This window comes from Corvus kubaryi, unplaced genomic scaffold (genome assembly GCF_017639235.1).
Source record: "Corvus kubaryi isolate FWS band 111438036 unplaced genomic scaffold, C.kubaryi_AGA036_p1.0 37341, whole genome shotgun sequence".
NCBI classification, from domain to species: Eukaryota; Metazoa; Chordata; class Aves; order Passeriformes; family Corvidae; genus Corvus; species Corvus kubaryi.
This window is the reverse complement of record NW_024581112.1, coordinates 5415499-5537644: the sequence shown is the minus strand read 5'-3', so window position 1 is coordinate 5537644 and position 122146 is coordinate 5415499. Positions and strand designations below refer to the sequence as shown.

The window sequence follows — 122146 nt, the reverse complement described above, 5'->3', positions numbered from 1 at the left end:
ACAGAATACTAATGTAAGTAGCTCTGCACTCCAGAAGTTGCCGGGAAAAAACACAATTGATTTTATTTGATTTTTTTTTCCACTTTGAATTCTGAACTTAACCCCCCTCCAAAAAAAAAAAAAAAAAAGGGAAAAGCAAAAGCAGTATTTTTTCTATTTCCATCACCTACTCTGCTATATGCCCTGCCAGGAGGAAATTTCTAGGAGGCACACACTGAAATTTGAATGTGACCCTGAATTAATGTCTCCTCCTCTCCTAGAGCATCCGGGAAGCCTTCCCTCCCCAAAGCAGTTACCAGTCCCTGTGGTCCCCACAGCAGTCACTGAGAGCTTGGGCTGCAAGAGGGGCAGGTCTTAAATCATCTTGGCTTCTCTGAAAACTGGTAGCTCCTCACACCATTCTGAGTAATACATTAGAGTCACTGAGAGCTGCCACTTTTAAGGTCTGGCAAAATTGGCTGGCTGCCCTGAGGGAGAAGATGGGTTGTATGAAGAGACAGTGGTTCTGGATGGGGGAGAGGGAGAGAGAGTTTTCCTTGGCTCTAGAAGAATATAGAGCGAGTGATCTCCAAGTTAAAAATCTTCTTCAGGTCTCTGTTTCTGCACACCAGGAAGGCTCTCTCCATACCCTGGCCTCTTCCAGCTTTGCTAGAAAAAATCACTCCAGCAGAGAGGAATTCTCCAGGACAAGGCAGTTTGTGAATATGTTAGCTCACCCTGAGCAGCAATTCATCATTGCCAAAGAAATAAAGTACCTGGCACTTGTCACCTACCCTTGAGACGCCTTTCCTACCAGACAATATTTAAGAGTAAAAACTTCACCTCACTTATTTTCTGACAGTGAAGAATTACACATTTGACTACAGTTTAGCAAACTGCAGTTGCAAAGTTTCAGGGGTTTCCAAGATCCCCTTTTACTGAGACACACAGCAGGACAGAGAACATCACATTTTAGCTTACATTTCCCTTGGAGAACCTACATTTCACCTTGCTCACATCTCTTTACAGGCTCCATTCTCTTGTTTTCTTCTCATGGGACAGGTAAAAATAAAGGTGTTGTTTTCTAATTATGTGTAGGCCTATTTCCTGGTTGTTCTTGTTTCCTAAAAATGGACAAGGTACTTTCACTTTACTCACTTGATGGCCACGTAATGTTTTAAAACTTATTAGGCTGCCTAACCTTGCTTTTCCATTCCATTCCATATATTATGTAGTAAGATTCTGTTGAAATGCCACTTATAGACCCTCAAGTTATATGAAATACAAAAAAACCCCCATCTTAACACCTGTTGTGTTTCTGTCCTAGCCCATACCATTTAAGAGGGAAATCATAAATCCATGCTGATCACTCCAAATCATCCTCATGTCCTTCACGCGTGTGAAAATGCTTTCCAGGATTAGTTGCCTTGAAGCATTCCTTCTTGGGGATGGAGGTGAGGCTGCCTGGCCTGTAGTTCTGTGGACTTCCCTTTTTGCCCATAAATGTGAATATTAAGTGATGATCAAACACTGGAATAGATTGCACTGGGAGGTTGTGCATTCTCTACCAAACAAGATGTTCAAAATCCATCTGGGACATGGTCCTGGGCAACCTGCTCCAGATGACCCTGCTGGAGTAGGTGGTTAGACTAGATCTCCAAAGGTCACTTTCAACCTCAGTGATTCTGTGATCTAGCCTAAACAACCCCTTTAGTTAGCTGCAGTATAAATCTTGACTGTCAATCTTATGTAACATGAAGTATAGATGGACTTGATTAATATTTTAGCAACTGTGTTCGTTATCATGTAAATATGAAACACGGAAACACAATGAATTGTTATTGAATAAATATGGGTCATAAACACAACAAATTAAGCCTGGAAGAATGAGCATTAAAAGCATTCAGTGTTTTCTCAGCTACCTTTCAGGGTTTATGACATTATCCAGTGCATGTCTTTACCTGGCCTTTACTCCAAGGAGATTCCACCTGAAAGACACAACAAGACCCAAAAGAAATATGTAAAAAAGCAAAAGACATCAGTACCACTGTATTTGCTACATGATGTATGAACAACTGGATGGCACCTGCATACCAGCAGCTTATTACTTGTCAGCTGTTCTCAGAGGCAGCTGAGGAGGTGCTCAAAAAGCTCATCTACTTCAGGGAGGCAGGATGAAAGTACCAAGGGACTTGCTTGAAAATTTAGCAGCTAGTATTCAACATCCTGGTGGTGAATGAAGGATGAGGAAGAGGATGGAAAAGATTTCCTTTTAAAGAGAAGCTGAAACAGCTTGTATTTGATCCAGTAGACACAGGGGACTCAAAAAATTTGAATTCACAGCATATGCATTAAAAGGCATTTTGTTTCCTGCTGATTCAGGTAGTGGGGCCGTGGTGTGAACTATTATTGGATCACAGCTCACCACTGCTTCTTGCAGCAAGGCATTGTCCAGTCCCAAAAGTCAAGCTTTTCTTTCCTGTGAACAACAGACATCACAGGTGACTGAGGCAGATCCTTTCTGATGCATTTGTGCCCCTCCTGCTGCAACAACCTGTTGCTTTTCACAGTGATGCACCGTTTCTAAAAGGACCAACTTCTCCTCCTGCCTATCTTCATCAGGTAACATGCATCTGTGATGCACATATTAATAAATATCCTCATTCACTTCTTCTCTGTCATCCCAGCTTCCCCAACTTGCATCTGTTCTTTGCTTGTTAACCCTTTACACACTGCCAAATGGGACAGGAGCTCTGTAGAGCAGCTGTCTTTGTTTCTCTGATCGTGTACTACTTAGTACCAGGAGATTTAATCTCTTTTTTGAACCTTTCATCACAACATAGCAAAATAAAGCAATAATACTTGTACCTTTTTTTATCACTGCCAACAGCATTGTGTTAAAAAAGGCTCTTTTTAATAACATGTACTTTCCTGTAGAGTGGCTCTTATGAAATATGTCCTTGTCATTTTTCTGGGACTGTTCAGCAGGAGATGCCAGACAGGTTAATTATTATCATTTATTTGTTCAGGAAAGATCATAAAAGTTGTCTGCAGCAGAGAGCACACACTCCTTGTTGCAGCATGAATAGAAGCTGGAGAAGCCACCTGCTCACCTTGCTGTGTTGCTTCTACCTTCAAGCTAGAACCACTGCTCTTAGAAGTCAGTAGAAAATTTGGTCACCTTGCCTGGTTCTGTCCTTCCCCACTCTGGTACATTGGCTGAAGAGGGTGCTAATTTTGGACAGCCACTGAATTTGTGATCTGACCTTTTATTCAGCAAGGGTAGGACAGTCCATCAAACCCACGTAAGCCACAGCAGAACGAGCCTCAGGAAGAGCAGATGGTATCAGACAGCAAGATAAAAGCTCTGACCATAGTCGTAGCCTTCACAGATACTGGGCATCCTTGTCCTTTAATAAATCTTTAACCCAAAGCCAGCAGTGCATTTCCACTGTGTAAACATTAACTTTCAGGTCAAAGGGAATGTAGATGTGCATGGGTTAATCACCCACTATTTCACTTTATGCTCCTCCTAGTCAAAATTATGACTGAATTTTAAGTTGGCTTGCTCACACAGTCCAGACTACTGTGTTCTTTGATCTTCATTTGATCTAGTAAAGAAAGAGCATGTGTTTTTATTTATGAGCTTGTCTCATGTTCCACATCTTTTTGAGAGAAGTCTGTGGTGGTATGCTGAGAATAAACTTCCCTGTGCAATTTCAGTAGGTATGGAACCAGAATTTCTGTGCATTGATAAACCCAAGGGGCACAGCAAGCTGTACCTTGGTGATATGGAAAAAGAAAACACATTTCTGTGCTTAATGGTATTTGCAGCAGGGGTTGGCTAGGCAGCTGAACTGCCAGAGCTAGATTTCACAGTCTCTTTGCTGCCACAGAGAGCTCTGAACATCTAAACCACCTTCCTTACAAGTATGCTGGGGGACTTTTCCTCAAAGCTGTGCTAAAGCACGCCTTTCCCAAAGCTACTAATGCAACCCTGAAAAACCCCAAACACTGACAAATCTGCTTTTTTTCCATTAACTGTTTCAGGCATCATCACTCTCATTGTTAGGGAGCTACATCTCATTTCAAGATCTGTTTAGAGGCAGGTCCTGAGAACTGCTGTTCACTGCAGCTTTGCCTGCGCAACTGGAAATCCCTTATGCTGCTCACATGGCCACTGTTAGTGACAGAGACTCTTCTTAACTTCTTCTTTGTGTCCTAATGAACCATAAAGAAACGTATTTTCCACATTTACACATCAGAATAAACCCACAGTAGCACAAGTGGATAAATACTAAGAATAATACTTTTGGCTACACGTCGCAGGCCCTCACTAGGTGGGAGAGCTTTGCCATTGATATTGGGAATTAAAGATTGGGACTGATTTTATTTTCCATCCCCTCTTCCACCTGATACCTTATGTGATGTTTTTTTCCTAAAATCCCTCTGTGTCTGAGGACCTAACACACAGTGCTGCAGCAAAGCACACCCTAAGGAAAGCCTTACCTCTGCACACTTCCTGGTAACTTGCCAGTGACAGGTTCATCAATAAGGATAATGGCTTTTTGTCAAAGCAAACGAGTGCACTAAGCCACACACTTGCTCAACCCTACAAAGGAATCAAAGTAACCAGCATTCTTGTAAGGAGACAGAAACATGACTTCTAACAAGAGGAGCTGACTAATAAAAGAAATAGGAGGATTAAGATCCCTTTCCTGAAAATAAGAAGCAGGTTTTCAATCAGTGAAAACTGTCACCTTGTTATCCACTGAGAAATGAGAACCCAAACCCTGACTTCACCATAGCTGACTGACTGCAGGCTATGAGACAGCTCATCTCTCATTTGTGACAAATAGAGCATATTGCAGCTGCCTCTGCAAATATAATCAATAATGAAAATTTGTATTAAGGTTGCACCCAAAATCCCATTACTGGATAGGTTTCACATGCTTAAAAAGCCAGTGACATCTTTGCTAAATTTTCCACATTAAGGACATTTTCATATTCATTCTGACTATCCCCCCCAGTCATCAAAGTGGTAATAGATAAACTAGAAAGCTCTGCCAATCCCCTTGGGAACAGGGAAGGCTCATGTTTATTTGCTCTACTTTTCACATGTGTGTGCATGGGAGGTCCAACACATCTCATGTGCACCTGCACAAGCCACCTTCACTGATACCGCTGGTACACAGCACCTGGGCAGGTATTTCTGCCTGGGAAATAAAACAGAGACATGGAGTAGCTTGAATTTAAAGGGACTGGGTAACAATGTTTTGATGTGAAATGTGTGTGCCTGTAATAGAAACCAGAGACAGACAGAACCAGAGATGAAGAAAAACAAGGAAACAGAAGCAAGAGAGACAATGCATGGCAGAAAGAAACAGAGAGGAAAATGGGAAAAAAGGGGAAACCAGAGAGCAGAGCAGGAAGCACGAAGAGGAGTCTTTGTGACTTCTTGTGATATGGAGGGGTCAGACAGATGGGGTAAATGGGGAGAGAAAGAGGGATAGTAATTGTGAGAAAGGGAGCAGGAGGAAGAGAGAATGGAGGTATAGACAGACACAGGCAAGACAGACAGAAGAGTCAAAGGCCATGGAAGGGGGGTGTGTGCAGAGAAAAGAAAGGTAAAACACATAAAACAAGTGTGACACACCGAAGTTGTCTGGTGTCACATCCCTAAGCTTGCAAGTGAACCATTTTTGGGCAGCTGAAACAGGTGAGGCTCAAAAAGCAATGGAACTAACTCCAGCTGCTCACATACTTCTGGTTCCGACAAGCTGGAACTTCCTGCAAAAATAAATGTAATGCCATCAACACACACAACTCCATTACCTATCACCTTGTCCTAGGAGGGAAAAAATACACCTAATTATGGTTACCTGCTGAGATCTAAACAAACAAGATACTTACTCTGGGCTAGAGGCCTATTTTAAAACACAGACAGGTGAGCTGCAACCAGGGGTTTGGCCACTCCAAAGATGGCACAGGGTGAAGGAGGAAATGGCACTAAAGTTTGCTTGTTCTGCTCTGCAGTTTCTTAGGAACCTGAGGGAGCCCAGATCTGGTTACCCTAAGATTGCACCTGACCTTGAGAAAACAATTCCAGCTTTCATTATCAAAGGATCAGAGATAGACACTGGTGCTGTCATGAGCTGCACAGCTCAGATATGGGTTCTTTATTATGAGTATTTTGGTACCTTGTTTTTTCTGGTTGTAAAGTGTAAACTAACAACCTATTTCACAGAGGCATCTAAAAACTTACTGCACTCATGTTTACAACTGCTCCCAGACCTTTCTGGAAATGGCCTAAGGAAAAGCAAAGCATCCATATTTTTAGTAAGCTTGACTGGTGCCCCCAGCTGTCACTTTTGTGCCTGATTAGTGGCAATAGGCAGTTTTGCATTTATTTCTAAGCAGCTGCCAGAAGAGCTGCAGGCAGAGGTAATCCAGAGACTGCAGAACTCTGCTCCCTGTCAATTTCACAGCAGCGTTTTACTTTCTTCTATCCCCACTTATTATTAATCTCTATTTATATCTAACTCCAGCTCCTAGTTAGCCTTTGCCAGAGGCTTAACCATTAGAGGTGACTGTGAGGAAGGAGTGGAAATAAAACCTGCCATAAATCAGGCTTTTACCACTCCATGTAATTCTGGCAAGGTGAGAAACCGTGCAAAGCTTGGGCTATTTAGGAAGACAAGACCCTGTATAGCAGATCAGACCAGGTCAAGTCTCCTTTATCTTTAGTGCTAACTATGTAAAGCAAACATCTGTATCACAGAACTTTCCTTCTCATCATGCTCAGTTCCTACTTTGTACACAGCTTTATATCCCTTCTAAATTTCTATCCATTCTAATTCAGAGGATGTTCTTACATTTCATGTTTTCTGAATCCACTAAGTCCTCAGGCTCAGTAGGACCATGTCACATTTGTTCCAAATAAGCACTGTACAAAAACATACTTTTCCCATCAATTTTCAAAGCATTGCCTTTTAATTTAATATAAAAAACAAGACCACAATCAATTATGAAAAGATAAACAGGAGAACCTGATTTACTTTGCCCTCTCCAAAGTAAACAATTTTAATTTAAGCAGCAGAATTAACACCAGTTGTTTTCTACTAATAATTTTCTTTTTAAGGCTTCAAATCTTTTTTCATATCCTGCCTATTGCTTTTATCCCTTTTGAATAGGGATGAACAGTGTGCTCTAGGTGAGACAACACTCCATTCATTTAATGAAGGCATTCTATGATTTTCCAGACCACTTCTTACCCATCCTTATATTTTGCTCACTTGTTTTGGTCACTTTACAGTACATGAGAGGCCCACTCAGTGTCATCTTTCCTCTAGAGGTAAAATGAATGCAAATCATTGCAAAGACTGTCTGTAAGTTTTCCAAAATGGAGACAAGGATGTCACATATACGTGCTGTGTATGATGAAGTTTCCCCCAGCAGTGTGAGAGGCATTCAACTTATTGCACACTTTCCCCAGATGTTCCCATATATCCAGGCCTGCAATCCTAGGAAACACTCTAGGTTTCAGATCAGGTTTTTGGAAAACCTTTCCCAAGTCTTTTCCAACAACAGAAGCTTCAGCAGGCTAGCCAGCTGCAATATCATTTTACTCTGCTTGACAGAAGCATTATTGTCTTCGAGCATCCAGTCGGAATGGGAATGTCATTAGGAACTCAGAGAAGTCACCTTCCACTTCTTCAGTGCTCAATCATAATGAAGGCTCTTCAGTGTTCCTCCTCCAAACCTCTTCCTTTCAGAGAAGCCAGGAATCTAGAGGCAGGGAAGACAAGTTGTCATGTCAGAATCAGCATGAGCTCCCTCTAGCCCACACTGTTACCAAGCCAACTGCAACATCTTCCACGCCGTCTCCAGAACCAGGGCCACAATGCTTCAGCTGACTGTGGGAGGAGCACCACTAATTAAACACTGCACAACATCACTATGGCTCATTTGTTCTGCGGAGCTCCTCAAGGCTTTTTGGCAAGGGAAATTGAAAACCTCAATCCTAACCCAGTTAATGAGAGATTTCAAAGCCTGTATTTCCCCCCAGATTCAAGTGCATACAAGAATTTCTCTCCCATTCATTTATGAAACGATAAAACAGTACAACTGAGTCCTACCAAAGAGCTGTGGAGGCTTTATGCCTTCAAACCTGGGCAGCAGCACTTCACTGGCAGTTGAAAGTACAGTTTTATCAATGGCTGAAAGCTTTAAGGAAACCATAGGGGTAGAAATGGCTGCAACCATACAAAGGATTAGCACTCCTGCTTTTGCAGCCCTTCTGTAAACACTGATACACTGTGACAATGGATGTTTACAAACAAAAATGACTTGAAACCATCAGAAGCTTCTCTGGCTTTAATAGTATTTCAGACAGGTTTTCAATTCAACGCATCTGTGAAGTGCCAAAAGAAAGTGATGTGCTGCTTTCTAATACTGCATATCTGTCCTATTGGCAGCATGAAACTATTTGATTACAGGCCAGAGTAATTTCTACCTTACTCACTACACATAAGCAGGAACAGCAGACCCAGCAGACACACCCTCCCAAAACAATTCCATACTTTCATAGGAAATACAGTCTTTTAAAATGGCAGGAGTCAACCAAGCACTACAAATCATTCCAGGAGAACACGGGCATGTATGGATGGTATGGGACAAAAACATGATCTACAATTCACAGCAGATTGCTCAGGTTACACACTTCATTGGTAAATAGAGAGCTAAAGAGCTTTCCCAAAATACAAGTCCACTAAAATCTTCACAGATTAAATCTATTTAGGGTTTTCAGGCCCAAAAACTCAAACAGATATGCAAGGTATTCACTAAGGTACTGTTTTATTCATCTCTGAAAAGCAATCATCTCTAAGGATAAAATCAGGCAGATTTTGTACAAAGGTTCTCCTTGTGAGAACTGCTTTGGGAATTTAAAAAGGAAAAATGCAATCACTTTAACTAAAAAGTACCTGGACACCATAGGTAAAAAGTTATCTGCTTTAGCATCTTTTATATCAAAGTCACTAATTAAGAGTAACAATTATTTATTTATCAGAGATCTGATTGAAGTCATAGCTATGAACAATTTGAAACTTATCATTCTTTTCATCCTGAAGAAGTTTATAACAGAAATACCTCAAAACACGAATGACCGCAGTGACCTATTGTAGAAAACCCACAAACACATTGATCAGAGTTACATTAAGTAGATAACGTCAAATGATAACATTAAGAGGTTGTATTGAAATCTCCAGTTCCAATTTGGATTTTTCCTCTTTAAACCTGACTGCTTGCTACTTAAGATTTGTTTTAAGCTTTTGAGCTCTTGTCAGGGAAGTAGATAGTCATCAGCAGGCTGCAATCTTTGGCACACAGCCATAAGGAATGCATAGTTAATCCCTCGCTAGCTGCTAAATATGATCAAATAATAAAAATAAAAATCTTACATCATGCATCAAAGACAACCAGCACACAAGCAGGTTTCTGCATTATTATTCCCATGAAAGGGAAACTTCCTTTCACTAGAATGTGGGGAGGGGAAGGCAAGAGGGGAAGAAAAAAAGGCATCATGCAGAACTGAAAGAGGCAAAAGCGAATTTATTTTTAAAAGGCACTAAAAAAGAGCTCAAAGAAAGGAAGCATTTTGTAATTTGTGACTATTTTTTCCCCATTCTCCCCAAGGGGCTTTCAGCACAGCTACCTCTAAGGATAGGAGTGACTGTACTTCAGAGATGCTTTTCATGGTAATTTGCAACACCTTTACATGTGGTAAATGCAACTTCACTACTCCCTGCATGGCAGACTGCACATGGGGAGGTGGGGGGCACAAAAGCTGAAGTGGCCTGCCCAAACAAGAAGTCATTTTGCAAGCACTTCCCCAGCTGTGCTGAAAACAGTTAATTCAGTCCTTCAGGAATGAATTACAACCTGGTATCATACTGCCATTTTTCTTGTGGCTCCACTGAACCTCTGGAAACTACCTGTATTAAACATAAAATCTAGTTCCAGCTGTGCAAAAGAAAGCCTTTTCATTGACCTTCAGGATAACATCTATGGCCTAAATCTGCAACCAAGCAGCCTGAAGCTGACAGAGCTGAAAGAAATCATATTTGCCCATTTTATTTCATTCTTCCAACTTCTACTACGTTATCATACTTAAGTATTTCACTGCCAATCACATTACAGACAAATACTTCAGCTGAAAAAAGTCAGCCATTTTTCTGTCTAGCCATAACAGCTGTGCTCCCACAGATATAAGAACTCAATTACCAGCACAGATTGTCATTTAAGTTGCATGAAGCCTGTGTTTTAAAGAGGACTGTGTCAGCAGTTCACATTACACAGGGAGAAATGAAACAAAAGAGGAGGAAAAGTGACAAACCTGATTGCCATCTCTTAAGAAGTATCTCTTCTCTATGACCTGGGAATAATAGAGAATGATCTTAGCTTGCACAACACATGCATAACCTCAGATTCCAACCAACACTTCACACATGAGCACTCAAACTCATGGCTAACTGGGACAAGGTCTGACCCCACATCTCTGCTCCAGGCCTATTGATTTAGTGCACTGCTCCAGCACGCCTAGGAGTTGCCACCTCCAGCCATTCTTAGAAAAGCTTTATTATCCTCAACTTCAACACACCTAATTTAGTTAGCCCTCCTGGGTAATGGAGGTGATGGTTTGTGAGTCTTCTGCTTCAGAGTCAGTTACTCCCATTCCCTCTCTGCAGGGGTAGTGGTTCCTACCACTGCACAGTAGCCCCACTATGCTATCTTTGCCCAGGGGATGCTTAAACCAGAGCATTCCTTCTGTCATTTTCACAGTGGACCTTGATGGTCTCTGTTTCAGGAAGGGAGAGTAATATTCTTAATTAATTTCTTGATACCTAAAGGTTGCTTTAACCAGGATCAACAGAGCTAACCAGTTTTCTATCTCCCCACATTACTACCTCAGAATGCTGCAATCCCTCTGGCCTGCCGGATGACTTCAAAAGCATAAGCAGAATGTCTTTGCACATTCGTGAGTTCTTTTTCATTGCTCTGTGTAGATCAGGAACTAAATCTTCAAGCAGATCAGCTATCTCCTGTAGAGTTCCAAAAGCAGACCAAGCTTTGGGCTCCCCACACCTGCCTTGAACCAACTCAAAGAGCGGAACGTGAAAGGAGCAGCTTCAACTGTTCACGCTCAAATCCCAGACAGCACTCGATGCACAGGACAATAAAACATCATTTCATGGACTTACCTTATCAAAAAACCTGCTTAGTTTGACAGCATTGGATGAACCTGCGGCCAGGTAACGAGGATTGGTGCAATCCTAGAACACACAAAAGACAACAACAAACCAAGCACAAGGAAATCAGTGCAAGGAAGCCAAACACAAGGAAATCAACATACCCCTTTCCCTGACACACACCATCAGTGGGGGAAAACAATGGATCTGCTGATTTCTGCTCCACAGTCACTTCTGAGAAAAGACCAACTTCTGTTCTGTGAATCAACTGCAGAATTCCAAGCAACCCCCTGTATGCTCCACATCTTCCTTCCACCACCAGCTATACAGTCAGGCAGTGATTTGTACAGGCTACACCTGAAATTGTGAGTGTGTACACAACCATTCATACAGCACATGTATATTTTTATACCCATATATCTCGATAAAAGCATCTTCATATTTTATTCAAAGATAGTCTATGTCAGAGCTATGAACAGGAAAAAGAAAATTTCATTTGCAGCCATCAATTCTAAGCTTCAGTGACCCTATGTAACACCCCTTACATCTCCCTATAGTGAAACAAAGATATCTGTTTCATCAAGCAAGGGGCACAGCCAACCCAAATGTGAATGAGTGGCACTACTGAAAAAATCTCCAGAAGACAAATTTTTGTTACAACATCTTTACTTACTAAAAATTGGACTAACTCCCATAGAAAAGAAAAACAATAGTGATGACAAGGATACTAACCAAATTTATCTCTTCAGCATTGAAATCCTCAGCCAAGAAAGCTGTTCTGGTCAAAACTTCATTCCTCTTAGTTTCTGGGATCTGATCCAGCTTAGTTCCTATTACCAGCAGTGGGATCTGGTTATCAGCAAACTGTTCACGGTCATAGTCACTGATGAGCGAAACAAATACAATTCTGAATGAGCTGATGGCCACGTAAGTGGGCACAGGGACAACGTCACCTCCCCTGTGCCTTTCAAAAAAAAGTTATTTATTTATTAATGGTCTATTTATCTAAGTGAGAATGTGCAGTATCCATAAATTAAGGAAGGGCTTCTGCATCTAAGTCACTACACAGGAATCCAAGCTTCGACCATTCTCCTTAGCTAGGAAAATCACTTGTCTGTCATTTTTACCTAAACCAAACTTTCTAATTTTACAACCAACAGCAACAACTTGAGCAAGCAATTGCTAGTGGCTGAACATCTGTCCTTGACAGAAATTAAAGTTTTGAAAATGAAAACAATTGTGAAGAACCTGTCTTTGGAAACACCGGAGAATTTTGCAGTTTATACAATGCAAATCCTCTTTCCCATCTCCTACATTTCTACAGAAACATCTGTGTATCAGAACAGACAGATAAACAATTGATATTCTTCCCACAAAAAGCTACTCCTCATTATTGCCTTCCTGCTCATGTGTGAGGTTTAGCAATGATTTTCAAACTTCCTTGACTAGATGGATGACAGGAGCACAGAGGTTCAGGAGGAACTCCTTGACAAGGTGTCGCAGAGTTAATTATAAACATGCTGTTTAAGCAGAGTTTTCTAAGCTCTTTTAGCCACACTCCTAAAATAATTCCCCTATCACCCAAACCAAAAATCTATGCAGTGAACTTCCTCAGTCTTGGTACATGGAGGGAAAGCCTCTTGAACCAGACACATCATCCCCCATGGCATTTCCTGTACAATGGCACCTCTCAGTATAGACTAAGAAATCTTCAGGTATCAGGGACTGGACCCAGTCTCACAGAGGCCTCAGACAAATAAAGCATCCAGTAAACATCTTTTCCCTTAAAGCAAGGTCTCTGCCATCCAGTTACAGAATCTGCTGTCAGAATGGCCTGATTGGAAGTATAAAACAAAAAGAATCATCAACAATCAACTTTCTTTGATATTCCCCATTTCTTTCTTTCTTCAAAGTCTAACCACATCTACTTTCCTGTGGAGACCAAGTAGCCTTAGAGATGAACAAAGACTTCTATAACAGCTTGGAAACACTGTGCCTGAATTGTATGCCTGTCTTTGTGTATGTTTTTCACTCACCCGTTTGTCACGAGAACTCCTGTTGGAGCGACATCTCTGTTGAGGGCTTCCAAAGACCAGCGATACAAATTCTGGGATGATTTCTTGTTGGTTAAGTCATGCACTAAAATTATCCCTAGAATGAAAGACAAGACAGAAAGATGGTATTTAATGATACGCATTCTCTTCCTTATCTTACCAAAATGACACCTGCAGGTTCCCAGATATCTGAGAATGAAGTAAGGGATGTATGATCAGTTGAGTTACAGTGATTAAGTAAGGCTGCAAATATCAGGATGCAACAGGTTTTTCAAAGCTGCTTATCAAGAACTGGATAAGAGATAAGAGAAAAATCACATGAAAGCAGGAAACAAACAGCCACCTCCGGGTTTAATCTGCAAAAGGCTCACAGGCATTCACTGATTCTGTCTACTTCTCATGATACTGAAATTCTATACTACTGCAGCAGAAAATTTAGCATTTCTCTAACTGGTAAACATAATTATTTTTTGTCACACCATCTATAAAGTCTAAAGGCTTTTTCTTTGTTTCAAAAGAGTTCAGAGAGAACTACTGCTTTCCTGCATTTTCAAGAATTAATGCTATGTACTTGGGGAGGAATCCAAAGGGGAAACAGACACTGATAAAATTTCATAGTCCACTGAATGGCTGGTAGAAGCATGAATTAATAAGATTTCTTGTACTTAAGATTAGGTTTCTAGCATTTTTCATTACCATGAACCTTCAAAATGTAAATTCTGAGACAAACTTCCTAGCTGTGCTATTAACAGACACCCACTTCTGATAACCACAGTTCCCAACTCAATTACCAACTCCTGCTAGCAAATTTCTTCTATTTATTCACACCTTCTGCAATATGTGGAATGTTCCCACTTCCTCCAGACGTCCAATTATCATCAATTTAAGGACAAAATGGAATGATACCCCTTATCTGCATCAGGATTCATTCTCAGAACACTTCACAGCCTACAGGTGGAACAAACCTACTAATTTAGTCTTTCACCTTAACTCCCAGAGGTGCCACCCACTGTACACACTATGAAGAAACCACATTTCCACAAACATTTTCCACCACCCCCCATGACTGTGCACAGGCTCTCCCACAAGAGTTCCCAGCATATCACAGCTATAGCCCTATTTCAAAGCATTTATCTCAGTAACAGTATGAAAAGGCAACTCTGCTGCATGTCCACCCCCACTGTAGGGAGAAAATGCCTGATACAACACAACTTGGCCTACAGCAGCAGATCCAGAGGCACTGCTGCACAACCTGTGAGAAACACTCTCCACCTCCAGACACTCTCCCTCAGTTATGTTTTTGATTGGTCAGTTCCCTTATCTGCTTCACCTAAAACCTGCACAGTTAGTTGCACGAGCAGAAGACGACTCTGTCAACATCCAAAAAGCGCAGGCAGGACCAATGACTACTCAAGGAAATGTTCCTCCCACATTAAGGTCTGCAAGCCAAAGCCTTACTGCCCAGTCACTGTCCTCAGCTATCACAGTCCCCACAGCAGGTGGAGGGTCAGCAAAGCAGAAGATCTGTGGATAATCCAAAACCAAATTGTACCCAGCCTTGTCAACAATCTGGCAGCCTGCACAGGTGCTGCCACAACCAAACATTAACTTGTTTTCAGACCACTGCAAGCCCAGAAAGCACAAGCAGTCAGGCAGGAGGAATGCATTCATCTTCTCTTCTTAAATCAGGTCAAACAGGCAATTTGTGAGACAAGCTCTAATGGAGAAATTAATCTAATGAAAGAAACAAGACCCAAGTTTCTACCAAAGTCAACAGTTTCCATATGTGAGCTAATAATATCTTTTGGGCAGTGGAGATAACTAACTCTATTTTAGTGTCATCAATTATAATTCAAATGCATGAGTCCTAGATTTCATTTCCTAATGGGCTGTTCTAAGGTATTTCCAAGTCTGACCCACACTCGCTGGCACACTGTGGATTTGGTATCAAAAAGAAATCAATTTTTTTTTCATATACCAAAGAGCCTTGCTTTGAGGGCACAACTCAACACAAGCCTTATTTACAGAGATCTGGTTAACAATATAAGCAAGAGTACCTCATGTTAGTTCACATGACACTTGTACCTAACAGTTTTCCCCCTGAGAAAGGAGGAAGAAGTAACTAGTTAATCACAGACCAAAAATGTGTATTGTGTGGTTTAACATGTTATTGAAAGACCTTCAAATGAGTGGGAACAAGCAAGGAGAATCAAACAGAACGTTTGAGCCAGATTTTCAGAAGCAGTTGTTAGTCTGATACACACCTATTTTTAGTGAACTATCCTGGGATGACAAAAAGTAACAGTTGAAATACTGCACTGTTATGTTTATAATCTCTTATTTGCTCTTATTACAGGCACAGATGAACTACTGGGCCTTTAAGACAGTATCTCAACAGAAGGCACAAAATACTATTTTCTATATATGCAGCAAGTTGCAAGATACAACTCTTAAAAATAAGTTGGTAAGCTAAATGAGCAGAGGCCAGATGGTTATCAGCATATGGCAATTTTATGGGAGACTGTTCAAATTTGCCAGGATAGGATGTAACTATCAAAGTTCATAAAAACTGAACTAATCATTTCTCTGCTGTAGGTTTTACAACTGAGCAGGCAAGAAAATATAAATCATATTTCTGCAGTATATGAGGCCTGGAAAGGTGAAGGCAGCCTTTACGTCTGCAAGGGTAGCTGCAAGGGATACCACTGCACCTTCAAAGACTCCCTGCTGTGCCAGCTGCACAAGACTGAAGGGAAAGGCTGATGAAACTCATCTGCACAGGTTTCCCTGAAATATCTGCCACTCACAACTGAATCCATAGAGTTCTGCCTACAAATGGTATCAGGAAAAAAAACCAAACCAAACCAAAACAATGTAGCCCTCAGCCAGGCTGCATGGAACTCTGCCCCAGAAACAAGACACCTCCTAGCAGAAACAGTAGTAAAACCAGATTTATGGCAAGCCAACTTACCATTCAGCAAATTATAAAACACTGCTCGTGTGCTTTTCACACTGGTGGCACTGCCCACAGAACCTCCAACATCCCACAGCTCAATGTAATAGGTCTTCTCTTCTGGAGTCCCTTCTTTGTAGTCATGGATCTGATGAAAAATTCACATCATACATAACCACAGCACCAACTCACAGGAGTTAATTCACGTGACACTTACACTTTCAGCTGGAAGGATTACTGCACTTCAATAGAAATTTGGAAATTCTCAGGCTGACACCATTTCAAACCTCTGAAGTGGAAGAGAGATGGAATGAGTCAAACAGCAATGACTGGATACCAGAGCTCTTATATGAAATGGAGCCTGGTGAGTAAGCAGGGAGCATCCTTTCCATCTCAGTATTAACAAACCTAACATCTCATGATGCGCTTGGAAATAGCATTTTGCTAAAGCAAATGGAAAAATCAAGGTCTTGACTTCCTACAGTTGTTAAAACCCACATGGCAGCACTGCAAGAATATTAACACAGGTGACAGACCTGGATTCCAACTGACCACATCTTCCTCTCCAAATTCTGACATCTCAGCTGAATTAAGCAACAGCTTCTGGCCCCAGATCTGCTGGGTAGTTTTGCTCCACAATGAAACAGGACTGCCATGTTCCTCTCCTCAAATTTTGGAACTACATTCCTAACCTAGGGCAATGCATTTCAAGGAGAATGCAGCCAAGAGTGATGAAGGAAAAAAGCATTTATCAATGCTCCATGAGGGCTGTAGGCTGGGTGAAAGAATTGCTGGATGAACATCCTCATTCCTCCCACAGCAGGTCCTGCAGCAAGCAGTCAGGAGGAGAAGCAACCCCCTGGTCACAGTTGTCACCAAAAACTGGGAAATAAACTCCCTATATAAACCCAGTCAGGTTAGAAAATCAACACTGCTTTATGCAGCACTGAGGTACGTGAGAAGCACTTCACCAAACGTGTACATCAGTCATCAAAACTTATAACTATTTACACATTTTAGCAAACAAAGGAACTAGTGCTCACTGGCTTACAAGTTATGCAGTTCTCTTCGTTAACTAGTATTCTATCTTCTACTGGTTATTGATTTCTCACTTCTCCTGCTAACTAGCCCACATTTTCAGCATTTTTATTATCTTTTTCCCAGAGAGGGAGAGTCTCAGTATCTGTCTTTGTTAGTTTCTTCTTCAGCTCTGCTTTCTGCAAGGTGTCTTTGTGGTTTATAAATTCTGCATTCCTGGTGTCCAGGTCTCAACAATGAGTTTCTCCTGTTAATTTCCTCACTCGGGTCTAAGAGCACTGAAGCATGTCAGGCCCTAAATTCCAATTTGCTTTTCTAACACATGAATATCACCCAGAGCTTTCCTGTGTACCCACAACCTAAACAAACCAACTGGTTTTCCCCACTGTGTTTGGCTGACAATTTAGCTCTGCCTTGCCTGTTCTCAAAGAATCGGCCACGCTGTGCCTTGTAACACGCCAGTGGCCACTGCAGCAGGGAGAGGAGATACGAGTGACAAATGTCTGACTGTGACAACCTTGAAAAGTCAAAACTTGCTTACACAAGTGCTTGGCTCACATTTGACACTACTTGCATCAGAAGATTAAGTCCTCAGCAAAACACATGATCAAAGTACACTTCTTTCTGGGGCGGTAAGTAATTAAAATAAAAAGTCAAGACCCTTCCCTCACATGCCAGGCTCAGGGCCACCAAGAGGCCGTGCACGTCACCTACTCGCACATCCACGGAGCAGCCCACTGTCCAGGACGGGTTCCCCAGCACCTGGTTGTGGCACAACAGGTGAACGAGCGACGACTTTCCGACACCTGCAAGTGCACAGAAAGAGAACAACTCCTAGGAGGCGGTGCCAGGGTTACAGGTGGCGAGGCCTGGAGCAGCACTGAGTGAACGCGGGAGGTCCCGGCCTCTTACGGGGTAAGGAGGAGGGAGGCAAGGAACAGATCCCCAAGGAGCGGCCCCAGGACGCACGGCCTAGGGACACGGACTCACCGGAGTCGCCCAGCACCAGCACCTTGACCCTGTCCAGAGCCGCCATCTTTACCCTGCCTAGCAACAACGCCCGGCCACCAGGGCGCCCGCCAATCGCGACGCGTGTTCTTGCGCTTCTCTCAGTCTATTGGCTGCCTGCTCGAGCGGCCTGGGAGGCTCTCACTTCTGATTGGTTTAGCTCTCGCGAAGGCGGGAAGGCGAGGAGCCGTACGGGCAGGCGATTGGCTCGCTTCCCTGTCATTCACCCCGCTGAGCGGCGCGCGGGGCGCGGGAAGGGAGGGGGCGGTGCTGCGCAGGCGCCGCCGGCGCCATTGACGCCAGAGGCGCGCGCGGCGGTGACGCGGGTGGCGGAGCCGCTGGAAGCGCCGCCCGGAGCCGGGAAGAGCTGGAAGCGGCGCCAGGTCAGTGCCGGCCCCGGGGAGCGGGGTGGTGCCTGCGGCCCGCGGAGGCCCCCGGCCCGGCGCTTGGGTGCCACAGAGCGGCCCGCGGGGCCCGTGCTCCCCGCACGTTGTGCCCGTCTGGGCCCCTTCCATGCCTTGGCTCCTTCCCACCGTCTGCCGTTCCTCCTGCGGTGTTTGTTGAGGCTTTTTCTTTGTTTTGTTTTGTCTTTTTTTTTTTTTTTAAGAGGTGCTGCTGACCTCCTCCTGTCCTACAGAAACCAACACAGTTCGATGCTTAAACCTCACACATAGAATGCGTAGGGAATGGGAAGCTGTGCAGACGGCAGAGGGATTCTCCACTCTGGCGGTAAAGCTTAGTCTGCTGCTGTAGTCCAGGAGGTCTGTGTAGTTTGTCATTTGAAGGGAGATGCAGGGCTATGGGCGTCTGAGGAGTAGCTGACTGGCAGAGCGAGCCCATTCCTGTTTGCCAGGTTTGAGCCAACCAGCCAGCGGTGTAGCCATTCAGTTTGCCAGGTCAGCAAGGTGAGGCTTGTGGGGTTTTTTTCTTTTTTTGGTTATTTTGTGGGTGGGTTTTTTTTGTTTGGTGGGGTTTTTCTGTGTTTTAATTTTCTTCTGGCGTCAGGAACGTGCTGGTTCCCTGAGAAGCAGGAGAACATCACATCTCATAGTGGCTCCGAGCTGTTGTTAAATGGGTCCAGCTGTCAGGCTTCTGCCATTCCAAGCAGCTGAGAACGAACAGGGAAGATCAGCATTCTGAGAAGGGTGTTCAGCCGTGCACATCTAAGGTGCATTTTCATGAAGTGTAGGTGGTTTGATATTTTTCATCCATGAAAGGTGGAGATTTTTCTTTCATCCTTTCCAATGTAGTGGTATCCTCTCTTACCTGCTGGTTTTGTTGCTTGTCAGAATTCTCCACCAGCTCATTAAACTGCTGAAAAATGTCGCAAAAAGGGGAGAGAAAACAAAGAGTTGTGTTTTTCTACTGTTAAGTGATTGGTTTGGTGCAGGAGAGCTGGCATGAGTGGGGGCAGAGCCATGTGCCTGGGAGAGGAGCACATGTCTTTATGGCAGGAATGAGGCTTGATGGGAATTGCATTCCTGCCTTCCACTTCCTGTGACATACAGCTCCCTTTCTCACGGGATGCCTTAGGAGATTCTTCTAAACAAGAAACTCTCTTAATTAAAGCTAATCTGATGTCTTGTTACTTAGTTTCTTTGTTTCTTTATTGCTTCTATCCACAGTAGATACACACTTGCACTCCGATGCACTAAAACTGTACTGAATCCAATACTTCCGTAGTGTTTCATTGTCTTTCTGGAATTTCCAAAAGACAATATTACATCACCTATCATGATGAAAAGCGTGGTGTTCCAGGGTTTATTGAATCCATAATGTGAAAAGCAATTACTGCTTTTTTCCTCTCAGAAACCTAGAAAGGAATGCTGGTGTTAAGCCCACTGTGCTTTGGTGTAATTATGACTTCCTAGGCTTGATATGTGAGAGAAGTGATCTTACTTTCTTCCCTTTAAACAAACTCCCAAAACCTTACAACTGCATTATGTGAGGGCCAATGCTTACACATCTCCAAAATAACACATATTCTGGTGTGTTCAGATCAGAGTGTAAACTGTAAGGGGTTCTGGTGTCCATAGTTAAAATCTTCTAGTGGCTTCACATTACAGTTGAGTCAATTTTGCCACCATGTGGGGAAAGCTCGCTCATCTACATCCTTAGCCATGCATTCTTTTCTCTGCTTTGTGTTGGCTCTAGTCTGGTAACATAAATGATACAATTCTTGAACTTTTCCCCTTTGCCCTCTCTGAAATATCCCACTTTTTTATTTTGGCATGTTAGTTTCTCACTTTTTATCAACTTGATTCACATTGCTGCATGAACAGTGAACTGTCAGAATTAGGACAGCAGGGTGGGGCTTGTGGCTAAAGGCAAGGAAGGAAATGATTTCCTCATGGGAGGGAAGGGGCCATTTGACTTAAGCTGTAACAGGAAGTTTCATCCATTTGTATACATGCACACAGGTGGTCCTTGATTTTCCTGACACCTTGCTATTGTTTATGCTGGGTTAAGATCATAAAAGTGATTGAGAATTACATCTTGAGCCTGCATTGTTGAATTTCTGCCTCGTGTGGTCAGACCTTGTGGCCTTATTACACCTGGCTCCATGTATTTTTACTTGTGAAATTAGGAGAAAATGCCCTCCTTTCAGGCAGGCCCCTCAGCCTTTCTGTGTGCAGCTGCAGCACAACTTTTCATCCTGAATGAAGAAAACCCTTTGGTATCTGTGGCCTCCTGGCTTCAGTTTATGGAAAGCCAACAATAAGATGGGATTTAAGTGAAAGCAGATGGTTCTTTTCTGCCCTAATATTTCAAGGCAGGTCTTGCAGTGAAAATACACTATTTCTCATCAAGATATAGTGCAGGAGGAAGGCTGAGCAGCAGTGTTCTTGAACTTTCCAGGGAATGAAACTCAGTGAGCTCCTGATAAAATGCCAGAAGACTTTGGCTTTGCAACTGATGTGGGATAAAGGCAGTTCCGGGCTCAATACAGAGAGAAGCAAGTAAAAACAAGACTTGAAAGTGGAAGATTCTGTGCCCCTTTCTGGAAAGGATGAGTAGTGTCTGAGGTTACATTGTACAGACATTGAAAGTCTTGATGGCATGTTTTCCCACTGTAGTTCTGAAATGTATGCCTTCTCTCCCTGTTCTCAGGAAGATTCAGAATTGCTTCTCGTAGCTTAACCTCATCATCTTCTGAAAGACAGAATTTTAAATTTGGTTAGAGTGAGAGGCTACAAAACCGGGATCTGGTGTTTGCAAGTGACACCTGGAGCAGGATATGGCATGCACTGGCTCCAGGAAGCCTGTTGTACCTGCCACATTTACAGGTGAGGGGATTCTCCTATTATAACCTGATTTTGATTTTACCTCAAGAAACTGTGTCAGTGGTGTAAGGAAGTAACTTTTTTTTTTTTTCCCTTTCTTAAAAATCTTGTGTCGGAATCTTGGAGAAACATTTTCCAAGCAAATCAGCAAAAGCTGGTTTCAAAGACTTAGTGAAAAACAGCACTAACTATATAAATGTGGGGAAAAATAGGAAGCACCTGTGCAAGTGTTAACAGTATGTCTGATAGATTAGGTTCACAGCCAAACCTGCAACTCCAAATTTTCCTCCAAAAGAGATCTGTGGTGTTATAAAGGGTTTGTGTATCCGTGTGAGTCTGAAGAGCAGTCTGCTTCCTTTCTTAAGATTCTGCTTTTAAAGATCCTTTGTCAAATATATGAATAGTGAGACCATTACATTTTCTGGGTAAAATTAATGTAAGTCTCAAAAAGTTACAAGTTGAAACAGAATGATCAACATTTGTAGTATTGGATAAAAATTCATATTAGTTCACTGGCTGATGACTTCATATTTTCAAGTACCAGTTTCATCTACATTGTAGCTTCTAGGTTATAACCCTTCTAGCACTTTTCGTCTCACTTTTAGTCAAGAAAAGCAGGAAGAAAAACAGATCTAACTTCATTAGCGCAATTCCTGTTAGAGTTCATTGAAATTGAAAACTCTTGAAATTGTTGTATGTGGAGAAGAATAGTTCAGTTGCTTTGATGTTGCATCAGAAAAATCCTGAAAGTGGAGGTGTTTGCTCAGTTGAATTTCTGGCTTCTATGTGGTCTTTGTTCCCATCATACTGAATGGGGTTTTTTTGCAGTCACTTGTTTTCGTCTTGATTTCCTTTCTGGCATCTCTGGTTATGCTGAAGGCCTCGTACATTTACTCAACCTGAGGTACAATCTTGCAGAAGGTACCCTGATTTTCTTCACCCAACAGATCTGATTGTGGTGTGTAACTGTCTCTTTTTTCAGTGTTGCCTTTTATAGACACATCAATATTAATTCTTTCAATTACAGCAATTTTAAAAACCCAGCAGATGTGTATTTAGGTTTGCTGTCCTACTGTGTTAACACAGACAGGTCTGCTTTCCTCCTGTACCCATAATACTGAATCTTATTAATGTAATTACCCAGAGCAATTCCCCAACAACTGTCTCTTTTAATAAAGTCCATGTTTAAATTTGGAATTTTTTCTTTTGGCTGTTTCTGAATATGGTTCTGTCCAGTGTGCCTTATTATTGATGCTGTAGGTGCTTACTGGCATAGCTGAGTATCTTGGCCATTGATTTTTTTTTTTTTTTCCTGAAAATGTTCCTTGATGTTCATAAATTATTAAGGTCAGTTCAGACATTATTATGAAACATATGCACGTCCATTAAAACCTTGTTAAAAGGTGTTACCATATTTCTTTGCACATGTAATTAATTCAGGCTTGACTTACTGCTTCAGGGGAAGGTGAAATCATTGCTCAAGGATGCAACAGTACAGTCCCCTGGTTTTGAATTTTGTGAGCTGTATTGGCGTGTTTTTTGCCTGGTGGAAGATGGTAAGAATTTGCAGTTTAGGGATTAAAAGCCTTGGATTCTTCATGGGCTAGACATAAGCTTGGCCTGGTGAGATCTGGCAGCTGTATGCACTTGGCTTTGGTTTATTTTTCCCCTCAAAGATGGCACTAGTCAGTTGTTTGTTTCACCCAAAGGCTGTCCTCTGCAGGATTTAGAACTTCACCTGTGTTAATCCACTTTTTGAAGTAGAGGATAACAGGAAAGAATGGTTTCTGGTATTTTCAGGATGCTTGTATTTCCATATATTCCCAGCTGGAAGGAAACCAGTATCACAGTCAAGAAGCCCTCTGTGACCTGACATAGAAGGTACATATGGACATAGAAGATTTGGACATCACTCAAAATCTCCAGCAGAGGAGAAGAAATTGTGTTAAAACTCCTAGTCCCACTAGATGAAAAAGAATATTTTCTAGTGATTGACACTAAGAAATATTATTAAATCTCTGACTGTTGCTGAAAACTCTCAGAGCTGGTTTTATTTATTGACCCCTTGTAGGTCTCTGTTTAAGCTGTTTGAGTGCATAATTCAGGAAATTGTTCTTTAAACCTGTTTTGGAAGTGTCTGTGGAAATCTGCAGCTGTCTTATCAATGCAGAGGAAGTGCTTTCCATCAGCTCTCAGATGAGGTATCCAGAGTGAGATGTGCTTATTTAAAAACACTTTTCTCCTTTTTTTTATTCCAGCTGATATTCTGAAGGTCACTGTGCCCCATGCAAGTTGCATCACCAAGTTTTTCTGCAAGGAAGTTTTAGGGAAAGTGAATTGTTGAGAAGAGAAGGTTGTCTGCTCTTCAAATCAGCACTTAAAAAGCTTTTGACTTTAAAAATTTTAGTTTTTAAATCTCCTGGGGTGCCGGGTTTTATTTAAAATTGATCTTTACGTTCATTCTTTACTGTGCTTTAACTCTGAATAAGATTTAATCAATTTGAATATATCAAGGCTTCTTTCCAGCTTCTGCATTGACGTTGTTTTATAGTGTCAGTATGTTGCTGACAGATACAGTCAAAACCAAGATTTATCTTTAAGTGACTGAAAGACGGAAAAAATACCAACAGAATGAAGTTGATCTTAAAGGACAGTATCCTGTGACAGTATTTCGATTCGGTCTGGCTTAGAGATTCCAAAATACTGCATGGCTAACTCTTGATGGGGCATCTTTTATTGCTAACACTTTTACCTTCAATGAAAAGCTCTATAAAGCTCTCCTTTGTGTGAGATAAATCACTGTGTATCTGGCATACAAGAGAAAGCTGACTGACTCTAGAAGTACTTGTTTCATGGTTAATTTGTGGTGTGATAGACGTATTTTAATTGAATTTCCTTAAAGGGAAGCTGTAGCTGGACATCCAGGCATTGTTTTCTGTAAGCTATTTTCAGCCTGCACACCAGCAGTCAACAAACTCAGTTAATTTCAGTTTGAACACTGTGAATACCGTTTGGCCCTAAGTTAGAGGAAAAGAAAAGCTTAAGCGGGGAGGTGTTTTAGAAGAAAAACACGAAGGTGGTTTTTTTCTTATCCAACAGGCAGAAAAGACAGGATCATCTTAATTTACTTACTGTGAAGCTTCACATTCCACAGCCTAATTGCTTTGCAGTTGCACTGGCCATAACCATTGGGAGGAACATCCCTCCTCAGTGGCAGAAGAGGGTAGGGGTAGAAGAGGAGTAAAGCTTCAGTGGGTAATGTTACACTTTTCTGAAAGGACACTGTTTCTCATTAGAAAAAAAAATCCAAGCAGGCCACTGGGATAAATGATCACAGATTTTGGAGAAGTCTTAGCTGATGAAAGTGAGTCAGCAGCTGCTGGGTTACATGCAGAGCTGGTGATCTCTGGGGAATGTCTTAGTGTGGGGAGTGTAGAAAAGTTGTGTAATGGTGTTTGCCAAAGGGCCTATCACAGGTTTTATGATAGCGATGGAAAAAACAGGATACTCATCCAGGTCCTTTCTTCTGCTGTCGCTTTCTGCTTTCCTTTGTTTGATAGGCTTGAATACTGGGGAGATATGCATACAGTGTGTGCAACATCTAATGGAAGTGAAAATTGAGATTGGCAGAGTTTTGCAATTCATCATATTAGTTCACAGATGAAAATTGAGTAGCAATAATAAAGAAATGGAAATTAGGGTGTGGGGGGGTTTTTCTTTAGTGGAAGAACCTTTTGCTTAAGAAATGGTTACTCATGTCCTAAACTAACATAGGAAACTCATACTGAACAAGATAATTCAGAGTCTTATTTGATGTTAACTGGAAGTGCAGCTTTCTGAGTGGGTATTTCAAAAGCACCTCTAATACTTTGTTCTTACCTTGAATCCCTGCTGTTGTCTGTGAGCTAAATCTGACAGGGGGTGACAATGTGAGAGATTCCTTGCATGTGATCCTATATATGTTGCCATGTATGTCACAGAAACTTGTAATAGTCGTGATCATTTGTGCCATTTGATGTTAAGGTGAAGGAAAGTGAAGTGAAAATACAGTACTTAGAAGTGATTGTCTTGTCACAGACAGCCTGGTTAAGTGATGGTAAGTAGCTCAAAGGATACTTCATGGAATACTTTCTTCTTTTTTAAACACATTGTCACTTCATGTTGGGTATGTCTTGATTTTTGCTTCATTTATTATGCTACATTCTTCATGGGCTTTTAAAGTCTGAGTGTGGGACTTTAAATGAAGGCTCAGTCCTTTTTAAGGGCCTATTTGCTCATACAAGAAGAAGGCTGAAGCAGTTTGTAGTGCAGGAGTTGGTAGTGCTAATGGTTTTCATACTGCAGATAGTTGTCTGAGGTCTGTTTATCAGAAAGTATCTGTTCTCATGGTGCAGCTGGGAGCTTTTGCTTGAGTGCATACCAGCCTGTACAGCGAGCTGTCCTCGTACTGCATCTCTGCCCAGGGATGGCTGAGGTGTTAAACCAGACAGGGCTGCTTACAGTGGGATCAAGTGATGTCAGCTGAGGCCATAAGACTCCTCTCCTGGGCTGTCTTAGGACCTTTCTTGCTGTAGCCATTTTCTTCTTTTCCCAATTTACAAGTCTCAGCTATCCCAAAACTGTCTTTTGGAGCTCAGCTTGAAGACAGCTTTCTTAGTCTAGCTGTGTTGGCTGTGACTGAATAGAAATGAAATGTGCTGTATGTTTTGGTACCAATTTCTTGTGTGCTTTTTAAAAAGTTTTACATGATTTTGTTTTGAATGAGAGGTACCATTTCCTATTTCTATTTCTGTAGCATTATTGACACCTAGGGAGACAGTAAGGGCTTGGGAAAGGGAAATGGAAAACACCCCATCCTTTTCTTACCTGTAAGTAAGATAAATAGAAAGTCTGGAAGACCAGAAGACTAGTTAAGAATTCATCTGCCTTTTTTTCCTTGCAGTATACATGAAGTCCAAGATCTGAACCTGCTATGACTGACCCAGACGTCCTCACTGAGGTTCCCGCAGCTCTCAAACGCCTTGCCAAATATGTGGTGCGTGGCTTTTATGGCATTGAGCATGCTTTGGCTCTGGACATCCTCATCAGGAACCCCTGCGTGAAGGAGGAGGACATGCTAGAGCTCCTGAAGTTTGACAGGAAGCAGCTGAGGGCTGTCCTCAACACCCTCAAGGGTGACAAGTTCATCAAATGCAGGATGAGGGTCGAGACAGCTCCCGATGGCAAAACCACACGCCATAACTATTACTTCATCAACTACCGCCTGCTGGTGAACGTGGTCAAGTATAAGCTGGACCACATGCGCCGCAGGATCGAGACCGATGAGAGAGACTCCACCAATCGTGCCTCTTTTAAGTGCCCCATTTGCTTCAGCACTTTCACAGATTTGGAGGCCAACCAGCTGTTTGACCCCAGGACAGGTAAGGGTACAGGTAACAGAGTGCTCTTGATGTCTCCTGTGGTTCTAAGTGCTGGACTTTAAGGAGACAGAGCCTTAGGAAAATTCTCTTTGAGTTTGGCCAGAGCTAGAGGGCACTCTGTTGCTGCAGGTGGTAAATGTTTGAGCAAAATACAAAAGCAGTGTATACAGACTTAACACAGACTGTACAGACAAACAGCACTCTTGGTGAAGTGCTTTTGAGTGACAAGCAGTAGAGAAATGGAAGCCTTAAAGTCACATGCAAGGGTGAATAAGGCAATCTGTCCTTGTTGGAAGCTGACGGCTTTTTGGTATAACCTGGTCTTGCCCATGAACTGTAAGACTTCCAGGTAGTTTGCAGAGAGGGCATATGTAGAGTTGACTTTAGTTGGTCATGCAAGGAGTGAGTTGTTACTGTTTAATATTCTCCTAGCCTAGTGCATTATACTGCACAACCCTGTTTCCTGGTGTAAGGCAGTCTCACGAAAGTTAAAAGAAATTACTTACAGACTTGTTTGTGGTTGGGAGTAAACAAGATTCTTATTCATGTATAAGTCTCAGTGGAAGTGTGTATCTGTCTCATGCATATGAAATGAGAGTCTTTCCTGGGTGTCATTGTCTACTTTGTGCTACTGTGCCAGGGAATAAAAGGAGGAACACCTGCACCTGATGAGATTGTTTTGCTAGTCTAATCTGGGATTATTTTGGGGGGAAGGCAGAGAGGCTAGGTGTTAATTTACTTTTTAAGTTTTTCCTTTTGAATTTTCTGTCCTGATCTTACTTTTTCAGAAAAGTAAGAGGACAAAAGTCAGGACAGCTCTTGGACACATTTAGGTGTGATGTTTTGTGTCAGTTAACATAATGAGAAACTGTAAATTTGACTCTTCAGGAACATTGAAGCTTTTAATCTAGGGTTACTGATGTCTAACCTGCAAAGTGCAAATGCCCAGTAGATGTTCAGCCTATCATTTTCCCTTTTTCCTGCCTCCAAAGTTAAAAAGCTGTGAAACTCCTTTTACTTGAGCAACCGTGAAGATGTTACTTAGTTCTGGAGAAGCAAAATCCACTAAGTCAAGTAACAATTGTTGATAAAATTCAGTGCAACTCGCTGAGTAGAAATTGCTTCCTTGTGGAGGACCAAACCAGCAGTGCCAGCACAAAAGTTCTGTGCTCACCACTGAGTGTAGAAGCTCTATGTGCTGTCCACAGTTAATGACTGTCTGTGGTGGCTATGGTTGAGTGTGTTGGGCTGAAGGGAAATAGTGCTTTTGTAGCTTGCATTGGTACGGGGAGAGTAGAGAACCTGTGCAGAGAGCACACACAGTGGCAAGTGTGAGACACTGATTCCAGGGGGACCTGTAGCATTTTGTAAAGGCCTGTGGCCATTGCCTCCCAGCCTGTGTGGGCAGTGAGTTCTGACAGCAAAGAACTGCCTGTCAAGGAGGTGCTGAAAATAATAACGCTGGAATTTGGCTTTGATACCAAGGCCAGGAACTGATAAGGTTAACTAAGGGTCTGTCTGCAGTACAGGCACTGGCTGTGTCCACAATGTGAAATCATTCACTGGCACATGGAGTGTTTTATTTTCTGATGGAGGAAAAGGCTGAGTGCTGTTTTCTCAGCAATTCCCAGGAGCTGAGTTCTGTCAGTATTTGTGCAATAACAAGATTGTCAGTTTACCTCCACTTACTTTCAGTAAGAGCATATCTGCCTAGAATTGATGTATATTCTGTTTCTATTTATATTATTTTTTAACTTCATCTAAATAGTGTACAATGATACTGTTGTATGGCTGCTTTATATTGTAGTGGATTGTGTTGTCTGCACATTTCCTGCTGCTCTGGAATTCTGTATTAGAAAAGAACTGAGAGACCTTTAGGTCTTTCACAGAGGAAGCTCATGAGGTCAAGGCATGCAGAGAAACAAGGTTTGTTAGATAGTGAATAGCCATCCTTTTCCAAGAATGTCTTTAGCTCCTGTCAGTGCTAAAGATAAGCCTCTCCCACTCCTGGAAACTTGTGGCTGTACAACTGCTGAAGGGTAGCTGAAAGCCACATAGCTTCAGTCAGAGTTGACCTGAGCTGTTCTTAGACTGCAGCTTTGTTGATAAGACTTCGTGAATTAAAAGGCCTGCAGGGCCAAAATCTGTTAATCCATGGAGCAGGTAGGACATGGAAGGCATCCTCTGCACCAGTCTGGACCAAGCTGCACTTAAATTGAGAGTTTTTTCTTAAAAGATATCCTTTTTCTCTGTCTGCCTTTTGTCCTTGTCATTCAGAGACGTGTACGATTTAGATGTCCTGCGTTTTCTTCTGCTTTGCTTTCCTCTTTCATATCTACAACTCAAATGCAAATTCTGAGCAATTGTAGAATGGAAGAGTTGCTCTTACCCTTCCTTATTAGCAAGGGTGAAGAGGTTTCCAGACCCCTTCCATGACTGTGGTCATTATACTGGAATTTGTGAACTAAGAGTGCTTGTGAAGAACCTGTCCATAATTTGGGTCTGTAGAGCTCTTTAATTTTTATCACAGCATCTGTGTCTACCTCTTGGATTTAGCAGAGCTTTGTTTCTTACAGGTCAAGTGGCTCTCTTTTGGCTCTGTTCTTTATCTCTGAATAATGTTGAAATAAACGGAAGTGGTTTTTTTTTTCATCAGAAAATGTGATTATTGATGGTTTTGGAGGGTAGATGTATGTCTGCTGAGAGAAAATAATTGATAATAAGAAGGGTATGTTTTCAGGGCATGTAGGTACAGATGTGCTTTTGACTGCTTTTCACTTAACTTGGGAAAAATACTTTGAACAGAGTAGCGTGTTTGCCACTAAAGTAATTTTAAATGTAGATTTTAAATAGTATAAGTGTTACTTTGAGAGTGTGTTCTCTCTGTTTTTAAAAGCATTATAAGATTTTTTTCTCCATCCCTTTTTGTGCCATCAAATATCTCAACCCAAAAAAAGCTCCGAAGACTTCCTATGCTGTCACAGGTTGAACAACTCTTATCTGGTACTTCAAGGAAGTTCAAGGACAGGATGTGAGACAATGAAAGGCAAGATGACACAAAAAACTGGAGTTTCCCTGCTTCAGCTCACAAGGGGATCTTTTAAAAAGTGAAAAGAAATGCATGCTGTGTTGGAGGAGTTGCTTGGTTGTATGACCAGTGAGTGTCTCCTAACTCTGAGGATGGCATGCCCAGGTCAGGAGTTGTAGCCCCATCTGTTCTGCGTGAGGAGCTTGAAAAGGAGATCTCCAGCTGTCACACTTTCTCCTCAGTGGTGTTTTTTACTGTTGCCTCCAAAGAAGTGGTATCAGTAACCTCTGGGTTTAGAGGCAAATAGCTTGAACACAGCACGATTTTATTGTGCGAAAGTTCGCAATGGAAGCTTGTAGCAAACCTTAGAAGAACTTTCTGATTGAAGAGTTTGTCAATTTGCAGTTTGCCTATTGATGGGAATTAGTGCAGACTGGGTTGTTACAGGCTGAGCAGGCACTTTTGCAAGCGTTTTGTAATCTACAGGAGGGAAAATACTAACGCTGTATGAATGAAGTGTTACTTCGAGCTTTGTGTTCCAGATGGGATGACTGAGAAAGGAAAAAGATTGTTGTTTTCCTGAAAGATCCTAGTATAAGCACTTGATCCTTGCCTTTTACCTGTATCATCATCTGCTGTCTGACCATACTGTGGTATTTCATCACTCCTGATTCCACATGTGGAAGCTCAAAGCTTGCTGCTGCTGTTGTGATGAAACCTTATGCAGGTGGAAAACTGAAGCTATTCCCCTGAACAAGATAAGGGGCTGTCTCTTGAGGCAGGGGGTGTACCAGGAAAGAGTTTAACTGAGGAGCAGTAAGAAAAGCCAGCTGTGAGATGCATGATGTGAATAACACTGCTGGACTCGGTCTACTGCTGGGCCTGGGCTGACAGTGGACACATAAGGGAGCACTGGGTCTTCCTGTTTCACCTAGAGATCGGATGCTACATTAGTCTCTTAAACCTATGGGAAGAATTTTCGTCTCTGTGCTTTTAAATGTAGAAGCTGCAGAAATTTGGGTTCTTTAGGCCAATCCCTTGAATCGCAGATCAATCTAAACAACTCGATACCATCTTGTGGATTGGCTTTTTGGAGAATTAAATCCGCCCACGTGCCTTCAGTGGAGTGCGGGGGAAGGAGGGCAAGAGCTGCATTTCTCACCCGGTAGAGGGCTCTGTCTTTTCTCTCTACAGATGGGCTTGGGTTGATTAATCAATGGAATGTCACAACACTGGAAATTATGTTAATGGGTGTGTGTTTCTGTAGTGTGATTAATTGAATCTGAATGGAGAAGGTCTCTGATGTATCCTATTGTCATACCCTAATCATATTTGTAAATCTAGTGAAGTGTTGGAGTTAACTGTCAAATTCAAGGTCAGTTTGAAAGAAAGTATGTGAGTAGAAACTGCAAAAGGGAGAGTGAGGTGTAAGTGAAGGAGTGGCAGAAATGAGATTCTGCAGTGCATCACACTGGTATTCAGTCCTGGATTTCCTTAGGTAGTCTAAATACCAAATTGTATCAGTATACTCACCAGTGTAGCAAGTGTATTTGATGTTAGAAAGTCTAAGGCTAGATGAAGTAGTTTTTCCACTGTTCTCTTCTACCTTTGCGATACAATTTCTACCCAGTCTTGTGTTTCTTTCACTTCTGTTACTGTGAAGAAAAATATTGACGTTACCAGTACATCGTAATTACAGTTGATCTCTCATGTACATCTATACATTGTGTCCTCACCATAATATTCAGTTAGATAAGGTGCGAACAGTAGTGGAAAGAAAAGGATGGAAGACAAGTGGGTAATGTGAATTGGAAAGATGATGCTTGTTGGGATGTTTTTAATTGCAGTTGTAATCACTGAAGTATTTTGTTGCTTTTGGAAATCACAGCAGTTAACTACTTGTCTACTCTTTGTACTCCCACAGTTTGCTCTTGGTTTGGTGAATGATTTTGTGGGGATGTCTTGCTGTTCCTGAAAATGCAGTGTAATGGTAACATACTGTGTATCTGGATGCCTTTCTTATTCTGTGTACTGATAAGAAATTTAATTTAGGAAGAACAAATTGAAGGTGACAATATCAGTTTTATAGAAGGAAAGACAACACCTTGAATATCATTTTAACCCACTTGTTTTACTGTCAGCCTCTCACATGTCCTTTGTGTACTTCCTAACAGAATTGCACGTAACACATTCAGAGACTGGTTTTCTGTACCTGTCACAAGGCACCTAATATCACATTCAGGCAGCCTGTGTGCAGCTCAGTGCTTGTATGATTTGGGCCCTGTTTCTGAGATGAAAAATTTGACTAGTCTTTCATTTTTTTGCTTTGCTACTTTTGCTTTGCTACTTTTACTTTTGCTTTGCTACTTTTGCTACTGCCTTTTCTCCTGAGTGCTCAGCTCCTCACTTCACCCCCAGTGAGCTGCTCAGAACACATCTGTCTTCTCGTCTTCTTTTGAATTGCCACTTCCTCAGCCAAGTTGTATGTTAGCTTCAAAACTTCCTCATCTGATTCAAATTACTTTTGAGCCTGTCCTATCTATTTTGTTAATTTTTTATTATGCTTCCCCTTTTCCCTGCTTTTTGCCTTACCCTTTCTTGGGGAGCTCTTGTGTCCATTTCTAGTACATCTCTTTTTGTATTCTGTCCTTTCCAGCCATTAGAAAAAAAATAAATCACATGGAGCTATTTATTCTATATATTTACACAATGTAGTCAGTGCTATTTGATCTTTATGCTGTTGATTCTTGTCCTTTAAGTTCAATAATTTTCAGACATTCTGGATAGCTTTGTCTGCCACGTACTGCCATGTGTGTGCTATATGATGCTACTACTATAACAATTTACAGCTTTTAACCAGCCAAAATGAGGACTTGGCAAGTCTTAATGTAAATAGGCATACCAAAACTTCCCTTGAAAAAGAAAGAATTCAGAACAGTTCTGCTTTGAACAACTTCATGTTCTGTGAAGTTGTGGGTTTTTGTTATCATTGTTAGCTTTCCAAGTGCATAAAAACCCAACAGTGTGATTTTCCTTGACTCTACAAGCACATTTTGTTTGTCTGTGCTACCACTGAGAGCTTTTGGCAAACACCAGCAGAAGGAAACTGTCCGTGCTCTGCTTAGTTTTTCTATTTCTATTCAGATTCCTGGCAAAATCTCCAAGAGTATTCCTGTCAGCTTCACTCTGCTTCAGCTTGATAAGGTTTGGAGCCACAGGGAAAGGAAAACTGAGAAAAACGTATCAGGATTAACGCATGTTTTCCTCAAAGTAAGAATACTCTGTAGAGTGACTTAAAGGGTACATCTTTAACTCGAACTCATTCCCTGTGGGTTGGGCACCCTGTCTGGAAGGTAACCAGCTGGTCCAGCCATGGATCTCTCAGCTTGATGGAGAAACAGGTGAAGGTAGGTTTAGAACCTGTGCTATGCAGAAAATCAGGCCAGAGGACAAGCTGCTGCCTGCAGAATGCTGGCTGGTCACTTCCCTGTATTCTACACTGACCTCTGGCTGGAGTGCTGTGTCTCTTAGATTAAGAAAACCTATCTGATAAATGCATGGCCTGACTTACAGTATTGATGCCTTTTTTTTTTTAATCTGCAAAGGGCATTTTATTATTTGAGTGCACAAAGTAATTGCCCTTCAAGTAAAGGTTATCACTTTAACTTCTCTTAGCTTTGCAAATTGAAATAGATAGCAGCAAGAGGATCTCTGTAAAATCTGTGAATATTGCTAAGCCATTTTCAGTGATGAAAGCTGAACTGCAGCATTCCTATCTTTTATTCTAGTAACTTGTTCTTTTGAAACTGCATTCTTGGTAATGCTGTCTGCAAAGAGTGTTACTGTTTTAGACATGGGCATCTCTAAGTCAGATCAAGAGCTCATGGAGAATCCTGTAACTTGTATTGCAGTCTCTCTGCTGCTGGATGCAATTCAAGGGTATAGTATGTTGGCTCAGTTGGTATTTTGGTGTAGCCTTCTTGATTGAAAGAAAAAATACCGATCTACGGTTCCCACTGGGCTTCCTTTGGATAGTCCCTCTGCCCAGTTGTGCTTTTCTGTGCTTAGTGTCTGGCTTAATTTATCCAGAGTAGGACCAACAGAAGAACTCTGTCAGCTCAGAGCTGCTGAGGTTGTGCATATGTGCATGGAGAAGAAATAGTTTACTAAGAAGAGGAAAGGATTCCTCTCTTCCAGTTTATAGTGAATACATATTGAATACATATTAAATCATCTGACGCTTCTGAATGATCAATAATTTGATGTGTGTCTCATCCATTTTTTGAATGTTTAATTTACCTTTTTGAGATAAATTTCTTTGCTTAAAAATGGTGTTACAGTAATTTTAATTTAGTTGAGCTAAAAACGATCTGCACACTGAGATGAATGAGCAACGTGATATTCCTCTAGATAATAGAAAGTTGTTCTTAAGGTGCTGCCTTTTTTTTTTTTTAAACATGAAAGGTTACATTTCTCCCCTTCTCTAACTGCAAATCTATCTCAATCAGGAATGGGAAACTGTGGCATGCAATGTAGGTTAATGTTGTTGTGAAATGCCAAAGGAAATTTGGTTGATATTTTAAATTTTCTTGAATTTACTGCCTAAACTATGGCCAAGGAATAAATACATACAGGCAATTCCAGATACACATTGCAGTCTGTGATCAAGTTGCTATTTCACAGCTGAGTTACAGCCCTGCTTTGCCCTTGGAGCACCTTGCATGCCTCATTCTCCACTGATAACCTGCTGTGGCCCCCTGGCAGAGCTTATTGACTTATATCCTGTACAGTGCTCTAGAGAAATGTATTTTAAACTGCTTACTGGGCCCCTGGACTGTCTTTGTATAGCTGTACTTGGTTCTTGGCCAGAAAAAAACCTGGTGTCTATTTGGCTTTCAATTTAAGATCAGAGTAATACAGCTGGGTGTGTTTTCTCCCAAAGTGCTGTCAGGGTACAAGCTGGAGGCTCAAGTGTGTCCATCCTGTACAGATATGTGTCTTTGAGAGCACACTGCAAGTCAGGTATGGAGCTTGAAGAAAGAAAATCTGTCAACCCATGTGCGAGTAAGTGATTCTGCTGCTTGAGGAACAAGCCTTTTTGCAATCTAGAGTTACCAAGGTTTTTTTGCTTGAAAATATGAGATTTGGGGATGCAGAAAGAAGAGAGTGGAAGTGCAGAGATCATGGGATCTCAAGTGCAAGACAAGATGCATTTTAGAAGATAAGTAAACAGTCCAGTGTCCAGTGTTCCACCTAACCTTGAGCTCTTGGGAGAGAGGCAACAGTAGCAGGAGGCATGAAACCTGCTTGGTGAAGATTTGCACTTCAAAAGGATTGGCAAGGCTTTTAATTCTCTCTAGTAGGGATGGCCAGGAAGGGCATTTCATCAGAACACAGCATCTTGTCTTCAATGATTAAAAGAAATCTGGGTGTCAGAAGGAAACAGGCAGCTGCTTTGGCAGAACAGGAGGAAGCTTAATAATACAAAACTGTTCTGAAAATGCCAGTCTAAAATTGCATCATGGAAGCATTTTCTCTCTTTGCAGTCAAAATTTGTCTTCCACCTGGGCTGTTTAATAGTTTTATTCTTACTTTCTTGTTTCTTCTTGGAGACTTAACATAAGTTAACACAAGTGGCTAATAATAACCAGGTTCTTTGGTTGTGCTTACAGGTGGAGCTAAGGCAGGCTGTCTTTTCTGGATTCCCTTTGCTGTTAGTCTGAAACAGTATGACCCAGTTTACTGACTTCAGGCTGGGGAAAAGAAACAATCCTACTTCTGAAAACAATCCTGTTGAGAAGTAGATAAATGTGTTTAGTAGTTTTATTGCATGACTGGAGTATATAAGCTCCTAATGACCATGATTATCGGAATACTTGAATACTGTAGTTTTAAGTTGCAAAGAGAAGATTAGCAACTTCTGAATGTAATTCAGTGGAGTTGAAAGAAGAGATACCTTTTTAATTTCCATAATAATTGCACTGAGCTGCTGAAACTGATTAAAAAGGGGTTTGCTTATCTACCCTGAAGCCTAAAAAGCAGTGAGGGACAAGGATGTAACTGGACCATAAAAGACAAAGGATTAGGTCTTTTATGAATCTTCACTCAAGCTGAAATGGAGAGATGGCAGTCTCAGTGGTTCTTCCTGCTTTGTGAACAAGATCACATAAATATATGATTGTTGTTGGGAACAGACCACATCAATTTTAAAAACAAACAAAATCCAACATTCTTTTCCTATGAGAAGACAGTAAGAGCTGTAATTAAATTGGCTGATGTTTATGTCTGTGTAAGAATACTGGTGTTAAAATCTTAAAAATGTCAGAAGCTGATGAAGGAAGAGGCACTAGTTCTCACCTGCTCTATGTGGTGCTCTATCAGCTAAAACTTTGGGTTGATTCTGTGCTTGATTTGATCTCTTTTGCGTTTTAAAAAGTATTTAACTCAAGGAAATCCATGTGTTCTCAAGACACAGTTGAGCTGCTTACTATCACCCAAATATTTTTATGTGATAAATGAACGTCAGGTGGCTAGACTGGAATGTTTTTGCTGAGGATTGAGTTCCTCAGTCCTGCCTGTGGTCCTCCCTCTTGGTCAAGGATCTTGCCACTGGTAAATGCTTTGGTGATTCATCTTAATCTGCCTGGAGCTGGAAGTTAATGACCCACAAAAGCAGTAACTTGTAAAGCTGACAGGAACTTGCTGCTTTCAGGCAGTGAAGGCTGCTGTGCTTCTCAGCAGTTTAGTATTTGCTTCCTAAATGTGATCCTGGTCGTCATCTGAATCAGTAGTACACATTCAGGAATTGGAGTGTTGAGGAGCTGCCGCCTGGTTTATTCTCAAGACTGCAGTGGTCACAGTCCAGTGCAGGCACAAATAGCTATAGTTGTGGAAGCTACAGAGAAGATGTGACTTGAGTCTGAGCCCATCAGCATGCAGCTTTCAGCTCCTCCTAAATGTTCCTTGGGTGACTGTGTTGTTTAGATACCACAGCTTAAACAGGGCATGAGCTCCAGAGATCCCCCTTCCATGGCTTTATGACTAATTACTTAGGTTCTCTGTCTTCAAAGTGGGAAATGTATAATGCTTTTTCCTCATGCTTGCTTGATTTGCCTGGTTAGACTGACAATTTTTGAAGCAGAATTTTTTCTATCAAATACTTTTTGCAGGACTCCAATTCTGTGCAACTCTGAGCCTCCGTATCTCATGTGTCTAGGACCGATGCCTCAGAAATACCAATGAGTGTCTGCTGGTCTTCAGCACTGTTCTGAAATTGTATCTTTATACTTAACTAGATGACAAAATTATATAAAAGTGTTTACAAATTTCTGAGGTTCTTCTGTCTTTCACTGCTCTCTTGGATCGAAAGAGACTTTGTTACCTTTGGCAAAAATGAATCCTTTATACCCCGCTTCTCCCTCTTCAGAGCACAGAGTTCTGTCTCCGATTCAAGATCATTGGAGCACTGCTGCTCTTCCACCTACAAAAGAAAGGAATAAGAGCTTGCTCCTCCTAACCCCTTTTTATTTGAATTTTAATATATTAGCTCACTTCTATCAACTGGTGCATTTCTAACAGCAAGATGGCAATTTGCCTTGGAGTTGTGCCAATTCCGCTTGCTCCGATGGAAGCATTTGCAGCACCAAGCATGAGTGTGTGCTTAAGGAGAGGGAAAGCAAATGCAAGTAAACAGCACAGCGGGCCTGCTCTTGAAACTCTCCGTGAGGGCTCAAAGATTTGCAATTAATGTCCATATGTTTGTTTACAATCAGTTTTGAAAGAGCATTAAGACCCTGTAAGCTACTGAATGCTGAAAGACAGGAAATTGGGTTTGGAAATCTGAGGATTAATTTATGTAGTTGTTGTTTGTTTTCTTCTTGGATCTGCCTGCATCGGAATTTGTGCAATAAAAAAATTTTAATATATATTTACTGATTTTTTTTTAATTAAGTCTATTAACTATGTGATATAGTTGCAGGCATAGGCACTCACTTGGATTGTCTGCATCAGTCTTTGGAGGTGCCCCAACATTGCAGAGTCTGAATTGTGGTAGGGGATACTGGTTTTGTACCTATTTTGCCAATCCAGAGGTGCCTTTATAAGGCTCACAGCCATCATCTGTAGACAGTGTGGAAAGTAAAGTGCAGGTATAGGTGAATAATGGAAAAAACAATGGAAAAATAGATAGATGGACTTCAGTAACCATCATCTTGTTGACTAATGACAATTTATGTAGTTCATAAAGACAGTTTTTCATTCCAGTTGTGTCTTCTACCAAGGATTTGCCACCTTTTCCAATTTTGTCTCGTTAGTACACTGTGTATGCACATAAGATTCTACATTCAAAATCTTTAGTTGAACGTAAGAAATTAAAGTGAACCAGGACAGACTCTTGAAATGCCCTCTAAGGCTAGCAGTAAGCCATGATTTTTTTTTCTAGAAGTGGTGTTCTCCACCAGGTGTGCAGTCATTTTGTGATTAATTTATCTGGACTGTTTCTTTAGTTTGCTGATAAGCATCCAGAACAGTTTTGAAGATCCTCTCTTCTCCCAGCCAAAATGGATTGCTTCCCATTTTTCTCATTATCCTTTAGGTTCTCTAAAACTTAAAATTTGGCTCATTTTTTTTTTTCTCTAATAACTCATACTCCTTCTCAATTCCCCCCTTATGAGTAAATTCTCTTCCATGCTTTAGCCTCCACAAATGTCCAGTTTTCTGGGATGTGTTATGGAGTATAATCCCTAAAAAAATGGGCTGAGTCTCAGCTGTCCTCCACCCTTCCTCAGTCCTGAATTCTAGTCACTGGACTCACTGCCATCATAGTTGTTCTTTTTCTCTGCATTAACTCAAGGTAAATGCTGTTCCTCACTGAGCTGCAAGAGATTAGATAATGTCCTTGGAAGTAGGAAGGAGGAGAAAAGGCCATCTGCAGCTGTCTCCTAAGTGGGATTCATGCAAAACAACTGATCGAGGTGAGAGGAATAGTAAGAAAATATTTTTTGTAACATCAATAAAAATCGTCTAAACTGGTTTATCTCATTCTTATTTCTATTTTTCTGTATGTTTTGTAATGTGTATAGCATATTATTATGGTACTGCGTATATAATTCATGAGTAAATATTCTTATAGTTTGCTCAAAAAATTTTTTACTGATGGGGTATGCAATCAAAAAAGTGATCTGGAACTACAAATTTCCTCTTTTCCCTTCCAAAGACAACTTCCAGTTCCTTGCCCAGTATCAGGGTCTTTTTTCTGAAAGTTTTTTAATCCAGAGCATTATGATTTTGTTATTTGAGGGTTAAATCAGACTCTGGGTTTGTTTATCAATTTGAAGGGCAGTGTTTTGTGCTCTTTAGAAGACTTGCATGGATTTTAATAAAGTACCTTGATCTCTTGCTGACTGCTTTTGTCAAAAATCTGAATGTTTCTTCCTGCTTCCACTGGAATCGTTTGTCTGGCTTTCCTTGACCCTGAAGTAAATTCTTTTCAAGTACTGAGTACATGGTTGTGAAATCAAGATTTCTCTGGCATCTTTAACCTCTGTCACGTGTTTCTGTGCATCCCTTTGGACTTGTATCAGATAAAAAGGATTGCTGTGACTTTTACATGATGAACTAGCTGAAGGGTAGTCCTTGGAGCACACAGAAGAGGATGCCACCGACTTTGTAATGCTGTTCTTCATCTTCTGCCCACGGAGAATTGAGAGTATTCCAGTTCAGGATTGCAGTGGTAACAAGTGAATGCTTTTGTGCCTGCTTCCTGTTTAAAAGCTCTTCTCTTCTTAGCTCTGCAGGTTCCAGCAGAGCAAGGTTATGTGGTTTGAGGTTTAGCCTTTGTTTTTATTCTCTGTTCACCTTACTTTGTCATAGCTCTAAGGCAGAACATCCCTGTATGTTCAAATGGAACCAGAACAAATTGCTTCATTCCTCAGGTTGTTGTGAGTGAGGCAAAATTATTTTGGAAATATTTAGGAAAGTGGGAGCTTTTTGTTAAAAGCCAGCAAAAGTGATAGGATCTTGGATTGCATAAATAAGGAAAGATCTGTGTGGGAAGATAATTTTTTGATGGAAACTTGTTCTGCAAAAAAGTATGTTTAATATAGGAACAGAGAAGTACTCAGAATACTGTTTGTTAGATTTTTCAAAAATGTCTACATTCAAATTTATTCAGGATGCAAGGCAGAGTAAGAAGTTTATTGACATCAGACTCTAGAAGTTACTGCAGTGATGAACATGAAATATCTTAACAGGGCTTTCTGGCTTTGGTTGAAGAAGAGTGAAAAACTGATACTAAAATAATCAGAAAATTAGCATTGTTAAGGTAGATTTGCAACTTTATTTCTTCTGTATATAAGCACCTGACACAATCTGCATATGCCCTTTCTTCTCAGAAGAAATGCAATATATTGTTTTTCTGCAAATGAGTTTTCTGCCTTGTATGCTGTGTCAGATAGTGTATGCTTGCACTAAGCTGCATTTTCATATATAATGCTAAAATATGTTGCCATATTGGCAGCTAAATTAATTTATTAAAAAGAACTAGTAATTGTGTCAGTAATGTTCTTCTCTGATGGCAATAACTGACAGTGTTAACAGTGAGGTCTTGTGAAAGTATATATAAATGTAAATAAGTTGCATGTGTAGGTGTTTGATGTGTTCCTAATTGGAAATAACTTGGTGACAAACCCAGAAAGAGACTCTGAGTTCAGACTTCTAAATTATCATCCTCAGAGAAAACCTTATGGCTGGGATATTGTTATTTTCTTTCTGATGCCACTGTCTGAAACTGTAGAACCTTTCATCTACCTGTGCTGCAAAATATGATATGTAGAGTGGCACTATTCATTAGTTAATTCTGCTAAAATAAAAGTAAAATGCAGCTCAGGAAACTGATGCAGATAACTCTTGTATTTTTTTGAAGACTTTGGAAGGAAGCCAAAATTAGCATCAACAATGGTTTTGTTTAAAAAAAAAAAGTATTTGCAGAGCATTAGAAAATGTTCCAGTAATACAACTCAATAAATGGGAGAGAGGGAAAGAGAGAGTCTTCCCCAAGCATGGGCGCTGACACTAGACAAGGTATTAATCTTTCCTAGTTTTAGGTATTTACAGACCAGACGTGGACACTTGAGGCAGAAGAAAACTGCCAGTGAAGCATCTTTCTCTGCTGCCAGTGAAGGGAGCCTTGCAGACTGGTAGGCCCTATGTTCTTGTCTGGTTTTAAGTGTCTTAAGTTCAGTGGAAGTTCTTTCTACCTGTCATGTGCACCATAGTGATGCCTTAGGTTTTAACTTTTCTATTTTTCAAATCTTGTACTGCCTAGTGAGTAACTCCGAAGTTTTGTGTGGCCTGTTAACTGCTGTTCTCTCATGCTGGTTAGATGTAACAAAGCCTCTATAGGTTTGCTTTCTAAGGACACCTCAGTTGTCCCAGGCCCAAAATGTGTAAACTAAAAGCCTCTGAAGAGGAGGGGCAAACTTGGGGTAATTACATCATTAACTGAAGTTATGATTGGAGAATTAACCCTGATATTCAAACGGACCAAACTTATAAAAGTGTGAAGAACCCGTGACCCAGGGTCCATCTTGGGTGTAGCCTTTTGACTGCCCAGGGTGTACCTTTGAAGGCCCTTCAAATAAATACCTCCTTTTATTCTCTTATTCTTGTCTAGCCTCTTTTTTTAGGTAGCCACCTCACGGCAGCAATAGGAATGCCAGTTTCATTCTGTCACTCTGGAAGACCTATTAAATTGGCACGAACTAAAGCTAACCTCACATATGGTCTGATGTTTACTAAACTTCTGTGTAGAACAGTCCAATCCAGGAGAGACATTGAGCTGTCTTACAAAAATAACAGGGCTTAGTTTTCATCAAGAAAATATTCATTAATAAAACTTTTTGTTTGTGAAAGCAAACTCTATCACTTAGGATAGTTTTTGTGCTAGTCATTATTATTTGGCTGTGCTTTATATTTTGATTTGCTAAAACCATGAATAGCAAACAGATCACAATTATCTTGGCTCAGATTCTGTACAGTGTTTCAAGTATGAAGGTAAAATGTGTACTTTTTTGTCTTGACCCCTGAAACTGCTTTAAAGTGCAAAGGATCAAGCATGTCACTGGTTTGGGTTTTTCAGTCGTGATTGCTTAAATGAATTCAAGTTGGATTAAGCTCCCTTCCAGCCCACTTTGAAATCAGCAAGTTCACTCTATTCAGTCTCCCAAAGGGTGGGTGTGTGCCTCACAGCATACCTGGTAAGGGAGTGTGCTAGGAGCAGGAGAAAAAAAGTGTGAGGATCAAGAATTTGTCATAGGAATCAACCTGCAATTTTTTACTCTTCTTTCAGCCTGCATGTGTTGGAGACTGGGAAAACAGGACAAGAACATCAAGAGATGTTCAGTGCCAAGTCAGACATAAAATAACGTGTTAAAGTAAAACACACAGCTGGGACTTTCACTTGAGCAGGTTAGCAGATGGTCTATTAGTCCATGTGTAAGGCACTGGTGCAAGTGTTTGCTACAGTCCCAGGAAGAAAGGCATTCAGGCTCTGTGGGGCCTTGATTAAAATATCAGTTATTGGAGCTAACAAGAGGGCAAGGGAGAATGGATAATCATACGGACCTCCAGAGGGCTGTGCTTTCTGTTGCCTTTCAATTACTGTGACCCTGGCTCACTGTCTTCCAGAATAAACAGTAGAAAAATATAGTCTAAAACTGGCAATCTGTTGATTAAAATGTACAGAAGAAAGCCTGAAACAAGAGATATGGCATTTGTGAACCAGAATGATGGTGCAGAATCAAATTTTCCAAGGAAAGATGTTGTTAACAATTCTATTTATTAAACAGTCCTCGGTGGTGGGAGGGAAGGGAAGTGCTTTTTGAATTTTTTGTACTTGGTTGTCAATTTTATGTTTGTGGCTTTAAAAACATTGTGTGTTTCTGCTTTGAAAAGTAGATACAAAATAGGGAATGAGTATACAGTAAAAGTATCTGCATTTCAGAATATGCTGAAGGTTATTTTCAGATACAGTGCAGGGCTAGAAGAGATAGCCTTATCATCATCCTATTCTGAGGCAGGGTAAATTTAACCTCCATGGCTAGCATATTCTAGGCTTCTTATCCTCAGTTTTTCATAATACCCTAACCTATAAAGGGGTTTTTTACCCCGAATCAAAGCTGTGAGTAATCTCTTTATGTATGTGTGAAATTAAAGAACAGTTTGTCACTGTTTTCATTACTGTAATACCCAAAATTTGCTGTTCCCTACCACCACCTTCTTAAAACTAAACAAGTCTGTCTTTCCAATTTTTCCCTAATGAAACATATGTTAAGCTGTGTCATTTTGTTCATTTGGAATTTTTACAGTTGGTCCCTTGCTTCGAGTATGGAATCTGAAGCTGCACCTGGTTTATCAGGAGGAGATATTCATAGGGAAGAATAAAGCAGGGTAACATACTGTGGAGAGTAACAGTCATAGTCATGCACAGCATGGTTATTAATATACATAGCAGCCAGATTTTCTCTTACTTTCCTTATAGCACAACAAGTTTGGTTTTGGCTTTGTCCTCTGTTATAAACCTGAGGTTCTTTGCAGTGTGCTGCCAAAACAATTACCCCCCATTCTGGTCATCCCCCTTCCCTTTTTTTATTTTTTGTCTTTTTTCTCTCTCTCTTTTTTTTTCCCCCTAACTCAAGTGCTATATTTTCTACTCATCGTTACTGAATTTCATTATATTTATTCCAACCGTTTCTCCATTTGGAATGGCAATCCTGTCTCCTAAAGCATTTCTAAGCCCTACCATTTAAATTGTGAGCTAAATTCACAAAATTTAGTTATCTGACACTCACTAGAAAATACTAACTGTGGTCAGGGCCTCACTTCATTGCCACCTGATGACAAATTACTGATGCCTACTCACTGAGAATATTGAGAATATTTTTCAGTTGTGCATCCTCCATTATCAGTCCACCTGTAGACTTTCTCCCTGGTGAGGATGTTTTTCAGAACAGTCCAGCATCAGATTGCATCACATCTAATGCCTGTTCTTCAGTGTCTGTAACTGTGAGATCTCCAGGAAGACTAAGTCAGGATATTCACAGTGGTGCCAGGTGCGAGGACAAGAAGTGATGGGTACAAAGCAAAACAAGAGGGTCCAAACCAATACATGACCTTTTCACTTGGAGCAAGACTTCCCACAGATGTTGTGCAGCCTCCACCCTAGGAAGGTTTCAAGACATGACTAGATAGAGTCATGAGCAGTCAGGTCTGATTGCCCTCATTTGTGCAAGAGGCTGCACTGGAGATATGCTAAGGTCCATCTATGTTTCTGTTCTTTCTGAGATCTGATCTTTTTACTCTTTGTGTTTGTCCTTCTGAGATTCTGACAGTTCTTCACATCCCAGAGCCTGCTTTCAACAGTTTCCTGTTTTCTTCTATGGGGGAATCATCATCAGATCTTGCTGCTGGTATATCAGAGATGTGAAACTTTCTTTACCAGCTGTACACAGCTTTAGGTTCCACCTGATTTCCTTCTTTTCTCTATTACAACATGATACCAGTTCCCACATATGATGTTGTCGACGGGCAGTTTGTTGGTGACAGCAGCACTTGTGAGCAGTGACACAGCCATGGTGACCCTGTAATTGCCACCTCCTGGTCCCTGCTGCTGAGGTGGCATAAGGCAGTGAGCAGGGCCATGCAGTTACAAAATGAACCTCCTCACTGCCCTGTGCCTTCATCAAGCCTGTGCTCATGTCTTTCTCCCACCCCCCAGCTACCTTCTGGAGATTTAACGTCTTGGTGCTCCTTCTCAAAGGGAGTTAATGAATGGAGTCTGTGCTACTCCAGAGATGCCATACATTGAGACTAACTGGCACAGCAGCACAGCTCACTTGGAACAGTGTCTGTCCGTCAATGCTGCATAGTTTTGACTTTCAGAAGTGAACTGATCAAAAAAGCTCTTATATTGAAATTTTGGGTGGACCTCAGAAAAAGCAGGCATGCATATTCCCATCAGTAACTAGTCCACATCCACCACTTTCCCCTAGTTCTCCTACCACCTTGGTCCAGTTCATTTAACCTTATCAAACTTGCCCATGGAACTGAAAAACCAGCACGCATTCCCTGTCTGCTGGAGGAGAACAGGACTTGCCAGCCCCTCTGGTGCAGAAGCCCTTTTTCCTTCCTGGGATGCTGCATTTGTCCATCTGTTTACCATCCACTGTGATGCTCAGGGGTGTGTGACTGGACGTTCCCCCCTTGGCCCCTGACACCACCTCCCAGCACAGGACTTCCAGGGGAAGGCTGCCCTTCCTGCCGTACTCTCTGCTCTGGAGGGAGCAGGGACTGGTTAAAAATAAATTTGGGAGCAGATGGTGAGGCAGATTATTGTTCATCCTAGGGTGATGATGATGATGTGCCAGCTAACTGCTGGTTGTCTATCAGAATTAATCAGGAGCTGTTGTGGCACATGATCAGTGGAGCCACTGCTCCCCCTGGGAAAAGGGAAGGAATAGCAGAGAAACAGCTCTGTAAAATAAGTTGTTGGAAAAGCACTTGTTTTGAAGATCCAAAAAGTTTCTGATTGAGACAAGACGAATAAGAAAAAGAGGAATGTTTTTAGGAATTGGGGTTTTTTTATGTACTAACACTTTTATCTATCTGCAGGCGTGCTTTGCTTCTGAAAAGTAACTGGGAAAACTTGGTCACCTTCTTCTTGCATTTGTTTCACTAGAATTGCAGATGATCTGAATAAAAACATTTCAGGGATTTGTAGGATCTTTACAAGCAGTATCTATATTGATAGTAGGAAACATTATCCGGGAATGCACCTGCTATGGATTTGTGATCAGTGTCAGAGGAAAGGATTTGACACTTGCTGTGCTCAAAACACTGCACAAATGTTAAATCTCTACACTCGCAAAACAGACAAGGCAAAAGCTGACTCAACCCACTGAGCTGAAAGGCAGTATCAGTTCTGATGCTTTAGCAATCTGAAGGGTAGTTTTATCCATGTTACCTTTGTTATTTCCTTCTTTTTCACTAAAGAGGTTAATGGAATGATTTAAAAATTAGCAATGATGGATCAAATTAAGAAATAAAACAGGCAGTATATTTTTGGTTATTGTTTTTTAATGAAAAATAAGGGTAATTTTTTATCACTTAGTCAACTTGGGTAACGTGTCAGTCTGTTTTGTTAAGCCACTAACATGCGTTAAATGAAATTTTTTATTTTGTGTATTCAGCTTCTGTTGTCCAGGCTATCTATCATGGCATCTCCTTCAGAGTCCACCCAAGCTGATGTCCAAAGATATGTTTTGCTGGGGTGTAATTTGTGGAAAACTTGTGCTTTGTTTTGCAAGGTGATAGATTAAATACTTTTTATCTAAGACTGTCGGGTCTGTACAGTCTATCTTAAACAACACATTCTCCACAAATATACGAATGAAATTTGCTATTTCTTCGCATTTTTAATCTGTTCTTCTTTTATATTTTCTATTAAGAACATAGTGCTGTTTTAGGTTGTAACAATCTGAGGGCTCTGTCTGTAACAGGAAGTGAAAGTCAAGGCAAGGCTGCATTAAACTGCTTAAGCTTTTATTTTTCAGGTGGTCTAATTTGATGTGTTAGAAATAAGATAGAATGGCATAGAGAGAGGTGGTGCCTCTGTACTCAAAATTTGCAGGTGGCAGGGAGGCTTTCTGTTGCTTTGGCTGGCATTACCATGAGCTGCATCAGTCTCTGACAGCTCCATGGGTATCGAGATGGCAGATTGCTGGGGGCTTATCTGCAACAGCAGTAACCCGTAGATCAGGAACCCCATTAAAGTATTCCTGTTACTAGCAAGTCCTTTTCTCTTGCTTGGTGTAGAAAATGATGAGATTTAAAATTTTTTACTGGATTATTTCTTGTGTGTAGGTCAGACTGAACTGGAAAACTAGTCTCACTGGCTTTGTTTCTGATCAATTCTCCTGTGTGCTGCTGCAGGAAGGTCAGGCTCTTACTATTTGGCATCTCTAACATCTCATCTTCTCTAACAAAGAACATTTCATGACCTAAAATGTTCTTCATTACTTATTTCTTTTACTAAGTGAAATAATCTCTGGAAACAGTTTATTTCATTGCCCTTGCCCTTCCAAACTGCTGCTTTTGGTATGCATGTTGCTGGAGTGAGAGGGTGGTTTAAAGGAAGTTTGTGTGCACATGGGATGGCTTGCTCTTTAAATCTTTTTAAGTGCTTGGATGCTGGTAAGGTGAGGTTTTGTGCAAACCCTGCAGTGCGGAGGCGCCTGGCTCCATGGGTGAGCATTACTCAGTTTTACCATGAAACCCGTGATGAGAGACTGCAGTACAGAAGGCAAAAATTGCCCTTAGCTGTAGAGATATTTCTCCTCCAAGAAGAGCAGTAATTGAAAACAGCACCTCCTCTCCAAGCAGGTAGTAGAGGTGAGAGTGCTGGGAATTTGGTCTTTGAAGGGTTGTTAGCAGAAATCCTGTTTATTAACACAAACCTTGGCACTTGTGACTGTTTCACCAGTCCATGCTGTTGTTTTAGTCCCTCTCACCTGTGTAGGTCCATGTGGTTCCCATTGCACAGGTCAAAAGAGAAGGGATAGATAAGGTCATTCTCAGGGAATGTAAAAAATACACCTCCTCTATTCCTTCTTTCCCTGAGGCAGTGTGGGAGAGAGGTACCCAGACCTCAGTGTGGGCTTCACAAGGGATCCTGCCCAGTATCATGGGCCAGCATTTGAGCAGCCTCAACAATTTCTCCTGCATGTTTCACCTCGTGCTCTGTTATTCCCTCCTAGTTTATTTTTTCAACATTTTTGTAGTCCTACTCTGTGTTAGTTTCCCTTTATGTTTCAGGTTCCCTCCTGGCATCTGTGCAATTCTTTCACTTAGAAACTGCCAACTTATTTCTGTCCATGGCAATTCTGGCACCGTCCTGCAGTTTGGAGCTCAGCTCAGTCCTGAGGAGCCTCTCTTTCCATTTATTCTCCCTTCTATTTAATGAGAAAATGGGGTCCTCCCTGCCAGCCTCTGGGAAGCACTGCCCAAGCTTTCAGGGCTGCTCCCATTACTCTAATGGCTTTGCGTGGACAGAGGGAGGAAGGGCAGTTAAGCACTAAGTGCTGTCTTTGGAAGAAGCTTTTCCATCACACTTCTTTGGATTTCTCTTCACTCTCTTCTGCCAGCTCTGGCCTGAGTCCCGGGTTATGTGCAGAGGGTCCTGCAGGTGGGAGCTGGCTGGGCTGTAATCCTTCCCCAGCCAAGAGAGGTGGAGCAGTACTGGAACTGGTTTCATGTGGCTTGTAGTTTTCACAAGGAACAAGGGAAAGGTATTTCCTTTGAGAGTAAAGAAGAAAGAACTTCTGCACAAAGGAGTTTCTAAAAGGCATAACATTAAGGAGAAAAGAGAACAGTGGATGGCATGACTATTCAGAAGACAGTCTGAAGGAACAAAAAAGAATTCATGGATATTTCTGTTTCCTTGATGGCAGGTAAGAAGTGAGGCTTCATGTGCTAAAATGTGAGAAATACTGAAACGATCAATAGATTGATAAAAATACTGTGTAAGGCAGCATTTAAAAGGTGGCACTTCCAGGCAAAGGGTATGTGCAGAAGTTTCTTAAGGGGATCTGTTACCTTATGTATGGCTGAGAATCCAAGTTAGTTGAGTAGAAAATGCTACCTTGGATCATCCTTCAAATTCCCAGCAGAAAGTCAGCTGAAAAGCAGCACTCATCACATACTGTTGTATATTTTTGCAGTGCTGGGGGACCTTCAAAAGCTGACAGCTTGGAGCATGATACCTTACACCAGTAAATAGTTGGTGAATATTGCCCATAAATTCTTTCAGACCTTCAGGAAGGAGGGTATTGTGATACCTGTTCTGATAATAGCCTGTCTTTATTCTTACATAGCAAACATCACAGAAACTTACTTTGTTTGTTGTGAAGGGCCTCCAAAACCTCTTGGAAAACAAAAAGTGAAAAGTGGACGTAAGAGCAGCTTGTCCTCTTGGTGTTGGCCCATTCCATTATGTGATGCTGTTGAAAATAAGGCTGGAAACAACATGCTGGCTTGGAGCTCCTGCCTTAATTCCTCTCTCTTGCTATTTCCAGCTGCTGCCATCCCAAGCACTGGTATGGAAATGCACGCTTCTGATACTGGCCCCGTTAGCCTTTCAAATACTGTCTTGGGACCATGGTTTAAGGATTTTGTTCTTGCTCTTTGTTCTTAAATAGATTTCTGGTGTGTACATGAGCAGATTTGCATGAAATGCAGAGTCTCAGCATCTATTGTGTGTTCCCTTGGGTACCCTTCTTTTTAACTGGAGTTTATTATAATGAGGAGAAAATGACATTTTACATTTTTTTTATTAATCTGTATTGTTCTCTGTTGGTGGCCCTGGTGGTTTTTGCAGGAGATTTTTCTTGCTACACATTAACTCTGATTCTGAATTCTCTGAGGAGAATTTGAAAGTAAAGGATTTAAGTTGTTGCCATTTCTGAGCAATGGAATTTGAAGCCCTTTTGGACTGTAAGTAGTATAGTAGTGCCAGAGTTCTGAATCTCACTCCTCAGGGAATGTGTTGTATGATACTAAAGGGTTTTGGTAGTGGGAGTGAACATGGAAGAAAAGATCTCTCTCAGAAAATCAGAGGTGCTGGTGTAGTTTAACAAGTGGATCTCAGGCATGGGGAAAGTATTTAACATTTGCCATTGCCTGAAGCAGGGTGATCTGGAAGAAGCCTCTGAAACCTTCTGTTTCCTTGTCCCCAAACACGTGAGATTTTCAGGGAAGAAAAATGCTGGCCTTACGTATTTGAAGGTGTTGCCAAGGGTGTCTTATCTTGGCAAGTCCTCCTTCTATTGTTAACAGCAGGGTTCATTTTGTGCTGAGAGGGTCCGGAATGAGTGCTGGACACTATTCTTAGCCATCTGTAATAACATTCTAGCACCACTATTTTTCCAAATTATGCCTAGGATAATGTAACTGCTGGAGCAAAATCCGCTCTGCAGCTTAACAGAGGGATCTTCTGTTTCCAGGACTGCCAGTCCCTCAGTTTTTATATGTTTACACACTGCTTTCAGGAAGAATAAATAATACATGAACATATGCATTGGCTAAGTGAAATTTCCTTCTGATTATAGTGAGACACTGTTTAATGGCAATTATAAAATATGTTTCTTTCATCTTTTGCTATTCCTGCTGTGTGTTGAAGAGTATGCCTTTATCTCTTTTGTTGTTGCTTTAAGTTACCATCTTGTTTTTATTTTTTAAACAAATTGATCATTTTTCATATGTTAGCAAGTTGCAGTTTTGAAACCTTCTGAACATGTTTCTGGCAGAATTACCTCATCTGAATCAGAAATAGTGCTACTGCATGAGTGCCCTTAAATGCTGTGGCTGATACATCTATGTTACAAGAATAGAAGCTTTGAAAGGAAACTGATTGACATTTATCCCAAATGAAATGTTTACTCTCTGTTTAATACCTGGTGGGCAATTCAATACTCTGAATCTATATTAAACATGTTTAATATTAAAATGTTTAAGAAGCATTATTAAGGCTCAAAATAGATACTCGAAAGTCAGAGCTGTATCTTGGTATGTATATATTATGAATTGGTGTTGAATTGTATAGTGAAGTACTGTTTCTTCTGCTTCCTAAGATCATAGAATAAGTGCTCTTCAATCACCCATTTTCAAAGGCTGATTTGGAGGGCAGGAGAATATATGACTCCTTCCCAAACCTGTACCTGTAGGCTAGGGAGTTGAATGCTGTTCCAGGAACCTGGATTTTACTCTCCCGTGTCCACCCTACAGTCCCATTTCATATTGAACAGCAGGTCAGTGAAGACAAGCTGTTGGAAGGTGAACAGTCATTGTTCATTCTCTTAATTCACAGAAACCTATTTTAAAACCTTGTGGTCTGATACTGAGAAGGATCAGTCTCATAGCTGTTGACTCAGTAGGATTTATACTAGAATACGTACAGACCTGAGAAAAACTGGATCAAGATTTGGGGCACATAAAGTTAAAAGGAGGGGTTTTTTTTATTTCATTGTGGGGTCTTGATCCCATTTGTAAACAGTAGATTACACAACTTTCTTAAGAATTCAGATATTGTGGAAAAATTAATAAAGAGATTAAAATCTTTCTTCAGATAACAGTATTAGTTACATTATTTGTTCCTAACCCCATTTTTAGCTGAACTGCCATGCTTGACATTTACTAATGTGCACTCCACATGCTTCCTCACTCATCTGAGGCAGAATTGTGATAGAAAATATGTTCTAGCAAATTTCAGTCTAGGATTTGACAATAGGATACGTCCAGCGGTGTATAGTATTGGTTCTTGCTGTCCCTCCTGCCCATAATGGTAATTGTATGTGCCTGGTATTAGGTCTTCAGAAAAGGAATAGGGGGATAGAGAAGATGCTGTAGTTCACTAGCCTGTTACTAGGAGAGCTGTCAGTTTTGGGGGCAGGACCTGTATTTAGCAGTGTGCATCTGCTCAGGCATCATGCAGCGAGTGTGGCAATTTGGGTGCAGTGCTGTTCCAGGGGTGTTGTGTGCTCGCCTCCAAACTGCAGCCACTGCACTGACCTTCTGTGGGCAGCACTGGCCCATGAACCTTTCAGTTCTCTGCTTTCAGCTATCACCCACGTGTTCTGGATTTGCTCTGTCACCATTTCTGACCGAGGCTACTCATTTCAATTGCAATATCCCTTATCTTCTCTATAGTTAGAAATTATAAAGCAAATCGGGTGAAGCCTGATGCATTTTGGATTTCAATGGCAAAACTGGATGTTTTATTACAGAAGCAGGTCAGCAAATCTTTCCAAAATGCTGACATTTTCTACACATGGTCCAGTGTTTGTTTTCATGTTCTGACAACAGGGTCTGTTCTGGGCTATCCCAAACAGGACTAATACAAAAACTTTAACTTTCTGTGTCACGTTTCAAGAGAGAGTACTGCACTCAGCCCTGGGCTTTGGAGTGGCTCCAGGAGCTTAAGATCCAGTGGACCATGAAACCTGTCTCAGAAAGATGTGGCATTACATTTTATGTAACACACTGTGCTCTGTAACTGGCTCTTTCATTGCATGTGTTGAATCACTGAATTACTTGCAAGAGAGAATGGTGTATTGCTGTGGTGTTCAGGAGACAGATTTTATTGGTGGATTTCTCTTGTTTTTTCCTAAAGCAGCTGCATTTTTGGAACATACAAATGTGCTAGGGACTATGGATTTCCAGTACCCATAGTGAGAAAAGAGGGATGGGGCCAGGGAAGGCTAACTGATGAACTTAACAGCAGACTCATCTTTCTGTGTGGCAGGAGTGCATTTCCCACTTAGACACACTGGACTGTGTTCTCGTTGAGAAGGTGAGAACAGTTTGATGAGGGCTGAGAAGTCTGTTTAAGTTTGGGAGTCAGGACAACAGCTGCTACAGTCTAATCTGCATTATGATGAATCCAGTTAACAATCAACTGTTTTAACAATTAGCTCTGTTACCAGATCAGTCCGTTAAGGTCATTAAAACTCTCTTTGCTTCAATTTAACCCCTCAGGTTGCCACTTCTAGTAGGTTGAGTATCCTTATATCCTAATGTAGAGCATGTTATGGTAACTAATGATCCAGGTCTGTTGTAGCCACTTGACCTACTATTTGTGTCTTTAATGATTCAGCAGAGATATGCCTTTAGGTGCTGCTGTAAACAGTCCCCTAAATCTTAAAAAATCAATGATAAAGGAGCTTAATTATAATTTGTACTGACAGCACTGTCTCTTACTTAGGTTGCTAAGTATTTTCATTACATGAGGTTGGCTTGTTTGTGGACGGCAGGCATAGGAATTGTTCTGTGATTTTTGTTCTGTTCAAAACTTTGTCAAACACTTACTATATGTTGAGTTTTTCCCATTCTATGCACCTGACTACGTTTAAATTGCTTAGGAAAATTTAATTTAAAACAGTTTGGCTGTATTGAAGAATGGGCTGATGAGAAAATGGAAGGGGAGACCGGAGAAATGTATATTCTTTTGCCTGTGTAATGTTGTTCTGGATGACAGGTTGTGCTGTGAAAAGATCTTCCATCTCTGGCTTGAAACAGGAAATTAGTTTGATGACCAGGGCTCAAATCAAGAGGCAGAAGTAATTGATCTAAGAGCATGGGGCAGGGAGGCACAGGATTGAGGAGAGGCTGAAATTGGAAAAAGAAGTCCAGGAAAAGAGGAATGGACAGAGAAGTCTGAGAAATGAGTGAAGCCCAGGCTGGAAAAGCAGGACACATAAACCAAGACTTGCTAGCAAGGAGAATAGGACCATCAGAGAAGGAAAAGCCCAGACCTGGGATGGGAGTAGATGGGAAGAGCTGGATAAGAAACTTCAGGTGTGGAGCTAGCAGGTAGAATAGTGGATTCCCACAAAGCACCTCTCTTCCAAGAAGCTAGAGTAGCACCCAAGGTGCTTGCTTCTCATCCTCCCTTCGTTACAGGAAGCAGGCTGGCACGGCATCCTGCTCCCCTGCAGCACTAGCAGGTTGTCCTCTTGTCTTTGTCGAGTCAAGTGGCAGAGGCCTGTGCGGAACTGAGGGCTCCAGGCCTGGTGAACCATATGGCTGCTGGCACAGCATCCCATGGTGGGAGGCATTTGTCTGCCTTCCTGTTGGGAGGAACCTAGGAAGCTCCCATCCTTTCCTCGCAGCCTTTATACTCTCATTTTAACATCAGGGGAAGCACTCAGGGTTAAGGAGTGCTGAAATAAAGCTGCTTGTGCATCCTGTAACTTTTTCTCTGTGACATAATCCCCCCCTCTGCCAAAATGTGCTTTGCTCAATCAGAGAGAGGAGTTATGCTTATAGGATGCATTTTTTTTGTCTGGCTTGCTGCAGAAAAAGGAAAAATGCAGTGTGAGAGTCAGGGAATTACTTGAAGAAAATGGCTGTAGCAGCCACAGGAACATGATCTGATCCTTCCGGCCAGCTGATTTGCGTGATGTTGAACCAGTCATTTTAAGCTGAACTTCTCAGAGGCTGTCGTTAGGTGTTGTACCTAACTCACTGGAGATGCCCAATCCTAGAGCCTGGAAGAAGACTGGTAAGAATACTGCACATTCTGTTTTGAAGCAGAAGTTTCAGAAAAGCATCTCAAATCAAGTACTGCTCAAATCAGCAGATACTTCTGAAACTGTGCCATCTGTGTCTTAGCTCACTCACCATGTAATGGTAATAATGCTATTTCTAAAAGAAGGTTGTGGGAGATTTTGAAAATAAATTAGCTTAATGTTTTGTGATGCAATCAAGAATAAAGAATTGGATGAGGGTGAAGGCTGGAGGAATATAAAGGAGCTGAAAGATTATAGTATAAAGTACAGTGTCATGCACCTACAATCTAATGCAAATGTCTGCTATAAACATGGAGTTCATCAACTGGAAACTACAAAGGAGAAGGAAAGATACAAAGGAAAAGAAAGACCTGGGAGCATTGCTAGGTCTTGTGATAGTTGAGGCAGCACTTTCATGGTCTGTTACAATGTGATCTTAAAAGGTCTCAATGGCTATCAGAGGAGCACTAATGCATTTGAGCTTTTGGGAGAACTCATCTGGACACTTGTCTGTGCTTCCATCTTCACAGCACAAGATGAGAGCAAACTGGAGAAAGGGCCAGTGAAGCTGTTAGCAAGGTCAGAGGAATGGATGGCCAGTTTTAAAAGGTAAAGAAGAAGATACGGCCTTGCAAAATGAAGGTGGGGGGATGAGTAGGACAGCAGTTTGTAAATACATCTGCAGGATTCACAACAAGATGGAAACTGGATGAGATGAGGTACAGTTCTTGGCAAAATAATCATTAGGCTTGAAATGAATGGGAGTAAGTTGAAGTTGAAAATTAAATAGTTTTTTAAGAGAGTAGCAAGAGTCTTGGGCAGCTTCCCAGAGTGGAAGGAAGACACCTTGTTGGGCAAGGATGTAAGTAGGGCCTGGGCTCAGACTCAGGAGTCTATAGCCTGCTAAATGTGTTAACTGTAGCAGATACAGCATGTGCACTTGGACATCCTGCCTTCAATGTGTGTGGGTGGTTGACCTTTTCCTTCTCTCAAGTGAAATCAAGTCATTAGGAATTACCTCTAAATATTCTGGCCCCATACTTCAGAGCTTGAGCTGCTTTAATCTTAGGAAGCCTTGGGGAGCCAGATTACCAGCGTATCTGCCCCGCAGAGTCTGGGAGCATATGAGGAGATATCTTTCAGATGGCTGGTTTTTAAAGTGCAGCCAGAGAGGTCTGTTGAGTGCCTGAGCATGTGTTCAAAGATGGGGATGTATGTGCTCTCTGTTAGCATTTCCAAGATGCAGAAAAGCCTCATGTCTGTTTGCTCCAGGATATCTGTTTGTCCTGGTTTATGCAGCATGTCTGAATTGAAAAACTCTGTTGTGTAAGGGCTGAAGGAAAAAATACATTATTGGAGTGGAAACATTGCCATTATCAGCCTTTGGATGGCCTCCACTTCATGTTTGTCACATGCAATTCATATCTGAAAGGAACATGTGTCACTGCCGATGTGATGTGCCATGTCATAAAAGCTTTGGTGACATTTTCTGACCTCTTAAAAGTCTAACGCAAGAGGTTTGCAACTTGTAAATGCCATCTGCCATGGCAAAGCAGCTTCCCAGTTCTCTAATCACATATGCCTCTTGTGAAATGCTGCATCACCTTGAAAAAAATCAGCATATTAATGGAGGAAGCTTGTCGTTTTACTCATTCCCAGATTCTTTACATAATTCATCTCTTAACTTTTTTTTGCTTATTAAGAACCCTGAGGGGTGGAAGTTGCAGCAAATCCGTGATAGCTTTAGGAGTTCTGTTTCATTAGAGCTGTATTTACTTTCTGGTTTTTTGGTACTCTGAATTGGAACCATTCTCCCTATGATCTTAATCTTTTGCAGATACTCATGGGGTTCACAGATGGAAGTGTGAAAAGTCTGAGTTGTCTCAGGAGCATGTAACAGGACTTTCAGGGGGCATGTAAAAAGAGGGGAATGTTCTTCATTAACCTGTGTTTGTTCCCTTAGTCGATTATGGGAACTGAGATGTGCTAATTCTTTGAAATTGATTCAGCTTCTGTCACACCAATAGCCTCAGATGTGGGATAAGGAGACCAAATGTTGAGTTTGGCTTTTGCCGGGCTGACAGCTTATATAATGGACAGTTTTGAATCAGTAGGGACAGTTTTGACAGCCTGGAAAAAAATAAGCAGAGTGTTTCATGCTTGGATAGGAGGGAAGAGCACTTTATCCGCTTATCTTTTACTTTGCGTAGTGCTGTTGTTGGCTGCTCTGGCTCTTGCATGTCAATAAGAGAAACTTTCTAAAGAGAGGATTTATTGCAGGAAATGTGTCCATATTCCAGGCCACATACACAACATGCATTCCTTTCTGAGGAGCAGTGAGCAAAAGCTACTTCAGATGGTGCCAGGGTACAAAACTGCATCTCTACAGACTGTGGTGAGAGGCAACAGATCTCCCTCCTGTCATAAACAGTGCTTTTTGTGTTTGCTGAGAAGAGTGTGAGCATTGTCTAGCCCTCACAACCAGCGCTGAAGAAGTTGGGTCTGTTTTTATCACTCTATTACAGGCAGGGAAGGAGGTGTGCTAAAAAATGAAGTGACAACACTAGCAAATCTGTGTAAGCAGCAAACCAAGATACCAGAAGCCTTGGCTTGCCAGCCTGTCTCGTTACATCATGCCCAAGTGCCCTGGGCAAACCCTGTTCTTTTGACTGTGTTTGGACATAGCACTGGTGACATAGCAAGCTTCCATACTGATTCTAATTCTGGTTTTTATACATAAGATTATAATTTCCCTGACAGGACCTATCCTCAGGCTCCCTCTTGGTAAAAAGATCTTTTCATTTCTTCATTGGGGTATGGAGAGGTGGGGCTAGATGTGGATGGGTGTCACAGAATGGATAAATAAAAAATATCAACCAGGGACAAGAGAAATCAAGAAGCCTGTGAGCATCACTCTGGATGTCATGTTCTGAGGTAGCAGGGATATGTTCTCAGTCCAGCACTTGCAAGACTAAGTCATTACAGCGTGCTGCTCCCCTCCTAGCAGACCATATGGAAAGGTCCCACTGTGCATGTACCGCCCCAAGGGTCGAGCTCACAGATGGAGCGATGAAACCCAAAAGCTGCTGTGCAGGAGTTCAGTGGGTTTTTTGTAGCTGCTTTGCCATGCAGCCATTTCAGTCTGGCCTGTTTTTATGGATCCTGACAAGGTCTGCAAAACAAACTTATTTTTAACTGCTATTCACATGATTCTTATCTTACCATTCTTAATTTGAAGAAGGTAATATGGGAGCTGGGTGGGATAGGTTTTTGCATTGGCTGCTCTGGTTTTTTGCCTGGTTTGGCCCTGAAACAGAAGGAGAAGCCATCTCTTTTTTGCAGTAGCTGCAAAGTGACAGTGGTTATATTAGCAGTTACTGCAGGCTGGTTGGTGCAGTGTAAAACTACACTGTTTTATTGTGAAATTAGCCTGTTGGTATGGCCTGGGAGATACCAGTGCAAGCACCTGAAACAGATGATATTTGAATGCCTTAGAGGATACTGTGTAGCTTTTTATCACAGCCCAGTCATAGCTGACATTTAAAATGTGCAGCAAGAAGGAGGGAGGGAGATTAGGGACATGTCTCAGTAGAGGTATTGCAGCCCATCTGGGCTTTTCAGAGTGAGAAACTGTACCCAGCTGGGTATCACTGGATGCTATCAAAATGCTTGCTTTGTTGTCTGCTTGAATAATAACCGGTACACCATGTGTGGGAAGGGATTTTTGGGGCAGAAAAACTCCTTAGCATCCAGCTAAGGCACTGCTGTTGGAAGGCTGCATGAGGAGCTGGGCCTGCTGCTTTCCTTCCAACGCTTAGCAACTTCTCTCGTTTTAGGAACTTTCCGCTGTACCTTCTGTGAGACTGAAGTGGAGGAAGATGAGTCGGCAATGCCCAAAAAGGATGCAAGGACACTCGTTGCAAGATTTAATGAGCAGATTGAGCCCATTTATGCCCTGCTTCGTGAGACAGAAGATGTTAACCTAGCCTATGAAATCCTGGAGCCAGAACCCACAGAGATTCCTGCCCTGAAGCAGAGGTGGGAGTGCGCCTGGTCTTTTCTCACTGCACTGCTTCCTTGTAGTGTGTTCCTTTGTTCTGTGGGGCTTTCCCAAACCTTGCAGCCTCTGGCTGCGTTGAGGACTTACTTGTACAGCACCAGCTATGCAAACAACTGACAGAGTCCCCCAGGGATGTGCGGTTTACAAGGAGACAGAGGACTGTAACCGTTTTTTACTAAACAAAGCAAATGACTGTTCTGGTCAGCCTCCTGCATGTATTTTTCTGTGAGGTGGGATGCTTCAATTGCCTGCTGCTTGCCATGCTGCAGCTGGTATGCACACCAAGCCCTCACCCTAGTATTTAAAAAATGCAAACTGCAGCTGCTTGACAAAGCTCTGCAGGTGCCATCTAGGCTGTCTATGCTGTCTTCTGTCTCTCAAATACTTATCTTTCATCTGTTCCTTTTACTTCTACCTAGCTCTTGAAACAAAGCTGTCTGTAGTCTGCACCTTGTATTTCAAATCCTCATATTACAACATTCTAGTTTGAAGACATTACTTGTGATAACCAGATTTTTTTCTTCTGATTTTCTCCAACTTGTTACACACCTCTTTTTTCAGGAGAAGACCATGTTGGAATCAAAAACTCCTTAAAATGTTCTTACCCATGGGAAATGACACTTTCTTTCGGAACATTCCTAGCTTTACAAAAACAGATGACGTTTAAATAATGCAAAAAGATGTGGGGAGCTGTCAGTTTTGTCAGCTGTGGTGAAATGTGATGCACTTCTCTGTATTTAAAAAAAATTAATTAAACACACAGGGGAAAAGAACTGTACCATGAGGAGAACCATTCCCACAGTGCCTTGGGGTGCTTGGCTTTAGTTAATAGGAGAGCAAGCAGGATGCTCTTTTTTTTTCTCTCAGGCTAACCTTGAGAGAGAATGTTCCTCATATATTCATGCTAGACAGCTTCTAATTAATATAATAAAAATTCTTTGTCTCTTCATAGTCTTTTTCTAGCCAAGAAGGTAGCTATTTTTCCTCATCATTCTGATAGAAAAACAGAAACAGTACAAAGAGCAGAAAAGATTTTTCCAAGGTCGCACAACGTGTCTTTGGTGATATGGAGAATTCTTTGAAGCCTTTATACCCAAGCTGAATCATTAGACTTTGCTTTAAAACCCCTTTTCTGTAGTTTAAATAGTAGAACTGGGATAACCCTACCAAAAAGAGAGTAATTTTTCAGTCTTCCCCTTTTGTGTACAGGAAATTATCTCAGCAGAGGCCTGATGCAGTCCCATGATTAAATAGCAGCACCCACTTGCTTGACTCTTAAATACTTAAAAAATATTGTAAATGATTAATTACTCTGTGCAAGGAATGACAAAATAAATAGGCAGCTTTTTAAATGCTTACTTGAACACAACTTGTTTCATCACATACAATGATTTAATTATTTATTAACTCTTATTAATTCAAAGCAGTTAATTCCGTGAAAGCACTGCTGTGAGATTTTTTTAAAGTGCCAAACCCTGGGTTATTTATTCCCTCTGTTTTTATGGAGTCTTGAGTGTCTGAAATCGTTGGCAAAACTGACATTTGGTGATTCTGAAACAAACCGAAAAGGTCACAAAATGCCTGCATCTTCTCTTTGCAGTAACTCAGGCAACTCCATGTTACAGCTCTAAGTGGCCCCACTGACATTGCATGACTCTCATTCACCTGCCCTGGGAAACTGGGTAGATCTTCATTTATATTTTCCTAAGAGGCTGTTAATTCTTAATCGTGGGAGAGCATGAATTAGCCCCACAGGTTTCAAAATAAACCTGCTTTACTTAAGCCCTTCTGTGTGGTTTTTGAAAAATTATGGATTTTAATAACCCCTCCATTTCCTTGTGTCAAAATAGCATGATTTCAATTAACAAAAAATCTTCACAGAATTAATTTTCTGTGGTCATGCTGTCAAGAACCATGGGTTGTCTGTTCTGAAGTTGAAGCTCTTAAGAGCAAGTGAAAATGTGTTTTATTCTCAAATGTGGCAAAAAAATAAAAGAGTTATCCCCATTATCCAAGACCTTTCTTAATAGTCTGGGCAGGACTGAGATGAAAATTTCAAGTTGTTTGTCCACTGCACAGTGTGGTTTCTGTGGGTCATACCTCAGCTATGTCAAGGACTATTTATATTGCCTTTAAAGGCAGCTAAACCACTCATTAAGGGATTTCCATCAGGGTGAATAAAACAACCAATGGGTAACAGACTAAATGTAGCCACATCTGGGCCACTGAGCTGCCATGGTTCCTGCCTGCAACGGTGGCCATGCGAAGTGTAGAGCAAGGTGGGGAAAAAGTAGTTCATGGATCTCAAAGACAAAGAGAGATTAAAGAGATTCCTTCATCTGCTCTGTGCTGCCTGTAAGGCAACTGACACACCTGGCCTTTTGCTGGTGCCTGGTCCATGGTGTCTAATTCTGTACTTTGGAACAGGTTGGTGAACAGGAAGTTCTCTTCTTGCAGAAAGAAGTGTTCTCCTGCTCAGGTAGTCTTCAGGTGGTGCTCACACCTACCAACAGCGTCACTGAAGATAAAAAGATATAAATTGAGGCACATTTGCAAAGCTTATTGGGGTCCAAAATTAGACAGAAAGTGTCTAGATGGTTCCAGCTCAGTGTGGGACATTGCAGTAGATCACGTGAAGTAATTAGAACTGTAGGTGTCTCTTAGAAATGTTACTTTCATTTTTGAAACGTTCCTGACGTCATGGAATAAGTGTTTTGCTGCTAAGTGGTTCTGTGTAGGAAAAAAGTCAATTTCAGGCACACTTAGAGGGGCCTCTGTGCAAAAGTATTATTAGGTAGTTCCTGGCACTACTGAGTGTTTAGTGTCACGCTGTAGTCATGGGGAGGGAGAGCTTGGGGGAGAGCTGCATTGTGCATCCTGTGAGGAAAGTGGATTACATAAAATCGTCAGGGAAACGCTAGTTAGAGATTTCTATTGTGTGGGAAGCAGAGTGGTGCTTTTGACAGAACACACGCCTGTCTTGGAGAGCTGAAAGGTACCAACACTTGAAATAACACGCTGGGAAGAAGGTCTCTGTGTGGTTCCTTAGGTTACATAAGCAATACATGCGCATGAGCCTTCTGCCCCAAAATTCAAGGCTGCTGTGAAGCTCTCCTAGCAGAGCTGGCTGGAGGATTGCTAAGGACACAAGACATGCTAACACAGATGCTGTGAATTATTTTGCTAACAGATCCCAGAAAATTCACTATTGAGAGGCTGTGAGTAGCCTTGATCAACACTGTGGCTCTACACACCAATATTTTTTATCTGGGGAAGAGCAGTGTTCACCTACCTGTGTAATTTCCCATCACTGTTTACCCCTAGAAATCCAGCAGAATTAGCTCATCAAGGTAATGTCCTTGCTGAACTAAAAAAAATTGCATATTAGTCAGGTCTTCTCCAAGTGCAACTTTATTTTAAGCTTCTTGGTTGGAGAAGAGGTCATTGGGTAGACAGCAGCAACTGAACCATGCTCACTGATGACAACTGTCAGCTCAGCTGGCATCTTGGAGTATCCCTGATGGATTTACTCTGGCCAAGAGGAGGAGGAAAAGCAGGGCTGTTCCTCCTGAAAAGCTGTAGTTACCCCTGACAATTAGATGACTGAAATTATATGGCTGAGGGTGGGTGCAGTCTGCAGTGGATTTGTTTCTTTGAAAAGATAAAATATTCTGAAGTAGAGGAACAGTCATGTTTGGCTTTCCCCACCCAGAGAGCAGTGAGTTTCCATTCAACCACTTTCCCCGATCTATGCATATGTAGCAGCACAGGCCAGGGCGTATTTTAGGCTCATTGCCATCATCAGTGGGCAGAAAATATTTCACCTGATATCCTCTTTCAATCAGATCCAAGCAGGAATGTTTTTCTCCATGAGTCTCCTGAGCTAGAAGGGGCCCTGGAGGAAAATGTGCAGGGAGCAAAGGAGGGCTAGGCTTTGACTGCCATACCCTTCACATAGGTCAGCACCTTTATTTCTCCAGCTTTTCCATAGTAAAGACAGTTCTTCTGTCTCCTGTGCTCCATCAGCACACAAAGCCTTTTTCCCAGCCCTGGTTCTCTGGTTTGAAGGTGCTCTCTCTTCTTTCTTCTCTGCCTGGAAGCCCCAGTCCTCTCTAGGCTGTGTCTGTGGAAAGTACAGATCTCCTGTTGTAACACAGGAGAAGCGACTTTTCATGTGCATTGTCACTCATAATTCAAGCAAGGGTTTGAACTGTGTTTTTCATGGTGAGTTAACTCCTTCAGGAGTCCTCTGATTAGTAACAGTTCACAGCTCTGAACGTGCTGGGTCCCTGGGCCTACTGTCTACCTTGGTTAAACTTGAGTTCTTTTTTATGCACTATATGGTTGCTGTGTGAAGGCCAAAAAGGCTTTTCCAAATACCAGACTACTGTTTGACTGTGTTTTGCTGCTGTGGCTTTTGTTTCAGGGAATTCTGGGATTTTATGCTTGTTTTTACGTAAGTGCATCTGCATCTCTAGTGCTGCCTCTTCTTTTCAGTGTCTGTGATGGATGTTGCTGTAGCCTTTTGTAGGGTTTCCCACTAGAGAACCACAGGTTTCCCAAACCAGTAAAGGCGGCAGGAAAATTCCTGGCAGCACATGTTAGAACTGAGAATGAAAGTTCTCAGTGCAGGTCATGGGAGATAACTAATCATAATTTAAGTGTTTCTGTCCAAGGAGGGGCTTGTTCTGAGAGCTCTGTTTTTCTCTCTTTGACTTTCATGTAGCAAGGAGCGTGCAGCGGGTGCTGGTTCAGGGGCAGCAGCTGGCCTTGCAGGTGGACACCATCGGGAAGCATGGACTACAAAAGGACCATCATATGAGGACTTGTATACCCAGAATGTCGTCATCAGCATGGAGGACCAGGAGGATCTTAACCGGTCTGCAAGTGAAGGAAAGCCAGCCAGAGAGAGACCCATTTGGCTGCGTGAGAGCACGGTGCAGGGGGCTTATGACCCTGATGAAATCAAAGATGGTAAGAAATTCACAGAGCAGAAGTCCTGCAAGGCCTTTACAGTGCTGTCAAAAACATGTTCTCCTGTGTGTGTACAGCTGCTGCTTCCAATACTGGAGCTTGTCTGCTCCACTCTGCTGCGCAAAGCACCTGTGTGTAGGCAGATGTAAAAATTCCTTAGATCCAGGATTGAAATCTAGGTCAGTAAAGCTGAGCTGTCCATGAAATTTTGTGGGGGCTTCTAAAATGTTAATTAACTGTTATGTCTTCCACCTTGAGAGCTTATTGCTCCTGGATGAAGGTTTTTCAGTTTCATCTAGAAAGCTGTCTCCCTAATAGGTCACTGCTGAAAAATAACATTTTCTAATGTTCAGTGACTCTGAAGTCTACTAAATCTATCAGCAGTGTTTACCTGCTCCCAGCCTTCTTGCCAATTGTTTCTCAAAACTTGTTATATATGAAGAATACTCAGAAATAGAGCTGGAAGTACAGTAGGAAGGTCTGTCACCATGGCAGGTGAGTTTTTATTCCCTTCTGTTTGTTTCTCATTATCTCTGCTTTTATTTTCATTCATCTTGGGGTCAGGTTGTCCACAGACCGTGGTCAAGATGTTATAACCATTAGTAGAAATATTCTGCTTTGGTATGTGTGCTGTTTAAGCTTCCATGCCAAAATTGGAAATGGAGACCTTTTATGGTTTTTGCAAGAGTGAGTCAATAGATAGAATCTTTAGAGTCATTTGAAGATTATGGACTGAAATTGTTGATGCCCTAGGAAGAAAAGATGGCAAAAGGGAGCCATGTGTGTGAGCATATGACCCTGGAACTTGTGCTGTGCTCAGAAGAGGAGTGGAGTATTTAGGTATAGCAGAAGTGAAGAAAATGGATGTGATGTAATGGTCAGAAGATACCTAAAGAATTGTTCACATGTAATGCCTTTCAAGTGTATTATGGATCCTAAAACATTTTTCAAATAGATTAAGCAAAGTGAGATGATTGAACAATCTGCTCCTGCAGTCTGTAGCAGATGTTACTCACCAGCCATGGTGAGTTCTCACCCCATTTTTCTGCTAGACATTCAATTCCCCTCTAGTTTTAAATCAACTCCTTGAGACAACTTTTGGTGTACACAGCATAATGTTTCTCAAGGTGTCACTGAGGGACATGGAGGGTGGAGTATGTCTCCTTACAGGATGATGGCATCACTGCTTAACCTCCTCAGCTACTGGAGATCATAGAGGGAGCTTGTGGAAATAGCCTGAAATTGCTGCTGCAACACATAAGCAGGAAGGACAGGAACTTGGGGCCGTTGACAGAAAAGATTCACTGCTTGGATCTGGCAGCAACAGTTCTTGCAAGCAAGAGACAGCCCCACTCCTGAGCCACAAAGTCAGCATTTGTGGAGCTACCTCTGGCTGTTGTGGTTTCACAGCTCTCAGTGTGATGAGCTATGATATTATTTCACAGAGGTGCTCTCCCACAGCCTCTTATGCTCCACAGTCACAAGCAGTGAGCTGAGCACACGACTGCCAACATGATGCCTTTATTCTTTCTTTCTTTCAAGAATTTGGCAGTGTTCTAATATTAGTAGTTGTAGCCATCGCCCATCACTACGACTTCATTTACAATGAAAACAGAAGTCCGGTGAAATTAGGTGTGGTTCTTTTGGCCTTTATTTTACCGCAGGAAAGGAGTGACCACAAACTGCCCTGGGTTTCAGTGCTAAATGCAGAATTTACTTCCTTCACAGTCGTTTTACATCTCAAGTTTTAAAACGTAACCAGCACATTTCTGACTGGGGGGGGAAAGACTTGGGAGCCGCCTGCCTGAATGTGGTGACAAAACCATGAGATTCCATGTCTTGGAGGAATGGGCAAGTGGCTGCCTGTGTGAAGGCAGAATGCCAACACCTTAGCTCCAGCAATTGTTCATAGGCAGCATCTTTTGTTGTAAGACAGAAAGTTTGCCACAGGGAGCCTGTCCTGCTTCTTAGGCCTTGTTTTTATGTAAGGTTCTCTGTATTTCATGTCTTGTTCTGGGGTTTTTTTGTTTGTTTTTTTTTCCATATTGTCTGTAGTTCTTTTGATGCTAGGTGGACTCTCAGCCCTCTCATCAAATGTAGGATTAGGAGAGGTTTCCTGTGGAATTCTACTTTTTGAGCAGAATTTTACCTTTTGAAGCCATGAACTCAGACATCCTGCCTACCAGAGCCATATGGAACCCTGCCAGTTATTGTACAGCCAAGTTTACTGAAAGAGGAGCACAGGCCAGGTGTGTCAGCTGGGACACTGCAGTCCCCTTCAATTAAGAGGTGCAGGTAGGGAGCCACAGGGACTGTCTGGGCTGTGTTTCAGCTTGGAGAGCAGGCAGTGGTTTAGTGCTGTGCTGCACAGCTTGGTTGCAGGCTGTCAGCTGCATCTGCTCCATGCCACCACCATCTTCCTGTAAGGAGCTTTTCCCCTTCCCACCTGGTAGGTGCACCTCTGAGCTGAGCAGGCATGGCTGCTCTAAATGTTGTTTTATAACACATGGTTTCCACATATTCCTTGTCTGCCTGGGTCCATTTCTTCTCCGTGTTAATCCTTACAGGCAGGGAGCTCAGCAGGATAGGGCCTAGGCTTGGGTCTGTATTTTAAGGACTGCTTTGCTTTCTTCTCCACTGCAATGCCTGAGTTGGACACCTCCTTGGGGAAGTCTTTTCCAGGTGCCTGCCCATCGTGCATTTGTTGTCTTCACTTGCAGCGTGCTCCTGGTCAAGGCTTCCAGCTGGGAGCCACAGTGACTCTAGGCGTCCCTTGCTCCTAGGAAATGTCAGTACTTGCTCTGCCATTATAAGAAATAACTGTTTTAAGGGTGAGGAGGAGTTGGAGAAAGGGTGTGACTTGGCCAACTGAGCTCAGTGGCAGTAATTAATAAAGGTTAAGAAAACTCTTTCAGGGCCATCACACACATCTCTTTGAGGAAATGCTCATTCCCTCATGTCCCTTTGCAGGGAGCCGGGATCTGGATGTGTTCCAGGAGCGTGAGGAGGGCCGGGCAGCCCTGGATGACAATGAGGAGGTGATGCGTGCCCTGCTCATCCACGAGAAGAAGACACCTTCCGCTTCCACTGTCACGGTCGGCGGTGCCGCTCCTCTCTCTGGCGGCAATGCGAGTGACTCCGAGAGCGAGACGAGCGAGTCGGAGGAGGAGTCCCCTTCCCGCCCCGCCGCCACGGCCACCACAGCGTATGGGCTGGAGGAGGAGGAGGAGGATGAAGAGTTCGAGGTGGTGGCAGAAGACCCCACTGTCACAGTGGCTGGGCGTCCACATTCTTACAGCCAAGTGAGCCAGCGCCCTGAGCTGGTGGCCCAGATGACACCGGAGGAAAAAGAGGTTTACATAGCCATGGGGCAACGCATGTTTGAGGACATGTTTGATTAACTGGTCCCTGCCATTGCATTTTTTAAAAGGTGACTTTTCAAGGCAGTAACTCCCTAGCAGAACAGAAGACTGAAGCGCATCTTCCCTCCCCTGTGCACAGGCAGGGTCACTGCGGCTCAGCACTGCTGAACTCAAGCATCCTGCTCACCAGAACAGGGGTGCAGCAGAGCTGCATGAGCCAGAACACATAGGGGAGGACAAGTCTCAGAACTGAGGATGCTTGCAAGGTGAAAATCTGCTTCAGGGTGCCCTACATGGGCACTGCTTTAACCTTCTCCAAGGCCCTAACAGCTCCTTCCCCTGATGGCTTTAAGTTGATTTTTGTTGCAGATCCCAATGAAGTTCTCATACCTGCCCTCAGAGGACATAAGGGCTCCATACTCTGAGCAGAGTGCTCTGCAGAGGAGGGTGTACGTAACATACAGCTGCCTGTGCTCAGCGAGGGGAGAGGAGAGGGAAGCACTTGTCTGCTGATGGCAAGCTTGGACAGGGCTTGTACCTGACCTCTGCCAGCAGCCACTGGCCACCAGAGTGGCTCTTTCTAAGCAGGCCTGTAGGCAGCAATCTTCTCTTGCTCCCGTTCACTCACTGCTGGGACTCAGCACCTCAAGGTCAGGTGTAACTTGAAACAGGCGGAGTGGAAGCCTTGGACAGCACACAGAGTCAATCACTTTTTGTCAGTGTAACAAATGCCCTCCATGGATCTGAGTTGCCAGAGCTCTGACTTGCCAGGAGATACCTTCATTTTCCGATATTGCTGCCTGTTGCTTCTGCCTAGCCCTGTCCAAACTCCAGTGTTGCAGACAGTTCATAGTGGGCAGAGCTGCTGTCAGGCAGTGCCAGAGAAGTAGCATAACTAAGTTTTATTTGCAATCTCACCAGGGCTGTATGATTTTAAGAGGAATTACACAATTTTGAATTCTGCTTGGCACATTCTTTTACCACAGAAAGACATTTTTCAGTGCCTATAGAGCAATATAATGTTTTTAATGTTTTTCTCTTTCAATTGAAAATGTTGCTTTTTTAAAATTGTTGTGTTTTCCTACATAGTACTACAATGAAACCAAATTATCAAAGAGTTCTGTGTTCCAGAGAGTAGGGGCAGCATTATGTGCTGTTCCACTTACATGGGCGGTACAAATTTGCCGTTCACTGAGACTGTAAATCTGTTTTATACTAACTATGCTTTCTACATTCTGCTAACCTTGTAATGCCTCCTTTGTGGTTTGATTTTCAGCTTCTTGATATTTTGAATCCCCTTCTTTTTTAAATAGTGTTTTAAATTTTCTTTTAAGTCATTTTAAAGAGGAATAAATAAACAGAAACTTCTCCTCTTTGTCATCTTTCAGTTTGTCTTGTGCCTAGTTGGGAATGTTGTTTGCTTATCATTTTGATTTATTGGATTCAAGAAAAAAAACCAATTTGAGCTCTCCTTTTGAGAGGACCATTTGAAATCCCACTGCACATTGTTTCTCCTTACCAGAGCTTCATTGAATGCCTCTTGGAATCTCCTACATTTCCAGCATGGATGTTTCATTACACCAGTGCTATGGGAGGCTGGTTTTGATCAGCACTTCCATTCCTTTTCTCCTTCCTCAAGGGAGGCATAGGCTGATGGTAGAAGACTCGCAGACATTGTACTGCTGGTTAAAATGGTGTTCTTGTGTAGACAGGCTTCCAAGATCTGGTATCAAGCTTCCAGATATCAAGTCACAAAGCTGACAAGTCAAATTCAGTGATCAGCTAACAGAAAAAAATGTGCTGTACCCATTCTGTCTAGATTTAATCTGGCTGAATTCAGTATTAACACTGGAGAAAAGCAGGTAGATTTACAAGGAGCCAAAAGCAGAAACTGAGGACTAATCCTGAATACAGAAAGCTGCTCGTGCTTGTAACTCACCAGGACCTTATACTGGGTTTTCAGTGTGGAAAATCAAGGTTTAGTAAAGCTGAAGTGAAGAAATACCCAGCATAACAATCTATAAAGTAGTGGGTTTCTTAATGGACATATTTAATGGTGGTTTGTGCAGCAGTTGCAGTTTCTGTCATTTTGCAAGGCACGTCCTGCACATGGGGAAATCAGAGCGGTGGTTGTGGGGTTTGCATTCCATCTCATGCACCACATGCAGCGCTGGGGAGGACTGGAAAGATCAAGGTGCATGAGCAGATGCCATCATTGTTTCCTGCTCTCTCCAACAGTTCCTGGCATTAGAAAGGATGGCTGCTCTACTCCGTTCCAGCCAGTTCGGGCTGCTGACGGACAACCATACACTGCTGCTTCCCTGTCATGACAAGCACGGCTTGAATGAACAGAACACACAGTTGATAGTGCCCTCTTCCTCTTCCTGCAGCTGAACAGAGCTCTGCACACATGTCAGGAGGGAAAAATAGCCTCTGCAAGCAAAGCCAGGCACTGCCAGCAGGTTGGTGCTAATGCAAGGGATAAAGGCCATCAATTCTGAGGAAGGCCCAGCCACTTCCCCTGCCTGCTGGACCACATGTGCTGCATTAACACTAACCCAATAACGCTGTCAGGCCTTCCTGGGTGGATGTTCTGTCTAACACCATTCAAACCAGTTTCTGCATCTGCTTCCGGCCTAAAGCGCGTTTTATCTGATGAGTGATATCTGAGAGTTCAAGAAGCATTTGGACAATGCTCTCAAGCGCATGGTGTGATTCTTGGGGGTGTCCTGTGCAGGGCACTGGAGCTCAGGAAAGAGAACTGCATCTCTCAGGCTTCCCATGCTCCTCTTCCCAATGGTCAAAGGGGCCTCTCCAGCTGGATGAGAGCTGCCTCTGTTCCTGCTCCCATTGCAGGTCAAGAAAACTTCAGTGGAGTTATGTGCTCCCTGCCCAGTACAGAGCAGGCCAGAGCAGATCAGCTAAGCTGTTGATGGAGGAAATGTGCACTGTCAACTCTAGGAAACAGGAATGTTAGAGTCTTTTCTACTAAGCTTCCAAAAATTGGCTTCCTCCATCCAACTCTTCCTGTGCTGCTGCCTCCTTCAGACTTGGATTAAACAGACTTGCTCTTTGAGAGTCAAGGGATTTGAAGGTCCCCTGGAGGAATCCTGGGGGGCAGAAAAATAGCATCACCTCCTCCCTAAGACATCTGAGGAGCTGTGCCTCAGTGATGCCTGCAGCGCCAGGACATGCTGTGAAGTTTAAGAGGGCCTGGCAGGGGAAGCAGCCTGCTGTGCTTGGGTCTCTGTCTCCCGCTGTGCCACTGCAGGAGGAGAGGGAAAATTGTCTCAGGAATCAAATGCAAGACAAAGCCATCATGGAAACAGAAAGGTTATGAGCAGGTGGAAGGACATGTCAGCAGCAGGGCAAGCCAGCAGGCTGTCCAGGGGTGGGCTGTGGGGGAGAAGCAGCAGCAGCCCCATTCCTCTGGTGTGTGTCAGCATAAACGAGGGAGGCTGTGGGCTCTGTCCTTTGGAGCAGGGACATGTCACACAATGCTCCAGGTAATTGCTCTGGGCTGTCCAGGACTGGTACTGCCTTATCCCACTGCAAGCCCTGGGCTAGGTAACCATGCCTCAGGCTTGTTCACAGGAGGCTTGGGAATACTGATCTAAGCATGGACAGCCAACGTTCCCTAAGCATCACAATACACTCCAGTTTGAAGTGTATGGACTGTGAGACAACACAGTCTCCTCCAGCAGCAGAGGAGCTGAGGCTGAAGAGCAGCTTCTCTGTGCTGAGCTGCTTCCAGAATAATGATCAATATTTACAAAGTCCAAGGAGATCATCACTTGTACAGTCTTGATAGGAGGCATAGCCAGATGCTTGAATCTGTTTAAGATGTGAATCCACAGAGAGTCATGGAGAGGCCACTGCTAAAAGGAGTGGCAGCCCAAAGCGTGGGGAGCGATGTCTGAGTGCTGGTGCTCTTGGAAGGCTGCCTGCCTGCCTGCCTGCCTGCCTGCTCCCTCCTAGCAAGCAGAGAGCAGAGCACCGGCAGCACCAGACTTTTCGGGACTACAGTCCTGTCACTGTGGCAGAGCTGTTCTATCTCTCTTTCAAAGTTATCCAGGGAAGTCTGGGCTTTTGCCTGTTTGGGATACCAAAATGAGCTGTCAGAAAGTAGTTTCTTATTTACCAGCATTTAAATTGAGAGAGAATGAACCTAATTTATATTCAAACAAAAATCAGACTTTGGAAGCACCTGGTATCTCATTAAAAAACATTAAGGACAGTGAGTATTAGTGCAACCATCCTGAAGCATCAGACAGAGTCTCTGAACAAGTTGCTTTAAATATAATAGGTATTTTTGCTTAAAATATGTTTGTGACCTAAATATAATTTGATTTCCATGCCTTTGAACAGTGTGATGCTAATGAAGCAGGCGGGGATGGCAGAGAGGAGGCTGAGGCAGCCGCATCGGAAGCGGCTCCACTGCAGTGCGTTAGAGCCCCTGCGTGCGCTTCGCCCCGGCTGTCACAGCCACCAATGCGCCAGCCCTACCCAGGGCTGGCCAGGCAGCAGGAGGAAACCTTGGGCTGCTCAGCCACAAAAGTGGGCAGGGAGCCAGCCAGAAAATGAAGGCTGATCAAATGCTGTTCCACGAGCATTAATGTCTGGGTACAAAAAAAGGTACATCTGGCAAGGAGGAAAAAATCACATTTCATATAGATGTGATTAAACCCCTGACATACTGCTTGTGCTTATTTTTCACCTGGAATCCATATCACCAGCCTCTGCCATCCCATTACTTGCTGGAAGAAGGAGGGTGAGCAGTGGTAATTTTGCAGTGAGCTAAAATTGTGCATAGAGCTGAGAAGCCTGGCTCAGTTCCCCCTGGTAAAGAGATCCTCCTAGTCTTAAGCATTTATTTTCTGCACTTCTGACAATGGAAATCTGCCTGAGCCAATGCCAGATTTACCAGGCTCTGTTACCACAGTCCATGCTTTGGCTGTTTTCTCATGACATGCAGTATGGGGGGACAAGTGTGTCAGACACCACAAATGTTCGTGACTGACTGACCTGGGTGTGCTTTAGGGTGCAGTGTCTGAACCAGCCCTGGCCCATGTGAGGCAATGATTGCTTGGGTAATTTTGGTTGGGTTATCAATACCTGCTCTTTGCAAACGTGCTGGTTGTTGCTCTCCCAGTCACTGCTGATGGGCTCTCATAAATTCAATCTGTCTGCAATCACACACAGGTGTCAAAATTAAGCTTCAAGTGCTTTACCATCACCACCACCCCCAAGAAGCTCCAGCTTGTGCCATGTCCACTCCTGGGACACATGGCCCTCTCACGCCAGGTGCACCATGTAGGTCTCAGCCATGACTGCCTCAGCCTGTGCCACATCCCAGCAGAGAGGTTTAATGAATGGTAGGGCTCTGTTTTTCCAGAAGTGAGCTCTGGCTAGGCTCAGGCCCCCTCAATTCCTTCCATGGGGAGAAAACAGGTATTAGCCCTAGGCTGGTCACACATTCTTTGCTGCTTGAACTAGATGTGGTTTGGTAGGACTGGGTTTGATTTTTATTTTTTTAACCCTTGTTCTTTTTGTTCCTTGGGAATATTTTGAGTTGCTGAATTTCTCATGTTTCCCTGCTGCTTCTAACAAGAAAAAACTTTTTTTTTTTTAATGTAAATGAGGCTGTAAAATCTTGGTAGAGAGACATATCTGCTCTCCCTGCCCTGCCACCACAACTATTCTTCCATTGCCACACAGTCCTTTTTCCAAGAAGGTGTATGCTTTCGACACCTCAGCCCTTCTGGCAATGTCAGGAGATGAAAACTATTCCAGTACAACACGGAAGAGTAGAGGGAAATGCAGTTAGAGGGAAATTGGGGCTTAAGAAAATGGTGCATCATGAGAGAAATTTCACTCTTGCGTACTCTGCCAGGCCACATGGGTGCTGTATCCACACAAAGAAAAATACAATGTGATGAAGAAGGACTTGGCTTATGGTGCATTTATCCTGGTGTATTCCCTTGCCTCCGAGCCCATTAGGAAGAGTAATATTCTCCAAGTGTGCCAACCTCTTGTAGTTACATAAAGGCGTCAGGAAAGTCCCAAGTTAGCAACCAACTTCAGCAGGAGCCTGCAGGTCCATTTGAATGATCTGATTCCTGCTTTTGTCATGTTGAGAGGTTTGGTGTAAAAATACCTCACAGCAATTAGTTGCGAAACTGAGTTCAGTTGTGACATTAAAAAGTATCTTTTTCTTCTAATATTTCACCAGAATTTGTGCTGTTATGTCTGTGTATGAGAAACAAACAAAGTCATGTAGGGGGCTGCCCAGCCCTCCTCAAACATGCCTCCCTTTGGGAATGTTAACAGATAAGGACTTTGTATGGTTTAGGTAGAAGCTACTGTCAGGAGCAGCAAATGACAGCTGGAGTTTTTGTTCACTAGACAGTCACATCATTGCAGCTGTTTGAAGTGTGGACTAAAAGTGCTGATGTCCACAGACAGCAGACACGGGCTCTTACAGCTGAACATGTGTCAAAATGCCACATTTTCAGCTCTTCCAGTGTTGGGTTTGCTTTTCTTTAATTCTTTGCATTTTTTGCTTCTCATGCAGCAGGCTCAAGCATCTTTTGGTGCACCCAGGTGCTACCACAAACTAAAGACCTCCCTGAGGCATTGCTAATTCACATGCTAATGGGATCTGCCCCAGGAAAGGCGTGAGTCAAACCATTAGAAACCTGAAAAACAATCAAGATGAATACTGTGGGCAGCAGTGCGTTTGTTGAGGTGGTCAAAGCCAGTGAACAGATGAACAGCTCCCTGTTTGCAGAAAGTGTGTAGGGCACTCCAAGTCTGCAGTGAACATAAAAACTGCTTCATGCCTAAGTCAGTAATGGAAAGAGCATCAAAACTGGAAGCCCGTATTGGGAGGGAAATAAACTGTGCATTACTAAGGGATTATTTATGTTTGTTGAGTAGAAAGGGGCAGTGAACCAGAACCTTTCTCTGTCCCATATGCAAGACCCTTTGGCACCTGGGGATGTAACAGCGAAGCACAAATGGGAACCGTTCTGACCTCACAGCTGCCAATGGATTGATCCGCACAGGAAATCCAGCACTTTTTAGCACTAGAAGAAGCCAAGTGTTCAGTGAGACCAATGCAGCCTGTGCTGTGGCAGTGACAGCTGCAGAAGCACAAGGAGAGCTGTTGTGATTCAGTACTCATGCTTGTTCTCTCTGGTTTTTACAGGAGCTGTGGCCATGCTGCACGATTCATGGAGCATATTAACAGAAAGAATGTGGTCTACTGGAGATGGTGAACTTTCCTTCCTTCCTGGCCTGGCCACTTCCCCCAGCCCTCTCCTTGTGTTTTGAAAATGAAAAATATGAAAAATAATGAATTTTCCCTTTAAACTGGGATAACAAATATGATACCCAAGCCTACAGTTTAATGGCAAGGAATCAAGGAGAAAAAGTGGTTGCAGGTGACAGTCCATTTTGCTGATAGCTTTTCCTCACACCAAGGGCTGTAACTATAAAATCACAGAATCTCAGAGAGCCTCACAGGAGAGCAGGACCTGTATTGCTGAGTGTGGGTGAACTCTCCAACCCATCCCAAGGGGACAGAGCAGGGAGTTCCCATGCACATTTCCAAGGCACTGCATGACTGTAGGATGAAAATGCTGTGAAAGTGTAGAGGAAAGTGAAGAAGTATCAGGAGAGCAATAAACAGGGCACTTATCTCCTCCTTAATCACAGCCCAGCCTTCAGGAGGTCTGCAGGGAGAACTAATGGATTAAATACAGGTATTAAATGAAATCTTGGAACCATTTCCCTCACCTGGCAGGACTGAGAAGCCAATGGTAATGAGGGAGTGCTCCCAGTGCATTTGAGCTGTGAGAGGCGACCGAAGGAGCCAGGGCCATGGTTGCTCCTTTACAGCCAGGGGATTGAATAACCTGGGCTTTCCCTGTTGCCAGGGGCAATCCTGAAATTTCCTGAATATGTCCTTCAGCAATTCCCACATGGACTCAGTCTTTTCAAATTGCTTTCAGCCTGAGGAGGCAGTCAGTCTGTGTTTTATTTCACTTGCTGCAGTGCTTGACCATCTCCAGATTATGGGGCACACAAGCAAAGAGCTGCAGCTCTTCTGCAGCCAAAGACTACAGCAGCATCCCAAGAGATGTCTTGATCAGATATTGATATGACCTGCACAAAACCTTGCTTGGGTGTCCTCAAAATGCTTTTTGGGTCTCCAGGTGCCCTTCTGTCAGAGGGATGTCTCCAGAATGTGTGGTTGAAGATGAGGGGTGATTTCTGTCCCAGTGCCATGGGTGGCTGAGTGTAGATGGGAGCTCACCAGGAAGGTTTCGGTGAGTACAAGCACTGTTCACAACTGGGAAGTGGAGATGGAACAACGTATAGTTAATTACATACCTTAGTGCCATGGGGTTTGATGCTGGCTGCATTCCCAGGCCATAAGATCTCACCTTGCTTTCAGCAAGGATTCAGTAATCTTTCCTCCTCCTTCCTCTCCTAGGAAGTCATTTGCCTTAAAAATATTAGGAAAAGCAGTGCTTTTCATAACTTCTGGGGTTTATCCAGAATGTGTGAACTAGGACAATGTGAACTGGCCCTCAGGTGACTAGCTCAGCAGGGTATGGGGCGTTACCTGCTTTCTCCTTTACTAACTGGATGCGATGGTTGGAATCCTTTCATGATCAGGTGGTTTGTGAGCAAGTGCTCACAGAGAGGGCAGCTCTGCCCGCAGCTGGAACCAGCACTGTGAACTCCACTCCAAAAACCAAGCTTCTAGTGCTGGGCAAAGTTAACACATCTGTTGGGAGAAAGCAAATCACATTAATAAATGGTATCATAATTCAAAATATTTTTTGAATATAAGGCTAATGAAAGTAATACACTTCTTAGGGACAAATCAACACCCATCAGGCTAATCAAACTGTCATCTAAAATAATCCAACACAAGTAGAAAATCCTATTTAGCTCTGTGATGATGCCAATCATTTTATTCAGTCACTTTCAGAGTATAAAGAGAATCCTTCATCTTTGAAGTCAGTGGCATTAGTTTCTCCAGCTCCTCGTCCCTTTCCTAGCACACTTCCCCTTGCTTTCAGAGGGTCACTGGCTGGGATGCCTGTCTCCCACAGTCCTCATGCCACCACTACCTGAATAAAACCTCAGCAGAAGTGATGCTTCACCAACACACACCATTCAGGTGCTGAATTGTCAATAGGGGTTGCTTGAGCATTACTGGGAGTAGAGATTCCCCCTTACATTTTAGACAAAACTCGCTGCTGCCACTGTATTGGCAGTGGGAAAAGGCCAGGTTGATGAGGTGTAGCCAAGATCAGGGTCAAGGCCAGGTCTGCAAGGAGCTGTGCTGGGTGGCTGTTGTGGGACCATGGGTGATAGTGACAGTGACAACACAGCAGTGGCCTTGCCACTCAGAGCTAATGTCATAATTCAAGCAACAGTAATTAAAACAAGGCAGCAGGGTATTCTTTGCATAATAAACCCCCCCTTTAAATGAACATCTGTCCTCAGAACCCTGAGCTAACTCTGTGCACTGGTCCCACTGACAGGGCTGTATCAGAACAGTGCCTCCCTGAGAGGCAGCCCCAGGTGAAAACAGGATGGGAGGAGATGGGCATGGAAATTAAGAATTAACAGCTAATTCATTCATCAGGTACAGACAGGCTTTGCCATCTCCTCACTAGCTTGTAATGCACACAGTCCCAGCACTGAACTCACTATGCGATTTTAGATCCTTGGCTTCTTTTGAATGCAAGGAACTTCTAGCTCACTACTTATTTCCCTCCTTTCATAATTTTATTTCTGAAGTTAAGAATTGACGTTTCTTCTGTTTGTGCTCCTGAGAGGCAGTTACACCTTCCTACAGCTATGATCTACCTGCTATGACTTCTAGAACCATTTTCTTCCTGCCCAGGAATCTCCAAACTCCAGAAGTGGTTTTGATCCATTTCTTTTGCTCCATCACCTCCATTCCCCTGATGTCAAGGAGAAGTCCATACACAGGAAGCTTCTTCAGAAGCTCTTCAATGACCTGAGTTGCTTTTCTCCAGCTCTGGAGAGAAATAACAATGAAGTCACTCATGTGTTACATGATCTGGAGAGACTATCCCTCACACAGAAGGGAGTTATCATGAGCTGAGGAATTCCAGCACATCTCAAAAGTTTTATCATAAGTTAACTTTCAAAGAGGATTAGATGCAAAAAATATCACTCTGCCTTTCCAGTGCCAGAGGCACTGGAGATGTAAATTTAAGGATGCAGTCAGTGTAACTACCTGAGCTATGGCCTCCCAGGGGCACCATGTCTCCTCTCTCTTTCCTCAGTCTGGACACTGGAAGTTCATCCAAGGGCTCAGCTACTCAGGTAAGCAGAAAAATCTCAATAACATGGAACATAACAGAGAACAGAGAACAAAGAACAAGGGTTCTGCAGGGGCACTGCAGAGTGGGAACATGGACCTGGGAACATTCTTCCCTCTTCCTCTTGTTCCCAGCAGCTTCTGTACACCCCAGTACCCAGTTAGCAGAGGCCTGTCCCAGTGCCACCACACAGCACTGCTCACAGGCATGAGGCAGCACAGCACAGAGGTACATGGGTTGCTCTGGAGTAGCAGGAGTGCCATCAGACCAGATGCCTTTGGAGTTCATGTGGCTTTACACAGAGAATTGTTTCAAAAGCACCCTTGTGCACCCTGCACAGAGCTCACTGGCCCTGTGGTTTAATTGCTGTGGCTCCATGCTGTCCCAAAGCTGCCAAAGTACTTCTGGAGCCCAGCTGGCCACAGCAGTGATGGCTGAGCTTGCAGCATAGGGCATCCAAGCCATAACCAGCCTGGATGTGAAGTGGCACTACAAGAGCCAGCTCCCATGTCTCCATCTGCAGAGCAGCACACTCACAGCCTGGACAAACAACCTGTGAGAAGCTGGGATATTAGTTTGTATTCAAGTAAGTGTCTCCATGACACCTGCTGTCCTACTTGGGTGACAGGCTTGGTCACCATTAGGGTGGCACTGTCAGGAACAGACAGGGCTGCTGCAGGCTGCTCCATGGGGACATCGATCCTGTGAGCTCAGGGGAGGAGCAGATCTTCAGGGAAAAATGGGAAATCACCACTTAAAGGTTTAGCGTGACCTCTGGAGCCATGCGATCAAGTGAGACAAATGCCCTTCTTTATGGCAGATTTCCCTCTTCATGCTGCCACCAAGAAGTCTCAGCTGTGATTTTTTTCCAGCTGTGCTGGTGGCAGATGCCTGTGGGTGGATTTTGAACTGGAGGGTTTAGCTGCACTGGTGCAAAATCCCTGCTGTAAACAAGGCTGACGTCTGTATCTGTCTTTCATTCCTGCAGCAGCCCTTTCCACTCTCCCCCTTCTCCTCTCTAATAAAGACATCCTGGCAAGCTTCCTGTTTTTCAAGAAGGCTCATAGCTGCCAGTTGCCCTGGCTTTGGCTTCATGCAGGCCTCTTCCTCTGCCCCTATTAATTCCCCTGTAAATCGGATCATGATGAAAGGGAAACGGCAGTGTAATTTAATTGTCCTCCAAGCACAGCGTGCTGCAGAGGGATGCTGGTGAGGATAAGTGCTACTCATGAGATGCCTTTTTTATCCCTATATTTTACTTTGCAGGGAGATGGGGGGGCTCAGCATTAGCTTCCTCTTGCTGGGTGCCTTCTCGTAATGCCCAGGAGTGGAAGTTCGCTGTGCTGCAGCTTCCCCTCATCGAGAGAACAAGAAAATTGAGATGTCCCCACTCCGTACTGGATGTAGGGCTGGGGGATGGGAATTAACTAGGCAATTGTTGGACAGAGCCCTAAAATATAATGTCCTTCCCCATTGTGGCTGTCAGGCAGCCCCATAACTTGGCAGAGCACTGCTGGATCCTATCCTGTCTCCAGTGAGTGGGAGCTGGGGGTGGAAAAGGGATGGGGAGCAGAGAGATCGGTGTCAGAAGTGTTTCAGCAGAGAGACAGGTCCCTTAACACAGAGAGCAGGGGCAGCAGCAGGAGCCCCACAGCTGATGTGGGTTGTGAAATGGCTCTGGAGCTCAATTCAAAAGCAGCAGAGGCTCAGGCACACAAACAAACCACGCTGGGTAGGAAGGCACAGCACAAGAACCGAGCCCCAATGCCTCTGTGTCACTGAGTTCGTCCCCCCAGGCAAGCTCACGGTAACACGGATTATGGTACAGTTTTTCCATCAGAGCTTGCTGGGATACCTGCTTTCCTTGGCAGGGTGGTAGCAGGGAGATGCCTCAGCCAGAGCAGACAGCTCCTCTGCTCTGGCTGAGGCACAGTGACATGTTTGCTATCTCATCTTTTCTTGAGCTTTTCCTTGGGGACAGTGTTGGCTCTTTTCTTCCTCTTAACTTCTTAGCATTCCACTAAAACTTTCACCAGTTTCTAATCCTTTAGGGAACCGTCTCTAGCAATTAGGAAACTGCATTAAAGTGATGTTTTACTGGGGATCTGCTAGCTAACATAGTGAGAAAGCTCAAGAAAGGTGTTGAGCTGGAGTCAAGGGGCACTGGGACTTTGATCTGAGGTGAATTTATTCCCACAGACTCTGATACTCTGACATGTGAGCTCACGTATGATGGAGAGATCAGCAGCAGGTGTGTCCTGCATGGAGGTGGAGGACCCTGCACAGCTTTCCTTGCCCAAATGGCAGGAACAAGATGGGGGAGGAGAGTGGGGCAACCTTGAGCCTCTTCACAGGAGCTGAGACTCTAATTGCTGCCATCACCAGACTTGTCACCAAAAGGAGTCTGCTGTTAATAAGAGGTAACCTGAAACAGTCACTTGTACAATGTGCAGCACCACTGGAACCTCTCAGCCCTTCAACTGCTGCTGGACACTGGAGACCACCAGCTGCAGCAGGTGGTACCTGCAATGACAAGCACGTACATTTTCATGGTTTGGGTTCTTCTGCACTCTCTGCCCTGAAATTCCCAAGCTGATCTTCTTCCCCATCAAGACCAAAAGATTTTGCTGGTAAAATATTCCTTTTTCCACACTTTAAAATGTCTGGTGTAGAAAATGTACATGCTTCTGACTTTCCCTCCAGGTGTCTTGTGATTTAATTAATCCCAAGTCACATTTGAATATCTTCTGAGACAGAGGCACAACACTAATCCTCTTGCATAGGAAAAGGCTTGCAGATAATTGCTTCTGTGTCTTAGTATGGGGAGAATGTCTGTCAGATGGAGAGTCACGTCCTTACATATTTCTGATGAATTACTGTTTTCATTTAAATCCTATAAAACAATTATGTAAGTTGGTATGCTCTTGAGAGTGTTGGCCCCAGAATTATTGCTGGATCAGATACTTATTGCTGAACAGTGTTCAGCCTTCTGCAGGCTGCCTGTCTCTGCAGCGGAAAGAGGCCAGGTTTAGATTAGATATTAGGAAGAGATTCTTCACTGTGAGGCACTGGCACAGGTTGCCCAGAAAAGCTCTTGATGCCCCATCCCTGGAAGCATTCAAGACCAGGCTGGATGGGGCTTGGAGCAGCCTGGTCTAGTGGAAGGTGTCCCAAACCATTTTGTTAACATCAGGGTGAGGTGGACTGGTAAAGATCTCCCATGTGAAGACTGGTCCTCACCTGACTGGATTTGGCTGTTCTTCTGACCAAAAGTGAGAGGAAATGCTTTGCTGGACACAGCCCTTCTGACATCTAGAAGCAGTTAAGGAGCAAGGATGTACCAGGTTCACCAAGTGACTTCATCTGCAGTGGGACTGAGCCCCAGTTCCCTGTGACTCCTCAATAGCTGTGTGCTCATGGCCTCCACATCCCTGTTTCCTCGCCAGACATTCTGGAGTACCTTTTTCCCATTTGGAGTTAAATATCCACCTGCCAGGCAGCTCTAACTGGTTAAATGCAAACCTGGGTCTAAATCAGGTTCCAAATTCAAGCACAGTCATCACCAAAGACACAGCTGCCAAACAGGAAGAGTAAGAAAGAGAGGCAAACCAGAATGGTAGGCAAACACACTCAGACTTTGACATTGAGATGTTTATGACCCAGACTATTTACAGTGAGATGTCAAACATAATTTGAAGATTAACAAGTAGTCTTGCAATGAAACAAGCAGGAGAAAAAACAGCAGCAAAACCAGGTGTGAGATGCCTCTGAGCCCAGTCACCTGAAGGATGGTTTAGAAAGGATGACATAACTCTGACAAACCCCTTCAGTTTACATGTCATAAGGAACTGCAACATCAGACAAACTGAAAATACAACCCGATTTCTGGTGCACGTAAGACTAAATCCATTGTTCTGTCCCCACTTGGCCTGCAGGATGTCCCAGTCTGCCATGGTTTCTGTTTTTCTTGTAAGTAAATCTTGTAAAGAACTTGCCGCACGGAAGTCCCTGCTGGGAAATGCTAGATATTGACAGCAACCACCACAATCTTGAAAGCTTAATGAGTAATTCTTTCTGTATATCCTACACAAAGAGGATATCTTTGAGTAGACCAAATTGAAAATACCATATCATTTTGTTTGAGCTCACAGCACTATCCTCTAGTGCTGTGATCATCAACTCTAATCTTTGACACACCTTCTTTAAGTTGTTGAATACTCTTATGAATGGATTCTGAATGATCAGATAAATTCATACAACACATTCATTCAAAATCTTCATACCCATGTCTGTGTGCTAATAAATTCCTGGAAAAACACAAGGTGAGAATGTAATGCGTGTGCCTGTGTTTGCATGTATACACGTATATATAGAGAGACTGGCAAAGTACCTGTACCAGAAAGAAATGTGTGACTTGTCTCTAAAATGTTCTCCTCTGCACAAGAGGTGAGCTGTGGAATACAGTGCCCTTAGGTGAGGTTGTCTTATCTCACATATTTATGTACAATTAAGTGAACTCAAGGCTTACCTGATTTTAAACCTTGTACAAAGCTGTTGGGCCCAATGCTCCAGCTTTGTGTCTGTGCCTTGATGGCGCTGGAATCTGTGCGTCATCTTGAGTCTAAGTGATTTTACTGCAATTTGGTGATGAAGTGCGTGGAGTTTCTAGTACTTGCTGGCCAAAGGGGTTCACCTACTCTGCACAGAAATATGCACATTTTAATTTCTTGTCCCCATTTCTTGATGAATAGGCAACCTCGGAAGGCGGTCAGAGCACTTCTGTTTGGTGCCACTGCAAAGTCAGGAGATGGAGCGGGGAGCAGAAGTGAGCCTGCGATCGTGCTCTTGGCAGTACAGCACAGACTCACAGCCTGGGTACCAGAGCAGCAGCAGGAAACAAGTGTGTCCAATTTCTGTACAGGATGTGATTTCCATGCTCATCAGATCATGGAAACTGGAATAAATAGAATTAATGATCTCTTGGGACCATTGCAGACAGTGTGAGTGGAAGTTCTTCAGCAGAGAACTGCACTTTCCCCCTCTAAGTGCCCTGAAATGCCCTCACCAAGTACAGAAAGAAGGAAAATCCTGCTGTTATCCTACACTTTCTCCAACCATCTTCTACATCAAATGCTCACAAATGAATGAAGGATGAGATTGGAAGCAAATGTGGGAAGAAAAGTTCAGCACTCCCACTGGAGAGAGGATGCTCTGGAAAAATCACTGCTGAACCTGGTGCTGCTCCTGAAGACTGATCAATATTCAGAGTAGTAAAGGGGCCCAGAAACCTGGCAATTACCTAGAGAAGAGCAAGGTGCACAGCAGGACCCTGTAATAGCTTGATATGCCAAAATCTTGGCATATGTGCTGCTGTGCTCCAAGTTACAGCATCCTCGAAGGGATATATTAGGACTGTAGGGTGACAAACTCCACAAGAGTTCAGCATCTTGTTTCCCTGATTCTCCATTTTTAGCCTCCAAACTCAGGGCAGTTTGGAGGAGTGGTATGTGCCGAGGTCAGCCCTCTTCCTTGCTGAGGAGCAATGATGGAGTTGGGAGGACACAGACCTGGGAGCCCAGCAGCAATGTCACGTCCTAGAATTAGGCAGGGGGAAGATAGGGAACAGTCCCTCTAGCAGGAAAGACTAAATAGATTAAGGCTCTGTCCTTTCCAGTCTTGCCTTCTTGGGAGCTGGTCAAGTCCTTGGAGAGGTAGCTTTGAGTGCTGGACTGCTCCTGGGACTGTGGATCATGACTTACGACAAGGTGTGGTTTTCTCTGCTGATTACAGAGCATTTGTAATTCTGACACCACCATGCCCCTCTCCTCAAGATCCCACGTGTGTATCTCATCTCACAAATTCCAGCCCTGATTCTGAAAGGACCCACTACTGAGATGGCAGCTACTTATTAAAGATCCAGTCTTCATAGTAGAAAAGGAACTGGAAAAGAAATGAAAATTTTAATTAACGCTACTGATGGTTTATAGAAGAAAAGCAGTAAGAAACACCTTTGGTGTGAGACTGATATTAAACTATTTTTAAAATTACTCTTCCTCCTTTGAAAGCAAAAAATAATTAACTCTGAAGTGCTGGCGATGTAATACCAGCTCTGAGTGGTGGTGCATATATCTAGCACTTTAGTTGTCCAGTTCTGAGAGATCCCAGGGGACAGAGTTTATAACAAGTATATTATCTCCTCATTGAAGAGGTATTTTTTTCATTTTAGAGGAAAAGCATAGCTCAATAAATGATGTTCACCAAATCCCAAACTAATTGAAGTCGGGAAGGTGCTCCAGAGGCCATCCAGCCCAAGGCCCCACTAGAGCAGGCCCAATTAAAGCAGGTTATTTATGGCTTTGTCCAGTCATGAGTAGCTCCAAGAAGAGAGATTTCCTAGTTTTCCTGGACTCTATTTCAATCTTTGATGATGCTTATAAGGATAAAGGAGCTTTTCCCATACCACATCCGAATTGCTGGCATGCCACCTCACCCCTGTTGTCTCTGCTACAGTGCATCTCCAAGAAAAATCTGGCTCCATCTTCTCTGTGCCTTCCCATTGCAGACAACATCAGGATCTCCCCATACCTTCTCTTACATCTGAACAAACCCAGTTCACCCAGCTTCTCCCCACATGCTGCCCTTCCCTAACCATCTTGGAGACCTGATGCTGAACACCATGTTAATGTGTTTCCTCACTGGGGAACCCCAAAATGGAGAATATCTTCCAGGTACATTGTTAGGTTGGGTGAAACAAACTGATTCTGCAATTGGAAGTCCCAGGTTTAGTGTTAGCAATAAGCCCCTGGCCTCAGGGTAAGAAGTTTGCATCTCTCTTGCTGGCAATACATGCCCATAACCAGACCAGGGATTTTGCAGTGTGGCAGGAGTGCTTTAAGAAAAAAAACAGAGTTTCAGCAGATAATTAAAAATAAAAATAGGTGTAGGTGTCAGATCAGCCATGAGTCCGAACTGTCGCAGGTCCAAGCTCTGAATGTCGTTTGAAACGCACACCACAGCAAAGGAGGCAGCTGGACACACAGCTTGGATGCATCCTGCTGCGAGCCCTCCTGCCAGTGTGGGAGCACAGGCCACTCCCATTCTGCGGGATGACAAAGGCAGCAGCAGATCATGGGGCGAGAGGAGAAGTGGGTGTGGGACCTTGCAGCTGCCCTCAGTGCAGGAGGGGGTGTCGAGGGAAAGCTGCTGCGGAAATCACGTCACATAAGAGCTGCAGGACTACAGGTGCACAACCCCTGATGTTCCACACCTCTTGCAGGTAGAAGAGAAGGACATGGGGATGGATGCATCCAGGCAGCCCGGAGCCACTGGGGATCCTTTGTCTGCAGGCTGGTCTTTTTCTCAGCAATGATGAGTTCAGCAGATCCCTTCTCTGGCACTGAGTCAGTGGGTGACAGGAGGCAGTGATGGAGCAAATGCAGGGGGTTTTAAGGAGCATCAGCTGAGCATGCCGACTTGGAGGCAGAAAGAAGTGCCAAAGGAAAAGTGAGGGGCAGTGGAGTGCTCCCTCCCTGCCACCATGCTGCCATGCTGCTGCTGCTGGCAGGCAGTGGGGTTAAGTCTTTGTGTGGCTTGAAGCAGCTTGTAAAATATTGTTAAATGCCCTGAAATTCTCAAGGTGATTTGGATCAAAGTACAGACTTTCAGTACTTTTATTATTTTTGTGAGTTGATGGGGTTTTTTCCCCTCTATTAATCAGGCTGTGACTTCCTGTGTATTTCTGTGATAAATCACTCACCTTAATGATAGTGTCACTTAGAAATAAGCAAGGGCCTGGCAGCAAGAGAAGATTTTGCTATATTATGCACATAGATGTACATATTCCATTTTACTCTAATGGACTGTTCCAGGTATGTGAAAGGCCCAGGACACCGAGAGGCAGATGCCAATGTAGAGAATGTCTTTTTACAGCAAAACCTGCTGTTACAGCCAAGTTCCATGTCCAGAAGGTTGAATTATCAGGAGTAATTTCCATCCCATTGCTCACGACATGTGCATGGAGGATGCTTCTCTCCATAACCATCTCTCATCCTCCAGTATTCACTCAGTCAGAGTTATAGCTCTGCCATTTTACAACGTCAGAAATCCTCCTGAGAAGCTATTTGCAATGCATATGAGTGTTTTTTAATTTAACATTTGTTTTCAGGAGCAAACAGGCAATTGCCTCGAAAGAGGAGAATGAATGAACCCCCCCAAAACTCACATTGGCCTCCCATAACTCATCAGTGTTAGAGGACTCCCCGCACGGTGCTGCCAATATTGTTAAAATGTCACCTGTTATTTATGCCACTGTAGCCAAACGTGACATTTATGGCTGTAAATGAGCAGCAGGCTTGATGAACAAGTGGAGAGGCTGAGTCCCTGTGCCTGTCGCTGCCCTTGGGCTGCACTGCCTGCTGCAGCTCAGCCCAGGGACACCCAGCACCTCCCGCACTGCTGCCCAAGTCTCATGTCTCATAAAGTTGGTGGCTAATTGAAAAGTGCTTACTCCTCTTTAACTCCAGCACTTAGTGCTGCCTCTGTGGTTTTCTGGAGAGAGGAGCAGCAACGACCCTGCTGCTAATGAAGAGTTGAAGTTCAAACATAAAGTAGCAATTCACCGTAGGTCATGTATGGAAAATGCCTCTGCCTGCCCAGAGCTGTTGTGTTTCTTCAGTGCACAGGGTTTTGTTCTGGCTAAGCTAAGCTGCCAGCAGGGTATAAACTGAAAAGGATTCAATTACAGCCTGTCTACTCTTCACCGGGGGTGCCCAGGGCTCCTCACCCTGCAAGCCATGTATCAACCCCCCAAAACAGTCCTGTACTGCTTTGGACAGAACTGATATCCCTGGGTGCTGTTCCCTGGTGAGAAATGTCCCATCTGTGTACCCTGCCTCACCTCCCAGCCCTCCTGTGGTACTTCCAGGCTTGGAAGTGGCTGTTGGATCCCCAGTTCCTCAGGGTTCCAGACCTGGCAGCCCACCCTGGTAGCTGGGGCTTGGCTGAACAACAAAGTCCCAACAAAGGAGCTGGACGCTGCAGGTTTGGAGCCAGCACTATGGAAACAATCTTATACTCGCAGGAAATGACGGATATATTTTCTCTTAGGATGGGTAAAAACGAGTCCCTCAGAGAGCTGGTTCCCTCCGCAGAAGGGCTAACAAACTCTACTGCGTGCAGAGAGACCACTTCAGAGCCTGCAGGAATCTCTTTGGTTCTTTCCAAGGACAATTTTTAGAGGTCAGCTACAGTCAAATAATTGTTGCAAGGAAAAATTCTAGCATAGAAACAAGAACATTGTGTTTGAAAAAAACCAATTAGATTCCTCCCAAACCCACAACCTGTTGTTCTATGAGAGGCTTTCTGATCTCAAGTCCATCTTAGTAAAGACAAGAAGTGAAAGTGACAAGCAACAATTATTATTGCAAGCCTTATTATATGTAACAAATGAGAGTAACAGAAAGTCTGGTGACTGTGCAAACAAGTCACCAGCTAGGAAAGAGACAGCTGATGGAAGAAGATAAAACATTAATGAAAAAATCCTGGGTTTAAAAATTAAGGGCAAGAAGGCATTATTTAAGTATACTAACACCTAGGGAAATCTTTGCAATCATACAGGAGAACAGGAATCATAGGGACCTCTTGGACCATCAAATCCTCATGCTATCTGTATTGCCATACCAAACAATCCTCTCCGTGGAAATAGTGGTATTAAAGTAGTTCTTTTTGTCCCCAGATCCCAAGGGATGGAGGACTGTGTGGAAAGCATTTTAGAATCTGGTATTTTAGTTGGTTATAACCTCCTTGTGATTTCATACTTAAACTTTTTTGTTGGCAGTTCACACCCATTCTCTCTCTGACAAAAATGCCACTCATCAAGTTCAGTAACATCTCTTTCCTTTGTTAGTCCCTGTAGCTCCCTGTGTTAAAGATGGCAAATTGCCAATTGTGATTACACAAAAAGAAGAAATATTAATTGAATATTTATGCTGTGTATTTGGAAAGAAATGGGATGTGCTTATTTCACAGGACGGAAGAAATACTTTCTATCTCATCACTAGCAATGGAGGATGCGAGCAGCCATCACAGCAATGCACAGAAGTAGTACCAGAAAATTGGTGACCAAGAATATTGAAAGAAGTGTCTGAGGAGCTTCCTGAAACACTGACAGTATTTGTAGAACATATTGAAAGAAAGGGGAAGCTTCAAAGGGCCAGAGAAGTGACTGTTGGCTGAACAGCACGACCCAGGGTTGTCCCCAGAAATGGGGGCATTATGTACTGGGCACTGCTCGCCTGCATGTGCAGAAGATTTGGTTGCAAGTCTGTCTGGTCCCCCCCGCAGGCAGACTGAGCACCTGTGCAGCTGGTACTGCATGCCTGGTGTCATGCTGCTCATGTGCCAGCCAGCAGCATGCCAGCCCCTTCCAACTGTGAGTCCTCACCTGGATTTCCCAAATGCAATCAGTCTGTCACTAGTCCCAGGCAAAATTATTGTTAGCACATATGGGAGGTGAATAAAGCATTAATGAATGGGAGCATACTCAATGCCAGAAAATGCTGAAACCTATTTTCTTAAAAGCAATCAATGAAACCTCTTATAAAAATGAGGTTTTTTATTTATCTGATTAAAGTTATCTTTATAGATTGCTGGAAATAAGACACGTCTATTTGACAGCTGCATGTGTCCTTCTCATTAAAACAAAGACAATTAAAAAATCAGTGTAGCCAGTACTGCACTGGTGAAATTAAAGACTGGCTCATAGATGTCCAAGAAATTGTCAAAAAAAAGAGCTCAGTCAGTAGTTTTGATGACAACTTCCAGCTTGGTCCAGAGAAGATCAAGAACTGACTTTGGCTGTGATCTATAAATACTCACAAGGGCAGCACTTTCTGGCAGTAGATAGATCTGTCATCTAGCTAAGCTAGATTTGTAAAATAGTGCAGCTAAGAACAATGATACACAAGTTCCAGGTATGAAAAAGACTTTGAACAGGGAACAGCTGATTATTAGCCCAGCTCATTAGGCAAGTAGTGGATGACACCTGTTTGAAACGTTGGGCTGCTATTTGCCCAGCTGAAGTCTGTGCAGGCAGCCCCAGTGAGTGCTGGTGGCCACCAAGTCTGACTTGGGGCAGCTCCCTGTCCCTTGCCGTTTCGGATGGCAGTGTGTCAGAGTGCCTGTCACTGCAGCAGGCTTTGTCTCTCTCTTTTCTTGGGGGTGCCACCAAAGCCAGAGCAGAGATAACAATACCCATCCATGACACCTCTTGCAAGAGCAATCATCTGATTGTTCCTGCGTGCACTGTTTCCAAACAGCCGCCTGGGCTGTTTCCAGGCAGCTGCTTGCAAATGCCGCAGACAGACACTTGAATTTCATTATCCCCTGTTGCACAGGAATCACTCAGCTAGATATCTGAGGTCATATCACATTAGTTCTGGCACTGCAATGTCTGTGGAGTTACCTTGGGAAGGGAGGATGCTGAATAACCACCTCCCTAAGCATCAGATCTCAGTAAAAGACCACTGCTGGGGCAACCTGAAAAGCACAAAATGATGGGTCAAGAATTAATTAACTAAGACAGACTTGGCTGACCAGCAATGCCCACAGGACTCCCAAATGAGAACAAATGCTTTCCTGGTAGGACGATCATCTTTGCCTTGGCAGAGACGTCAATGCCATGTGGGACCTCACTGCGCCTCATGGTTGCTGCTCAGTGGATAAACAGATCTCTCCTTTTAAAACAAAAACATGAACAAAGGGCTAACTTGGAGTAGTTGTGGTAATGGCATGTTTTCATTAGCAAGAGGTGAAGGAGCATCAGAGCAGACCTGTGCAGTGAAACAGTTTGGGCTGGGGAGGCTGGTTCAGACCAGCTCTGGTTTGGACCCATGGACTGAATCACCACTAGCAGCTGGAGTGTTAGGAGTGTTTCTGGGGTGTGTCTTTGGCTTCCATTTCACATGGAAGGCATCTGCTTGGATGCTTCAAGGCTGCTCCACTCTATAAGCCAAAGCAGGAGATGGGGCACAACCAGGAAAGTCTCATCAAAGGCACTCACGTAATCCAAACTAAAATGCTGAGTCTGAGACACCTCAGGTGCTCACAGTGCAGTGTGCAGGGGAATAATGGAGATGGATATTGGCACATCTTTTACTTACGAAGAAGTTGCTTAACAGGGAAAGGTTTTTTTCCCTTCAAGCCATCACAGGCAGTCATCCAACTTTGTGAGGGTGCCAGACTTTCACGTCTGCTGTTAAAGTAATGGCACTTCTGTTCCTAATCACACCATGGCTGATAATGACATGGGAAGGACAATTTTGCTTATTCTCTTTTTTCCCCTCCCTTAAACAGGTACCTTGAACAAAATGCATATATGTACTACACAGCATCTTCACGTCATTGGAAGAAAATATAAATGCCATGAGTACCTTCTTTCTTGTACAGCTGACCCTCTCTGAAAATGCTGAATCTCAGCATAAAGAAGTGATAGCTAAATGCAAAATCAGTGTTGAGCATATTTTGCAGAACCTGATCCAAAGCCTGAAGAAATCTATGGAACCTTTTTTTATCTGTGACAGGGCTCTGAACAGACTCACAGAGCAGCTTCCCACAATGTGAAGCAGACTGGCTTAGATGTACCATGATTGCAGTTTTCTCTACAGTGTCCACGAAACTTAGGCATCCGTAGTGAGAGACAGACAGCATGTAGGAGAGATCGACCTACCTGTCCTAAAGATTTCATCAATACAGATCAAAACACACAATACTAAGTCTACAAAGCTCTAAACACTCCTTGAGGTGATGCACTTGCCTCTTGCTGACCTCTCTGGAGAACCAAGAACAGTGTCAAATCCCAAGGTTTAGGGTGGCAGGAAGTATTTTTTTCTACTTTTTTCCTCTGGACATCACTGGCTTTGTTGTGCTTTCCTCTGGTCTGGTTTTCTGAGCAGTGTGTTGCAGATAGGGAGGGCAAATGACTGAAGAATGCATGCCCAGACATTTCAGTTAGTTTATAACATGGCATGAATATGCTGTAATGGCAGGAGTTTGTATTCATCATCAGAGTTTCATTTCAATTCTTGTTCTTTATCTGCCCATCTTCTCTAATACTCACAAGATACAAGGAAATGACATCGCCACAGCCAATTATATTTTAGGTAGGGGATGGTTACTGATGATCAAAGGCTGACACACTTCTCTTCACATGTATGGAAAAACATTTTAGTTATTCAGAAGCAGCACTGAAAAATCTACATCCCAATTTAGGTGTAAACTGTGTTTGCAAGGTGCAGAGAAATGGTTACAAGTTCCCTCTGCAGAGATTGCTTCAGAAATGGCAGGAATGGGCATTGTCACAGCAAAAGAGGGAGAAAATATCACAAATAGAAATGGAATGGGAGTAAGTGATACATCTCCACCCATCTGTGAATTTGTGGCTGTAGGGGTGGCAGTGGTAAAATCCCCCTAGATTTTTGCTGCCTGTGAGCAGGGATTGCTGCTAACTACCTGTAGGCACCCCAGGAAGCATGACTATGTCCCTTTGTTGCAGCTAGGTCCCCACATGCTGTGGGGTACAAAGCAATGATCCCTCTTTCCACTAGAAGGTTTTTTCCCTTGCCTAGCATCAGCCAGCACCTTCACAGGCCTTCTTGTCCAATGGTCAGTCACAAGTGCTCATCTGCCTCTTCATCTTTTTCTAATATCAGCTGAAAACATCACTGGTGTTCCTTTCCTGCAGTCTCTCAACATCCTTCATTTGTTACTGTTTGTTACACTACTATTTATTATTTAAAGCAGTGCCTGTATTATTTAACTCACAGAGCATTTTTGGGATACGATTTCCATGAAAATGTATTTATTTTTTGCCTGTGACTTGTCAGTCTCTCTCTGACTTCTCCCCACACCACTCCTCTTCCTGTCATTCAGCCACAGGTTTGCAGAGCCCTGGGCTACGCCTGCTGCACGGATCTGTTTTAGGTCCCTGTCAATTATTCCTCCCTGTTTACGGTAACAGCTCATATCACATTTTATTACTGTGGCTCATGGGCCTTTCACATCATTGCTTTTGAAACACTGAATTTATTCTGAAATGTGTCTGGTTTTTAGTCTAGCTCCTCACTGTTTCCTAATTCCAGGAGGATTTTGTTGGTTTTGCATCTTTTTTGCCAGCTGCAGCTGTGTCTGTTTTCCAGGATTATTGCTCAGGTTTCTGTGAGAAACATGGAAATGTTTTTCCTTCTCTTCTCTGACCTTCCAAGCCCTTTAGCTACTTCTGCCCCTACCTGCTCTCCCTTCTGAGCCTTAAGTGCTGTGCTCCCTTCCTGGCCATTGTTCGGACACAAAGATGAAATGACCGGGGCGTGTGAAAGCGCTTGACAACGCTTCAATATTATCTTCTCCTGCAGGATATCACAGTTAACCCTGGGTCTCCACTTCTCTTCACAACTGCCTTATTTTCATTTTGAGGGAACTCGGTGCTCGCAGCAGCATGGAATTAATGTCTCAGCTGCTGCTATGCTCAGGCATAGAGCCAGCTTCCTCTCCCAGCGCGTTGCCCAAGTGTCTCGCACTTGACCACCTGTATCCCTGCATGAGGAAGGGCAGCTTGGAGCTGTTTATCCCTCTTGCTGTTCCTCCACGTCAGTGTCCCCTTCTGTCAGGGCCTGATTCCACCTGTGAAGCTGAATTTTTTAGAGGGCAAATAGGATCATTTGAAAGATCTTGCTACCCCTGAAGGAGGGAAGCTCATGTTTCTGATAGGCACTTTTTAAAAAACCCACTATAGCTGATCTGGAGTGGGGAATGGGAGCAATGTACTCTGTTTATAATGTAAGCAGGATTTAAAACTTCCCCAGACGCTTACACTTTTGCCAGCTCCAAATGATAAAAAGGCATGCGTCAGGTCTCAAACCACAAGTTTGCCTTTAAAATTCCTTACATTTAAGAATATAAATTTTGAATGTTTATTCACTCTTCCCACTCTGGGCCTGGAATTGTATTTGATAGAACCTTCCTTCTTTGAGAAAGGAAGCTTTTACCTCAGACACTGGAGCATGGAAAATGGGAAATGCACAGAGAGGTTATAGCTCAGGAACAGCTCAATGCTTCAGTGACTTTAGCAAACCTGAATTTTACTATTCCAGGGTTAAGGATTTGGGGAAAATCAGGGAGAAAAGAAGATAGGCCTCGATGGAAGAAGTAGGAGAAACTCCTGGAGAGATGGATGGTGAGAAGAGAGGTTAGCTACTTCTTCCTCCAAGACTTGCTGTCCCCCACCAATCCCAAAAACTCATGCTCTTCTTTCATCAGCATCATGTAACTTGTCTTGCCACAGCTTAGGCAAAGTAGGCTGAAAAATATGACTTTTCTACCCCTAAGAACCTGTTGTCCTTGGTGACAAGGTCTTCTCTAACTCTGGAGCCCCCCCCTTCTTATATCTTGGCAGAAGTCTCTCTGGAAAAGGATTTTACAGGGATCAGGATACAATCTGCATCCATAAGGTGGGGGAGGCTGCCAGACCCACATTTTTTTCCTGTGGGTGGCAAAAACAACTAGAAGAAATTTGGGGAGCATTTCACCCAAGTGTGTATCTGGCTATTGCAAGAAGAGAGAGCATTCAGGAAAGTGAGGGCTCCACTGAGTTATCAGTGTCTTACGGAGCTGAGGAAGCTGGTTCTGAGCAGCTTTAGTACTGCAGATATGCCAGTGTAGCCATTTAAGGCAAGCGTCAGAGATTTCAGTCACAGCTTGTGGCTTTCAATGAACTTGGAGCAATTCACACCCTTTCTGTACCCCAGTTTGCCTTTTCTAAGAGACAGCAGGAGTGATATTCTTCTATTACAGAGGAGCCATTGAGAACATATTAGTTCATGTTAATAAAGCAGTTGGATACCCTTCAGTTACTATAGGAAAGACATGCAGAGTATTTTGGTTGTACGAAGATTGAAATTCTTTCCTATTTTCTACCAAAAAGCATAATGCCTTTAGAAAGCCTTTAAAAGCAGGAAGGAAGCAACGAGCCAAATCACAAAACATATCTATGAAGGTACCAGTTCAACATGAAGACACGGAAAACTTAAATATAGGCTACTACTCAATGTAGCACCACTAAGTGCAAGCTGAGTAACCAGCTGAATAATCACAACTGCTGATCATTACTTATGAGCACTCCTGAAAGCAAAGTGTGACCCTAAATGTTATCTGCTGGGAAAGAATATAGGCCAACTGTTCCTTCCAAGAAATGAGATCGCTTCCAATCTATACAGGTAATGGGGGACAGGGAACTAGGACACAAAGAACACTACATCAATAGCCAAAAAATAGGTAAGGAATTAATAAAGTAGTTGTGTGAGCAGCTACAGCAAAATAAGGTGATAAATAGCAGACAACTGAGGCTTATAATGCATCTGAGAAGCCAATTTAATTATATTCTTTGACAGGATAACAAGCCTAGTGGACAAAAAGTACTCCACAGTAGCTATGTCTATAGTTCCCTGAGATGACCTTGTATGTGGATTACAGAAATCTGAATGGTACTTCTCCAAACCCAGCTCTCCCAGTGTGCACCAAAGGGAGGGAAGTGTGTCCTGTCATGCAGTGTTCTGCAGCCAACACACTCACTTTAAACTACACAGCTGTTCTAAGCATGTTTTCTCAGCTTCCGACTCTATGAAAGCCACTGAACGGACAGTGGATTATATCACATCCTTTTCATAAGAAGGATCTGAATCCTAAACTTCAAACTACCAGAGGGGCTCAGGACCACAGCTATGCAGGTGTTTTGCTGTTAGAGCAGGCAGTAGAGGCAATGCACACAATTTTGGTTTATTTTGCCATCAGATGGTAGTCAGCAGTTTGCTGGAGGTGGAAAAATTGTTGGAGCTGTGAACAAACACCCTTGTCCAAATTCAACAGGAAGGCTATTGCTCAAAGGTGAGTTCTCTCCTCCTCCTTGCCACCCACTTGCCTGCCTGATCTCCCATGCTGGGAGGTGGCATTGTTCAAGCACCCTGACTTGTTTCATAGGAGGAGCTCTTTCCCTGGCTCTCTATCAGGCAACGAGAAAGGGCTCCAGGAGAGGTGTAGAAGGGTGTAAATCTAAGTCAGATGCTCTCTGAAGAGGAGCTCCATTTGGAACACCAGCCATGGTCAGTATATTGGCATTACTACAGAGAAAGGTTCCCTGTGTCCTGGGTTTGGACCTACAAACACCATGGGTTCCAGTGGTTAAAAATAGCACAGCTAGCACAAAGACTTTGTTAGTAGCGCTGCTAGGAGCTTAAAACATGAGCCAAGTGTGGCATGAATGACATGGATCAGATCTGCTAACACACAGGCATTAGAAAATTCATGAACCTCACTGTGGTCTTGCTACTGGAAGAGGACAAAAGTCCATCTTTTCAGGAGAGGTCACACAAGAACACAGTTTGGTCCATTCCTCCTGAGAAGATTTGAAGCAAATATTTGACCTCTCTATCCCCAACTGGTTTTTGCTGTCAGTGGCATTCTACATGACTTTGTGCTCTGCCAGCCAGGTGGGTGGCATCTGTGCTATGGTGGGGGAGCTGGAACTAGATGACCTCTAAGATCCCTTCCAACCTAAACAATTCTATGACTTTATGAGTCTTCTCTTATCTTTATGTTGAATGACAAGGAAACCAGAGAAGCTATTTCTTTGCGAAATTGCAAACAAGTCTCTGCTACAGGAATGTCAACTGATGATACCTCTGCCTTGTACAAAGCCTGATGAAAAACAGCCAAACACCCAGGATAAGTGTTAGTGGTGGAGAATTAATCAAGGAGGTCTCCTGTCATGCCCAAGCTACCCCTCTCAGCTTGAGAGCCTACCCATACCTGCAGAATAGAAAGAGGGAAGCATGTACATAACTCTGGGAGGTGAGAATACACAAAGTGCAAGCTAGAAGAATGAGCTGAAATCAATTAATTGAAGTTCAACCCCAACAAATAAAGGAAAGGATGAATAAACATGAGTACAGAGAAATGAAGAGATCACAAAAAAGAGTCCTAGGGTTAATGAGAACACAGTCAAGGGGGAATTGCTAGATGAGGATGGCACAAATGCACGAATTGTATTATCAGCTGGATATTAGGATTAATAGGTGTCATGACTTTAAACAAGTAATGTAGCTGGAGAGTAGTGAAGCATGTTTTGATCAGCACAGTTCAAAACATACATAAGCCAAATGGATAGAAACAAGATGAAAGAATGCAAGAATCAGCAAATCTTAGCCTATTTTTTCTGTTAAAAAAACTCCAACACTCAGTGTAAAGTTTTCTTAATGCTGATATGACTAAGTCTCCTAACTACAGAGCTTAGGAGAATAGGACCTTGGTTCCCTTCATGAGGGAAAATGGAATTGGCAGTTTCTAATTAGCCACACTTTCAGGAATTACAGCTTTGTTTACTCGTGGTTTCACAGGCTGTTTTTCTGCTTTGTTCCCAAGCAGAACAACTCCTAACTAATAAGATGTTATTGCTGTGACTGTGCCCATTGGAAGGCACAGGGAACATACACAGAGGCTTTAGAGAGGGTGAACCACAGCTATGCAGTAACTTCTGGACTGGGGACAGGGATGCAAAAGTACTAAGAAAGAGAAGAGTGCTCTGCCTGCCAATCTCTAAATCATTGGCAGGCAGCCCACATTCTCCAGACTCAGACCTGGATGATCCTTGTCCCTCCCAAGGCTGGCCTGGTGATTGTAGGGTGATTTCATAGCAAAGACCAAGTCAGACCATTTGGAAAGGTGCATGGGTGATGTATGATACCTGACTGAACCAGCACCAGTGATGTAAGATTTTAGACAGGTGTTGCCAAACTCAGGAGGAGGACAAAGCCAGAAGTGATGAGCCACACCAGAAGGCACAGATTTAGCTGATTTGGAGAAGGAGAAAAAAGTCTCTGTGTCCCTGATACCTGTAACTTTGACTAAGTGGCAACAACTGTCTGTTCTTCCACGTATATAGCAGCAGCTGCTATACAATGTCACGATATCCACAACAGTTTCAGTTTAGGATGGAGGTGAGCATGGACTACCACCTTGCAAAGGAACAGAGTGGGATGGAAGAGGAAAGAAAAAAAATCCCAAGGGACAAATAACTTAAATAAATTTACACAATAAAACACAACCAGGATATCTTACAGGTAAGGATAGACACATAATGGAAAATTTTTCATCTTTATTTTGAAATTAGCTTGTTACATTGGTCACTGCAGAAAAACTTGCTGAACACAAGCTGAACACAAACCACTGGCTTTTCATTGTGAAAGAGATGTAACAGCGACAGCCCAAAGCAAAGCTGACCATGGAAACAAATTACAACTGGGCTTTGGTTGACCTCAGCTCTTTGGAACTTGTTAACTCTTTCATTGGTGGTGGTCAGTGGGGAAATACCCAGTTACCACAGCTACACCTACACTGCTAAAGGCCATCCACCTTAAGAGATGCTTACTCTGATTTCCAAGCCAAGTTTTGCAGTTGAGCAGTCCCCCTGCCTGGTGCTAGTTCCCTCTAGAGAATGGCTGCATGCTTGCCTTGGGCATCCTCTCAACTCCCCAAGGTGCTCCCAGGGCCTAGGGACAAAACCCTTTCCTTCTTTCTTCCTCTCCTTCTTTCTCAGTTCAATGTGTGTTAAAACAAAAGCCCTGTGCTGCAGCTCCAGCTGTTTTTAAGTGGGTACATGCCGTAAAGGTTGGTGGAGGCATTTAATTCTCCAGCTCTGTTTGCCTAGATAGTGACTCACCTCACATGTTTCAGATCAGCCTCTTTTGAGGAGAGGAGGTGTGATACAGGTCCCACAGCCGTGCAGAAGATGAGACTCTGTTATGCTTGCAAGACAGGTCTTAATTACAAAGTGAAAATTGTTATTTCATGTTAAAGTGGTGGGAGAAGATAAATGAAAGCAGAGGAAACATTCAGTAACTGCTGAAAAGGACACACAACACCCAGACACAAGGAGATGTCTCATTAATTACTTGCTTTAGTCCCCTTTGGGCTCAGAACACAGCAGCAATACAATTACTTTTATTAGCAGCTGTGGGTTCTGTTTTGACTAAGATACGTGTTTTCTATTTATACATTAATGGTTTTTGACATGTTTCTTTTTGGTGTGGGAATTAATTACCTACAATTTACCTAGAGACTGTACTTAATCCACATGTCAATTATTCATGGTTCGTAGTGTTTCACAGACAGCAGCAGAAGTAAGGACTACTGAGAATGGAGCAATCCTGCCAGCTTATGTGGAGTCATTCAGGGCTACAGCTGTAAGTTACCAGCCCAGGTAGGTATGTCATACTCAACAGCTGACTTTCACACCAAAAACAAAGTACAATGAAGCAGTAGCTGTCACTGGACTGAATTCCAGAGAAAATCTCTCCTCCCTAGAGACCAACTTTGTCATTCTATTTCACTTGTCTAGTATTTTATATTGCAAGTCTTGAACAAAGTTAGAGACAAATTAAAAGAGTTAGTGAGGGACTAAGTTACTAAGATGCTCTAAAGTAAACTGGTGTCTTTCCCACAGATAAAGCATAGCTACTTCAGATTGGCAAGAGGCCCTAAGTTGATATCACCTCCTAACCCAGTCAAAATGTATGACCAGAGCTGTCAAGTGCTGCTTTACGAGAGCAGGAAAGCACTGAAGTTTGAACTGAGGTCTGAGTTTCCTGAAATTTCAAAAATACTGTTGTCCAAGGGACTTGTTTCAGAACTGCTCCTTGTTAAATGGAGTTTGTTACTCCCCTGAAAACAGCTTAGCCCAAAGAATCATCTACATCCATAATGACTTACCAGGGAGGGAGGATCAGGAGCATCAGTAATTGCAGCTGCTCTGGAGCTGGGGCCCAGAGTTATCCTCTTGCTCCTTCCCACCTCATTCCCAAAAATAATGGAACACGAGACAGAGTAATTTGGTCACCTCTCCATCATGCTTTGTCGCTGCTACCCATGATCTTGGCAGTTTATATTTATCCAGGGAGAGAGGAGGCGAAACAAAAAAACAGAAGGAAAGATGGAGGAGTGGATGAGAAACTAACAATTTCTAAGACTGTAAAACCTGGTAGGCTTTAGTTTTATGGCATCATGGTGGAGGGTTGCACAATGAAGAGCAGGCTTCTGTTGACAGCAATACTATCAGCAATTTCCCGTCCAGCTGGGAAAGGTTTTCTTGTTAATACACATCATGATTTTATGAGCATGTGTGTAGGTGTTGAAGAATTGGATTTTTTTAAAACTTTATAATCAAGGTGAGAGGAGGCAAGCACAGCATGAAAGAGAAACATGCAGTGTCAAAATACTCTTATCTATTATCCCCCAGGTCACACCAGCAGATCTGTCCCACCTCCCACCTACTGACTGGTCTTAAGGTTGAGAAATGTACCCTGCTCTGAGCACTCAGCTTTTTTGATTTATTTATTGTAAAAAATGAGCTAAATGTGGTGACAAAATACCACTGAGTATATCTATTAATCTCAGAGGTTAAAAATGATTGCTCACACTTTGTATCCAAAAAAAATGTCTACATACAGACCTTTTCCTATGGAAAGGAATATGAACAGTGTTTGTTTAGTACACGATGAAGAGGAATGTGTAAAAAACCAAACCCCGGCAAGACAAGGCAATTAGTAGTTTTACTGTTAATACATGTAAATGCAATAGAAAACTTGAGCTTTACACTCTGGTGACTCGGGTTTAAAGCACAGCCTGCTTCATCTTCACAAGGACATTCTCTCTCCCCTAATGACAGGGACACCAGCTCCAGTGATGTTTTTTGTTGCGCCTTGCCCAGTGGCTGCTTAAAGGGGGTACCTTGCCTGCCCCAGCCACATGCTCCAGCTACTCCCCTGCATTAGCTTTAAGCTCTAGAGGTTCTGCAACAGCAGGGTGAACAAGCTGATCTGGCAGAAAACTGACACAGCCAAAAAGCAAATAGTTTCAGCAAGTTGATCTGACTTACACGTGTGACCTCACAAGTTCTGACACAAAGGATGGAGAACAAGGCAAGGGAGAAATGGCTGGTGCAAGGGCAGAGGAAATCAGGCCGAGACTGACCTGTCATCAGCAACACAGAGCCCAACTGAGTGGTCACCCATGACAACTTTGAGACACTCAGTGCAGCAGTCTTGTTGTTTGGGGTTCTTTGCCTCTTTATAAAGAAAAGGGAAGATTGATTGAAAAACTGTGTGGTTGACCTGGTGCCACTCCCATAAACAGTATAAAACCAGGCCTCTACTAAGCTTGCTGGCCCACAGAGATGGGCACAGAGGTGCTAAGGAATCCTCTGCACTCACCATTGGGAAGCACAGAGAGCCACTCATCCTGCTGACAATCCACTGTACATCTCCAAATACAGTTCAGCTTGTGCTGTCTCCAAGGATGGCACAGCATCCTGGTTTCTGGGCTTCTGATCAGCCACATTTGGTTAGGATGACATAAACTCTCCAACCCCTTCAAAGTGGCTTTTATGTCTGAAATCTTTTGTGGTGGTTCCATATCCTTGGCCCTAAAACTCTTTTCCCTCTGCCACATTGCCTGAGGGTGATTTCATCCACACAGATTCAACAAGCATCATGATTCTGACAAACACAGTACAGACTGGTGTCACTCTCCTGTCCAAACTAACATCTCAGCTTTCATCTGACATAATTTTAGGGCTAAATAGCTGTCAGCTTCAATTCAGTATGACCAAAACAGAAAGCCGATTTTGATTTTTCCCATTCTCCCCCACGTTATGTTTTTTCCCGTCCTTCTCTATTAGTCCCTCTTCTCTTCCCAAAAACACTGAAAACCTATGGCCTTCTCCTAACATCAGTATCTAGTCTGAATCAGCTTTTCTCCAAGTTTCTCACCCCATTTTTTTTAAGCCTTGCTGCCTCCCACTGCATATTCTAAAATCCACCCTGTCCTGTTCATTGACTCAATGACATCTGTCAAATGCAATCAGTTTGTCAGCTCCTGTTTCTACTATCCCAGTGAGAACAAAGATTTTAATACATTTTTGCCACTCTAGTAGTATCTTTCTACTTACAAGCCAGAGCAGGTTGTGTGTCAAAAGAAGAAGGCGTGGCCCAAACAACACATTTCCAAAAACATTTGTGATGCAGCCAGGAAAAAAAAGCACAATAACTTCTTGCTTCATGAATTCTGTATTTATGGGTTTATGCCAGGTATGTTTTTATACTTGAAATTGTCAACGCTTACTTAAAATTAATGCAATATCTTAATCTCAGCATGATAGCAAGGGGTTGAAAATATGGTGTTTTGTATTCAGAGGTGATTTTAATGTAGTACCAGAAAGATTGTTTTACAGGGCCTTACCTACGTCCAGGTATTTAATGTGTAATTGTTCCTAGAAGTTGGAAAAACTTCAAAATCAAGTTGAGGTTAGCTTAATTTGGCTATCTTTCCCAACGTAAAAGAGCATCTAAATAAAATATAATGACCCCTTTCTTCCAGGAATTATTTTGTGAGGTAGGATTCTCCCAGAGCTCAATGAAGAGCCTTTGGGGATTTCCTTGCTGAATGAGTCTAGTGTGGAAGCTGTGTGAGCAAATGCCTTAGAGGAAGTGAGAACAGAATAGCTGCTTAAGAAGATTAATGACTGGATTCCTTAAAGCTACTTACAGGAAAGGTGATCTCTTATGTGTGAGCCAAAGACAATTAATTAAAATGGGTCAATTAGCCTGTCAAATACAACATGTATCCAGAGTTCAAGCTTTTATGTATTCACACCAAAACCAAAATCAAGGGAGAGGGAAGACCTTCTCAAATCATACAGGGCAGAAGATGAGTATGAGTTGGTGAAGAGGTAGAATACTTCCCCCAGCTTCCAGAAGCTCCACACTTGTGAGCAGGTAAATGCTGATGTGTTAAGTCCTGTCACTGGTGTACAGGACAGTATTTGCCTGCATCTTCAGCATCCTTCAGTGTAACAGAGCCAGAACAAACTACAGAGACAGAAATATGTGCAATTTAACACTTGTGGTGTTTTGACCCTGGCTGGATGCCAGTGCCCACAAAAGCTGCTCTATCACTCCCCTCAACGGGAGAGAGCAGGGGAGTGCAAATATACTGAAAGCTCATGAGTTGAGATAAGGATGGGGATTACTGATGACTGATTACTGTCATGGGCAAAACAGACTCGATTTGGAGAAATTAATTTAATTTATTACCAACTGAGTAAGAGCAGGATAATGAGAAGTAAAACAAATCTTAAAAACATCTTCTCTCCACGCCTTCCTCCTTTGCAGGCATAACTTTATTCCCAAATCTCTACCTCCTCCCCGCCAGCAGCACAGGGAAAAGGGAATGGGGGTTACGATCATGTGTTGTTTTTGCTGCTGCTTTCTCCTCAGGGAGAGGAGTCCTTCTCCTTCTCCAGCACAGGCTCCCTCCCATGGGAGATAATTCTCCATGAATTTCTCCAGCATGGCTCCTTCCCATGGGCTACAGTTCTTCACTGCTCCAGTGTGAGTCCTCTGCAGGGTCTCAAGTCCTACCAGCCAACCTGCTCCAGTGTGGGCTCCTCTCTCCACAGGGCCACAGGTCCTGCCAGGAGCCTGCTTCAATGCAGGCTTCCCATGGGGTCACAGCCTCATTCCAGCATCCACCTGCTTCAGCGTGAGGTCCTCCAGGGGCTGCAGGTGGATCTCTGCTCCCCCATGGACTTCCATGGGCTGCAGGGGGGCAGCCCATGTCACCAGGACCTTCACCATAGGGCTGCAGGGGAATCTCTGCTCTGGCACCTGGAGCACCTCCTGCCCTTCCTTCTGCACTGACCTTGGTGTCTGCAAAGTTGTTCCTCTCACATATTCTCACTCCTCTCTTCTCTGGCTGCAATTACTTCTGCCCAATAATTTTTTCTCTTCTTAAATAAGTTATCACAGATGCCTGGTGGGCTCAGCCTTGGTCAATGGCAGGTCCATCTTGAAACCAGCTGGCTTTGGCTCTGTCAGACATGGGGGAAGTTTCTGGCAGCTTCTCAAAGAAGCCTCTCCTATAGTCCCCACCCTGTTACCAAAATAATGCCACACAAACCTCAATGCGACACTGAAACAAAGCCATTTCTTATGTGGAGAACTCAAATCCCTCATGTGAGCAAAGAGGATGTGAAGAACTAAAGCCTTTTTTTTCTTCTAAATAAACACAGTGGCATCAGTAGCATCAAAACAGAAAAACCTTAAAACATTGAGGATGCAGAACAGATTAGATTTTAGCACTAATCTCTGGAAAGATAAACTCACCTTGACAGAATGAGTTTTGGTGAGACTAAACTAAATGCAGTGATCAAAATACTAAGTCAGTCAGGTATGTGATATATTTTAAAGAATAGTCTGACGAGAACTAGAAACATCCTTTGTTCCATCAGTCACTCGAAATACATTTCCTTCCAAATGTGTCTAGAATCTGTCCAAGCATCAGTGTATGTAAATTCAGAGATGAAAGCAATAATTCATACTGGTAGGAAAGCATAAGGCATTTCTAGTATGAATGCCAATCATCCTCCATAGGTTATGTTGCTGAGTGATGAATAGGATGTGAACGTGCACCTGATCAAAACGGAGCATTTCAGAAGGCACACAATCCATAAAATGTCTGGGGATCTTAATATTCAAAATGAGTGAGAACTTTGGTTTTACAACTTGTCTATGAGCACATGGTAGATGCAAAGCAAGGGCTGGGATGTTGTGTTCATGTTAACCAAGAATGGAGAGCTTAGACACGCCTCCTCCTGGTTTTTCAAAACATGCTGGGCTTGTAATGAAACAGAGTCTGTGCTGTCTGGGGGACAAGAGCCTTTGATGAATCACCCAAACTCCTACAGCCCAGGCACCACTAAGCAAACTAAAATACCAAATAAATTACTGTTTGTATCTGTTATACCTATTCACCTTCAAACCTGCCAACAGGTGAAACAAATGACTAAAATATGTGACAAATGAGTTAAAGGTACAATACTTTGTTTTGGCTGCATGTTATTTAATAACTGCCAGATTTCTGGTGTTATCCTTTAGACCAGGATTTATAGCCTTATTTATTTTACAGAGATGAGAAAATAATTCTCAAAAATACAGAAAACTGAATTCTATTAGGAAGAAACTATCAAAATGTTCTATATGATTTATCACTTTGAACGCTTTCCTAACACTGGAGCCAAAGATTAAAAGTGATTTTCCTTGTGGATAGAGATGAGCATGATGTGATGTACATGAGTGGGCTATGCAATTATTTGCTAGTCACTTAGCAGAACAATAGAGAGAATGATTTTTTAATTCTTTTCCTGGATTTGGGTAATAAAGCATGGTTTGATGACACAGGTGGGATAAGCAAGCACATCAGTCTGGTGTATTCCACCTAGGAGGTGGTGAGTCTGCCTGAGAGAGACTTGAATTTGCGATGGGGGACCATGGTCTCTACCACATATTTCAGAAAACTCCTCCTGCAGCTTCTCAGGAAACTGCTTCAATTCAATGGTCATCACACAAAACTTGAGATGTAAGACAGTTGTGCCTCATTCTCCACTGAGAAATGCATCAAACCTCTCTAAAGGACAGAAGTGGAAGTCAGTGACAGCTATTTTGGACTAGTTTGAGTTAATGGGAAGACTGAACGAGTATGTCAGGTTTAGAGGATGATTCTAGTAGAAATAAAATGCAAGCAACATTTGGAAAAAATAATTCTGATATTTTCAAAGCAGACATTTCTTATTTGAATTTCTATTTGGATATTTATTTCAATATATTAAATATATTAACATTATTTTGAGCTTCTGAACTGGAAAACAAATTATTTCTGTCACTCTAAATGCTGATTATACACTGAAGAATTAAGCTCAGATCTGTCCTGAGGTGGATTCTCATTTCCTCCAGGCTTGAAGAAATGGCCATTAATAGGATTGCACACACAGAAATTGCTGAGGGACAGACTTTGTGTTCAGCATTGTGTTGCAGATCAGCACTGCACTAACTTCTTAGCTGGAAAAGCACTCTGCAAATATCCACTACCTGAAGGATGCAGATGGGACAGCAGGGATGCCAAGCCCCTGAGACAATTCAATCCAATCCAATACAGACACTACATACCAAATTCCTATTTGATATATCACATTGGCATAAAGAAAATCCCTGACTGAGAGACAGAACAAGGGCTGAGGAATAAATAATATAGCTGTCATTTCTGGCATGAAGAAGCATTTTTTAAACTTTTACGACTGACTGGATTTTCATTGCTAACATTTCTGCCAGATTTCCTTTCAACAAAGTATCAAGACTAGGATGGAATATTTCATGGAATACTTGCAGAGGAGACAGAATGGTTGGATCTGCCTTCATTTTGCTCTTAAATTGAGATTAAAGGGGGAAAAGGAAGGCATTAGAGACATTTCAGTGATCAAATTCACCCATGGAATAGCTCAACATGGCATTAATTCTTAGACAGCTGATTAGGTGGTTTGCAGTCCCGTGCTGAAGGTCAGGATGTGGTTCAGGTTTGGGGGATGGTTTGGGAGGCGGGGGTGATTGTATAGAGTAGCAGCAAGGTTTTTTTCATAAACTTTGTAAGAGGGTTGGAAGTCAGACTGCAGGTAGCATTCATTCCCTGGAGTCTTCTGGTTAGCCTGTTTATCATGAGGAATTGCTGGGAAGAGACAAGGGTATTGGTCTTGCAGGTCAACAGCAATTTGCAGAATATATCAGTGTTAAAAATGAAAGATGCAGACCTAAAACTGAGTGCTATTAATGACAAAAGGATTGAAATACTGGAATGTGGGCTCCATTTTACCTTTGCTCTTCTTCTCTCTCTCTGCTTTGATCTTTCCAACTATTTTTTAATGCAAATATCTACACTATTAAGGGCCATCCGTAAGAAATACAGTCACCTGCTCTTGGACCAAGACTTTTGTGTGAAGATTTTTCACACATAGGCCAGAAATGTGATATCTGATGTTTTGTGAACTGACACATTATATTTTTAGTTCCTATGATTCATCAAACTAGTTTGAGTGAATGGACATTTTTACCCTATAATTTAACCTGAATGATATTAAAGGGCAGCTGAAATTTTCCCCAACTAATAAGAAGTCTCTTTTCTGTATTGGAAGAAACCTGCCCAAAAATGCAAACTGTGCTGATGGCTTTTCTATAGAGCAAGTGCAGATTCATTAAATGTACTTTTTTTCTTTCCAACTCCTTATGTTTTATATGAAATCAAAGATTGTATTTCAAACTTGCAAGATTGTGTGGGTTTGAAAGCAACCAAGACAAGTAGCCCGGTCCTAACTGAGACCTTTGTTAGGGCAGAATCTACTAAAGTGAGCTAACAATTTGCAATACATTGGCTGTCACTTCAAATGTCAGTGATAATTTGCAAAACACTCAGAGCAATAATGGAAAAAGGCATAAGACGTCAAATTTGTAGCAAAGCTGACAACAAAAAGAATATTCAGTGCGAATTACAGTCTTCCTGACTTGCTAAAGCTCTTACTGATTCTGCTTTAATAATGGATATTCTCCTCTCAAGGGATTTAAATACAGTAGATTATCTAACATGCTTAACTGATGCTTGAAGTTCTCTATGTGAAAGCTTATCCTTGATGGCTTGGAAATCTGTGATCTCTTGCTAACATGTTTGGGAGGGCTACTGGTCAGTTTGGTGATCTGACTATTACCTGGATAGGTACACATTTGGTCAAGGACCCAAACATTCTCTTGTATTGAAAAGCTAGTGGCTATCCCATTTTCATAGATGTCTTTTTTTGGAAAGCTATTCTGAGAACTATTAACAACTGACTTTGAAAAGGCATCAGATCCTGCTGTTTTGCAGCTACTAGAGAAGATGAAAATGTTCAGAATGGAAAACATCCACAAAAAAATTCAGAAATGTATATATTGATCAAAAGTCAGACATCTGCTTGGTGGAAATTAAAATTCAGAGTAAGAAAATAACAATTCTGCTTTCTGAAAACCTGTGCCAGTTACTAAAAATATTTTAATGAACCATTACACCCTCAGATACATCGGATGTGCACGAGCTGGACTGCAATCCCGGGTCACTAGAAGTTCAAAAAGCCTGGCACACAGCAGGACCTGGGAAAGCCAGAGAGTTTTGTCTCACCCTTATGGAAGATGTAAGAGGGGAAAGAGGTAGCTAAACTGTGTGACAGACAGGGATCTATAAAATGAAGTGTTAGGAAAAGGAATTAAGAGCAAGAACTAGAAAACTGTGCATGGAATACAATGCAAGTTGGATGCAGAGAGAATACCGCCAAGTCAGTCTGAGAACTACAATAAAGGCGGGTAAGAGATCTCTGGCAGCGTGGTACATGGCATATATTAACTACCCTAGTATTGACCAAGCCTCTTACACCAGTTGGCTCTCCCAGGCAAGGCCCCACATTGTCTTGACTAGAACCCAAGTTATCTCAATTTGACATCCCAGAGATTTGCAGACTTGCTGTAGTAAAAAAGCAAGTTACTGCTGTGCAGATAGTAATCACTGAGGCTTTAGCTTCTCTGTGGCTTCTGTAACACCTTGGACCCCACAACCTGTTAGAAAATGACCCCTGCTTCAGAGCAAGCAAACATAGGTTGAATCCCAGAGCCCTGGGAGAGCCCTCTGCAAAACCCACATTGCTCTGTTGCAACAGGGCTGGCTCTTTGTCCCTGACTGCTGGCTTGTGACAGCTCTTCACTGAGATATGCAGCCCTTCCTGAGCAAGGCATGTATTTGGAACACAACTCAATAGGCCACCATCGCGATGAATTTACAGTGTACACCTGAACCGAACCAGATTTAACAAAAGTGGGGCTACCCTCATCTTTCTCTCCAGGCCTATGGCTCTGCCTTTCTTTGCACTGGCTCTAGGACTTGTCTGACCCTGTGCAGAGCTAATCCAGCTCATTAACCCAAAATAAAACTATTGACTTTCCTAGCAAATTAATGCATTGCTGAAGGGACAAAAAACCCCCAAGGGCTCAAATGGATGCAGGACCTTCCTTTTCAACAGCAACAAGAACAGATCACCTCAAGCTGAGGTGATTTACCCATGGGGGACTCTACCCATGGGCTAATTTACACCTGTACTTTGCCAACTGCACAAAATGGAGTTCTTATTACAAAATTACATTCTCAGTTTTGTACAGACACATTCCACAGCTTCTTCATTAAGAAACTCGGTCTCAGAGCATGCATAAAAGATCTCATTTTTATGGTAAATATTTCCATCCTGTACTTGTGAAGAGAAAGAAAAATGATAATGTATTAATATTACATGAGGATGATGAATTATCTTTCTATCCATTGACACCTCTGTAGGATGAGAATGGCACTGCTGTTTTTCAATCAGCAGTCTCTATGGCACCTGAGTATCCAAAGATCCTTAAAGAGTAGGAGACTTCCAGCCTTCTTATGTTAATTTTTAACAGCTCTCTTTACAGCTAATATTCAACAAGCCAAAGGAAAGCTCATGTTATTCCAAGAATCAAGCAGAATGACCAAGGTAATAACAGACTTGGCATCCTTGTTAATCCTAGACAAAACAGTGATGTTATGTGAATTAAAGCAGTCCTGCTATGTGTGATTCAATCAATAAGGAGTTAAAGGTAGGAATGTAATGAAAGCAAGTCCACATGGCTTTACGGAAACAAGACTTGACAAGCAGGCCTGACTTCAATTTTTGATGAGATTACAGGTTTGTTTGATCAAGGTAACCACATGGATGTGATAGACTTGGACCTTCCTAATGAATCTGATTTAGTACTGCTTGACATTTTGATTAAAACATTAGCATTATATAGCCTTAATAAAACACATTAAATAGATTAAGATCTGGCTAATTGATAGAGTTCAGCAAGCTGTTCCAACCAGATATTCAGCACCGACTGGGGATATTTTTAGTGGAGCTCTGCAGGCAGGAACACTATGCTTGCTGCCATTCGATGTTCTGGAATTACACAGAAACATGGGTAATATTGGCAAATGTCCCACCGTGTGATGAGGAATGGGTAGCTGTGGAAAGTCACAGTTTTGCCTGCATTGGCATAAATGTGTTTCTGGTATTTGATTACATCCTTTTCCTTCCTTTCTCTACAGGCACCGAAGTTCTTTGCCAGGGTGTAGTTGCAAGGCTGTGGTCTAGTCAGCTGCTGGTGGGCATACAGTGAGTTCTCTCAAGGGTCATTGCTTTTAACTACTAACACATGGATTATCAAAAGGACTCATATGAATCACTTCAAAAGTGTCAACTGTGAAACCATCACTTATTGCACACTTCTGCACGCATGTTTTTTAAACTACCGAAAATATAACCTGAGATTAAAATATGTTTGCAGCTTTGAAAAGTCAGGAAATTCTACTCCATGTGCTGAAACAGGATTGGCTATTTAAAAAAAAAGAAAGTCAGAGAACTGACCAGAACATTAATGATCAGTCATACACAAAACATATACCATTTCTAATACTATCACTTTCTGGTCAGCTGATCTAAGCACATCTTTCCTGATTCTTCATTTTCTTGGTCAGGTCTTGAATCAGACTGAGAGAATACTGAATTAATATTACTCTCCTTTGCCAGGTTTGACTCTGACCAATCTTTTTATATTACTGCACATAATCACAAGCTTACTTAAGCAAAAACCAAAATGAGAGTTCATAAGAATTTTGATGGTGTGGAATGTTAAAGATCCTCTTTCTCAGCAAAATCTTTCTAGCAAACTGTTATCCTTTTAATGTTTGGCTTCTGTTTGACCTTGCAGAACAAGATGACTACTAAATGTAAAAGATACTATACAGAAAAACCACTGATGCATATACCCTCTCATTACTATCTAATATACATTTAGATACATATTTCCCACAATGCATTGTCATGTCTTATTTAATTTGGTTTATGTGTTAATTTAACATCTAAAATCTTTCCACATTTTCCTAATTTTACCAACTTTTTATTAAAACTGTTGGTGGCAATCTCAGAAGTATCCAATGAAATATCAATACCATCTAAAACAGTACAAGCCAGCAAGAGAATGCCTCATGTATACTGCTTGTTTCTCCACTGAAAAAAAAAGCAATGTTTTTTTTTTACTCTGTCAAAACCAAATTGTTCCTTTTTTTTGTTGTTCTACAACAAACTTCTCAGCAGTCTGGTCATTGAATGGGGCTCCTTTCTTTGCCTGCTGTAACTATTCCTGAGTTTGCCTATGGCCTACAGTGAGTGCCCTGTCACCCTCTGCACCATCCCACAACTCTCATTTCCATCATTGTCTCTCGGCTTCTGGATTTGTGTCCAGCTTAAGAGAAAAACTTTTAAAAGGGACGTACATGCCTTATGTGCACCAGTAGTGAGCCAAAGTTTTTTCCTCAGTTGGTGTTTTTAAACAGGGCTGATAATGTTTTATTGGTCAGCTTGGTTTGGTTTGGTTTGTTTTCCCACAAGTCAGTTTTCCTAACAGCACACTGGCAGTGTGAGGATCCTTTGCTTGCCCTTTTGGATACCCTGAGGTAGTATCTAATCATCAATACCCAGCTCTCCATAGTGATTCTCTGGAAGAGAAGTGTTGTTGGTATTCAAAAAATGTCTGCACCTTATTCCACCTCCAAAGTTATCATATCAAATTCTTCTAATTTTCATCCTTCTTGTTCTTGACTTTAAATAAGCTGTCTTATCTCTGTCCTCCCTAGAACTGTAAAACTACTGTTATCAGATTTTCTTCCTCTAGTACCCCCTGACTACCAGATAGACTTTTTGCAAGTCTGTCTGTGACATTTTCTTCATCCTAATTATTTCATTTTTAACCTGATCTTTCCCTTTCCTATTTACAATTCATGTTGTTATCTTTCTTTCGGGTTTTGTTAGCCTTTTTTTTTTTTTTAACTTGCATTGCCTCTGTTGAACATAATATCAGTAGGACATGACATTCTTCAAATAGCTTCAACTGGGTTTTGACTTTCCCTTATTCTCCAAAACTCTCTACTTATATCTTTACAGATTTGCTTACTCAGTTCCATGCCCTTTTTCATTTCTGTCTCCTTGCCATAGTCCTCATATATTTTGTTTCCCATACAAAGTTATGTTCCCTTTTTTCCTGGCTAGGGAAACTTATCAACCTTTCCAGTTTCATCAGCAATGTATCCTTTATTTTTCATGAGGGCATTAAGTGAAGCTACAGTTATTCTTTGAACTTTACTGCAACCTTCTTATCATTCAGATGGGGAGTACCTGTGAACACAAAGGGATGAGCTAAAGTGAAGAAAAATAAAGTATGGATCTCCGTGTAAGAAGCTGAAATAAAGAGTATTATCTTGCTTCACAGAAATTAAGTTTCATAAAAAACAAATTAGGTATTACAGTGGGTATCAGAACTACACTAAGCATCCCTGAAACATCTGAAAAATGAGGTGACCAGTGTGCACTCATTGTTCACCTCAAGTGTGAGGAATGTGCAACACTTTGGTGAGGTGTTACGTATTAATTCCTACACAGGAGAGGAGAGGTGTTATGTGTTTATTCCCGTACAGAAGAAATTCCTCACACCATTTTATTCAGTTCTCGGCTTCCAACCACGTTGACAGCGCTGTGCCGTGAGTCACTTTTAATCGCTGCCTCATTTGTTCCCGACCCGAATAACCCTTTTATAGAGGCCTGTGTGCAGTGTAACACCTCGTGTGCCGGATCGCGCTTCGGAGGCCAGAGAGCTATCCCACGCAACTTGCACGGCTTCGGAGCGAGCCTCGGGAAGGGCAGCCCTGGGTCCTTCGTATTCCTCCCGGGAAGGGAAAAGGGATTTGTCCCCGGGGAGGCGATGTCAGTGCGCGGGCTGAGCACCGACCCGCACAGACCCCTCCGTGCTATGGCCAAAACCGGGAGCTCCTCACTCAGCACCCCTCTCTGCCACCGCCGAGACCGTCATCTCCCGCGACATCTTTACAGAATCACAGAATATCCTGGGTTGGAAGCGACCCACAAGGCTCATCCAGTCCATCTCCTGCCCTGCACAGGAGCATCCCCAAGAGTCACACCACGTGCCCGAGAGCATTGTCCAAACGCTCTCGAACTCTGCCAGGCTTGGTGCTGTGACTGCTTCCCTGGGGAGCCTGTTACAGTGCCTAAACACCCGCAGGGTGAAAGAACCTTTTGCTAATAACCAACCCAGACGTCCCTTGACACAACTTCATACCGAATTTAGGGGCGGTTTGACCCCCCGCACACCGCTGAGGCTGCGAAACCAACTTTCAGTCCTCCCGACGGCCACAAACGCAGCTCCCCGCCAGCCCCGCTCCCCCCGGGGGCTGCTCCCCCTCAGCAGCGCCGGGGCCGCTGCCGCTCTCGCCGCAGTGGGGCGGGGGCTGCCCTGGCCCCGCCCACCCCGCCGGGCTGGGGGCGGGGCGTTGCGGAGTTGAGCTCCCATTGGTGGCAGCGCGTGCCCATCCTCGCAGCGCCCCAATCAGGAGCCGCGGATGGCGGCGGCTGTCAGACATCGCTCGTTCCCTACCTGAAGCCGAGCGCCCGCCGGGACGCTGCGCGCAGTCCCCGCCCCCTCTCCCCTCTCCGCCAGTCACGTCCACCGGACTTGACCACAGTAACCAATAGGAACCCGCGGGTGCCTGTCAATCACTAACGTTTCCCCGCCTTTCCCGCTCCCCGCCCACCGCGGAGCCGGGAGCGAGGGGCGGGGTGTAGGGTGCAGGCACCGGCTGTGCGCTGGTGCGGCAGGCGGGGCCTGGCGGACGGGGGAGGGAGGCAGGGAGAGAGAGGAGGAGGAGGAAGGGGGAGGAGGAGGAGCTGCGGCTGACGCCGGCGGAGGTTTCAGTACCTCGGAGAACGGCTGCGAGCGCGCTGGGCGGGCAGGAGCCGCCGCCACCGCCGCTCCCCGCTCACCTGCCCCGCTCCGCTCCTCACCCGCCCCGCCTCTCCCCGCCTCGGGTCCCCCCGGCGCCGAAGGGAGCCCGGTCCCGCCGGAGCGGCCCCGGGGGGAGAGCACGGCAGCGGCTCAGGCTCGGTGATCGGGACGGGCGGTGGGTCCGTCAGCGCAGGGACGGGACGGGTGGTCAGCCCGGGACGGCCGGACTGACTTAGGGGGTCGCTCGTTGCCGTCGCTCTTCACGGAGCGGCGGCCGGGGCGGCGAGGAAAGCGAGGGGGCTCTCAGCCCGCATCTCGCACCCCGCCGTGGAGCCCGAGGGGAGAGAGAGAGGAACACCGAGTGCGGCAGCGGCTGCCGGCATTTGCTGGGGTGGGCAGGGAACCAGGAACAGGAGTCGCGCCAGCGGCTGGGAACGGGGAATCCGCTCCTCGGAAACGTCGGGGGCAGTGATACCCCTGGCTCAAAGGGGTTTGGAGGGGAAGGGGAAATTGAATGTAGACGAATTCTGGTAGTTTTGCTGAAATAATCAAGTGTCGAAGGCAGATCTTAGGCAGATAAGGTAGAGGGATGGATCCCGCTGTTTTGGATGCCGGCTTGAATTTTTTATTTACTTTTCTGTTTTGACCACTGCTAAATGTGGATTTTGTGAGCGAACCCGATGGCGGTTGTTCCATTGTTCCTTGTTTGAACGTAAATCTTAGTCCTGCTGCTTGTGGATTATTTATTTATTTATTTATTTATTTTTGGAAAGGACCTTTCCAGGTAGCTTTTGCGTCTGACAAAATGAAGCCTTTGTATTTTTCAATCAATTATACCTAATATTGACGTTCTGTTTGGTACAAGAGACTTAAAGTGCTGCCTCACTCAAGAGGACCATTAAAGACTTTCTCGGTCGCTACATGTAGCTGAATGTGTTACGACACATCCTTTCTCCCCCCCCAAATCTTCCGAAAGATTTTTCCAAAATGAAGAAATTTAATTTTCGCAAAGTTTTGGATGGTTTAACTGCCTCATCCCCTGTTGGAAGCAGTGGCGGTGGCAGTGGAAGTGGGGCTGGTGGTGGCTCCGTGCACCCAGGAGGGACTGCGGGAGCTGCAGGGACACCCAGAGAGGAGATCCAGGAGACGCTCACTTCAGATTATTTTCAGATCTGTAAGGTAAAGGCTGTATTTTTATTTTCTATGGAAATAATAAAAGCTACTTTGGATTTGGGGGTGTGTGGGGGGGTAGTAATATGATATCAATAAGCGTTTTAGGTGACAGCTGCAGTGGTTGTATAAGGACTTTGGAATGAAAAGACAGAGATCCACTGGATGCTTTTTTCTTCCTGCTGCAGAGTTGGGGTGGTCAGTAAATTTGTATAAATCTTGATTTCAGCACTCAGGGCCGAATTCCAAGTTCACACTTGGACCCCAAAGTGCTGACAGGATTGTGGACAGGAAAGCAAATCAATTGGTGCTAGTCCCGATAACATTTACAAGTCATTAGAAATTGAAAATTGTACACATCTACTTCCCCTCCTCACTCTTCTTATCCTCCCTGCCTTTCCTTCTCTATTTTAAGAAAAAGGTACAAGCTAGAAGTAAAAGACAGTGCAGCGGTTACTGGACCTAGGATTTAAATTATTTGTGAGGAGCTGGATGTAGATTCAGGGTGGCTGTTTACCATGAGTACTGAAGTTTATGATTGCATGGTAGCAAACTTAGTGGGACAGCATAAATACCAAAAGTTGCCAAATCTGTTTGGCATTGGTTTTGATGTGTTGGTCAGTTCCTTAAGTGGGAATTTTCTATGAGTAGAAAGCATAAGCTATCCTTGTATGTATTTTGGTTTGTATCTGTTTTCTGCAACAAAGCTTTTAGTGGTGGTCTTAAATATTTGTACCTGTAAAATAGTACAAACTGTTTGGTACTTCTGACCAACTCTGGAATATGAAAATCATACTTTTGTAATGAAGACAAAACACGAAAGGAGATTATGATCCTCTGCTATTACCTGTCACTTTTATGTGAATTCTGGTGGGTTTACTAGAAGTTTTGTTTGCTTAATTGTTTTGATTAGAAGCTTCAAAACCAGAATTTTTAATTAGTGCAATTTGCGTTACTAGTAGTAAATGGATCCCACCTATTAAGTATACTTTGCTTTTATTAATGAGATACAAATTGATCTGAAATTTAGATTACAGCCAACTCCTGCACATCATCATTTCTTTTCATGTTTTGGGAAGAAGAAAGAAATATAAACAACCAAGACAAGCCTATAAGGCATTTTGTGTGCAGATCTGCTCCTTGTGAAACAGCTTTCCTGATCTCAGATATCATGTTTCTAATTCTGTTTGGCTTTCAGCTACAGCTAGTGTCAAAACTCTTCCAGAGTTCAAGGGGAGAAGGGTGAGCCCCTATGGCTTAAAGACTCAGAGACCTTTAGATAGGTTCTACAAAATTCTAATCTTTTTTTTTTATAGTTTTTGCCATCCTGAACCACAACAGGTTCCAGCCTTTTGACTCAAATTATTCTGTAGTTTAATAGTGTCAGTGATGAGTGCATAAGAATCATACCTGCTTCCCAGGCGTGGATTTGACTACTTTTGCTTATGTACACGGTAATTTAGCATTTTTTGAAACTCCAGGTGTTCAGTACAGTGATTTCGCATTTTTGTCACTTCAGGAAAAAGATAATACAAACAATCAAGGTACATTAAAATATCATTAAAAGGTCTGACATTCAAAGATTTCTAAGTAAGGCTAAAACTCAACATGGTTCTTCATGTTTAAATCATATGATAGGGATGAAGATCTGTATTTAGTGAGACATAGTCTTATTTTGTATGGCCTATTTTTGAAAATGAGCAACGTAAGATGAAATGAAATTATTTTTTTCCTAATCTCCATTATTTCCCTTGTTTGCTTTGATGCTACTTGAAGACAGTGTTGTGTTCTGATAGATCTGCTTGAAATATGTGTAAAGGAATATGTCATTTGAAGAAGATTTCAGTAGCCAATACTTGTCTGTCTTAGCTCTCAGGTTAAAATGTTCTCAACAAAGTAAATATTTGTATAGGAAACCTTTTGGTTGCTTGCAGCAGCACTTGCTTATGAATGCATGTTACTGCAGAAGTCTATTGTACACAAAACACCGGCTTCCTTTTTTCAAGATGCAAAGGTATGCCGAAAGCAAACTTCCAAAACACTCGGTGATCATGTGCTCCTGACACTCTGCAGTGTTTATCCACGGGCTCCACTTCATCGGCTCTCGAGCACTTGAGGAGCACCACGAGCATGTTTGAAGGAAGCCCCAGAAGCTGTGAGGGCCCAGTCCTGCGTCCTGCACTATTGCAAGGGAGCCGAAGGCAGTGGGGCCTGATGCAGGCGCAGCTTCACCCTGCCTGCTCCAGGGGGCCAGAGCCCAGCCAGAATTTGTACCTCAGTCAACCTGAACTGAACTAAAAATGCACCGACATTCTGTCCTCCACAAGCTTTTGTTGAGCAAGGACTTCTGGTATTTGAACTGGGTATTTTCATGTTCAGTTACGTAAGTTCTATGGGCTGCATATTTAAGGATCCATGATCTGTGATCCTGCTGCACACAGAACTGAGTAAAGCTAATGGCAGTTTTGGTTTGTTATCTGCAGCATCAAGGCGTCTGGGCTAACAGCCTAAGTGACACCTCAGACTGGTTTTCTTTTCTTTGCTGATTATAAAAGTCCTCATTTAGAAGTGAAACATAAAAGCTGACTCATACTTAAGAATTAAAGGGCCTTTCCCTGCAATTTTTATGTAAATAAATTGCCTTTCTGAAGTTTGTGGGAGATCTGCTTGACGGAAAACACAGATCCAATCCTCTAGCAGGACACTGGTTTTGAATGGTAACACACCTGCTTTCATTTGTAACACACCTGAAAGCCAGCTCTCCATTTTGTGGCATTTTTAGGATGCTTATTACCACAATGTCCTTTTGAGATACTGATTAGAGTTTAACAGAAGTAAACTGAATATTTTACACTGAGATGTTCTCAATGAGTTACTTTTGACATTTATATTTAAAACATTAATGTGATCTTCTGTACTGAAAGAATGAAATATTCTTGAAACTGTTACTTATGGAGTAGCTACGTCCTGTTTTAAGCATGACAAATTTATATGTTGGTAGCTGTAATAATGAATCAGTGGCACCATTTTCAAAGTACTCAAGCAATGTGAAATTTTTGTCATAGCTATTTTGTGACAACAGGAAGCTGAGGTACAGTTTAGGCTGTATCTAGGGGCTGCTCTTGGGATTTGGGTCTCCAAGTGGAAATCATGAAAATATTGATTATAGTTCACAATAGTTGAACTGAATGTGTGAGATAGCAGCATCATCCTAAAACTAGGCATGATCCAGTAGAATAAGCTAATGAAGTCTATGTTAATTTTAATTGGGATAGACCTAATTTCCTTGGGTTTGCTTCTTTGTATTTTCCCTCTGTATACATGTTGTTTTTTCCCTCTGGTAAGGATTTTTAGACTCACCTGTGTTTGTCCAGAGCATCTAGAAACTAAAACACAGCACTGGGGAGAGATCTGCTATTAATAGAGGAAGTGAGAAGATGACAGTTAGGATGTTTTAAATCATTTGAGTAGAACTTTGAGCAGAGGGAAGTTAAAAGGAGAAAACAGTGATTTTATTACTTTTTCAGAAGGTTGCTTGTTAGGGGATGACGCAGTTGGAAAAAAATGAGTAAGAATGAAGATGTAAATTTTTTTTGTATGTAAGTACTTGTTCCTCGTGAAAATAAGTCTCCCGAGTAGAACTACTCAAGGTTTTCTTGAAGAACAATCATAGGGTGAATTCGTAGAGCATGAGGCTAATAACTTTGAAATCAAGACCTCAGTTAAGAGCACAGTAACAGTGGCACTTTACCAGGTATACAATTAATCTACTCAAACATGTTTTCTTTTGCTGTAGGCAGCACCTGGATACCCACAAAAAGGTCCAAGAACTGACAATTTAGTCTTCTTCTCAAAGAATTACTCCCCAAATGGTTAAGGACTGCCTTTAAACCCCAAAGCATGAGATTTCTGTTCTTCTCCAAACTGGTCTTCAGTGTTGTTACTGGGTAGTCTTACAGCCCAATAACCATCCTTTAAATCTTGCTGTTTTGTTTATATTGATAGTATAGTCGTAGTTTTAGTATGTACATTACCCAGTCTTTGTGCAAAACCCACGGAGGCCAGAATAGTTTTAGGCTTTTGTTAAAACCGGTATGGAATCCCATAGCCAACTGCAGTTGTGCCTTCCTAATCCTGCTTACATTTTGCAAAAACAGGCCTTCAAGATACAGTCAATCAGTAGCCAGTTTAAATACCTTAATTACCTGGATTTCCTATCAGGTGGTCTTAAATTTTAATTCCCAGAGTTTATAGATGGTAATACCTTATTTTGTCAACCTATGAAGATAAACATTTAATGCTTCTGACAGCAGTCAAATAGGTACTTTAACTGCAAATGCAACATGACACTACAGTTCAGTGATAATAGAGAGAATATGAATTTTGGAATGGCAATTTAAGCACAATGCTGCAGGAGCACATTTTTGATTATGAAGAATTAAAAACAAAAGAAAATCTTTGTTACAAGCTATCCACAGTGTTTTAGTCAGTTTGAGCTGCTGGGTTAATCTGTCTTATTTCCTTACTACGGTCATACAGGGAACAAAAAAGTAAAATGCATGCAAAGTGCTGCATTTCAGTGAAAACCCATTTTAAAATTGGTATGAACGTTTATTTGTAAGTTCTCGGAGTTCATTCGGTACTTAAATGGTAAATAAGGTAATGTTGGGAAGGATTCTTTCCTTTATACCAGAGTTTGGATCTAAAGTTAGATGCAAAACCCTATTCTGTTTAAAACTACAGAGTCACAAATGACACTTCTAAATTAGATTATAGTAATTTCATGGAAGTTGTGATGAGCATAATGTATTTTTCTTTCCTAAGTGTTTGTATTAATTAGAAATAGGACTCACCCCTAGGAAAGAGCATAGCACATTAAAAGCTTCTTTTGAAAGATCTTTGAAGATTTTAAGGTACCTGTAGTCATATAACTGGATTAACTTGTTTGGGGTTTTTTGTGCAAATATCTATCCTTTTGCATTATTAATCTCAAATGAAGTAATGCACACCCTTCATGGCCAACACGTGCAATTGCATCTTCAAAATTATTTCAAGACTTTTAAGGTTGCTGAACTCAAAAGCACTCAAAATTTCCACATTTCTTAAATAACTTTGTTTGCACAGACAACTTTTAATTACATGATCCCATATTTCGTCTATAGGTTTAATTTAGCAGAACAAGTAGTGTTTGCTCATAGGAAAGTACTTCAATATTTCTTTGCATACTTAAAACTCGGAGCATCCCTGAATATTATGTTCCCCATGGACTTTTCTAACAGAAGTGCTCACCACTGTAGTTCTGAAAGCTTTATAAACATTAATGAATTGACCTTCATAATATTTCTGTGAGGTGGAAATTATTGTTATTCCTGCAGTATAGAGGCCACAGTAAATCCAAAATGCCAGAATGTTCAGTGTCCACTGTTTTGAGTTTCCTGCTTGACCTGCTTTGCATCTGTTTTTCTTCTAGCATATTTAACTTATCCCACATCTTCCCATTGTGTCTTCCATTGTTTTCACATTCTGTTGCACATATTCTGCACAGTTGCAGAGTGATCTTTAGGTTGGTTGTTCATACTGTCAGTTTATATGTCCAACTTCCTTAGATAGCCAGAATGACTCTGAATTTCCTCTGTCTCAAATGACTACAGATGGATTTCTGGCTTTGCTGTACTATGGCAGAAAAAGATAATTTAATTAATCCCTACAAGAGGAGAACAAATTCCTACTGCATAGATTATTTAATGTATTTTTTAATTGTTTCGCTTTCTATGGTTGACCTTGTATTTTTAACGATATAAGGATAATAGAATAACCTGAGTTGGAAGGGACCCTTGAGGATCACTGAGTTCAACTCTTGACTTCAGAAAGGGAAACCTAAAGGCTAAACTATTTTCTCTAATTTTGTGTGCCATTTCAAGTGGGGGATTTTTTTGGTTTTTGTTGGTTTTTTTTTAATCCATGGGATCACAGATGTTGGAAGATCATCTAGTCCCAACCCCACTACCATGGGCACAGGCACTTTCCACTAGACCAGGCTGCTGAAAGCACCATCCAATCTGTTCTTGAACACTTTCAAGAATGGGGCATCGACAGCTTCTCTGGGCAGCCTTTTCGAGTGCCTCACCACCCTCTCAGTAAAGAATTTTTTCCAATATCTAATCTAAATCTATTCTCATTTGCTTTGAAGCCATTCCTCCTTGTCCTATCACTACAGGCCCTGGTAAGAAGTCCCTCTCTAGCTTTATTTTAGCCCCCTTTAGGTACTGGAAGGTGCTATAAGGTGTCCCTGGAGCCTCCTCTTCTCCAGGCTGAACAACTCCAACTGCTAGTGAGAACTGGACACACTGGCTATATTATACCTCACCTGTGGGTCACCAGATATTTAATGAGAAAGTTTCTCACTATTGCACTGGGAAAAGCAATTTTTAATCTCTTCTAGGAGGATGGAGGAAATTCAGCCTGGTTGGCTCTGAGTGTTCTAATTGAGGAGCTGTCACATAAAAAGTTGGTTGCATGAGCAAATATACCCCCAATTTATTTTTGAAAGAAAAATACTTACACTTAATTTCTTAAAGAAATTACCAAGAAATTACTTAGAGGTTCATGGATAAAAATATGAAGATTTTTTTCCAAATAGAAATGCATATTCTGTGTAAAACATGCAGCTGTCCTCGGCGGAGCTGGACTAAATCCAAGACAGACCCCATTCTCACTTAGTTTAGATGAATATCCATTCATATCTGATTTCTGGTTTGAGACATCTGATACTCTCTGGTGTATGATTTATGCCCAAATCACTTTTGGAAGTCTGTGTGAAAGTACTGTGAAAAGTTAGTATATTCACTTTATAAACAGAGAAAAGGAAGCAGTAGAGCATGAACTAATATACCTTCCTAAACTATATGAATATAGTAGTCTGTTGGCTGTTGTAAGAAAAAATGCTTATAAAAGTAGCTTATGGGGTATGTTAATTTGTCACAATGTGTGTTAGAATCATTATAGGGGAAAGCTAGAGGACTGTAGGATTAGAAGTATAAGTAATGTGTGTCTGGGGAGAGAAAGCAATATTAGGTACAGATGGCTGGTAAGTATGCTCAAATGTAATAAGATGTTATCTTTGTGAAGTGCTGCGTCCATTCCTAACAGATCACCAGCAAAGACTATGAATAATAAAAAGTACTAGAGACAATCTGTCACCTGTAGCTAGGGTCAAAGTCTGAAGAGGTGCACTCTTTATGGTTCCTTTGAAGTTAAGTTGTATATAGTGCTGAAAAAAACCCAACCTCAATATTCAAGGCTTTGAGTTGATTAATGCATGTACTCAGATGGAGCCTTACTGAATTCTGTGGTATATATGTAGATGCATGTGTATATGGTTGCATGTGTTTTTGCAGATTTTGAATCCAATAAATTAAAAATAATTGCTTCTGTTTTATCTAAAATCTGTTATGTAAGAATGCCATGAGGTCAGACACTCAGGGATCAGGTCCCTTATTCAGCTAGTATCCAGTTATGTCTGTATGTGAGGCAATCTTGTCTTTATTGCATCTTTTTATTTTCTTGAAGTGTTTGCTTACATTTTGTTCCTGTCCTCCATCACATTTGTTTTGAACAGTACACAGCATATTGGGAGGATGGATGCTATTCTCTGTGTGTTCTTCCTGTGAGAAGATCTCTGTGTTATCCACTGGACATCACAAAAATAATAAATAATAATAAATTAATGAATGCTCATCTCTGCTTCATTCATCCTGTTCCATCTATTGTATCCCTTAAGGGAGGAGATGTGCTCTCAGTTACAGCTGTCCACCATCACTTGTGTTACAGATACATTCCATTGTAGCTGTGGATAGAACTTAATTTTACTGAGTCCAGAGATCTCTACTTTATTAATTGTTTGTCCCTGCATATATTTTTAAATGCTCCCTGAATGAGGCAAAGGCAGGAAAAGTGGCCTGTGGTTATGTAAACAGAAATCTGATTCTTATGATCCTTGGCTGTACTGTCTTCATTTTTGTCTGTGAGCTGTGTCCTTGGTAGCTTCATGGGCAGTGCAGAGTGGGATAGTGATGGGCAAGATCTGCTGGATTTCACTGCTCTGAGAGGGTAAAACCCTGCCACAAAATACCGCAATTTCATTTGGAATATATCTTCACCCTCTGTGAGATGAGATGCTGGCCATTATTTTCAGATTAAATTCTCAATTCAACATCAGAAAAAAAAAATCTTCAAATTGCATACAGCATGTGTAAAGGAAGAAAGTAGGAGAAGATCAATTATGACTTAGTATTAAATAGTAAACAACATTGTAAATGCTAGTAATGAAATCTGGTAATAGCATTTGTATACAAGAATACCAAATTACAGTGCAAAACAGATTTTCATGGGAATAAACCAATAATACAGATTATCTCTATATCAAAGTAGAGTTTTAACACTGTTTCTGTAGCTTCCTCTCCTGCCATTCCCCTCCCTAAACCCCCCACCCTTCAAGAACTTTATCACAGCAGCAAAATTTTTAAAATCCCTAAATAGGGATGATTTTTTAAAAAAATTGAAATATTCTGAAAGCAGCAACAGAAGCATTTGCTTCAGACCAGAAACCACAATCAGCCATAACAGAACAGAACATAATCAGCCTAAAGTAGCAAAGTTTCAGAAATCCAAAAATGGGAAGTCATGCAAAATTAATTAGCATTATCGCTATGTTGGTCTGATATAAACTTAATAAAAACAGTTTTGATTTTGTTTAATTTCTCATTAAAGTTCTGAAATTATCTCATTCTCTGCATCCACAGTCATAGTGAAGACAAAATATTTTCCTTTCAGGTATATCAGATAAGTTGAGTGATTTTTCAATTCTTGTAAGTACCCCTAAAGCAGATCTCCTTCAGGCAGATGATATTCTGAACCAGCCTGTCTCAAGTTCTAGAGTAATACAGTTAAACAATGCAACAACAAAATCAATGGAATTGCTGTCTGAATTACTTTGATTATAAAGATTCTCCATTTGGACTGAAGTCTTGCTTAAGGAGGTAGGCCAAAACGAACTTTGCAATCAGTAGTTTAGGGTTGGGGTTTTTTTATAATTTTACATTAAAGCCAAGGGCAGATAGAGTTTTATGAACGTCCAAGGCATTTCTCCATAGGCTGACGCCCTATTTCTTCTTGCCAGTTTAAATGGCAGTAGTGGGAAGTACATTATGGCATACTTACTGTACA

General features: G+C 42.6%; 3 protein-coding genes across 13 annotated transcripts in view; 2 read left to right on the top strand and 1 right to left on the bottom strand.

Annotated features, from left to right (window-relative positions):
- Window positions 1-6949: 6949 nt before the first annotated feature.
- On the bottom strand, window positions 6950-18357 carry RABL3 (RAB, member of RAS oncogene family like 3). The gene is made up of 8 exons (XM_042031717.1): window positions 18264-18357; window positions 17988-18079; window positions 16254-16383; window positions 13265-13379; window positions 11961-12111; window positions 11241-11312; window positions 10376-10414; window positions 6950-7767 (listed from the first exon to the last, which is right to left on the bottom strand). The coding sequence occupies exons 1-8, from the start codon at window positions 18307-18309 to the stop codon at window positions 7702-7704; spliced, it is 711 nt and encodes a 236-aa protein (XP_041887651.1). The 5' UTR covers window positions 18310-18357; the 3' UTR covers window positions 6950-7701.
- A 208-nt stretch (window positions 18358-18565) lies between these two features.
- GTF2E1 (general transcription factor IIE subunit 1) lies at window positions 18566-67642 on the top strand. 3 transcript variants are annotated; one of them, XM_042031716.1, is made up of 6 exons: window positions 18614-18664; window positions 21393-21568; window positions 26508-26985; window positions 57966-58167; window positions 62916-63163; window positions 66134-67642. In XM_042031716.1, exons 3-6 carry the CDS (start codon window positions 26538-26540, stop codon window positions 66562-66564), a joined length of 1329 nt encoding a protein of 442 aa, XP_041887650.1. In that variant the 5' UTR covers window positions 18614-18664; window positions 21393-21568; window positions 26508-26537; the 3' UTR covers window positions 66565-67642. The 3 variants fall into 3 exon arrangements, with proteins under 3 accessions (XP_041887647.1, XP_041887650.1, XP_041887649.1); XM_042031713.1 differs by lacking the exon at window positions 21393-21568 and having other exon boundaries at window positions 18566-18664; XM_042031715.1 differs by lacking the exons at window positions 18614-18664; window positions 21393-21568 and adding an exon at window positions 18688-19186.
- A 44067-nt stretch (window positions 67643-111709) lies between these two features.
- Window positions 111710-122146, top strand: part of STXBP5L (syntaxin binding protein 5L) — a 184668-nt gene continuing 174231 nt past the window's right edge. For 5 of the 9 annotated variants that reach the window (XM_042031707.1, XM_042031708.1, XM_042031706.1 and 2 more), the window contains exon 1: window positions 111711-112930. In XM_042031707.1, the coding sequence (XP_041887641.1) occupies window positions 112739-112930 (192 nt within the window). In that variant the 5' untranslated portion in view covers window positions 111711-112738. Of the gene's footprint in view, window positions 112931-122146 lie in introns of all 9 variants that reach the window. The other 4 variants (XM_042031710.1, XM_042031712.1, XM_042031709.1 and 1 more) reach the window with 2 other exon arrangements.

Bases quoted from the DNA above. Each gene is read 5' to 3' on its own strand.
- RABL3 (XM_042031717.1), bottom strand. From the start codon at position 18,309: ATGGCGGCTCTGGACAGGGTCAAGGTGCTGGTGCTGGGCGACTCCG. The intron at 11,313-11,960 runs GTTAGTATCCTT...TGTGTGTTCTAG, and splicing joins ATGCTGAAGAGATAAATTTG to GATTGCACCAATCCTCGTTA. The intron at 7,768-10,375 runs GTTTGTCACTTT...CCCTGCCTCTAG, and splicing joins TCTTAAGAGATGGCAATCAG to ATTCCTGGCTTCTCTGAAAG.
- GTF2E1 (XM_042031713.1), top strand. From the start codon at position 26,538: ATGACTGACCCAGACGTCCTCACTGAGGTTCCCGCAGCTCTCAAACGC. The intron at 26,986-57,965 runs GTAAGGGTACAG...CTCTCGTTTTAG, and splicing joins GCTGTTTGACCCCAGGACAG to GAACTTTCCGCTGTACCTTC. The intron at 58,168-62,915 runs GTGGGAGTGCGC...ACTTTCATGTAG, and splicing joins ATTCCTGCCCTGAAGCAGAG to CAAGGAGCGTGCAGCGGGTG.